The sequence below is a fragment of the Oncorhynchus kisutch genome, linkage group LG28 (genome assembly GCF_002021735.2).
Source record: "Oncorhynchus kisutch isolate 150728-3 linkage group LG28, Okis_V2, whole genome shotgun sequence".
NCBI classification, from domain to species: domain Eukaryota; kingdom Metazoa; phylum Chordata; class Actinopteri; order Salmoniformes; family Salmonidae; genus Oncorhynchus; species Oncorhynchus kisutch.
The window spans coordinates 49,962,318-50,106,496 of NC_034201.2; the positions used below are offsets into that span (position 1 = coordinate 49,962,318).

The 144,179-nt window shown below is 43.2% G+C and overlaps 3 protein-coding genes across 3 annotated transcripts in view; 2 read left to right on the forward strand and 1 right to left on the reverse strand.

The window, feature by feature from the left end:
• The first annotated feature begins 26,325 nt into the window (after nucleotides 1-26,325).
• Nucleotides 26,326-65,166, forward strand: LOC109886128 (B-cell receptor CD22). Its single transcript, XM_031808514.1, has 11 exons — nucleotides 26,326-26,463; nucleotides 26,717-26,764; nucleotides 27,158-27,199; nucleotides 32,278-32,541; nucleotides 33,178-33,441; nucleotides 33,996-34,262; nucleotides 44,361-44,630; nucleotides 46,184-46,468; nucleotides 47,756-47,843; nucleotides 57,149-57,218; nucleotides 62,676-65,166. The coding sequence occupies exons 2-11, from the start codon at nucleotides 26,719-26,721 to the stop codon at nucleotides 62,916-62,918; spliced, it is 1,839 nt and encodes a 612-aa protein (XP_031664374.1). The 5' UTR covers nucleotides 26,326-26,463; nucleotides 26,717-26,718; the 3' UTR covers nucleotides 62,919-65,166.
• An 8,584-nt stretch (nucleotides 65,167-73,750) lies between these two features.
• On the reverse strand, nucleotides 73,751-115,494 carry LOC109878775 (solute carrier family 46 member 3). Its single transcript, XM_031807454.1, has 7 exons — nucleotides 115,364-115,494; nucleotides 112,847-113,064; nucleotides 93,313-94,189; nucleotides 84,103-84,186; nucleotides 82,661-82,817; nucleotides 75,272-75,376; nucleotides 73,751-74,836 (listed from the first exon to the last, which is right to left on the reverse strand). Exons 2-6 carry the CDS (start codon nucleotides 113,027-113,029, stop codon nucleotides 75,277-75,279), a joined length of 1,401 nt encoding a protein of 466 aa, XP_031663314.1. The 5' UTR covers nucleotides 113,030-113,064; nucleotides 115,364-115,494; the 3' UTR covers nucleotides 73,751-74,836; nucleotides 75,272-75,276.
• Nucleotides 115,495-139,230: 23,736 nt separating this feature from the next.
• The window catches only part of mis18a (MIS18 kinetochore protein A), a 10,717-nt gene continuing 5,768 nt past the window's right edge, over nucleotides 139,231-144,179 (forward strand). The window contains exons 1-2 of the mRNA XM_020476450.2: nucleotides 139,231-139,524; nucleotides 143,436-143,505. Coding sequence (XP_020332039.2) covers nucleotides 139,287-139,524; nucleotides 143,436-143,505 — 308 coding nt within the window. The 5' untranslated portion in view covers nucleotides 139,231-139,286. The remainder of the gene's footprint in view (nucleotides 139,525-143,435; nucleotides 143,506-144,179) is intronic.

A 144,179-nucleotide genomic window follows, 5' to 3' on the forward strand; every position in this document is an offset into this window, starting at 1 on the left:
CTTGTATGACCCCCAAGCTCTACTGTATATAGGGAAAACCCAGACACTGCTCTTGCTTGTATGACCCCCAAGCTCTACTGTATATAGGGAAAACCCAGACACTGCTCTTGCTTGTATGACCCCCAAGCTCTACTGTATATAGGGAAAACCCAGACACTGCTCTTGCTTGTATGACCCCCAAGCTCTACTGTATATAGGGAAAACCCAGACACTGCTCTTGCTTGTATGACCCCCAAGCTCTACTGTATATAGGGAAAACCCAGACACTGCTCTTGCTTGTATGACCCCCAAGCTCTACTGTATATAGGGAAAACCCAGACACTGCTCTTGCTTGTATGACCCCCAAGCTCTACTGTATATAGGGAAAACCCAGACACTGCTCTTGCTTGTATGACCCCCAAGCTCTACTGTATATAGGGAAAACCCAGACACTGCTCTTGCTTGTATGACCCCCAAGCTCTACTGTATATAGGGAAAACCCAGACACTGCTCTTGCTTGTATGACCCCCAAGCTCTACTGTATATAGGGAAAACCCAGACACTGCTCTTGCTTGTATGACCCCCAAGCTCTACTGTATATAGGGAAAACCCAGACACTGCTCTTGCTTGTATGACCCCCAAGCTCTACTGTATATAGGGAAAACCCAGACACTGCTCTTGCTTGTATGACCCCCAAGCTCTACTGTATATAGGGAAAACCCAGACACTGCTCTTGCTTGTATGACCCCCAAGCTCTACTGTATATAGGGAAACCCAGACACTGCTCTTGCTTGTATGACCCCCAAGCTCTACTGTATATAGGGAAAACCCAGACACTGCTCTTGCTTGTATGACCCCCAAGCTCTACTGTATATAGGGAAAACCCAGACACTGCTCTTGCTTGTATGACCCCAAGCTCTACTGTATATAGGGAAAACCCAGACACTGCTCTTGCTTGTATGACCCCCAAGCTCTACTGTATATAGGGAAAACCCAGACACTGCTCTTGCTTGTATGACCCCCAAGCTCTACTGTATATAGGGGAAAACCCAGACACTGCTCTTGCTTGTATGACCCCCAAGCTCTACTGTATATAGGGAAACCCAGACACTGCTCTTGCTTGTATGACCCCCAAGCTCTACTGTATATAGGGAAACCCAGACACTGCTCTTGCTTGTATGACCCCCCAAGCTCTACTGTATATAGGGAAAACCCAGACACTGCTCTTGCTTGTATGACCCCCAAGCTCTACTGTATATAGGGAAAACCCAGACACTGCTCTTGCTTGTATTACCCCCAAGCTCTACTGTATATAGGGAAAACCCAGACACTGCTCTTGCTTGTATGACCCCCAAGCTCTACTGTATATAGGGGAAAACCCAGACACTGCTCTTGCTTGTATGACCCCCAAGCTCTACTGTATATAGGGAAAACCCAGACACTGCTCTTGCTTGTATGACCCCCAAGCTCTACTGTATATAGGGAAAACCCAGACACTGCTCTTGCTTGTATGACCCCCAAGCTCTACTGTATATAGGGAAAACCCAGACACTGCTCTTGCTTGTATTACCCCCAAGCTCTACTGTATATAGGGAAAACCCAGACACTGCTCTTGCTTGTATGACCCCCAAGCTCTACTGTATATAGGGAAAACCCAGACACTGCTCTTGCTTGTATGACCCCAAGCTCTACTGTATATAGGGAAAACCCAGACACTGCTCTTGCTTGTATGACCCCCAAGCTCTACTGTATATAGGGAAAACCCAGACACTGCTCTTGCTTGTATGACCCCCAAGCTCTACTGTATATAGGGAAAACCCAGACACTGCTCTTGCTTGTATGACCCCCAAGCTCTACTGTATATAGGGAAAACCCAGACACTGCTCTTGCTTGTATGACCCCCAAGCTCTACTGTATATAGGGAAAACCCAGACACTGCTCTTGCTTGTATGACCCCCAAGCTCTACTGTATATAGGGAAAACCCAGACACTGCTCTTGCTTGTATGACCCCCAAGCTCTACTGTATATAGGGAAAACCCAGACACTGCTCTTGCTTGTATGACCCCCAAGCTCTACTGTATATAGGGAAAACCCAGACACTGCTCTTGCTTGTATGACCCCCAAGCTCTACTGTATATAGGGAAAACCCAGACACTGCTCTTGCTTGTATGACCCCCAAGCTCTACTGTATATAGGGAAAACCCAGACACTGCTCTTGCTTGTATGACCCCCAAGCTCTACTGTATATAGGGAAAACCCAGACACTGCTCTTGCTTGTATGACCCCCAAGCTCTACTGTATATAGGGGAAAACCCAGACACTGCTCTTGCTTGTATGACCCCCAAGCTCTACTGTATATAGGGAAAACCCAGAAACCCAGACACTGCTCTTGCTTGTATGACCCCCAAGCTCTACTGTATATAGGGAAAACCCAGACACTGCTCTTGCTTGTATGACCCCCAAGCTCTACTGTATATAGGGAAACCCAGACACTGCTCTTGCTTGTATGACCCCCAAGCTCTACTGTATATAGGGAAAACCCAGACACTGCTCTTGCTTGTATGACCCCCAAGCTCTACTGTATATAGGGAAAACCCAGACACTGCTCTTGCTTGTATGACCCCCAAGCTCTACTGTATATAGGGAAAACCCAGACACTGCTCTTGCTTGTATGACCCCCAAGCTCTACTGTATATAGGGAAAACCCAGACACTGCTCTTGCTTGTATGACCCCCAAGCTCTACTGTATATAGGGAAAACCCAGACACTGCTCTTGCTTGTATGACCCCAAGCTCTACTGTATATAGGGAAAAACCCAGACACTGCTCTTGCTTGTATGACCCCCAAGCTCTACTGTATATAGGGAAAACCCAGACACTGCTCTTGCTTGTATGACCCCCAAGCTCTACTGTATATAGGGAAAACCCAGACACTGCTCTTGCTTGTATGACCCCCAAGCTCTACTGTATATAGGGAAAACCCAGACACTGCTCTTGCTTGTATGACCCCCAAGCTCTACTGTATATAGGGAAAACCCAGACACTGCTCTTGCTTGTATGACCCCCAAGCTCTACTGTATATAGGGAAAACCCAGACACTGCTCTTGCTTGTATGACCCCCAAGCTCTACTGTATATAGGGAAAACCCAGACACTGCTCTTGCTTGTATGACCCCCAAGCTCTACTGTATATAGGGAAAACCCAGACACTGCTCTTGCTTGTATGACCCCCAAGCTCTACTGTATATAGGGAAAACCCAGACACTGCTCTTGCTTGTATGACCCCCAAGCTCTACTGTATATAGGGAAAACCCAGACACTGCTCTTGCTTGTATGACCCCCAAGCTCTACTGTATATAGGGAAAACCCAGACACTGCTCTTGCTTGTATGACCCCCAAGCTCTACTGTATATAGGGAAAACCCAGACACTGCTCTTGCTTGTATGACCCCCAAGCTCTACTGTATATAGGGAAAACCCAGACACTGCTCTTGCTTGTATGACCCCCAAGCTCTACTGTATATAGGGAAAACCCAGACACTGCTCTTGCTTGTATGACCCCCAAGCTCTACTGTATATAGGGAAAACCCAGACACTGCTCTTGCTTGTATGACCCCCAAGCTCTACTGTATATAGGGAAAACCCAGACACTGCTCTTGCTTGTATGACCCCCAAGCTCTACTGTATATAGGAAAACCCAGACACTGCTCTTGCTTGTATGACCCCCAAGCTCTACTGTATATAGGGAAAACCCAGACACTGCTCTTGCTTGTATGACCCCAAGCTCTACTGTATATAGGGAAAACCCAGACACTGCTCTTGCTTGTATGACCCCCAAGCTCTACTGTATATAGGGAAACCCAGACACTGCTCTTGCTTGTATGACCCCCAAGCTCTACTGTATATAGGGAAAACCCAGACACTGCTCTTGCTTGTATGACCCCCAAGCTCTACTGTATATAGGGAAAACCCAGACACTGCTCTTGCTTGTATGACCCCCAAGCTCTACTGTATATAGGGAAAACCCAGACACTGCTCTTGCTTGTATGACCCCCAAGCTCTACTGTATATAGGGAAAACCCAGACACTGCTCTTGCTTGTATGACCCCCAAGCTCTACTGTATATAGGGAAAACCCAGACACTGCTCTTGCTTGTATGACCCCCAAGCTCTACTGTATATAGGGAAAACCCAGACACTGCTCTTGCTTGTATGACCCCCAAGCTCTACTGTATATAGGGAAAACCCAGACACTGCTCTTGCTTGTATGACCCCCAAGCTCTACTGTATATAGGGAAAACCCAGACACTGCTCTTGCTTGTATGACCCCCAAGCTCTACTGTATATAGGGAAACCCAGACACTGCTCTTGCTTGTATGACCCCCAAGCTCTACTGTATATAGGGAAAACCCAGACACTGCTCTTGCTTGTATGACCCCCAAGCTCTACTGTATATAGGGAAAACCCAGACACTGCTCTTGCTTGTATGACCCCCAAGCTCTACTGTATATAGGGAAAACCCAGACACTGCTCTTGCTTGTATGACCCCCAAGCTCTACTGTATATAGGGAAAACCCAGACACTGCTCTTGCTTGTATGACCCCCAAGCTCTACTGTATATAGGGAAAACCCAGACACTGCTCTTGCTTGTATGACCCCCAAGCTCTACTGTATATAGGGAAAACCCAGACACTGCTCTTGCTTGTATGACCCCCAAGCTCTACTGTATATAGGGAAAACCCAGACACTGCTCTTGCTTGTATGACCCCCAAGCTCTACTGTATATAGGGAAAACCCAGACACTGCTCTTGCTTGTATGACCCCCAAGCTCTACTGTATATAGGGAAAACCCAGACACTGCTCTTGCTTGTATGACCCCCAAGCTCTACTGTATATAGGGAAACCCAGACACTGCTCTTGCTTGTATGACCCCCAAGCTCTACTGTATATAGGGAAAACCCAGACACTGCTCTTGCTTGTATGACCCCAAGCTCTACTGTATATAGGGAAAACCCAGACACTGCTCTTGCTTGTATGACCCCCAAGCTCTACTGTATATAGGGAAAACCCAGACACTGCTCTTGCTTGTATGACCCCCAAGCTCTACTGTATATAGGGAAAACCCAGACACTGCTCTTGCTTGTATGACCCCCAAGCTCTACTGTATATAGGGAAAACCCAGACACTGCCTTGCTTGTTGACCCCCAAGCTCTACTGTATAGGGAAAACCCAGACACTGCTCTTGATTGTGACCCCAAGCTCTACTGTATATAGGGAAAACCCAGACACTGCTCTTGCTTGTATGACCCCCAAGCTCTACTGTATATAGGGAAAACCCAGACACTGCTCTTGCTTGTATGACCCCCAAGCTCTACTGTATATAGGAAAACCCAGACACTGCTCTTGCTTGTATGACCCCCAAGCTCTACTGTATATAGGGAAAACCCAGACACTGCTCTTGCTTGTATGACCCCCAAGCTCTACTGTATATAGGGAAAACCCAGACACTGCTCTTGCTTGTATGACCCCCAAGCTCTACTGTATATAGGGAAAACCCAGACACTGCTCTTGCTTGTATGACCCCCCAAGCTCTACTGTATATAGGGAAAACCCAGACACTGCTCTTGCTTGTATGACCCCCAAGCTCTACTGTATATAGGGAAACCCAGACACTGCTCTTGCTTGTATGACCCCCAAGCTCTACTGTATATAGGGAAAACCCCAGACACTGCTCTTGCTTGTATGACCCCCAAGCTCTACTGTATATAGGGAAAACCCAGACACTGCTCTTGCTTGTATGACCCCCAAGCTCTACTGTATATAGGGAAAACCCAGACACTGCTCTTGCTTGTATGACCCCCAAGCTCTACTGTATATAGGGAAAACCCAGACACTGCTCTTGCTTGTATGACCCCCAAGCTCTACTGTATATAGGGAAAACCCAGACACTACTCTTGCTTGTATGACCCCCAAGCTCTACTGTATATAGGGAAAACCCAGACACTGCTCTTGCTTGTATGACCCCCAAGCTCTACTGTATATAGGGAAAACCCAGACACTGCTCTTGCTTGTATGACCCCCAAGCTCTACTGTATATAGGGAAAACCCAGACACTGCTCTTGCTTGTATGACCCCCAAGCTCTACTGTATATAGGGAAAACCCAGACACTGCTCTTGCTTGTATGACCCCCAAGCTCTACTGTATATAGGGAAAACCCAGACACTGCTCTTGCTTGTATGACCCCCAAGCTCTACTGTATATAGGGAAAACCCAGACACTGCTCTTGCTTGTATGACCCCCAAGCTCTACTGTATATAGGGAAAACCCAGACACTGCTCTTGCTTGTATGACCCCCAAGCTCTACTGTATATAGGGAAAACCCAGACACTGCTCTTGCTTGTATGACCCCCAAGCTCTACTGTATATAGGGAAAACCCAGACACTGCTCTTGCTTGTATGACCCCCAAGCTCTACTGTATATAGGGAAAACCCAGACACTGCTCTTGCTTGTATGACCCCCAAGCTCTACTGTATATAGGGAAAACCCAGACACTGCTCTTGCTTGTATGACCCCCAAGCTCTACTGTATATAGGGAAAACCCAGACACTGCTCTTGCTTGTATGACCCCCAAGCTCTACTGTATATAGGGAAAACCCAGACACTGCTCTTGCTTGTATGACCCCCAAGCTCTACTGTATAGGGAAAACCCAGACACTGCTCTTGCTTGTATGACCCCCAAGCTCTACTGTATATAGGGAAAACCCAGACACTGCTCTTGCTTGTATGACCCCCAAGCTCTACTGTATATAGGGAAAACCCAGACACTGCTCTTGCTTGTATGACCCCCAAGCTCTACTGTATATAGGGAAAACCCAGACACTGCTCTTGCTTGTATGACCCCCAAGCTCTACTGTATATAGGGAAAACCCAGACACTGCTCTTGCTTGTATTACCCCCAAGCTCTACTGTATATAGGGAAAACCCAGACACTGCTCTTGCTTGTATGACCCCCAAGCTCTACTGTATATAGGGAAAACCCAGACACTGCTCTTGCTTGTATGACCCCCAAGCTCTACTGTATATAGGGAAAAACCCAGACACTGCTCTTGCTTGTATGACCCCCAAGCTCTACTGTATATAGGGAAAACCCAGACACTACTCTTGCTTGTATGACCCCCAAGCTCTACTGTATATAGGGAAAACCCAGACACTGCTCTTGCTTGTATGACCCCCAAGCTCTACTGTATATAGGGAAAACCCAGACACTGCTCTTGCTTGTATGACCCCCAAGCTCTACTGTATATAGGGAAAACCCAGACACTGCTCTTGCTTGTATGACCCCCAAGCTCTACTGTATATAGGGAAAACCCAGACACTGCTCTTGCTTGTATGACCCCCAAGCTCTACTGTATATAGGGAAAACCCAGACACTGCTCTTGCTTGTATGACCCCCAAGCTCTACTGTATATAGGGAAAACCCAGACACTGCTCTTGCTTGTATGACCCCCAAGCTCTACTGTATATAGGGAAAACCCCAGACACTACTCTTGCTTGTATGACCCCCAAGCTCTACTGTATATAGGGAAAACCCAGACACTGCTCTTGCTTGTATGACCCCCAAGCTCTACTGTATATAGGGAAAACCCAGACACTGCTCTTGCTTGTATTACCCCCAAGCTCTACTGTATATAGGGAAAACCCAGACACTGCTCTTGCTTGTATTACCCCCAAGCTCTACTGTATATAGGGAAAACCCAGACACTGCTCTTGCTTGTATGACCCCCAAGCTCTACTGTATATAAGGAAAACCCAGGCACTGCTCTTGCTTGTATTACCCCCAAGCCATAAGACTCCTGAACAGGTAATCAACTGGCTACCCAGACTATCTGCATTGTGTCCCACCACCCGCCAACCCCTCTTTTACGCTGCTGCTACTCAGTTTATTATATATGCATAGTCACTTTAACTATACATTCATGTACATACTACCTCAATTGGCCCTACAAACCAGTGCTCCCGCACATTGGCTAACCGGGCTATCTGCATTGTGTCCCACCACCTGCCAACCCCTCTTTACGCTACTGCTACTCTCTGTTCATCATATATGCATAGGCACTTTAACCATATCTACATGTACATACTACCTCAATCAGCCTGACTAACAGGTGTCTGTATATAGCCTCTCTACTGTATGTAGCCTCTCTCCTGTATATAGCCTCTCTACTGTATATAGCCTCTCTACTGTATATAGCCCCTCTACTATATATAGCCTCTCTACTGTATATAGCCTCTCTACTGTATATAGCCCCTCTACTGTATATAACCTCTCTACTGTATATAGCCTCTCTACTGTATATAGCCCCTCTACTATATATAGCCTCTCTACTGTATATAGCCTCTCTACTGTATATAGCCCCTCTACTGTATATAACCTCTCTACTGTATATAGCCTCTACTGTATATAGCCCCTCTACTGTATATAGCCTCTCTACTGTATATAGCCTCTCTACTGTATATAGCCCCTCTACTGTATATAGCCTCTCTACTGTATATAGCCCCTCTACTGTATATAGCCTCTCTACTGTATATAGCCTCCCTACTGTATATAGAGTCTCTACTGTATATAGACTCTCTCCTGTATATAGCCCCTCTAGTGTATTTGGACTCTCTACTGTATATAGCCTCTGTACTGTATTTGGCCTCTCTACTGTATATAGCCTCCCCACTGTGTATAGCCTCCCTACTGTATTTAGCCTCTCTACTGTATATAGCCTCTCTACTGTATATAGCCTCTCTACTGTATATAGTCTCTCTACTGTATATAGTCTCTCTACTGTATATAGCCTCTCAACTGTATATAGTCTCTCAACTGTATATAGCCCCTCGACTGTATATAGCCTCTCTACTGTATATAGCCCCTCTACTGTATATAACCTCTCTACTGTATATAGCCTCTCTACTGTATATAGCCCCTCTACTATATATAGCCTCTCTACTGTATATAGCCTCTCTAGTGTATATAGCCCCTCTACTGTATATTGCCTCTCTATTGTATATAGCCTCTACTGTATATAGCCCCTCTACTGTATATAGCCTCTCAACTGTATATAGTCTCTCAACTGTATATAGCCCCTCGACTGTATATAGCCTCTCTACTGTATATAACCTCTCTACTGTATATAGCCTCTCTACTGTATATAACCTCTCTACTGTATATTGCCTCTCTACTGTATATAGCCTCTACTGTATATAGCCCCTCTACTGTATATAGCCTCTCTACTGTATATAGCCTCTCTACTGTATATAGCCTCTCTACTGTATATAGCCTCTCTACAGTATATAGCCCCTCTACTATATATAGCCTCTCTACTGTATATAGCCCCTCTACTGTATATAACCTCTCTACTGTATATAGCCTCTCTACTGTATATAGCCCCTCTACTGTATATAGCCTCTCTACTGTATATAGCCTCTCTACTGTATATAGCCCCTCTACTGTATATAGCCTCTCTACTGTATATAGCCCCTCTACTGTATATGGCCTCTACTGTATATAGCCTCCCTACTGTATATAGCCTCTCTACTGTATATAGCCTCTCTCCTGTATATAGCCCCTCTACTGTATTTGGACTCTCTACTGTATATAGCCTCTGTACTGTATTTGGCCTCTCTACTGTATATAGCCTCCCCACTGTATATAGCCTCTACTGTATATAGCCCCTCTACTGTATATAGCCTCTCTACTGTATATAGCCTCTCTACTGTATATAGTCTCTCTACTGTATATAGCCTCTCTACTGTATATAGCCTCTCTACTGTATATAGCCTCTCTACATTATATAGCCCCTCTACTATATATAGCCTCTCTACTGTATATAGCCTCTCTACTGTATATAGCCCCTCTACTGTATATTACCTCTCTACTGTATATAGCCCCTACTGTATATAGCCCCTCTACTGTATATAGCCTCTCTACTGTATATAGCCTCTCTACTGTATAAAGCCCCTCTACTGTATATAGCCTCTCTACTGTATATAGCCCCTCTACTGTATATAGCCTCTCTACTGTATATAGCCTCCCTACTGTATATAGCCTCTCTACTGTATATAGCCCCTCTACTGTATTTGGACTCTCTACTGTATATAGCCTCTGTACTGTATTTGGCCTCTCTACTGTATATAGCCTCCCCACTGTATATAGCCTCTACTGTATATAGCCCCTCTACTGTATATAGCCTCTCTACTGTATATAGTCTCTCTACTGTATATAGCCTCTCTACTGTATATAGCCTCTCTACTGTATATAGCCTCTCTACTGTATATAGCCTCTCTACTGTATATAGCCTCCCTACTGTATATAGCCCCTCTACTGTATATAGCCTCTCTACTGTATATAGCCTCTCTACTGTATTTAGCCTCTCTACTGTATATAGTCTCTCTACTGTATATAGCCTCTCTACTGTATATAGCCTCTCTACTGTATATAGCCTCCCTACTGTATATAGCCTCTCTACTGTATATAGCCTCCCTACTGTATATAGCCTCTCTACTGTATATAGCCTCCCTACTGTATATAGCCTCTCTACTGTATATAGCCTCCCTACTGTATATAGCCTCTCTACTGTATATAGCCTCTCTCCTGTATATAGCCCCTCTACTGTATATAGCCTCTCTACTGTATATAGCCTCCCTACTGTATATAGCCTCTCTACTGTATATAGCCTCTCTCCTGTATATAGCCCCTCTACTGTATATAGCCTCTCTACTGTATATAGCCTCTCTACTGTATATAGCCTCCCTACTGTATATAGCCCCTCTACTGTATATAGCCTCTCTCCTGTATATAGCCCCTCTACTGTATATAGCCTCCCTACTGTATATAGCCTCTCTACTGTATATAGCCTCCCTACTGTATATAGCCTCTCTACTGTATATAGCCTCTCTCCTGTATATAGCCTCTCTCCTGTATATAGCCCCTCTACTGTATATAGTCTCTCTACTGTATATAGCCTCCCTACTGTATATAGCCCCTCTACTGTATATAGCCTCTCTCCTGTATATAGCCTCTCTACTGTATATAGCCCCTCTACTGATTATAGCCCCTCTACTGTATATAGCCTCTCTACTGTATATAGTCTCTCTCCTGTATATAGCCCCTCTACTGTATATAGTCTCTCTACTGTATATAGCCTCCCTACTGTATATAGCCCCTCTACTCTATATAGCCTCCCTACTGTATATAGCCTCTCTACTGTATATAGCCTCCCTACTGTATATAGCCTCTCTACTGTATATAGCCTCTCTCCTGTATATAGCCCCTCTACTGTATATAGTCTCTCTACTGTATATAGCCTCTCTACTGTATATAGCCTCTCTACTGTATATAGCCTCTCTACTGTATAAAGCCCCTCTACTGTATATAGCCTCTCTACTGTATATAGCCCCTCTACTGTATATAGCCTCTCTACTGTATATAGCCTCCCTACTGTATATAGCCTCTCTACTGTATATAGCCCCTCTACTGTATTTGGACTCTCTACTGTATATAGCCTCTGTACTGTATTTGGCCTCTCTACTGTATATAGCCTCCCCACTGTATATAGCCTCTACTGTATATAGCCCCTCTACTGTATATAGCCTCTCTACTGTATATAGTCTCTCTACTGTATATAGCCTCTCTACTGTATATAGCCTCTCTACTGTATATAGCCTCTCTACTGTATATAGCCTCTCTACTGTATATAGCCTCCCTACTGTATATAGCCCCTCTACTCTATATAGCCTCTCTACTGTATATAGCCTCTCTACTGTATTTAGCCTCTCTACTGTATATAGTCTCTCTACTGTATATAGCCTCTCTACTGTATATAGCCTCTCTACTGTATATAGCCTCCCTACTGTATATAGCCTCTCTACTGTATATAGCCTCCCTACTGTATATAGCCTCTCTACTGTATATAGCCTCCCTACTGTATATAGCCTCTCTACTGTATATAGCCTCCCTACTGTATATAGCCTCTCTACTGTATATAGCCTCTCTCCTGTATATAGCCCCTCTACTGTATATAGCCTCTCTACTGTATATAGCCTCTCTACTGTATATAGCCTCCCTACTGTATATAGCCTCTCTACTGTATATAGCCTCTCTCCTGTATATAGCCCCTCTACTGTATATAGCCTCTCTACTGTATATAGCCTCTCTACTGTATATAGCCTCCCTACTGTATATAGCCCCTCTACTGTATATAGCCTCTCTCCTGTATATAGCCCCTCTACTGTATATAGCCTCCCTACTGTATATAGCCTCTCTACTGTATATAGCCTCCCTACTGTATATAGCCTCTCTACTGTATATAGCCTCTCTCCTGTATATAGCCCCTCTACTGTATATAGTCTCTCTACTGTATATAGCCTCCCTACTGTATATAGCCCCTCTACTGTATATAGCCTCTCTCCTGTATATAGCCTCTCTACTGTATATAGCCCCTCTACTGATTATAGCCCCTCTACTGTATATAGCCTCTCTACTGTATATAGTCTCTCTCCTGTATATAGCCCCTCTACTGTATATAGTCTCTCTACTGTATATAGCCTCCCTACTGTATATAGCCCCTCTACTGTATATAGCCTCCCTACTGTATATAGCCTCTCTACTGTATATAGCCTCCCTACTGTATATAGCCTCTCTACTGTATATAGCCTCTCTCCTGTATATAGCCCCTCTACTGTATATAGTCTCTCTACTGTATATAGCCTCTCTACTGTATATAGCCTCTCTACTGTATATAGCCTCTCTACTGTATATAGCCCCTCTACTGTATATAGCCTCCCTACTGTATATAGCCTCCCTACTGTATATAGCCTCCCTACTGTATATAGCCTCCCTACTGTATATAGCCCCTCTACTGTATATAGCCTCTCTACTGTATATAGCCTCTCTACTGTATATAGCCTCTCAAATCAAATCAAATCAAATCAAATCAAATTTATTTATATAGCCCTTCGTACATCAGCTGATATCTCAAAGTGCTGTACAGAAACCCAGCCTAAAACCCCAAACAGCAAGCAATGCAGGTGGAGAAGCACGGTGGCTAGGAAAAACTCCCTAGAAAGGCCAATACCTAGGAAGAAACCTAGAGAGGAACCAGGCTATGTGGGGTGGCCAGTCCTCTTCTGGCTGTGCCGGGTGGAGATTATAACAGAACATGGTCAAGATGTTCAATGTTCATAAATGACCAGCATGGTCGAATAATAATAAGGCAGAACAGTTGAAACTAGAGCAGCAGCACAGTCAGGTGGAAGTTGAAACTGGAGCAGCAGCATGGCCAGGTAGACTGGGGACAGCAAGGAGTCATCATGTCAGGTAGTCCTGGGGCATGGTCCTAGGGCTCAGGTCAGTTGAAACTGGAACAGCAGCATGGCCAGGTGGACTGGGGACAGCAAGGAGTCATCATGTCAGGTAGTCCTGGGGCATGGTCCTAGGGCTCAGGTCCTCCGAGAGAGAGAAAGAAAGAGAGAAGGAGAGAATTAGAGAACGCACACTTAGATTCACACAGGACACCGAATAGAACAGGAGAAGTACTCCAGATATAACAAACTGACCCCAGCCCCCCGACACATAAACTACTGCAGCATAAATACTGGAGGCTGAGACAGGAGGGGTCAGGAGACACTGTGGCCCCATCCGAGGACACCCCCGGACAGGGCCAAACAGGACGGATATAACCCCACCCACTTTGCCAAAGCACAGCCCCCACACCACTAGAGGGATATCTTCAACCACCAACTTACCATCCTGAGACAAGGCTGAGTATAGCCCACAAAGATCTCCGCCACGGCACAACCCAAGGGGGGGGGGGGGGGGGGGGCGCCAACCCAGACAGGATGACCACAACAGTGAATCAACCCACTCAGGTGACGCACCCCCTCCAGGGACGGCATGAGAGAGCCCCAGCAAGCCAGTGACTCAGCCCCTGTAATAGGGTTAGAGGCAGAGAATCCCAGTGGAAAGAGGGGAACCGGCCAGGCAGAGACAGCCAGGGCGCTTCGTTGCTCCAGAGCCTTTCCGTTCACCTTCCCACTCCTGGGCCAGACTACACTCAATCATATGACCCACTGAAGAGATGAGTCTTCAGTAAAGACTTAAAGGTTGAGACCGAGTTTGCGTCTCTGACATGGGTAGGCAGACCGTTCCATAAAAATGGAGCTCTATAGGAGAAAGCCCTGCCTCCAGCTGTTTGCTTAGAAATTCTAGGGACAATTAGGAGGCCTGCGTCTTGTGACCGTAGCGTACGTATAGGTATGTACGGCAGGACCAAATCAGAGAGATAGGTAGGAGCAAGCCCATGTAATGCTTTGTAGGTTAGCAGTAAAACCTTGAAATCAGCCCTTGCTTTGACAGGAAGCCAGTGTAGAGAGGCTAGCACTGGAGTAATATGATCAAATTTTTTGGTTCTAGTCAGGATTCTAGCAGCCGTATTTAGCACTAACTGAAGTTTATTTAGTGCTTTATCCGGGTAGCCGGAAAATAGAGCATTGCAGTAGTCTAACCTAGAAGTGACAAAAGCATGGATTAATTTTTCTGCATCATTTTTGGACAGAAAGTTTCTGATTTTTGCAATGTTACGTAGATGGAAAAAAGCTGTCCTCGAAATGGTCTTGATATGTTCTTCAAAAGAGAGATCAGGGTCCAGAGTAACGCCGAGGTCCTTCACAGTTTTATTTGAGACGACTGTACAACCATTAAGATTAATTGTCAGATTCAACAGAAGATCTCTTTGTTTCTTGGGACCTAGAACAAGCATCTCTGTTTTGTCCGAGTTTAATAGTAGAAAGTTTGCAGCCATCCACTTCCTTATGTCTGAAACACATGCTTCTAGCGAGGGCAATTTTGGGGCTTCACCATGTTTCATTGAAATGTACAGCTGTGTGTCATCCGCATAGCAGTGAAAGTTTACATTATGTTTTCGAATAACATCCCCAAGAGGTAAAATATATAGTGAAAACAATAGTGGTCCTAAAACGGAACCTTGAGGAACACCGAAATTTACAGTTGATTTGTCAGAGGACAAACCATTCACAGAGACAAACTGATATCTTTCCGACAGATAAGATCTAAACCAGGCCAGAACATGTCCGTGTAGACCAATTTGGGTTTCCAATCTCTCCAAAAGAATGTGGTGATCGATGGTATCAAAAGCAGCACTAAGGTCTAGGAGCACGAGGACAGATGCAGAGCCTCGGTCCGATGCCATTAAAATGTCATTTACCACCTTCACAAGTGCCGTCTCAGTGCTATGATGGGGTCTAAAACCAGACTGAAGCATTTCGTATACATTGTTTGTCTTCAGGAAGGCAGTGAGTTGCTGCGCAACAGCCTTCTCTAAAATTTTTGAGAGGAATGGAAGATTCGATATAGGCCGATAGTTTTTTATATTTTCTGGGTCAAGGTTTGGCTTTTTCAAGAGAGGCTTTATTACTGCCACTTTTAGTGAGTTTGGTACACATCCAGTGGATAGAGAGCCGTTTATTATGTTCAACATAGGAGGGCCAAGCACAGGAAGCAGCTCTTTCAGTAGTTTAGTTGGAATAGGGTCCAGTATGCAGCTTGAAGGTTTAGAGGCCATGATTATTTTCATCATTGTGTCAAGAGATATAGTACTAAAACACTTGAGCGTCTCTCTTGATCCTAGGTCCTGGCAGAGTTGTGCAGACTCAGGACAACTGAGGTTTGGAGGAATACGCAGGTTTAAAGAGGAGTCCGTAATTTGCTTTCTAATAATCATAATCTTTTCCTCAAAGAAGTTCATGAATTTATCACTGCTAAAGTGAAAGTCATCCTCTCTTGGGGAATGCTGCTTTTTAGTTAGCTTTGCGACAGTATTAAAAAGGAATTTCGGATTGTTCTTATTTTCCTCAATTAAGTTAGAAAAATAGGATGATCGAGCAGCAGTAAGGGCTCTACGGTACTGCACGGTACCGTCCTTCCAAGCTAGTCGGAAGACTTCCAGTTTGGTGTGGCGCCATTTCCGTTCCAATTTTCTGGAAGCTTGCTTCAGAGCTCGGGTATTTTCTGTGTACCAGGGAGCTAGTTTCTTATGAGACATTTTTTTTGTTTTTAGGGGTGCAACTGCATCTAGGGTATTGCGCAAGGTTAGATTGAGATCCTCAGTTAGGTGGTTAACTGATTTTTGTCCTCTGGCGTCCTTGGGTAGGCAGAGGGAGTCTGGAAGGGCATCAAGGAATCTTTGTGTTGTCTGTGAATTTATAGCACGACTTTTGATGTTCCTTGGTTGGGGTCTAAGCAGATTATTTGTTGCAATTGCAAACGTAATAAAATGGTGGTCCGATAGTCCAGGATTATGAGGAAAAACATTAAGATCCACCACATTTATTCCATGGGACAAAACTAGGTCCAGCGTATGACTGTGACAGTGAGTGGGTCCAGAGACATGTTGGACAAAACCCACTGAGTCGATGATGGCTCTGAAAGCCATACGCCATATACAGCCTCTCTACTGTATATAGCCTCTCTACTGTATATAACCTCACTACTGTATATAGCCTCCCTACTGTATATAGCCCCTCTACTGTATATAGCCTCTCTACTGTATATAGCCTCTCTACTGTATATAGCCTCCCTACTGTATATAGCCTCTCTACTGTATATAACCTCACTACTGTATATAGCCTCTCTACTGTATATAGCCTCTCTACTGTATATAGCCTCTCTACTGTATATAGCCTCTCTACTGTATATAGCCTCCCTACTGTATATAGCCTCTCTACTGTATATAACCTCACTACTGTATATAGCCTCTCTACTGTATATAGCCTCTCTACTGTATATAGCCTCTCTACTGTATATAGCCTCTCTACTGTATATAGCCCCTCTACTATATATAGCCTCTCTACTGTATATAGCCTCTCTACTGTATATAGCCTCCCTACTGTATATAGCCTCCCTACTGTATATAGCCTCTCTACTGTATATAGCCCCTCTACTGTATATAGCCCCTCTACTGTATATAGCCTCTGTACTGTCTATAGCCTCTCTACTGTCTATAGCCCCTCTACTGTATATAGCCTCTCTACTGTCTATAGCCTCTCTACTGTCTATAGCCTCTCTACTGTATATAGCCTCTCTACTGTATATAGCCTCTCTACTGTATATAGCCTCTCTACTGTATATAGCCTCTCTACTGTATATAACCTCTCTACTGTATATAGTCTCTCTACTGTATATAGCCTCTCTACTGTATATAGCCTCTCTACTGTATATAGCCTCTCTACTGTATATAGCCTCTCTACAGTATATAGCCTCTACTGTATATAGCCTCTCTACTGTATATAGCCTCTCTACTGTATATAGCCTCTCTACAGTATATAGCCTCTACTGTATATAGCCTCTCTACAGTATATAGCCTCTACTGTATATAGCCTCTCTACTGTCTATAGCCTCTCTACTGTCTATAGCCTCTCTACTGTATATAACCTCTCTACTGTATATAGTCTGTCTTTTTACTGTTGTTTTATTTCTTTACCTACCTATTGTTCACCTAATACCTTTTTTGCCCTATCGGTTTGAGCCTGTAAGTAAGCATTTCACTGTAAGTTCTACTACACCTGTTGTATTCAGCGCACGTGACAAATAAACTATGATTTGATTAAGTTTGTTTATTTAAGCTTAAATAATTTTCAATCCAATGATCTCCTATGCACCACAGGTATCCCATGGATTATATGCAACATCCGCACTGAGCTAAAGGGCAGAGCTGCCGATTTCAATGAGCGGGACTCTAACCCGAAAGCATAAGAAATCCCTCTATGCCCTCCGACGAACCATCAAACAAGCAAGGTGTCACAACAGGACTAAGATTGAATCGCACTACACCGGCTCCGACGCTCGTCGGATGTGGCAGGGCCTGTAAACTATTACAGACTACAAAGGGAAGCACAGCCGCGAGCTACCCAGTGACACGAGCCTAGCAGACGAGCTACATTCCATTACCAGGATGTGTACTCCAAGCATGCACTAACCAACTGGCAAGTGTCTTCACTGACATTTTCAAACTGTCTGAGTCTGTAATGTCAACATGTTTCAAGCAGACCACCATAGTCCCTGTGCCTAATAACACTATGGTGATATGCCTAAATGACTACCGCCCCGTAGCACTCCAGTCTGTAACCATGAAGTGCTTTGAAAGGCTGGTCATGGCTCAGACCAACACCATTATCCTAGAAATCCTAGACCCACTCCGATTTGCATACCGCCCCAACAGATCCACAGATGATGACATCTCTATTGCACTCAACACTTCCCTTTCCCACCTGGACAAAAGGAACACCTATGTGAGAATGCTATTCATTGACTACAGCTCAGCGTTCAACACTACAGTGCACTCAAAGCTCATTTCTAAGCTAAGGACCCTGGGACCATACACCTCCCTCTGCAACTGGATCCTGGACTTCCTGAAGGGCTGCCCCCAGGTGGTAAGGATAGGTAACAACACATCTGACACGCTGATCTTCAACCTGGGGGCCCCTCAGGGGTGCAAGCTCAGTCCCCACCTGTACTTCCTGTTCACTCATGACTGCATGGCCAGGCACGACTCCAACTCTATCATCAAGTTTGCCGATGACACAACAGTGGTAGCCTTGATCACAGACAATGATGAGACAACCTATAGGGAGGAGATTAGAGACCTGGCCGTGTGGTGCCAGGACAACAACCTCTCCCTCAACGTGATCAAGACAAATGAGATGATTGTGGACTACAGGAAACGGAGGACCGAGCACGCCCCCATTCTCATCGACGGGACTGTAGTGGAGCAGGTTGAGAGCTTCAAGTTCCTTGGTGTCCACATCACTAACAAACTATCATGGTCCAAACACACTAAGACAGACGACAAAAGGGCCCAACACAACCTATTCCCCCTCAGGAGACTGAAAAGATTCGGCATGGGTCCTCAGATCCTCAAAAGGTTCTACAGCACCACCATCGAGAGCTGGTTGCATCACTGCCTGGAATGGCAACTGCTCGGGCTCAACCACAAGACACTGCAAAGGGTGGTGCATATGGCCCAGAACATTACTGGGGCCAAGCTTCCTACCATCCAGAATCTCTATACCAGGTGTCAGAGGAGGAACCTAAAAATGGTCAACGACTCCAGCCACCTGTCAAACACCTCCATTCCATCTCTATAGGTAGCTAGCTGGTCTATGGGTAGCTATCAGGTCTTTAGGTAGCTAACAGGTCTATAGGTAGCTAACGGGTCTATAGGTAGCTATCAGGTCTTTAGGTAGCTAGCTGGTCTATAGGTAGCTAGCGGGTCTTTAGGTAGCTAGCAGGTCTATAGGTAGCTAGCGGGTCTTTAGGTAGCTAGTAGGTCTATAGGTAGCTAGCTGGTCTATAGGTAGCTAGAAGGTCTTTAGGTAACTAGCTGGTCTATAGTTAGCTATCAGGTCTTCAGGTAGCTAGCAGGTCTATTGGTAGCTAGCAGGTCTATTGGTAGCTAGCAGATCTATAGGTAGCTAGCAGATCTATAGGTAGCTAACTGGTCTATAGGTAGCTAACTGGTCTATAGGTAGCTAGCAGGTCTATAGGTAGCTAACTGGTCTATAGGTAGCTATCAGGTCTTCAGGTAGCTAGCAGGTCTATTGGTAGCTAGCAGGTCTATTGGTAGCTAGCAGGTCTATTGGTAGCTAGCAGGTCTATAGGTAGCTAACTGGTCTATAGGTAGCTAGCAGGTCTATAGGTAGCTAACTGGTCTATAGGTAGCTAGCAGGTCTATTGGTAGCTAGCAGATCTATAGGTAGCTATCAGGTCTTCAGGTAGCTAACTGGTCTATAGGTAGCTAACTGGTCTATAGGTAGCTAACTGGTCTATAGGTAGCTAGCAGGTCTATTGGTAGCTAGCAGGTCTATAGGTAGCTAGCAGGTCTATTGGTAGCTAGCAGGTCTATAGGTAGCTAACTGGTCTATAGGTAGCTAACTGGTCTATAGGTAGCTAGCAGGTCTATAGGTAGCTAGCAGGTCTATTGGTAGCTAGCAGGTCTATAGGTAGCTAGCAGGTCTATTGGTAGCTAGCAGGTCTATAGGTAGCTAGCAGGTCTATTGGTAGCTAGCAGGTCTATAGGTAGCTAGCAGGTCTATAGGTAGCTAGCAGGTCTATTGGTAGCTAGCAGGTCTATAGGTAGCTAGCAGGTCTATTGGTAGCTAGCAGGTCTATAGGTAGCTAGCAGGTCTATAGGTAGCTAGCAGGTCTATTGGTAGCTAGCAGGTCTATAGGTAGCTAGCAGGTCTATTGGTAGCTAGCAGGTCTATAGGTAGCTAGCAGGTCTATAGGTAGCTAGCTGATCTAGCTAGCAGGTCTATAGGTAGCAAGCTGATCTAGCTAGCAGATCTATAGGTAGCTAACTGGTCTATAGGTAGCAAGCTGATCTAGCTAGCAGGTCTATAGGTAGCTAGCAGGTCTATAGGTAGCTAGCTGATCTAGCTAGCAGGTCTATAGGTAGCAAGCTGATCTAGCTAGCAGATCTATAGGTAGCTAACTGGTCTATAGGTAGCAAGCTGATCTAGCTAGCAGGTCTATAGGTAGCTAGCTGATCTAGCTAGCAGATCTATAGGTAGCTAACTGGTCTATAGGTAGCTAGCAGGTCTATAGGTAGCTAGCTGATCTAGCTAGCAGATCTATAGGTAGCTAACTGGTCTATAGGTAGCTAGCAGGTCTATAGGTAGCTAGCTGATCTAGCTAGCAGATCTATAGGTAGCTAACAGGTCTATAGGTAGCTAGCAGGTCTATAGGTAGCAAGCTGATCTAGCTAACTGGTCTATAGGTAGCTAGCAGGTCTATAGGTAGCTAGCTGATCTAGCTAGCAGATCTATAGGTAGCTAGCAGGTCTATAGGTAGCTAACTGGTCTATAGGTAGCTAGCAGGTCTATAGGTAGCTAGCTGATCTAGCTAACTGGTCTATAGGTAGCTAGCTGATCTATAGGTAGCTAGCAGGTCTATAGGTAGCTAACTGGTCTATAGGTAGCTAGCTGGTCTATAGGTAGCTAGCAGGTCTATAGGTAGCTAACTGGTCTATAGGTAGCTAGCAGGTCTATAGGTAGCTAGCTGATCTAGCTAGCAGGTCTATAGGTAGCTAGCTGATCTAGCTAGCAGGTCTATAGGTAGCTAACTGGTCTATAGGTAGCAAGCTGATCTAGCTAGCAGGTCTATAGTTAGCTATCAGGTCTTCAGGTAGCTAGCTGATCTAGCTAGCAGGTCTATAGGTAGCTAACTGGTCTATAGGTAGCTAGCTGATCTAGCTAGCAGGTCTATAGGTAGCTAGCTGATCTAGCTAGCAGGTCTATAGGTAGCTAGCTGATCTAGCTAGCAGGTCTATAGGTAGCTAGCTGATCTAGCTAACTGGTCTATAGGTAGCTAGCTGATCTAGCTAGCAGGTCTATAGGTAGCAAGCTGATCTAGCTAGCAGGTCTATAGGTAGCAAGCTGATCTAGCTAGCAGGTCTATAGGTAGCTAGCTGATCTAGCTAGCAGGTCTATAGGTAGCTAGCTGATCTAGCTAGCAGGTCTATAGGTAGCTAGCTGATCTAGCTAGCCAAACCAGGTGAAAAACATAGTTTGAGCTGCTGTGACTTTTAAAAATGTAGGGGGACGGTTTAGAAAGTCTGTCAGTATCTGATTTGACCATTTGCCTCATGCTGCACGACACATCTCCTTAGCATAGAGTTGATCAGGCTTTTCACCGCGGCCTGTGAAATGCTGTCCCAATCCTATTCTGTGTGAAGTTGCTGGATATTGGTGGTAACTGGAACACACTGTGGTATGCGTCGATCCAGAGCATCCCAAACACTCTCAATGGTTGAAATGTCTGGTGAGTATGCAGGCCATGGAAAAACACTGCCACCATGGGGCACTCTGTTCACACGTTGACATCAGCAAACCGCTCACCCACACAAAACCATACAGACTGTCTGCCATCTGCCCGGTACAGTTAAAAGTGAGATTCATCCATGAAGGGTACACTTCTCCAGCGTGCCAGTGGCCATTGAAGGTGAGCATGTTGCCCACTGAAGTCGGTTACGACGCCAAACTGCAGTCAGGTCAAGACCCTGGTGAGGACTCAAACAAATCGAAATATTTTAATAGTAAATAACTTTTTCTTTAATTCCTGCGTAAAGGCTCTCCACATAGTCTCAGGAAGTAGCTCTGCTGAGGGTGCTGCAGCAGAACTAACAAAAATATGAAGATATACAAATACACACTGTGTATACAAAAGTATGTGGACACCCCTTCAAATTAGTGGATTCGGCAATTTCAACCACACCGGTTGCTGACAAGTGTATAAAATCGAGCACAGAGCCATTCACTCTCCATACACAAACAATAGCAGGAGAATGGCCTTAATGAAGAGCTCAGTGACTTTCAACGTCGCACCGTCGTAGGATGGCACCTTTCCAACAAGTTAGTTCGTCAAATTTCTACCCTGCTAGAGCTGCCCCGGTCAACTGTAAGTGGAAACATCGAGGATCAACAACAGTTCAGCCGCGAAGTGGTAGGCCACACAAGCTCACAGAACGGGAATGTTGAAGCCTGTAAAAATAATCTGTCCTCAGTCACTACCGAGATCCAACCTTCTCCAAGCTCTCATGAGGACTGCAACAGGAAAGGCAGAGTTTAAAAGGTTTTTATTTCACTTTATTTAACCAGGTATATATATATATATATATAACCCTTTATTTAACCAGGTATTTATATATATAACCCTTTATTTAACCAGGTATTTATATATATAACCCTTTATTTAACCAGGTATTTATATATATAACCCTTTATTTAACCAGGTATTTATATATATAACCCTAACCCTTTATTTAACCAGGTAGGCCAGTTGAGAACAAGATCTCATTTACAAATGCAACCTGGCCAAGATAAAGCAAAGCAGTGCGACAAGAACAACAGAGTTACACATCGGATGTACAGTCAATAACACAAAAGAAAATCTATAGACAGTGTGTGCAAATATAGTAAGATTAGGGAGGTACGGCAATAAATAGGCCATGCTGGTGAAATAATTACAATATAGCAATTAAAACACTTGGAATGGTAGATGTGCAGAATATGAATGTGCAAGTAGAAATACTGCGGTGCAAAGTAGAAAATAACAAAATAACAATATGGGGATGAGGTAGTTGGGTGGGCTATTTACAGATGGGCTGTGTACAGGTACAGTGATCGGTAAGCTGCTCTGACAGCTGGTGCTTAAAGTTAGAGAGGGAGATATAAGTCTCCAGCTTCAGTGATTTTTGCAATTCGTTCCAGTCATTGGCAGCAGAGAACTGGAAGGAAAGGCGGCCAAATGAGGAATTGGCTTTGGGGGTGACCAGTGAGATATACCTGCTGGAGCGCGTGCTACGGGTGGGTGTTGCTATGATGACCAGTGCTATGGGTGGGTGCTGCTATGATGACCAGTGAAATATACCTGCTGGAGCACGGGTGGGTGTTGCTATGATGACCAGTGAAATATACCTGCTGGAACGCGTGCTACGGGTGGGTGCTGCTATGGTGACCAGTGAAATATACCTGCTGGAGCGTGTGCTACGGGTGGGTGCTGCTATGGTGACCAGTGAAATATACCTGCTGGAGCACGGATGGGTGTTGCTATGATGACCAGTGAAATATACCTGCTGGAGCGCGTGCTACGGGTGGGTGGGTGCAGCTATGGTGACCAGTGAGCTGAGATAAGGTGGGGCTTTACCTAGTAAAGACTTATAGATGACCTGGAGCCAGTGGGTTTGGCGACGAATATGAAGCGAGGGCCAGCCAACGAGAGGTTGCAGTGGTGGGTAGTATATGGGGCTTTGGTGACAAAACAGATGGCACTGTGATAGACCACATCCAATTAGCTAAGTAGAGTGTTGGAGGCTATTTTGTAAATGACATCGCCGAAGTCAAGGATCGGTAGGATAGTCAGTTTTACGAAGGTATGTTTGGCAGCATGAGTGAACAATACTTTGCTGTGAAATAGGAAGCCGATTCTAGATTTAATTTTGGATTGGAGATGTTTGATGTGGCTTGGAGATGGAAGGAGATGCTTAGAGTGAAGTGAACAGGCGAACACTTTATTCAGGTAAATTAACAAAAACACAACAAAAACACTCATTCTGTCTCCTAGAGATGAACGCCACGCAGCCATGGTGACGCAGCCGTCATACCGCTCAGAAAGGAGATGCGTTCTGTCTCCTAGAGATGAACGCCACGCAGCCATGGTGACGCAGCCGTCATACCGCTCAGAAAGGAGATGCGTTCTGTCTCCTAGAGATGAACGCCACGCAGCCATGGTGACGCAGCCGTCATACCGCTCAGAAAGGAGATGCTTTCTGTCTCCTAGAGATGAACGCCACGCAGCCATGGTGACGCAGCAGTCATACCGCTCAGAAAGGAGATGCATTCTGTCTCCTAGAGATGAACGCCACGCAGCCATGGTGACGCAGCCGTCATACCGCTCAGAAAGGAGATGCATTCTGTCTCCTAGAGATGAACGCCACGCAGCCATGGTGACGCAGCCGTCATACCGCTCAGAAAGGAGATGCATTCTGTCTCCTAGAGATGAACGCCACGCAGCCATGGTGACGCAGCCGTCATATCGCTCAGAAAGGAGATGCGTTCTGTCTCCTAGAGATGAACGTACTTTGGTGCGAGAAGTGCAAGTCAATCCCAGAACAACAGCAAAGGACCTTGTGAAGATGCTGGAGGAAACAGGTAGACAAGTATCTATAGCCACAGTAAAACGAGTCCTATATCGACATAACCTGAAAGGCCACTCAGCAAGGAAGAAGCCACTGCTCCAAAACCGCCATAAAAAAGCCAGACTACGGTTTGCAAATGCACATGGGGACGAAGATCGTACTTTTTGGAGAAAAGTCCTCTGGTCTGATGAAACAAAAATAGAACTGTTTGACCATAATGACCATCGTTATGTTTGGAGGAAAAAGGGGGAGGCTTGCAAGCCGAAGAACACCATCCCAACCTTGAAGCATGGGGGTGGCAGCATCATGTTGTGGGAGTGCTTTGCTGCAGGAGGGTCTGGTGCACTCCACAAAATAGATAGCATTATGAAGTAGGAAAATTCTGTGTATATATTGAAGCAACATCTCAAGACATCAGTTAAAGCTTGGTCGCAAATGGGTCTTCCAAATGGACAATGACCCCAAGCATGCTTCCAAAGTTGTGGCCAAATGGCTTAAGGACAACAAAGTCAAGGTATTGGAGTGTCCTTCACAAAGCCCTGACCTCAATCCCATAGAAAATTATGTGGGCAAAACTGAAAAAGCATGTGCGAGCAAGGAGGCCTACAAACCTGACTCAGTTACACCAACTCTGTCAGGAGGAATGGGCCAAAATTCACCCAACTTATTGTGGGAAGCTTGTGGCAGGCTACCCGAAACAGTTTGACCCAAGTTAAACTATTTAAAGGCAATGCTACCAAATACTAATTGAGTGTATGTAAACTTCTGGCCAACTGGGAATGTGATGAAAGAAATAAAAGCTGAAATAAATCATTCTCTGCTATTATTCTGACATTTCACATTCTTAAAATAGAGTGGTGATCCTAACTGATCTAAGACAAGTACTTTTTAATTGGGTTAAATGTCAGGAATTGTGATATAACTTCCGACTTCAACTGTAAATATAAATATATATATATTTTATTTTATTTTTTTCTTCCTCAACAGTATTGCACTGGTCCTTTACTAGTCCTGTATTAGTGGACTGATATTCCCTGATATTCATATTTCTATGTGATTTTGGTTGGTTGCCCAAAAACGTACATATTGCAGCTTTAAAGGGATAATTAAGATAAATGTACTGAAAACCCTATTGAATGAAAACTCCATGAGACAATCTGTTGGCCAGCAAGTGGGAGTGTTTTCAGCGGTGTAGGTAAATGTATTCAGCGCGAGCAAAGGGAACCATGTCTGTAAAGCCCGTTAAAATGCCCCCAACTACTGAGAAGTGAGAAGAAAATGATTTTTTTAAGAAAGGCATTTTTTATGTCCTAAATCAGATTCGTGCCCTTGGTGATTTGTATGCTATTATCATGCTTAAATGCAAGGTCGGAATACGGGTAGAGTGAAAAGCGCATAAAACAAAGAGTGAATTTACGTTTCATTGACGTGCACATAACACGGGTTGGAATTCCCCCGTTTTTAGTAGCTGATATAATTGTATTGAACAGCCAGCAGATGTAGCCCTCGGTCTATTCCTTTCAAGCCATTTATTAGAACGCTATTGACGGATACTAATGATGTAAGTTTTGTCTGTATTCGTGCTTGACGAGGGGACCACTCTGTGTCTGGGTGAAGAATGAGAAGGACCACCATTTCCAGCAGAGGAATTACCATTAGGACAATCGTTGAGTTTTTAAATCCGTTTTTTTGTGTGTTTTTTTAAACAATTCTAGGTGAAACTTTACATGGTAGGTTGATTTATTGTGTATTTACAATAAATCAGTGTGACAAAAACAACAATGAATGGTTGAACATGTATGGATGTTATAGGAACTTATGATATTATTTAGTTTAAACTTTTTTTGATGTGACGATTATTATTTATTTGTTTTACATTGATGACTAATTGTGCCTTTTTGATGGTCATGTAGTGATAGTGTCTGCTAATTATATCGTTGTGTGTGTGTGTGTGTGTGTGTGTGTGTGTCTCACCCCGTGCAGAGATGAAAGGCGCAGAGAGACTCATCTTTCTGGGCTGGCTGCTGACAGGTTTTTATTTAATTTGCTACATTTCTTTCTAATATATGTTCAGGTCAAGTTTGAGAAGGAAGAATTTTTCAATTTTTAGAGGAATAAAAAAATGAGCAATTTGTCAATAAACGTAGGTTATGATGTGATAGTTATTCCTTCAGTGTCAGTATTGTATTGGGTTGTTGAACCCAGCCCTGGGAACAGAGACCACTAACTCAGTCCTGTTGAACCCATCCCTGGGAACAGAGACCACTAACTCAGTCCTGTTGAACCCAGCCCTGGGAACAGAGACCACTAACTTAGTAGTTTGTTGTCCAAGCCATCTATCCAGCAGGGTTGGGGTCAAATAGAAATGGAATTGACCCCAAATCCTGCTGTCCGGTCCTGATAGTGAACTGCTGTGTGTTTCAGGTACCCTGTGTCAAGGTGGGGTGGAAGGAACGGTCTGCACTAGTGAGTATTCAGATCAGTGCATTCCAAACAGTGGGTCAGAACTACTTCCCTGGTGGGGTGTGGCTAAAGACTAGATTTATGAGGGTCCTGAGGGTTCGAGGGTTCTTCATTACACTGATAGAACCAGAGGGTTCTTCATTACACTGATAGAACCAGAGGGTTCCACTGATAGATCCAGGGGGTTCTTCATTACACTGATAGAACCAGAGGGTCCCACTGATAGAACCAGAGAGTTCTTCATTACACTGATAGATCCAGAGGGTTCTTCATTACACTGATAGATACAGAGGGTTCTTCATTACACTGATAGAACCAGAGGGTCCCACTGATAGAACCAGAGAGTTCTTCATTACACTGATAGATACAGAGGGTTCTTCATTACACTGATAGATCCAGAGGGTTCTTCATTACACTGATAGAACCAGAGGGTTCCACTGATAGATCCAGAGGGTTCTTCATTACACTGATAGAACCAGAGGGTTCTTCATTACACTGATAGATCCAGAGGGTTCTTCATTACACTGATAGAACCAGAGGGTTCCACTGATAGATCCAGAGGGTTCTTCATTACACTGATAGAACCAGAGGGTTCTTCATTACACTGATAGAACCAGAGGGTTCTTCATTACACTGATAGAACCAGAGGGTTCCACTGATAGATCCAGAGGGTTCTTCATTACACTGATAGAACCAGAGGGTTCTTCATTACACTGATAGATCCAGAGGGTTCTTCATTACACTGATAGAACCAGAGGGTTCTTCATTACACTGATAGAACCAGAGGGTTCTTCATTACACTGATAGAACCAGAGGGTTCTTCATTACACTGATAGATGCAGAGGGTTCTTCATTACACTGATAGATCCAGAGGGTTCCACTGATAGAACCAGAGGGTTCTTCATTACACTGATAGAACCAGAGGGTTCTTCATTACACTGATAGATCCAGAGGGTTCCACTGATAGAACCAGAGGGTTCTTCATTACACTGATAGAACCAGAGGGTTCTTCATTACACTGATAGAACCAGAGGGTTCTTCATTACACTGATAGAACCAGAGGGTTCTTCATTACACTGATAGAACCAGAGGGTCCCACTGATAGAACCAGAGGGTTCTTCATTACACTGATAGAACCCGAGGGTCCCACTGATAGAACCAGAGGGTTCCACTGATAGAACCAGAGGGTTCCACTGATAGAACCAGAGGGTTCTTCATTACACTGATAGAAAAACAATCCCAGTTACTGATTGCAGTGGAAATATGGTAAATATACAAAACATTGCTGCATTTTTAAGGAAGTATTACTGTTAAGGACAGTATGCTGCTGTATTCTGATTACTTACTGTATTCTGATTACTTACTGTATTCTGATTACTTACTGTATTCTGATTACTTGGGAGTCAATCTCACTGGGACTTTGAACTCACAACCTCTTTGTTGCCAGTGAACTGAATTTCCCGCTACACCACCGGCTCTGCGGGTATGATGACGATTGAGAAAGATCGTTAAAAGATTAAAAACAATAGACATTCTGTCATTTGTCCCTATGGGGGAACCTTTTTGAGTTCCACGTACAACCCTTTTTTTGTTTATAATCCTCTCATGAAGAACCCTCTGGTTCCATGTAGAACCATACGTTACAGCCTTATTCTAAAATTGATGAAATTATAATGTTTCCCCCCCATCTAATAACCCATAATGACTAAGCAAAAACAGGCGGTTTAAAATAAAAAACAGAAATACCTTATTTACTTAAGTATTCAGTCCCTTTGCTATGAGGCTCGAAATTCAGCTCAAGTGCATCCTGTTTCCATTGATCATCCTTGAGATGTTTCAACAACTTGATTGGAGTCCACCTGTGGTAAATTCAATTGATTGGACATGATTTGGAAAGGCACACACCTGTCTATATAAGGTCCCACAGTTGACAGTGCATCTCAGAGCAAAAAACCAAGCCATGAGGTTGAAGGAATTGTCCGTAGAGCTCCGAGACACGATTGTGTCGCAGGACAGGTCTGAGAGAGGGTAACAAACAATTCTGGCAGCATTGAAGGTCCCCAAGAACACAGTAGCTTCCATCATTCTTAAATGGAAGAAGTTTGGAACCGACTCTTCCTAGAGTTGGCCGCCCGGCCAAACTGAGCAATCGGGGGAGAAGGGCCTTGGTCAGGGAGATGACCAAGAACCCGATGGTCACTCTTACAGATCTCCAGAGTTCCTCTGTGAAGATGGGAGAATCTTCCAGAAGGACAACCATCTCTGCAGCAGTACACCAATCAGGCCTTTATGATAAGAGTGGCCAGACGGAAGCCACTCCTCAGTAAAAGGCACATGACAAGGCACTTGGAGTTTGCCAAAAGGCACCAGACCACAATAAACAAGATTCTCTGGTCTGATGAAACCAAGATTGAACTCTTTGGCCTGAACGCCAAGCATCACATCTGGAGGAAACCTTGCACCATCCCTACGGTGAAGCATGGTGGTGGCAGCATCACGTCTGGAGGAAACCTTGAACCATCCCTATGTTGAAGCATGGTGGTGGCAGCATCACATCTGGATGAAACCTTGCACCATCCCTACGGTGAAGCATGGTGGTGGCAGCATCACGTCCGGAGGAAACCTTGCACCATCCCTACGGTGAAGCATGGTGGTTGCAGCATGCGTAGAGGGTCTGAATTCTAATGTAAATGTGATATTTCAAAAATGTATAAAACCAGTTTTTTTATAGGGTAATGTGTGTAGATTGATGAGAAAAAATTAAATGTTTTAATACATTTTAAAATAAGGCGTAATAACGTAGCCAAATGTTGAAAATAATGGAAGGGGTCTGACTACGTTCTGAATGCTCCATACACATATGATACTTTAGATGCATTTATGGTTGTTAGGTAACTCACATGCTAATGGTCAGTGCCTTTATGGGTAAAGATGTAGTATAATGGGACATTTTCTACCCAATATATTCAATGTAAGGAACAATCATTTCTGAACCTTGAAATGTGGGTGGGGCAATGTGCTGGCGGAGGGATTATTAGCATATTTTGGGGCATGGTCTAAAATATGTTGTATTTGTGCCAGCTGTTACTGGAAGTGTTGGGGCTTATTAGCATATTTGGGGGCATGGTCTAAAATATGTTGTAGTTGTGGCAGATGTTACTTGAAGTGTTGCATAATTTTAAGTGATGAAGTGAAGGTTGAGCACCCCCCCCCCCCCCCCCTAGTGCATTCAGAAAGTATTCACACACCTTGATTATCAATTCTTTACACATTTTTGTTGTGTTATAGTCTGAATGTGGATTAAATGTAGATGATTTGGCACATGCCTACACATATTAGCTCAATAATGTCAGAGTGGAATGATGGTTTTATACAATTTTATGGATTAATAAATAATTCAAAGTTAAAATGTAGTTATTAAGTATTCAACCCTTTTGTTATGGTAAATAATTTCAAGAGTAAATATTTGCTTAACAATTCACATAACAATTTGCATGGACTCCCTTTAATTTGCAATAATAGTGTTTAAGATGATTTTTTTTATGACTACCTCACACTCCCTTAGGGCATGGTGAAATTATTAATTACACTTTGGAAGGTGTATCAATAAACCCAGTCACTACAAAAATACAGGCGTCCTTCCTAACTCGGTCGCAGGAGAGGAAGGAAACCACTCAGGGATTTCCATTCTGTACAGGCTTCCTTCTTTACACTCTGTCATTTAGGTTAGTATTGTGGAGTAACTATAATGTTGATCCATCCTCTGTTTTCTATCACAACCATTAAACTCTTTAACTGTTTTAAAGTCACCATTGATCTCATTGTGAAATCCCTGAGCAGTTTCCTCAAAGGGATATTCAATGTCTGTTAATTTTTCTAATTTTGACCCATCTACCAATAGGTGCCCTTCTCTGCGAGTCATTGGAAAACCTCCCTGGTCTTTGTGGTTGAATCTCTGTTTGAAATTCACTGCTCTACTGAGGGACCTTACAGATAATTGTATGTGTTGGGGGGTGCAGAGATGGGGTAGTCATTTAAAGATCACGTTGAACGGAGTCCCACGGAGTGCTAAGCACATTTTCCCGACTGAACTTATGTAGGAATTGCCATAACAAAGGGTTTGCATCATTATTGACATTTCACCATTTGTGATACTATAAAAATACATATATAATAATATTACGATAAACTATATAATAATATTACGATAAACTATGATGGGTGGAATCAGGCGCAGAGAGCAGGGTTCTGTCGTTTATCAAAATGTATTCACCGGTGCAACCAAAATGATGACGCCAACACACAAAGGCGTATAAGTTGCCAGTCCAAAAACAACAGGACAAAATAGACCGGAATAAAATAAAGAACACGAAAAGCAATACACCATCAAACACAGAGTAACAATTAACAAGCACAAAATACCCAGCAGGCCTAGTGCCCTTAAATACCCTACAAACAAACCCTAATACAAAACAGATGTACCCAATTAACCAATAACAAACACAAACGGAAAAAGAATCGATGGCAGCTAATAGGCCGGTGACGACGACCGCCGAGCCCCGCCCGAACAGGAAGAGGCATCCTCTTCAGTGAGGTTCGTGACATATCCAAAGAGTATATTTCCCTTGTGACATTCTGGTGTGTTGTGGGTAGGCCAGTGACACAGCGTCTCAATTTAATTCATTTTAAATTCAGGCTGTAACAACAACAAAAATGGTGGACAACTTTCTGAAAAGTTGTCAGTGTTTACAATTGGCTCATTCATCCCCCTCCTCTCCCCTCATTCATCCCCCTCCTCTCCCCTGTAACTATTCCCCAGGTCGTTGCTGTAAATGAGAACGTGTTCTCAGTCAACTTACCTGGTAAAATAACGGATAAATAAAAATAAAAAATATATAAAAAAATATCACCGTCACCTCTGACCTCTGACCTTTTTTATTGGAGTTTTATTGTTCTTAATTTAAAAAATATATATATAATCTGTCAGCTCAAACTGTTTTTTTGTGTTTGTTGCTGTTTTGTTGACATTAATTGGTTCTATTAAATTGTTGACATAATTTTTATGTTTGTTGTCCTTCCAGATCCTCCCAGGAACACGTCAGTATCTGTGATTCCCTCTGGCGAAGTGTTAGAGGGCAGCTCAGTGACTCTGACCTGCAGCAGTGATGCCAACCCACCAGGGATCAGCTACCACTGGTACTCAGTGAGAGCAGGTGACACCAGATCTACAGGCTATGGGCCGGTCCTGAGGACCAAAATCTGGGCGGACAATACCCACTTCTACTGTGAAGCCAAGAATATGTGTGGAGCACATAATTCAACGATCACTAAAGTAACTGTGTGGTGTAAGTGTAGTGGAGTGTGTTCAAGGAACCAGAGTACAGTAAGCTTGTCTGTGGCCCTCTGTATCTCAGTTGGTAGAGCATAGCACTCCCTCCGTTCAGGGTTGTAGGTTCAGTTCCCGGGGGACCATGTACAGAGCCTTGGGGCACACCATTACAGACAGACAATTTAACAGACATGAGCCCATCCAACAGAGTGCACTGAGTTCTATCAGACAGATGGTTGGCAAACCATGCAACTGCATGCTCCGAAAGACCTACACTCGACAATCTCTGCCTTAGTATAGCATGGTCAACTGTATCAAAAGCCTTAGAGAGATCGATAAAAAAGTGAGACACAGTGCTGTTTTTTGTCAAGGGCTTCAGTGATATAATTTAAAACCTTCATGGCTGCTGTAATTGTGCTATGCTTCTTCCTGAAGCCCAATTGGTACATTGATAAAAAATAGAGTTAGTAAATAAAAACTATTTTAGCTGTTCACTCACAAGGGTTTAGCTCAGTAGACTAACATAGTCTCGAGTCTGTAAAGATACATAAGCCTATATAATACTGGTGTTAAAAAGGCTTTAGCTCAGGAGGCTAATGAAGCCTTGAGTCACACATACAATATAACATGTGTACTGTCTATTTCCCTCCAGATGGTCCTAAAACCATGTCTGTGTCAGTCACCCCATCTGGACCCGTGTTTGATGGTGCGATGGTGAATCTGACCTGCAGCAGCAATGGCAACCCACCAGTAAGCAGCTTCACCTGGTACAGTGTGAAGGGAGACCAGGCGACACGGCTTGGGGTTGGGACGAGGCTAGAGACCAGTGTGTCTGCAGAAGTCCACCAGTTTTACTGTGAGGGCAGAAACGACCATGGAGGACAGAACTCAACGCTGATAGAAGTGGTTGTACAGTGTATGTATACTGTAGCTACAAGACCAATTCAACCATCGCCAAACATTTTTGGCAGTTATTCAACAATGCTGTTCTTGTTCTTCTTCTTGTTCTTCTTCTTGTTGTTGTTCTTCTTCTTGTTCTTCTTCTTGTTCTTCTTCTTGTTCTTGTTGTTGTTCTTGTTGTTCTTCTTGTTGTTCTTCTTGTTGTTCTTCTTGTTGTTCTACTTGTTGTTGTTGTTCTTGTTGTTGTTGTTGTTGTTGTTCTTCTTCTTCTTGTTGTTCTTCTTGTTGTTCTTCTTGTTGTTCTTCTTGTTCTTCTTCTTGTTCTTCTTCTTGTTGTTGTTGTTCTTCTTCTTGTTGTTGTTGTTCTTCTTCTTGTTCTTCTTCTTGTTCTTCTTCTTGTTGTTCTTCTTGTTGTTGTTGTTCTTCTTGTTGTTGTTGTTGTTCTTCTTGTTCTTGTTCTTCTTGTTGTTGTTGTTGTTGTTCTTCTTGTTGTTGTTCTTCTTCTTGTTGTTGTTGTTCTTCTTGTTCTTCTTGTTCTGTATTAATGCAGATACCAATCTATCTCTCCAGATCCTCCCAGAAACACGTCAGTATCAGTGAATTCCTCTGGTCCAGTGTTGAAGGGCAGTTCAGTGACTCTGACCTGCATCAGTGATGCCAACCCACCAGTGTCCAGCTATAACTGGTACTCAGTCGACGAGAGCGAAACACGCAGTGTAATAGGATTTGAACAGATGTACACAGTAGCTAATGTCAATGGTAATACACAGTACTTCTGCATAGCTAAAAATCAACACGGATCGGACAATTCAACAACGCTCCAGCTCGACATTCAGTGTACGTTTTAATATCATAAACATCATGTAATGTGCCCCCAAATGGGACAGGGCCATTTTGTTGATGCAAGTCAGTGGTAATGTTTACCAAGCAATGAGTATTTTGGAGGGTCACCCACTTAAATTCTAGATCTGCTCAACCACATTGCTTCCATTATCCGATGGATCAACATTTAAATGGCCCTTGTTGGCACAACAATGTCTGGGAACCACTGATTATAAACACAATCTGATAAACACAGGCTAGTAATTCCACAAAGGTCTGTTGTAATGGTGTTAGTCACAGTAGACATAGTATTAATATCTGTAGTAGTCAAAGTAGGTATAATAGTTATAGTAGTTATAGTAGTTATAGTAGTCATAGTAGGTATAATAGTTATAGTAGGTATAATAGTTATAGTAGTTATAGTAGTCAAAGTAGGTATAATAGTTATAGTAGGTATAGTAGGTATAGTAGTAGTAATAGTTATAGTAGTTGTAGTAGTTATAGTGTAGTAGTTATAGTAGTCAATAGTTATAGTAGGTATAATAGTTATAGTAGTCAAAGTAGGTAAAATAGTTATAGTAGGTATAGTAGTAGTAATAGTTATAGTAGTTGTAGTAGTTATAGTGTAGTAGTTATAGTAGTCAATAGTTATAGTAGGTATAATAGTTATAGTAGTTATAGTAGTCAAAGTAGGTATAATAGTTATAGTAGGTATAGTAGTAGTAATAGTTATAGTAGTTGTAGTAGTTATAGTGTAGTAGTTATAGTAGGTATAATAGTTATAGTAGTTATAGTAGTCAAAGTAGGTATAATAGTTATAGTAGTTATAGTAGTTATAGTAGTCAAAGTAGGTATAATAGTTATAGTAGGTATAGTAGTAGTAATAGTTATAGTAGTTATAGTAGTCAAAGTAGGTATAATAGTTATAGTAGGTATAATAGTTATAGTAGGTATAATAGTTATAGTAGGTATAATAGTTATAGTAGGTATAATAGTTATAGTAGTTATAATAGTTATAGTAGTTATAGTAGTCAAAGTAGGTATAATAGTTATAGTAGGTATAATAGTTATAGTAGTTATAGTAGTCAAAGTAGGTATAATAGTTATAGTAGTTATAGTAGTCAAAGTAGGTATAATAGTTATAGTAGTCAAAGTAGGTAAAATAGTTATAGTAGGTATAGTAGTAGTAATAGTTATAGTAGTTGTAGTAGTTATAGTGTAGTAGTTATAGTAGTCAATAGTTATAGTAGGTATAATAGTTATAGTAGTTATAGTAGTCAAAGTAGGTATAATAGTTATAGTAGTTATAGTAGTCAAAGTAGGTATAATAGTTATAGTAGTTATAATAGTTATAGTAGTTATAGTAGTCAAAGTAGTTATAATAGTTATAGTAGGTATAATAGTTATAGTAGGTATAATAGTTATAGTAGTTATAGTAGGTATAATAGTTATAGTAGGTGTTATAGTGTAGTAGTTATTGTAGTTATAGTAGTTATTGTAGTTTTAGTAGTAGTAGTTATTGTAGTTTTAGTAGTTATAGTTATAGTAGTGGTAGTAGTCAATAGTTATAGTAGTTATAGTAGTCAACAGTTATAGTAGGTATAACAGTTATGTAGTAGTAGTAGGTATAGTAGTAGTAATAGTAGTTATAGTAGTCAAAGTAGGTATAATAGTTGTAGTAGTTATAGTAGGTATAGTAGTAGTAATAGTTATAGTAGTTGTAGTAGTTATTGTAGTGGTAGTAGTTATAGTAGTCAATAGTTATAATAGTTATAGTAGTTATAATAGTTATAGTAGTTATAGTAGTGGTAGTAGTTATAGTAGTGGTAGTAGTTATAGTAGTGGTAGTAGTTATAGTAGTTATAATAGTTATAGTAGTGGTAGTAGTTATAGTAGGTATAATAGTTATAATAGTTATAGTAGTGGTAGTAGTTATAGTAGGTATAATAGTTATAGTAGTGGTAGTAGTTATAATAGTTATAGTAGTTATAATAGTTATAATAGTTATAGTAGTGGTAGTAGTTATAATAGTTATAGTAGTTATAATAGTTATAGTAGTGGTAGTAGTTATAATAGTTATAGTAGTGGTAGTAGGTATAATAGTTATAGTAGTGGTAGTAGTTATAATAGTTATAGTAGTGGTAGTAGTTATAATAGTTATAGTAGGTATAATAGTTATAGTAGGTATAATAGTTATAGTAGGTATAATAGTTATAGTAGGTATAATAGTTATAGTAGTGGTAGTAGTTATAGTAGGTATAATAGTTATAGTAGGTATAATAGTTATAGTAGTGGTAGTAGTTATAATAGTTATAGTAGTGGTAGTAGTTATTGTAGTTATAATAGTTATAGTAGTTATAATAGTTATAGTAGTGGTAGTAGTTATAGTAGGTATAATAGTTATAGTAGTGGTAGTAGTTATAATAGTTATAGTAGGTATAATAGTTATAGTAGGTATAATAGTTATAGTAGTGGTAGTAGTTATAGTAGGTATAATAGTTATAGTAGTCAAAGTAGGTAAAATAGTTATAGTAGTTATAGTAGGTATAGTAGTAGTAATAGTTATAGTAGTTGTAGTAGTTATAGTGTAGTAGTTATAGTAGTCAATAGTTATAGTAGGTATAATAGTTATAGCAGTTATAGTAGTCAAAGTAGGTATAATAGTTATAGTAGGTATAATAGTTATAGTAGTTATAGTAGTTGTAGTAGTTATAGTGTAGTAGTTATAGTAGGTATAATAGTTATAGTAGTTATAGTAGTCAAAGTAGGTATAATAGTTATAGTAGTTATAGTAGTTATAGTAGGTATAATAGTTATAGTAGTTATAATAGTTATAGTAGGTATAATAGTTATAGTAGTTGTAGTAGTTATAGTGTAGTAGTTATAGTAGGTATAATAGTTATAATAGTTATAGTAGTTATAATAGTTATAGTAGTTATAGTAGTCAAAGTAGGTATAATAGTTATAGTAGGTATAATAGTTATAGTAGTTATAGTAGTCAAAGTAGGTATAATAGTTATAGTAGGTATAGTAGTAGTAATAGTTATAGTAGTTGTAGTAGTTATAGTGTAGTAGTTATAGTAGGTATAATAGTTATAGTAGTTATAGTAGTCAAAGTAGGTATAATAGTTATAGTAGGTATAATAGTTATAGTAGGTATAATAGTTATAGTAGTTATAATAGTTATAGTAGTTATAGTAGTCAAAGTAGGTATAATAGTTATAGTAGGTATAATAGTTATAGTAGGTATAATAGTTATAGTAGTTATAGTAGTCAAAGTAGGTATAATAGTTATAGTAGTTATAGTAGTCAAAGTAGGTATAATAGTTATAGTAGTCAAAGTAGGTAAAATAGTTATAGTAGTTATAGTAGGTATAGTAGTAGTAATAGTTATAGTAGTTGTAGTAGTTATAGTGTAGTAGTTATAGTAGGTATAATAGTTATAGTAGTTATAGTAGTCAAAGTAGGTATAATAGTTATAGTAGTCAAAGTAGGTATAATAGTTATAGTAGTTATAATAGTTATAGTAGTTATAGTAGTCAAAGTAGTTATAATAGTTATAGTAGGTATAATAGTTATAGTAGTTATAGTAGGTATAATAGTTATAGTAGGTGTTATAGTGTACTAGTTATTGTAGTTAAATTAGTTATTGTAGTTTTAGTAGTAGTAGTTATTGTAGTTTTAGTAGTTATAGTTATAGTAGTGGTAGTAGTCAATAGTTATAGTAGTTATAGTAGTCAACAGTTATAGTAGGTATAACAGTTATGTAGTAGTAGTAGTTATAGTAGGTATAGTAGTAGTAATAGTAGTTATAGTAGTCAAAGTAGGTATAATAGTTGTAGTAGTTATAGTAGGTATAGTAGTAGTAATAGTTATAGTAGTTGTAGTAGTTATAGTAGTTATTGTAGTTATAGTAGTCAATAGTTATAATAGTTATAGTAGTTATAATAGTTATAGTAGTTATAGTAGTGGTAGTAGTTATAGTAGTGGTAGTAGTTATAGTAGTGGTAGTAGTTATAGTAGTTATAATAGTTATAGTAGTGGTAGTAGTTATAGTAGGTATAATAGTTATAATAGTTATAGTAGTGGTAGTAGTTATAGTAGGTATAATAGTTATAGTAGTGGTAGTAGTTATAATAGTTATAGTAGTGGTAGTAGTTATAGTAGTGGTAGTAGTTATAATAGTTATAGTAGTTATAATAGTTATAGTAGTGGTAGTAGTTATAATAGTTATAGTAGTGGTAGTAGGTATAATAGTTATAGTAGTGGTAGTAGTTATAATAGTTATAGTAGTGGTAGTAGTTATAATAGTTATAGTAGGTATAATAGTTATAGTAGGTATAATAGTTATAGTAGGTATAATAGTTATAGTAGGTATAATAGTTATAGTAGGTATAATAGTTATAGTAGTGGTAGTAGTTATAGTAGGTATAATAGTTATAGTAGGTATAATAGTTATAGTAGTGGTAGTAGTTATAATAGTTATAGTAGTGGTAGTAGTTATTGTAGTTATAATAGTTATAGTAGTTATAATAGTTATAGTAGTGGTAGTAGTTATAGTAGGTATAATAGTTATAGTAGTGGTAGTAGTTATAATAGTTATAGTAGGTATAATAGTTATAGTAGGTATAATAGTTATAGTAGGTATAATAGTTATAGTAGTGGTAGTAGTTATAGTAGGTATAATAGTTATAGTAGGTATAATAGTTATAGTAGTGGTAGTAGTTATAATAGTTATAGTAGTGGTAGTAGTTATAATAGTTATAGTAGTTATAATAGTTATAGTAGGTATAATAGTTATAGTAGTTATAATAGTTATAGTAGTGGTAGTAGTTATAGTAGTGGTAGTAGTTATAGTAGGTATAATAGTTATAGTAGTGGTAGTAGTTATAATAGTTATAGTAGGTATAATAGTTATAGTAGTGGTAGTAGTTATAGTAGGTATAATAGTTACAGTAGGTATAATAGTTATAGTAGTTATTGTAGTTATAGTAGTTATAATAGTTCTAGTAGTGGTAGTAGTTATAGTAGGTATAATAGTTACAGTAGGTATAATAGTTATAGTCGTTATAATAGTTATAGTAGTGGTAGTAGTAATAGTAGGTATAATAGTTATAGTAGTTATAGTAGTTATTGTAGTGGTAGTAGTTATAGTAGGTATAATAGTTACAGTAGGTATAATAGTTACAGTAGGTATAATAGTTAGTAGTTATTGTAGTTATAATAGTTATAGTAGTGGTAGTAGTTATAGTAGGTATAATAGTTATAGTAGGTATAATAGTTAGTAGTTATAGTAGTTATTATAGTTATAGTAGGTATAATAGTTATAGTAGTTATAGTAGGTATAATAGTTATAGTAGTTATAGTAGTCAAAGTAGGTATAATAGTTATAGTAGGTATAATAGTTATAGTAGGTATAATAGTTATAGTAGGTATAATAGTTATAGTAGGTATAATAGTTATAGTAGTGGTAGTAGTTATAGTAGGTATAATAGTTATAGTAGTTATAATAGTTATAGTAGTTATAGTAGTCAAAGTAGGTATAATAGTTATAGTAGTTATAGTAGTCAAAGTAGGTATAATAGTTATAGTAGTTATAGTAGGTATAATAGTTATAGTAGGTATAATAGTTATAGTAGCTATAATAGTTATAGTAGTTATAATAGTTATAGTAGTGGTAGTAGTTATAGTAGTTATAATAGTTATAGTAGGTATAATAGTTATAGTAGTTATAGTAGTCAAAGTAGGTATAATAGTTATAGTAGTTATAGTAGTCAAAGTAGGTATAATAGTTATAGTAGTCAAAGTAGGTAAAATAGTTATAGTAGGTATAGTAGTAGTAATAGTTATAGTAGTTGTAGTAGTTATAGTGTAGTAGTTATAGTAGTCAATAGTTATAGTAGGTATAATAGTTATAGTAGTTATAGTAGTCAAAGTAGGTATAATAGTTATAGTAGTTATAGTAGTCAAAGTAGGTATAATAGTTATAGTAGTTATAATAGTTATAGTAGTTATAGTAGTCAAAGTAGTTATAATAGTTATAGTAGGTATAATAGTTATAGTAGTTATAGTAGGTATAATAGTTATAGTAGGTGTTATAGTGTAGTAGTTATTGTAGTTATAGTAGTTATTGTAGTTTTAGTAGTAGTAGTTATTGTAGTTTTAGTAGTTATAGTTATAGTAGTGGTAGTAGTCAATAGTTATAGTAGTTATAGTAGTCAACAGTTATAGTAGGTATAACAGTTATGTAGTAGTAGTAGTTATAGTAGGTATAGTAGTAGTAATAGTAGTTATAGTAGTCAAAGTAGGTATAATAGTTGTAGTAGTTATAGTAGGTATAGTAGTAGTAATAGTTATAGTAGTTGTAGTAGTTATAGTAGTTATTGTAGTGGTAGTAGTTATAGTAGTCAATAGTTATAATAGTTATAGTAGTTATAATAGTTTATAGTAGTTATAGTAGTGGTAGTAGTTATAGTAGTGGTAGTAGTTATAGTAGTGGTAGTAGTTATAGTAGTTATAATAGTTATAGTAGTGGTAGTAGTTATAGTAGGTATAATAGTTATAATAGTTATAGTAGTGGTAGTAGTTATAGTAGGTATAATAGTTATAGTAGTGGTAGTAGTTATAATAGTTATAGTAGTTATAATAGTTATAATAGTTTATAGTAGTGGTAGTAGTTATAATAGTTATAGTAGTTATAATAGTTATAGTAGTGGTAGTAGTTATAATAGTTATAGTAGTGGTAGTAGGTATAATAGTTATAGTAGTGGTAGTAGTTATAATAGTTATAGTAGTGGTAGTAGTTATAATAGTTATAGTAGGTATAATAGTTATAGTAGGTATAATAGTTATAGTAGGTATAATAGTTATAGTAGGTATAATAGTTATAGTAGTGGTAGTAGTTATAGTAGGTATAATAGTTATAGTAGGTATAATAGTTATAGTAGTGGTAGTAGTTATAATAGTTATAGTAGTGGTAGTAGTTATTGTAGTTATAATAGTTATAGTAGTTATAATAGTTATAGTAGTGGTAGTAGTTATAGTAGGTATAATAGTTATAGTAGTGGTAGTAGTTATAATAGTTATAGTAGGTATAATAGTTATAGTAGGTATAATAGTTATAGTAGGTATAATAGTTATAGTAGTGGTAGTAGTTATAGTAGGTATAATAGTTATAGTAGTCAAAGTAGGTAAAATAGTTATAGTAGTTATAGTAGGTATAGTAGTAGTAATAGTTATAGTAGTTGTAGTAGTTATAGTGTAGTAGTTATAGTAGTCAATAGTTATAGTAGGTATAATAGTTATAGCAGTTATAGTAGTCAAAGTAGGTATAATAGTTATAGTAGGTATAATAGTTATAGTAGTTATAGTAGTCAAAGTAGGTATAATAGTTATAGTAGGTATAGTAGTAGTAATAGTTATAGTAGTTGTAGTAGTTATAGTGTAGTAGTTATAGTAGGTATAATAGTTATAGTAGTTATAGTAGTCAAAGTAGGTATAATAGTTATAGTAGTTATAGTAGTTATAGTAGTCAAAGTAGGTATAATAGTTATAGTAGGTATAGTAGTAGTAATAGTTATAGTAGTTGTAGTAGTTATAGTGTAGTAGTTATAGTAGGTATAATAGTTATAGTAGTTATAGTAGTCAAAGTAGGTATAATAGTTATAGTAGGTATAATAGTTATAGTAGGTATAATAGTTATAGTAGTTATAATAGTTATAGTAGTTATAGTAGTCAAAGTAGGTATAATAGTTATAGTAGGTATAATAGTTATAGTAGGTATAATAGTTATAGTAGTTATAGTAGTCAAAGTAGGTATAATAGTTATAGTAGTTATAGTAGTCAAAGTAGGTATAATAGTTATAGTAGTCAAAGTAGGTAAAATAGTTATAGTAGTTATAGTAGGTATAGTAGTAGTAATAGTTATAGTAGTTGTAGTAGTTATAGTGTAGTAGTTATAGTAGGTATAATAGTTATAGTAGTTATAGTAGTCAAAGTAGGTATAATAGTTATAGTAGTCAAAGTAGGTATAATAGTTATAGTAGTTATAATAGTTATAGTAGTTATAGTAGTCAAAGTAGTTATAATAGTTATAGTAGGTATAATAGTTATAGTAGGTATAATAGTTATAGTAGGTGTTATAGTGTACTAGTTATTGTAGTTAAATTAGTTATTGTAGTTTTAGTAGTAGTAGTTATTGTAGTTTTAGTAGTTATAGTTATAGTAGTGGTAGTAGTCAATAGTTATAGTAGTTATAGTAGTCAACAGTTATAGTAGGTATAACAGTTATGTAGTAGTAGTAGTTATAGTAGGTATAGTAGTAGTAATAGTAGTTATAGTAGTCAAAGTAGGTATAATAGTTGTAGTAGTTATAGTAGGTATAGTAGTAGTAATAGTTATAGTAGTTGTAGTAGTTATAGTAGTTATTGTAGTTATAGTAGTCAATAGTTACAATAGTTATAGTAGTTATAGTAGTTATAATAGTTATAGTAGTTATAGTAGTGGTAGTAGTTATAGTAGTGGTAGTAGTTATAGTAGTGGTAGTAGTTATAGTAGTTATAATAGTTATAGTAGTGGTAGTAGTTATAGTAGGTATAATAGTTATAGTAGTGGTAGTAGTTATAGTAGGTATAATAGTTATAGTAGTGGTAGTAGTTATAATAGTTATAGTAGTGGTAGTAGTTATAGTAGTGGTAGTAGTTATAATAGTTATAGTAGTTATAATAGTTATAGTAGTGGTAGTAGTTATAATAGTTATAGTAGTGGTAGTAGGTATAATAGTTATAGTAGTGGTAGTAGTTATAATAGTTATAGTAGTGGTAGTAGTTATAATAGTTATAGTAGGTATAATAGTTATAGTAGGTATAATAGTTATAGTAGGTATAATAGTTATAGTAGTGGTAGTAGTTTATAGTAGGTATAATAGTTATAGTAGGTATAATAGTTATAGTAGTGGTAGTAGTTATAATAGTTATAGTAGTGGTAGTAGTTATTGTAGTTATAATAGTTATAGTAGTTATAATAGTTATAGTAGTGGTAGTAGTTATAGTAGGTATAATAGTTATAGTAGTGGTAGTAGTTATAATAGTTATAGTAGGTATAATAGTTATAGTAGGTATAATAGTTATAGTAGGTATAATAGTTATAGTAGTGGTAGTAGTTATAGTAGGTATAATAGTTATAGTAGGTATAATAGTTATAGTAGTGGTAGTAGTTATAATAGTTATAGTAGTGTAGTAGTTATAATAGTTATAGTAGTTATAATAGTTATAGTAGGTATAATAGTTATAGTAGTTATAATAGTTATAGTAGTGGTAGTAGTTATAGTAGTGGTAGTAGTTATAGTAGGTATAATAGTTATAGTAGTGGTAGTAGTTATAATAGTTATAGTAGGTATAATAGTTATAGTAGTGGTAGTAGTTATAGTAGGTATAATAGTTACAGTAGGTATAATAGTTATAGTAGTTATTGTAGTTATAGTAGTTATAATAGTTCTAGTAGTGGTAGTAGTTATAGTAGGTATAATAGTTACAGTAGGTATAATAGTTATAGTCGTTATAATAGTTATAGTAGTGGTAGTAGTAATAGTAGGTATAATAGTTATAGTAGTTATAGTAGTTATTGTAGTGGTAGTAGTTATAGTAGGTATAATAGTTACAGTAGGTATAATAGTTACAGTAGGTATAATAGTTAGTAGTTATTGTAGTTATAATAGTTATAGTAGTGGTAGTAGTTATAGTAGGTATAATAGTTATAGTAGGTATAATAGTTAGTAGTTATAGTAGTTATTATAGTTATAGTAGTTATAGTAGGTATAATAGTTATAGTAGTTATAGTAGGTATAATAGTTATAGTAGTTATAATAGTTATAATAGTTATAGTAGTGGTAGTAGTTATAGTAGGTATAATAGTTATAGTAGTTATAATAGTTATAGTAGTTATTGTAGTTATAATAGTTATAGTAGTGGTAGTAGTTATAGTAGTGGTAGTAGTTATAGTAGGTATAATAGTTATAGTAGTTATAATAGTTATAGTAGGTATAATAGTTATAGTAGTCATAGTATCAATTGTTGTGCTTTCAGAGCTACTGGTAATTCTGTCCTTTCCCTCCAGATCCTCCCAGGAACACGTCAGTATCTGTGAGTCCCCCTGATTCTGTGTTAGAGGACAGTTCAGTGACACTGACCTGCAGCAGTGATGCCAACCCACCAGTGACCAGTTACCGCTGGTACTCAGTGAGAGAGGGGAAGGAGGACTATGTGGCTTCTGGACAAAAACTAATCCAGGCCACAATGAATGTTATTGACGGAAGAGAATACTACTGTAAAGCCCAAAATCATCATGGAGAGGATCAGTCAGCGACTACAAACGCATCTATAGAGTGTAAGTGAGGTTGCAAAATTCCGTAACTCTCCCAAAATATTCAGTTGTTTTTTTCTGGGACCGAGGGTAGAATTGAGTTGTTTGGATGAATGAGGTGCCCTATGTAAACTGCCTGTTACTCAGGCCCAGAAGCTAGGATATGCATATAATTGGTATTATTTTAGAGAAAACACTCCAAAGTTTCCAAAACGGTTAAAATAATGTCTGTGAATATAACAGAACAGATAAAGCAGGCAAAAACCTGAGGAAAATCCATCCAGGAAATGCTATTATTTTGAAATGGCTGTTTTTCCATTGAAAGCCTACCCACCATACAAAGACTTATGACCCAGTTCACGATCCCTATGGCTTCCACAACATGTGGCCAGTCTTTAGGCATTGTTGCAGGCTTTTACTCTGAAAAATGAGGGAGAAACACCACCTTTAATGAGAGGACAGTGGAAATTTCCAGACATGAGTCCAGCGCGTGACCGGGAGTGCACCTTTTTTGTTTTTCCTTTCTATTGATGAAGCTTTTGTCCGGTTGAAATATGATTGATAATTTATGACAAAAACAACCTGAGGATTGATTATAAACATAAAGAGGGACTTTATTGAACAAAACTATTGTGAAACTGGGAGTCTTGTGAGTGCAACCATATGAAGATCATCAAAGGTAAGTGATTAATTTTATCTCTATTTCTGACTTGTGTAACTCCTCTACTTGGCTGTTTGTAATGATTTGCGGGCTGGGCGCTGTTCTCAGATAATCGCATGGTAGGCTTTCCCCGTAAAGCCTTTTTGAAATCTGACACTGTGGTTGGATTAACACGAAGTTGATCTTTATACCGATGTGTAACACTTGTATGTTTTAGGTATGTTTATTATGAGAATTTCTGTTTTGTTGAGTTTCACGCTCTGCAATTTCACCGGATGTTGTTTGAGACAGTGGATTACTAAACAAAAAGAGCTAACAAAACTGAGGTTTTTGATATAAAGAGGGACTTTATCAAACAAAACGAACATTTATTGGGTAACTGGGGTCGTGTGAGTGCAACCATATGAAGATCATCAATGGTAAGTGATACATTTTCTCTCTATTTCTGACTTTTGTAGCTCCTCTACTTGGCTGGTTACTGTTTGTAATGTTTTGTGAGCTGGGCTCTGTCCTCAGATAATCGCATGGTAGGCTTTCCCCGTAAAGTCTTTTTGAAATCTGACACTGTGGTTGGATTAACAAGAATTTAATCTTTAAACCGATGTGTAACACTTGTATGTTTTAGGCATTATTAGAATGAGTATTTCTGTTTTTTAATTTGGCGCTCTGCAATTTCACTGGCTGTTGACCAGGTGTTCCGCTAGCGCTACCCTGGTTGGTAGATTTTGGGAAAGTTATCACATTGTTGTAACCCTAGATGTTATTGTTTTTTCTCCTCAATCAAACATTTGCTCGTTAGCAATGAATTAAACAGTATGATTTATCAAAGTTTCATAAACTATAAAATAAGGATGAAGGTCAAACTTGAATAGAAAATGTTAATTCCTCTCCTTGTTCTTCTGTCTCTTCTTTCTAGTTGCTCCTCAGATCTCATCCTCCTCTCGCTGCCTCCACTCCGGATCTCAGGTCAGCTGTACCTGTGACAGCCACGCTAACCCCGCCCCCTTGGTGCAGTGGCGTCTGTCTGGCCGACATGTCAATCATTCCACAGCCACGGCCATCAGGGAGGAGCCTCTGGGCAGAATTGGCCTCAGGAGCATTCTGACCATCCGTCAATCACAAGAAGACACGCCCACTGCACTTTGCCTCAGCTCCAACTCTCAGGGCTCTGCCAGTCTGCAGCTTTGTGTCACCTCCACAGGTAAGACACACCTCCACAGGTAAGACACACCTCCACAGGTAAGACACACCTCCACAGGTAAGACACACCTCCACAAGTAAGACACACCTCCGCAAGTAAGACACACCTCCATAGGTAAGACACACCTCCACAGGTAAGACACACCTCCATAGGTAAGACACACCTCCACAAGTAAGACACACCTCCATTGGTAAGACACACCTCTACAAGTAAGACACACCTCTACAAGTAAGACACACCTCCATAAGTAAGACACACCTCCACAGGTAAGACACACCTCCACAAGTAAGACAAACATCCACAAGTAAGACACACCTCCATAGGTAAGACACACCTTCACAAGTAAGACACACCTCCATAGGTAAGACACACCTTCACAAGTAAGACATACCTTCACAAGTAAGACTATACTTCCAAATATAAGACACACCTTCACCGGTAAGACACACCTGGGTAGGTAAAGGGTCAGGTGAGAGATAAATAGGGACAGCTCCAACTGTCAGGACTCTGCCAGGCTGCAACTCTGTGCCACCTCCACAGGTAAGACACACCTGGGTAGGTAAAGGGTCAGGTGAGAGATAAATAGGGACAGCTCCAACTGTCAGGACTCTGCCAGGCTGCAACTCTGTGCCACCTCCACAGGTAAGACACACCTGGGTAGGTAAAGGGTCAGGTGAGAGATAAATAGGGACAGCTCCAACTGTCAGGACTCTGCCAGGCTGCAACTCTGTGCCACCTCCACAGGTAAGACACACCTGGGTAGGTAAAGGGTCAGGTGAGAGATAAATAGGGACAGCTCCAACTGTCAGGACTCTGCCAGGCTGCAACTCTGTGCCACCTCCACAGGTAAGACACACCTGGGTAGGTAAAGGGTCAGGTGAGAGATAAATAGGGACAGCTCCAACTGTCAGGACTCTGCCAGGCTGCAACTCTGTGCCACCTCCACAGGTAAGACACACCTAGGTAGGTAAAGGGTCAGGTGAGAGATAAATAGGGACAGCTCCAACTGTCAGGACTCTGCCAGGCTGCAACTCTGTAGCACATCCACACATAAGAGGAACAGTTAAAACACACCTGGACAGGTGAGAAAGACAGATGGAGCTGAAGTGGAACAGAAACCTCTGAGGAAGGATAGCTTAGACAGTTCCACGTCAACAGGTAACACACCTGGACAGGTAATGAGAGAGAGATGGGGACAAGGGAAAAGAGCTGAAGAGGAACAGACAGAAACAAGTGAGAGAGAGCTGGTCTCCCGGTCTCTTTCATGTCTCATCCTTCTGACCGTAGGTTACCAGATGCTGTCTCTGTTGGTGGGAGCTGGGGCAGGTGCTGCTGGGATGCTGTTGCTGTGCGTCGTAACATGTATCATTGCCAGGTCAGTCATACATCCCTCATACCGTGCTGCTGAGTTTATTTTATTTTTAATATTTTTTTATTTCACCTTTATTTAACCAGGTAGGCTAGTTGAGAACACCTTTATTTAACCAGGTAGGCTAGTTGAGAACACCTTTTTTTAACCAGGTAGGCTAGTTGAGAACAAGTTCTCATTTGCAACTGCGACCTGGCCAAGATAAAGCATAGCAGTGTGAGCAGACAACAAAGAGTTACACATGGAGTAAACAATTAACAAGTCAATAACACAGTAGAAACCAAAGGGGGAGTCTATATACAATGTGTGCAAAAGGCATGAGGAGGTAGGCAAATAATTACAATTTTGCAGATTAACACTGGAGTGATGAATGATCAGATGGTCATGTACAGGTAGAGATATTGGTGTGCAAAAGAGCAGAAAAGTAAATAAATAAAAACAGTATGGGGATGAGGTAGGTGAAAAAGGGTGGGCTATTTACCAATAGACTATGTACAGCTGCAGCGATCGGTTAGCTGCTCAGATAGCAGATGTTTGAAGTTGGTGAGGGAGATAAAAGTCTCCAACTTCAGCGATTTTTGCAATTCGTTCCAGTCACAGGCAGCAGAGTACTGGAACGAAAGGCGGCCAAATGAGGTGTTGGCTTTAGGGATGATCAGTGAGATACACCTGCTGGAGCGCGTGCTACGGATGGGTGTTGCCATCGTGACCAGTGAGCTGAGATAAGGCGGAGCTTTACCTAGCATGGACTTGTAGATGACCTGGAGCCAGTGGGTCTGGCGACGAATATGTAGCGAGGGCCAGCCGACTAGAGCATACAAGTCGCAGTGGTGGGTGGTATAAGGTGCTTTAGTGACGAAACGGATGGCACTGTGATAAACTGTGTAAGAACACTGTTCATAACATTATCCTGTTCAGTATTTGGCATCAGACATCAGTCCAACATCAGTTTATATTTCAGATTTATTGTAAGTACATTTTTGTGGTTTTGTGGTTATCCAGACATGAATGATATATGGTAAACACAGGAGACTGATCTATGGTTGTAAACACAGGAGACTGATCTATGGTAAACACAGGAGACTGATCTATGGTAAACACAGGAGACTGATCTATGGTAAACACAGGAGACTGATCTATGGTAAACACAGGAGACTGATCTATGGTAAACACAGGAGACTGATCTATGGTAAACACAGGAGACTGATCTATGGTGGTAAACACAGGAGACTGATCTATGGTAAACACAGGAGACTGATCTATGGTTGTAAACACAGGAGACTGATCTATGGTAAACACAGGAGACTGATCTATGGTAAACACAGGAGACTGATCTATGGTTGTAAACACAGGAGACTGATCTATGGTTGTAAACACAGGAGACTGATCTATGGTTGTAAACACAGGAGACTGATCTATGGTTGTAAACACAGGAGACTGATCTATGGTTGTAAACACAGGAGACTGATCTATGGTTGTAAACACAGGAGACTGATCTATGGTAAACACAGGAGCCTGATCTATGGTAAACACAGGAGACTGATCTATGGTAAACACAGGAGACTGATCTATGGTAAACACAGGAGACTGATCTATGGTAAACACAGGAGACTGATCTATGGTAAACACAGGAGACTGATCTATGGTTGTAAACACAGGAGACTGATCTATGGTGGTAAACACAGGAGACTGATCTATGGTTGTAAACACAGGAGACTGATCTATGGTTGTAAACACAGGAGACTGATCTATGGTTGTAAACACAGGAGTCTGATCTATGGTTGTAAACACAGGAGACTGATCTATGGTTGTAAACACAGGAGTCTGATCTATGGTTGTAAACACAGGAGACTGATCTATGGTTGTAAACACAGGAGACTGATCTATGGTTGTAAACACAGGAGACTGATCTATGGTTGTAAACACAGGAGACTGATCTATGGTTGTAAACACAGGAGACTGATCTATGGTTGTAAACACAGGAGACTGATCTATGGTTGTAAACGCAGGAGACTGATCTATGGTTGTAAACACAGGAGACTGATCTATAGTTGTAAACACAGGAGACTGATCTATGGTTGTAAACACAGGAGACTGATCTATGGTTGTAAACACAGGAGACTGATCTATGGTTGTACACACAGGAGACTGATCTATGGTTGTAAACACAGGAGACTGATCTATGGTTGTAAACACAGGAGACTGATCTATGGTTGTAAACACAGGAGACTGATCTATGGTTGTAAACACAGGAGACTGATATATGGTTGTAAACACAGGAGACTGATCTATGGTTGTAAACACAGGAGACTGATCTATGGTTGTAAACACAGGAGCCTGATCTATGGTTGTAAACACAGGAGACTGATCTATGGTTGTAAACACAGGAGACGGATCTATGGTTGTAAACACAGTAGACTGATCTATGGTTGTAAACACAGGAGACTGATCTATGGTTGTAAACACAGGAGCCTGATCTATGGTTGTAAACACAGGAGACTGATCTATGGTTGTAAACACAGGAGACTGATCTATGGTTGTAAACACAGGAGACTGATATATGGTTGTAAACACAGGAGACTGATCTATGGTTGTAAACACAGGAGACTGATATATGGTTGTAAACACAGGAGACTGATCTATGGTTGTAAACACAGGAGACTGATCTATGGTTGTAAACACAGGAGACTGATATATGGTTGTAAACACAGGAGACTGATCTATGGTTGTAAACACAGGAGACTGATCTATGGTTGTAAACACAGGAGCCTGATCTATGTTTGTAAACACAGGAGACTGATCTATGGTTGTAAACACAGGAGACTGATCTATGGTTGTAAACACAGTAGACTGATCTATGGTTGTAAACACAGGAGACTGATGTATGGTTGTAAACACAGGAGCCTGATGTATGGTTGTACACACAGGAGACTGATCTATGGTTGTACACACAGGAGACTGACATATGGTTGTACACACAGGAGACTGACATATGGTTGTACACACAGGAGACTGACATATGGTTGTACACACAGGAGACTGATCTATGGTTGTAAACACAGGAGACTGATATATGGTTGTAAACACAGGGGACTGATCTATGGTTGTAAACACAGGAGACTGATCTATGGTTGTAAACACAGAAGACTGATCTATGGTTGTAAACACAGGAGCCTGATATATGGTTGTAAACACAGGAGCCTGATCTATGGTTGTAAACACAGGAGACTGATCTATGGTGGTAAACACAGGAGACTGATCTATGGTGGTAAACACAGGAGACTGATCTATGGTGGTAAACACAGGAGACTGATCTATGGTGGTAAACACAGGAGACTGATCTATGGTTGTAAACACAGGAGACTGATCTATGGTTGTAAACACAGGAGACTGATCTATGGTTGTAAACACAGGAGACTGATCTATGGTTGTAAACACAGGAGACTGATCTATGGTTGTAAACACAGGAGACTGATCTATGGTTGTAAACACAGGAGACTGATCTATGGTTGTAAACACAGGAGACTGATCTATGGTTGTAAACACAGGAGACTGATCTATGGTTGTAAACACAGGAGACTGATCTATAGTTGTAAACACAGGAGACTGATCTATGGTTGTAAACACAGGAGACTGATCTATGGTTGTAAACACAGGAGACTGATCTATGGTTGTAAACACAGGAGACTGATCTATGGTTGTACACACAGGAGACTGATCTATGGTTGTAAACACAGGAGACTGATCTATGGTTGTAAACACAGGAGACTGATCTATGGTTGTAAACACAGGAGCCTGATCTATGGTTGTAAACACAGGAGCCTGGTGTATGGTTGTAAACACAGGAGACTGATCTATGGTTGTAAACACAGGAGACTGATCTATGGTTGTAAACACAGGAGACTGATCTATGGTTGTAAACACAGGGGACTGATATATGGTTGTAAACACAGGAGACTGATATATGGTGGTAAACACAGGAGACTGATCTATGGTTGTAAACACAGGAGACTGATCTATGGTTGTAAACACAGGAGACTGATCTATGGTTGTAAACACAGGAGCCTGATATATGGTTGTAAACACAGGAGACTGATCTATGGTGGTAAACACAGGAGACTGATATATGGTTGTAAACACAGGAGACTGATATATGGTTGTAAACACAGGAGGCTGACATATGATAAACACAGGAGACTGATCTATGGTTGTAAACACAGGAGCCTGATGTATGGTTGTAAACACAGGAGCCTGATGTATGGTTGTACACACAGGAGACTGATCTATGGTTGTACACACAGGAGACTGACATATGGTTGTACACACAGGAGACTGACATATGGTTGTACACACAGGAGACTGATCTATGGTTGTAAACACAGGAGACTGATATATGGTTGTAAACACAGGAGACTGATATATGGTTGTAAACACAGGAGACTGATCTATGGTTGTAAACACAGGAGCCTGATGTATGGTTGTAAACACAGGAGCCTGATGTATGGTTGTAAACACAGGAGCCTGATGTATGGTTGTACACACAGGAGACTGATCTATGGTTGTAAACACAGGAGCCTGATGTATGGTTGTAAACACAGGAGCCTGATGTATGGTTGTACACACAGGAGACTGATCTATGGTTGTACACACAGGAGATTGACATATGGTTGTACACACAGGAGCCTGACATATGGTTGTACACACAGGAGACTGACATATGGTTGTACACACAGGAGACTGATCTATGGTTGTAAACACAGGAGACTGATATATGGTTGTAAACACAGGGGACTGATCTATGGTTGTAAACACAGGAGACTGATCTATGGTTGTAAACACAGAAGACTGATCTATGGTTGTAAACACAGGAGCCTGATATATGGTTGTAAACACAGGAGACTGATCTATGGTTGTAAACACAGGAGACTGATCTATGGTGGTAAACACAGGAGACTGATCTATGGTGGTAAACACAGGAGACTGATCTATGGTGGTAAACACAGGAGACTGATCTATGGTGGTAAACACAGGAGACTGATCTATGGTTGTAAACACAGGAGACTGATCTATGGTTGTAAACACAGGAGACTGATCTATGGTTGTAAACACAGGAGACTGATCTATGGTTGTAAACACAGGAGACTGATCTATGGTTGTACACACAGGAGACTGATCTATGGTTGTAAACACAGGAGTCTGATCTATGGTTGTAAACACAGTAGACTGATATATGGTTGTAAACACAGGAGACTGATCTATAGTTGTAAACACAGGAGACTGATCTATGGTTGTAAACACAGGAGACTGATCTATGGTTGTAAACACAGGAGACTGATATATGGTTGTAAACACAGGAGCCTGATCTATGGTGGTAAACACAGGAGACTGATATATGGTGGTAAACACAGGAGACTGATCTATGGTAAACACAGGAGACTGATCTATGGTGGTAAACACAGGAGCCTGATCTATGGTTGTAAACACAGGAGACTGATGTATGGTGGTAAACACAGGAGACTGATCTATGGTTGTAAACACAGGAGACTGATCTATGGTTGTAAACACAGGAGACTGATCTATGGTTGTACACACAGGAGACTGATCTATGGTTGTACACACAGGAGACTGACATATGGTTGTACACACAGGAGACTGATCTATGGTTGTAAACACAGGAGACTGATATATGGTTGTAAACACAGGGGACTGATCTATGGTTGTAAACACAGGAGACTGATCTATGGTTGTAAACACAGAAGACTGATCTATGGTTGTAAACACAGGAGCCTGATATATGGTTGTAAACACAGGAGACTGATCTATGGTTGTAAACACAGGAGACTGATCTATGGTGGTAAGCACAGGAGACTGATCTATGGTGGTAAACACAGGAGACTGATCTATGGTGGTAAACACAGGAGACTGATCTATGGTGGTAAACACAGGAGACTGATCTATGGTTGTAAACACAGGAGACTGATCTATGGTTGTAAACACAGGAGACTGATCTATGGTTGTAAACACAGGAGACTGATCTATGGTTGTAAACACAGGAGACTGATCTATGGTTGTACACACAGGAGACTGATCTATGGTTGTAAACACAGGAGTCTGATCTATGGTTGTAAACACAGGAGACTGATATATGGTTGTAAACACAGGAGACTGATCTATGGTTGTAAACACAGGAGACTGATCTATAGTTGTAAACACAGGAGACTGATCTATGGTTGTAAACACAGGAGACTGATCTATGGTTGTAAACACAGGAGACTGATATATGGTTGTAAACACAGGAGACTGATCTATGGTGGTAAACACAGGAGACTGATATATGGTGGTAAACACAGGAGACTGATCCATGGTAAACACAGGAGACTGATCTATGGTGGTAAACACAGGAGACTGATCTATGGTTGTAAACACAGGAGACTGATGTATGGTGGTAAACACAGGAGACTGATCTATGGTTGTAAACACAGGAGACTGATCTATGGTTGTAAACACAGGAGACTGATCTATGGTTGTAAACACAGGAGCCTGATCTATGGTTGTAAACACAGGAGACTGATCTATGGTTGTAAACACAGGAGACTGATCTATGGTTGTAAACACAGGAGACTGATCTATGGTTGTAAACACAGGAGACTGATCTATGGTTGTAAACACAGGAGACTGATCTATGGTTGTAAACACAGGAGACTGATCTATGGTTGTAAACACAGGAGACTGATCTATGGTTGTAAACACAGGAGACTGATCTATGGTTGTAAACACAGGAGACTGATCTATGGTTGTAAACGCAGGAGACTGATCTATGGTTGTAAACACAGGAGACTGATCTATAGTTGTAAACACAGGAGACTGATCTATGGTTGTAAACACAGGAGACTGATCTATGGTTGTAAACACAGGAGACTGATCTATGGTTGTACACACAGGAGACTGATCTATGGTTGTAAACACAGGAGACTGATCTATGGTTGTAAACACAGGAGGCTGATCTATGGTTGTAAACACAGGAGACTGATATATGGTTGTAAACACAGGAGACTGATCTATGGTTGTAAACACAGGAGACTGATCTATGGTTGTAAACACAGGAGCCTGATCTATGGTTGTAAACACAGGAGACTGATCTATGGTTGTAAACACAGGAGACTGATCTATGGTTGTAAACACAGGAGCCTGATCTATGGTTGTAAACACAGGAGCCTAGTGTATGGTTGTAAACACAGGAGACTGATCTATGGTTGTAAACACAGGAGACTGATCTATGGTTGTAAACACAGGAGACTGATCTATGGTTGTAAACACAGGGGACTGATATATGGTTGTAAACACAGGAGACTGATATATGGTGGTAAACACAGGAGACTGATCTATGGTTGTAAACACAGGAGCCTGATATATGGTTGTAAACACAGGAGGCTGACATATGATAAACACAGGAGACTGATCTATGGTTGTAAACACAGGAGCCTGATGTATGGTTGTAAACACAGGAGCCTGATGTATGGTTGTACACACAGGAGACTGATCTATGGTTGTACACACAGGAGACTGACATATCGTTGTACACACAGGAGACTGACATATGGTTGTACACACAGGAGACTGATCTATGGTTGTAAACACAGGAGACTGATATATGGTTGTAAACACAGGAGACGGATCTATGGTTGTAAACACAGGAGACTGATCTATGGTTGTAAACACAGGAGACTGATCTATGGTTGTAAACACAGGAGCCTGATCTATGGTTGTAAACACAGGAGACTGATCTATGGTTGTAAACACAGGAGACTGATCTATGGTTGTAAACACAGGAGACTGATCTATGGTTGTAAACACAGGAGACTGATCTATGGTTGTAAACACAGGAGACTGATCTATGGTTGTAAACACAGGAGACTGATCTATGGTTGTAAACACAGGAGACTGATCTATGGTTGTAAACACAGGAGACTGATCTATGGTTGTAAACACAGGAGACTGATCTATGGTTGTAAACGCAGGAGACTGATCTATGGTTGTAAACACAGGAGACTGATCTATAGTTGTACACACAGGAGACTGATCTATGGTTGTAAACACAGGAGACTGATCTATGGTTGTAAACACAGGAGGCTGATCTATGGTTGTAAACACAGGAGACTGATATATGGTTGTAAACACAGGAGACTGATCTATGGTTGTAAACACAGGAGACTGATCTATGGTTGTAAACACAGGAGCCTGATCTATGGTTGTAAACACAGGAGACTGATCTATGGTTGTAAACACAGGAGACTGATCTATGGTTGTAAACACAGGAGCCTGATCTATGGTTGTAAACACAGGAGCCTAGTGTATGGTTGTAAACACAGGAGACTGATCTATGGTTGTAAACACAGGAGACTGATCTATGGTTGTAAACACAGGAGACTGATCTATGGTTGTAAACACAGGGGACTGATATATGGTTGTAAACACAGGAGACTGATATATGGTGGTAAACACAGGAGACTGATCTATGGTTGTAAACACAGGAGCCTGATATATGGTTGTAAACACAGGAGACTGATATATGGTGGTAAACACAGGAGACTGACATATGGTTGTAAACACAGGAGACTGATCTATGGTTGTAAACACAGGAGGCTGACATATGATAAACACAGGAGACTGATCTATGGTTGTAAACACAGGAGCCTGATGTATGGTTGTAAACACAGGAGCCTGATGTATGGTTGTACACACAGGAGACTGATCTATGGTTGTACACACAGGAGACTGACATATGGTTGTACACACAGGAGACTGACATATGGTTGTACACACAGGAGACTGATCTATGGTTGTAAACACAGGAGACTGATATATGGTTGTAAACACAGGAGACTGATATATGGTTGTAAACACAGGAGACTGATCTATGGTTGTAAACACAGGAGCCTGATGTATGGTTGTAAACACAGGAGCCTGATGTATGGTTGTAAACACAGGAGCCTGATGTATGGTTGTACACACAGGAGACTGATCTATGGTTGTAAACACAGGAGCCTGATGTATGGTTGTAAACACAGGAGCCTGATGTATGGTTGTACACACAGGAGACTGATCTATGGTTGTACACACAGGAGACTGACATATGGTTGTACACACAGGAGACTGACATATGGTTGTACACACAGGAGACTGACATATGGTTGTACACACAGGAGACTGATCTATGGTTGTAAACACAGGAGACTGATATATGGTTGTAAACACAGGAGACTGACATATGGTTGTAAACACAGGAGACTGATCTATGGTTGTACACACAGGAGATTGCATGCCAAGACAACCTGGGATCTGAAACCGGAGGACATAACAGAGCTCATACTAACTGACTGGGTAAGTGTCAGTACACACACACACACACACACACACACACACACACACACACACACACACACACACACACACCCAAACACCCAAACACACACACACACACCCAAACACACACACACACCCAAACACACACACACACACACACACACAGAGAGAGACACACACACACAGAGAGAGACACACACACACACACACACACACACACACACACACACACACACACACACACACAGAGACACACACACACACACACACACACACACACACACACACCCAAACACACACACACCCACCCTTCCTGTATCCTCCCCAACCTATCCTGTTTACTACCCTGTTTTATGCCTCTCTCCTTGTCTGATACCTCTCTCAACACAGCCTGGTCTGATTGACTTTGTGTGGTACCTCTCTCAACACAGCCTGGTCTGATTGACTTTGTCTGGTACCTCTCAACACAGCCTGATCTGATTGACTTTGTGTGGTACCTCTCTCAACACAGCCTGATCTGATTGACTTTGTCTGATTGACTTTGTCTGATACCTCTCTCAACACAGCCTGGTCTGATTGACTTTGTGTGGTACCTCTCTCAACACAGCCTGGTCTGATTGACTTTGTGTGGTACCTCTCTCAACACAGCCTGATCTGATTGACTTTGTCTGATTGACTTTGTCTGATACCTCTCTCAACACAGCCTGATCTGATTGACTTTGTCTGATACCTCTCTCAACACAGCCTGGTCTGATTGACTTTGTCTGGTACCTCTCTCAACACAGCCTGGTCTGATTGACTTTGTGTGGTACCTCTCTCAACACAGCCTGGTCTGATTGACTTTGTGTGGTACCTCTCTCAACACAGCCTGATCTGATTGACTTTGTCTGATTGACTTTGTCTGATACCTCTCTCAACACAGCCTGGTCTGATTGACTTTGTGTGGTACCTCTCTCAACACAGCCTGGTCTGATTGACTTTGTCTGGTACCTCTCTCAACACAGCCTGATCTGATTGACTTTGTGTGGTACCTCTCTCAACACAGCCTGATCTGATTGACTTTGTGTGGTACCTCTCTCAACACAGCCTGATCTGATTGACTTTGTCTGATTGACTTTGTCTGATACCTCTCTCAACACAGCCTGATCTGATTGACTTTGTGTGGTACCTCTCTCAACACAGCCTGATCTGATTGACTTTGTCTGATTGACTTTGTCTGATACCTCTCTCAACACAGCCTGGTCTGATTGACTTTGTGTGGTACCTCTCTCAACACAGCCTGGTCTGATTGACTTTGTGTGGTACCTCTCTCAACACAGCCTGATCTGATTGACTTTGTCTGATTGACTTTGTCTGATACCTCTCTCAACACAGCCTGATCTGATTGACTTTGTCTGATACCTCTCTCAACACAGCCTGGTCTGATTGACTTTGTCTGGTACCTCTCTCAACACAGCCTGGTCTGATTGACTTTGTGTGGTACCTCTCTCAACACAGCCTGGTCTGATTGACTTTGTGTGGTACCTCTCTCAACACAGCCTGATCTGATTGACTTTGTCTGATTGACTTTGTCTGATACCTCTCTCAACACAGCCTGGTCTGATTGACTTTGTCTGGTACCTCTCTCAACACAGCCTGATCTGATTGACTTTGTGTGGTACCTCTCTCAACACAGCCTGATCTGATTGACTTTGTGTGGTACCTCTCTCAACACAGCCTGGTCTGATTGACTTTGTGTGGTACCTCTCTCAACACAGCCTGATCTGATTGACTTTGTCTGATTGACTTTGTCTGATACCTCTCTCAACACAGCCTGATCTGATTGACTTTGTGTGGTACCTCTCTCAACACAGCCTGGTCTGATTGACTTTGTGTGGTACCTCTCTCTCAACACAGCCTGGTCTGATTGACTTTGTGTGGTACCTCTCTCAACACAGCCTGATCTGATTGACTTTGTCTGGTACCTCTCTCAACACAGCCTGATCTGATTGACTTTGTCTGATTGACTTTGTCTGATACCTCTCTCAACACAGCCTGGTCTGATTGACTTTGTGTGGTACCTCTCTCAACACAGCCTGGTCTGATTGACTTTGTGTGGTACCTCTCTCAACACAGCCTGGTCTGATTGACTTTGTCTGGTACCTCTCTCAACACAGCCTGGTCTGATTGACTTTGTCTGGTACCTCTCTCAACACAGCCTGATATGATTGACTTTGTGTGGTACCTCTCTCAACACAGCCTGGTCTGATTGACTTTGTCTGGTACCTCTCTCAACACAGCCTGATCTGATTGACTTTGTCTGGTACCTCTCTCAACACAGCCTGATATGATTGACTTTGTCTGGTACCTCTCTCAACACAGCCTGATCTGATTGACTTTGTGTGGTACCTCTCTCAACACAGCCTGGTCTGATTGACTTTGTGTGGTACCTCTCTCAACACAGCCTGGTCTGATTGACTTTGTCTGGTACCTCTCTCAACACAGCCTGATATGATTGGCTTTGTGTGGTACCTCTCTCAACACAGCCTGGTCTGATTGACTTTGTCTGGTACCTCTCTCAACATAGCCTGATCTGATTGTCTGATTGACTTTGTCTGGTACCTCTCTCAACACAGCCTGATATGATTGACTTTGTCTGGTACCTCTCTCAACACAGCCTGATATAATTGACTTTGTCTGGTACCACTCTCAACACAGCCTGATATAATTGACTTTGTGTGGTACCTCTCTCAACACAGCCTGATCTGATTGACTTTGTGTGGTACGTCTCTCAACACAGCCTGATCTGATTGACTTTGTCTGGCTGTAGAAGTACAGTACCTGTATTTGTATATAGTTCCGTAAACTCTCTCACATACAGGCTGCCTTGGAAGCATAAGGAATAATGGACACCACCCAGGAAACGAACGACGGAGAAACATTAACAGTGGGTGACTTGATGAGAAAAGTGAATCTAACTGCGCATCCCATTATTCTACGTGCTCTGTTTACTGAGTGGTGTCCATCACCGGCTTCATGCTCCGTTTACTGAGTGGTGTCCATCACCGGCTTCATGCTCCGTTTACTGAGTGGTGTCCATCACCGGCTTCATGCTCTGTTTACTACTGAGTGGTGTCCATCACCGGCTTCATGCTCCGTTTACTGAGTGGTGTCCATCACCGGCTTCATGCTCTGTTTACTACTGAGTGGTGTCCATCACCGGCTTCATGCTCTGTTTACTACTGAGTGGTGTCCATCACCGGCTTTGTGCTCCGTTTACTGAGTGGTGTCCATCACCGGCTTCATGCTCTGTTTACTACTGAGTGGTGTCCATCACCGGCTTCATGCTCTGTTTACTACTGAGTGGTGTCCATCACCGGCTTCATGCTCTGTTTACTACTGAGTGGTGTCCATCACCGGCTTTGTGCTCCGTTTACTACTGAGTGGTGTCCATCACCGGCTTCATGCTCTGTTTACTGAGTGGTGTCCATCACCGGCTTCATGCTCCGTTTACTGAGTGGTGTCCATCACCGGCTTCATGCTCCGTTTACTGAGTGGTGTCCATCACCGGCTTCATGCTCCGTTTACTGAGTGGTGTCCATCACCGGCTTCATGCTCCGTTTACTGAGTGGTGTCCATCACCGGCTTCGTGCTCCGTTTACTGAGTGGTGTCCATCACCGGCTTTGTGCTCCGTTCACTGAGTGGTGTCCATCACCGGCTTTGTGCTCCGTTTACTGAGTGGTGTCCATCACCGGCTTTGTGCTCCGTTCACTGAGTGGTGTCCATCACCGGCTTTGTGCTCCGTTCACTGAGTGGTGTCCATCACCGGCTTTGTGCTCCGTTTACTGAGTGGTGTCCATCACCGGCTTTGTGCTCCGTTCACTGAGTGGTGTCCATCACCGGCTTCATGCTCCGTTCACTGAGTGGTGTCCATCACCGGCTTTGTGCTCCTTCCAGTCCATAGACTACCCTTTGTTGAAAGATGACCTTACACCAACTCTCTCCACCTTACACCAACTCTCTCCACCTTATACCAACATTCTCCACCTTATACCAACTCTCTCCACCTTACAACAACTCTCTCCACCTTATACCAACTCTCTCTCCACCTTATACCAACTCTCTCCATACCTTATACCAACTCCACACACCTTATACCAACTCTCTCTCCACCTTATACCAACTCTCTCTCCACCTTCTACCAACTCTCTCCTCACCTTATACCAACTCTCTCTCCACCTTATACCAACTCTCTCTCCACACCTTATACCAACTCTCTCTCCACCTTATACCAACTCTCCACACCTTATACCAACTCTCTCTCTACCTTATACCAACTCTCTCCACACCTTATACCAACTCTCTCTCCACCTTATACCAAATCTCTCTCCACCTTATACCAAATCTCTCTCCACCTTATACCAACTCCCTCCACACCTTATACCAACTCTCTCTCCACCTTATACCAACTCTCTCCACACCTTATACCAACTCTCTCTCCACACCTTATACCAACTCTCTCTCCACCGTATAGCAACTCTCTCTCCACCTTATACCAACTCTCTCTCCACCGTATACCAACTCTCTCTCCACCTTATACCAACTCTCTCCACACCTTATACCAACTCTCTCCACACCTTATACCAACTCTCTCCACACCTTATACCAACTCTCTCCACCTTATACCAACTCTCTCTCCACCTTATACCAACTATCTCTCCACACCTTATACCAACTCTCTCCACCTTATACCAACTCTCTCTCCACCTTATACCAACTCTCTCTCCACCTTATACCAACTCTCTCTCCACCTTATACCAACTCTCTCCACCTTATACCAACTCTCTCTCCACCTTATACCAACTCTCTCTCCACCTTATACCAACTCTCTCTCCACCTTATACCAACTCTCTCTCCACCTTATACCAACTCTCTCTCCACCTTATACCAACTCTCTCTCCACCTTATACCAACTCTCTCTCCACCTTATACCAACTCTCTCTCCACCTTATACCAACTCTCTCCACCTTATACCAACTCTCTCTCCACCTTATACCAACTCTCTCTCCACCTTATACCAACTCTCTCTCCACCTTATACCAACTCTCTCTCCACCTTATACCAACTCTCTCCACCTTATACCAACTCTCTCTCCACCTTATACCAACTCTCTCTCCACCTTATACCAACTCTCTCTCCACCTTATACCAACTCCACACACCTTATACCAACTCTCTCTCCACCTTATACCAACTCTCTCTCCACCTTATACCAACTCTCTCCACCTTATACCAACTCTCTCCACCTTATACCAACTCTCTCTCCACCTTATACCAACTCTCTCCACACCTTATACCAACTCTCTCCACACCTTATACCAACTCTCTCTCCACCTTATACCAACTCTCCACACCTTTTAACAATTTGTGCTCACCAGCACATAGTTTTTTAAAGTTTTTCCATACAGATTGTTTAGTGTGTCTTCTATCTTCTAGACTCTCTCTCAGGAAGAGGACTCTCTGTACGCCAGTAAATCCACACTGACCGGACACCCGCGAGCCAACGGGGCCAATGGGAAAGGGACCAGAGGGGTTAATCCAGACCTCCATGGGCCCCAACCCACAGACCCTCCTGGAGGTCTACACTATAAACCCCCACCCATAGGCCCCCCTAACTGTGATCACGTACCCCTCCAGCACTCCAGCCTGGATACCACCACGACCAGGATAGAGGGGTAGGGAGCGGGGGGGGTGACATCACACGTGACATCACGGGTGACATCAGGGGTGAGAGAGGGTGACAGTTTCCTACCAGGAGAACACCTATATGTCAGTTTCCAACCAGGAGAACATCTATATGTCAGTTTCCAACCAGGAGAACATCTATATGTCAGTTTCCAACCAGGAGAACACCTGTCACCTTACCTAAATTTCAACTGAACAGGACATTTGATTCAGGAAATCTTTTCAATCGCCTGATGTTGTTGTTGTTGCTCGACTGTGTTGATTTAATTGATGTTAACTCTCAGAGTGAAAAAAACATGGGAGGGGCCCTCATTATTATATTTCCCAGCAGGCTTCAGGAATAGAAGTCATTGAATGCAACAACCGTGTCTCTGTCACTAAAAAATACAGTAATGGACGGACGGGCATCTCTCACATTCACTAGAAATGCATTCTGGGAAATTTGAAAATACAGCTTTGCACCCTACAGTGTCAAAACAAAACCCCCAATGTTCAGCGTTTGAAACCTAAACACCTTGTGCTGACTAAACGTGTTCACCCGTTTAAAAAAAGGGTTAAACATGTTCTGGTGTTTACAATCTGTTGTTATGAGCTGAACCCTCTTCAAATCAAATCAAATGTTTTTGGTCACATAGACATGGTTAGCAGATGTTAATGTGAGTGTAGTGAAATGCTTCTAGTTCCGACAGTGCAGTAACAAGTATCTAACAAGTAATCTAACAATTCCCCAACAACTACCTACTACACACAAATCTAAAGGAGTGAATGAGAATATGTACATATAAATATATGGATGAGTGATGGATGAACGGCATAGGCAAGATGCAGTAGATGGTATAAAATACAGAATATACATATGAGATGAGTGATGTAAGATATGTAAACGTTATTAAAGTGGCATTGTTTAAAGTGTCCAGTGATTGGGTCTCAGCGTAGGCAGCAGCCTCTCTGAGTTAGTGATTTCTGTTTAGTGTGTTGGCAGCAGCCATTCAATGTTAGTGGTGGCTGTTTAACAGTCTGATGGCCTTGAGATAGAAGCTGTTTTTTCAGTCTCTCGGTCCCAGCTTTGATGCACCTGTACTGGCCTCGCCTTCTGGACGATAGCGGGGTGAACAGGCAGTGGCTCGGGTGGTTGTTGTCCTTGATTATCTTTTTGGCCTTCTTGTGACATCGGGTGATGTAGGTGTCCTGGAGGGCAGGTAGTTTGCCCCCGGTGATGCGTTGTGCAGACCTTACTACCCTCTGGAGAGCCTTGTGGTTGCGGGAGGTGCAGTTGCCGTAACAGGCGGTGATACAGCCCGACAGGATGCTCTCGATTGTGCATCTGTAAAAGTTTGTCAGGGTTTTGGGTGACAAGCCACATTTCTTCTGCCTCCTGAAGTTGAAGAGGCGCTGTTACGCCTTCTTCACCACACTGTCTGTGTGGGTGGACCATTTCAGTTTGTCTGTAATGTGTACGCCAAGGGAACTTTCCACCTTCTCCACTGCTGTCCCTTCGATGTGGATAGGGGGGTGCATGTGAACATTGTTGGACTATGTGAACATTGCTGTTATGGTTTAAACCCTTGTTGTTATGATTTAAACACTGCTGTTATGGTTTAAACCCTTGTTGTTATGATTTAAACACTGCTGTTATGGTTTAAACCCTGTTGTTATGATTTAAACACTGCTGTTATGATTTAAACACTGTGACATGTTTTTGTTGAACTTCTAAATGCCTTGAAGAGTTTAAAAAGTGTTCCAGAAAAGTGTTTAGCTATCTGTTCAGATCATAAACACTTGGCTTTACAGTGTAGAGAGTAGGGGGGTTAGTAGGGAGGGGGACAAAGGAGGGAAGGGGAGACAAGGAGGAGGGGGGAGATGGGAGAGAGAAGGGGGAGAGAGGCCAGCATCAAAGGACAACAGCCAGAGGAGGAAGAGGCGGATTCGGAGCTTGGGAATTGTGTCTTAACGTCCTAGTAAGACAAAAGCCGGAGTGAGAATGAATGCCGTGGTTGGGTCAGGAACTGGCAGGGAGGGTGGGGTTAACGCAGGACAAGCAGGAAAGGAATGGCAACAAAGGACTCTAGAACCTGGACCAATAGAATGCTTTCTGACTGGCTGATTGTCTCCAGGAGCCCAGGAGGGACACAATGGAGACTTCGTTTGTTTTGCTTTCTGTGAATGTTACGCTGTATTTATAAACTCTGGAATTATAAAAAAAAAACAATGTTGAATAAAATCCAAATAAGTTTATAATAGAGAGATTGTGGCCCAGGATATGACACAGTGGGTGGAGACAGAGGAATAACGTTTATCCAATACTCAAACCTTATTTTTGCCTGCCTACCCAAACACCTTGTTCCGGCCAAAAGCTACAGAATGAGTCTGGATCTGAGTACCTAACCGATGATTTCAAGAATGTAAATGGGGTGGCAGGTACACTAGCGGTTAAGAGCATTTGACCAGTAACCAAATGGTTGCTGGTTTGAATATCAGAGCTGACTAGGTGAACAATATTGAGCAAGGCACTTAATCCTGATTGCTAATGTAAAATAATTTAGCTTGGTTCGTCAGGTAAACCCTATCCACTGCCAAGGCAGCAGCTACTCTTCCTGGGGTTTATTATGGATCCCCATTAGTTCCTGCCAAGGCAGCAGCTACTCTTCCTGGGGTTTATTATGGATCCCCATTAGTTCCTGACAAGGCAGCAGCTACTCTTCCTGGGGTTTATTATGGATCCCCATTAGTTCCTGTCAAGGCAGCAGCTACTCTTCATGGGGTTTACTATGGATCCCCATTAGTTCCTGCCAAGGCAGCAGCTACTCTTCCTGGGGAATATTATGGATCCCCATTAGTTCCTGTCAAGGCAGCAGCTACTCTTCCTGGGGTTTATTATGGATCCCCATTAGTTCCTGTCAAGGCAGCAGCTACTCTTCCTGGGGTTTACTATGGATCCCCATTAGTTCCTGTCAAGGCAGCAGCTACTCTTCCTGGGGTTTACTATGGATCCCCATTAGTTCCTGTCAAGGCAGCAGCTACTCTTCCTGGGGTTTACTATGGATCCCCATTAGTTCCTGTCAAGGCAGCAGCTACTCTTCCTGGGGTTTATTATGGGTCCCCATTAGTTCCTGCCAAGGCAGCAGCTACTCTTCCTGGGGTTTATTATGGATCTCCATTAATAATTTGTAAATTGTGTAACTGCTGTGGTTGTTGAATGTCCTTTCCTATAAGCTATAGGCTGTTGTCAATTTGTTTACAGTAAAACAGCATTGTATCCGGTCAAACACAATTTCTTCCAAAAGTTTACAAAGGGTCAGCCTTTTGAGCCAGTAAAGGGGGGCTTTCCTATTCTTAGGTTGGGGAATGACTTTAGCTTCCCTCCAGTCCTTGGGGCAAACACTTTCTAGTTGGCTTAAATGGAAGATGTGGCAAATAGGAGTGGCAATATCGTCTGCTATTATCCTCAGTATTTGTCCATCCAGGTTGTCAGACCTCTGTGGCTTGCCATTGTTGATAGACGTAATTTTTTCACCTCTTCCACACTCACTTCACAGAATTCAAAATTACAATGCTCGTCTTTTATCATTTTAATCAGTTATACTTGGATGTGTAGTGTCAGCGTTTTTTGCTGGCATGTCATGCCTCAATTTTTTTTAAGTAGTTGCCAATATCAGTGGGTTTTGTGATGAATGAGCTATCTGATTCAATGAGCCATCTGATTCAAAGAGCCATCTGATACAATGAGCCATCTGATTCAAATGAGCCATCTGATACAATGACCAATCTGATTCAAATGAGCCATCTGATTCAAATGAGCCATCTGATAAAATGAGCCATCTGATTCAAAGAGCCATCTGATTCAATGAGCCATCTGATTCAAAGAGCCATCTGATTCAATGAGCCATCTGATTCAAAGAGCCATCTGATTCAATGAGCCATCTGATTCAAATGAGCCATCTGATTCAAATGAGCCATCTGATTCAAATGAGCCATCTGATACAATGAGCCATCTGATTCAAAGAGCCATCTGATTCAAAGAGCCATCTGATTCAATGAGCCATCTGATTCAAAGAGCCATCTGATTCAAAGAGCCATCTGATTCAAAGAGCCATCTGATTCAATGAGCCATCTGATTCAAAGAGCCATCTGATTCAAAGAGCCATCTGATTCAATGAGCCATCTGATTCAAAGAGCCATCTGATTCAATGAGCCATCTGATTCAAAGAGCCATCTGATTCAATGAGCCATCTGATTCAAAGAGCCATCTGATTCAATGAGCCATCTGATTCAATGAGCCATCTGATTCAAAGAGCCATCTGATTCAATGAGCCATCTGATTTCATTTATGGTGCTCAAAAGCTTTTTTCTGTCATTTGTCATTGTTTCATAGTATCTTATTCTTTTCATTCAGTTTAGTCACATGATTTCTCTATTTGGAGCGAGACATGATGTCCCAGATGTGCTCAATTGGATTCAGGTCTGGGGAACGGGCGGGCCAGTCCATAGCATCAATGCCTTCCTCTTGCAGGAACTGCTGACACACTCCAGCCACATGAGGTCTAGCATTAGGAGGAACCCAGGGCCAATGGTCTCACAAGGGGTCTGAGGATCTCATCTCGGTACCTAATGGCAGTCAGGCTACCTCTGGCGAGCACATGGAGGGCTGTGCGGCCCCCCAAAGAAATGCCACCCCACACCATGACTGACCCACCGCCAAACCGGTCATACTGGAGGATGTTGCAGGCAGCAGAATGTTCTCCACGGCATCTCCAGACTCTGTCACGTCTGTCACGTGCTCAGTGTGAACCTGCTTTCATCTGTGAAGAGCACAGGGCGCCAGTGGCGAATTTGCCAATCTTGGTGGTCTCTGGCAAATGCCAAACGTCCTGCACAGTATTTGGCTGTAAGCACAACCCCCACCTGTGGACGTCAGGCCCTCATACCACCCTCATGGAGTCTGTTTCTGACCGTTTGAGCAGACACATGCACATTTGTGGCCTGCTAGAGGTCATTTTGCAGGGCTCTGGCAGTGCTCCTCCTTGCACAAAGGCGGAGGTAGGGGTCCTGCTGCTGGGTTGTTGCCCTCCTACGGCCTCCTCCACGTCTCCTGATGTACTGGCCTTTCTCCTGGTAGCGCCTCCATGCTCTGGACACTACGCTGACAGACACAGCAAACCTTCTTGCCACAGCTCGCATTGATGTGCCATCCTGGATGAGCTGCACTACCTGAGCCACTTGTGTGGGTTGTAGACTCCGTCTCATGCTACCACTAGAGTGAAAGCACCGCCATCATTCAAAAGTGACCAAAACATCAGCCAGGAAGCATCGGAACTGAGAAGTGGTCTGTGGTCACCACCAGAACCACTCCTTTATTGGGGGTGTCTTGCTAATTGCCTATAATTTCCACCTGTTGTCTATCCCATTTGCACAACAGCATGTGAAATTTATTGTCAATCAGTGTTGCTTCCTAAGTGGACAGTTTGATTTCACAGAAGTGTGATTGACTTGGACTTACATTGTGTTGTTTAAGTGTTCCCTTTATTTTTTTGAGCAGTGTACATTTTACATTGTTTTTATTCTCAATTAAGTTGGAAAAATAGGATGATCGAGCAGCAGTGAGGGCACTTCGATACTGCACGGTACTGTCTTTCCAAGCTAGTCGGAAGACTTCCAGTTTGGTGTGGTGCCATTTCCGTTCCAATTTTCTGGAAGCTTGCTTCAGAGCTTGGGTATTTTCTGTATACCAAGGAGCTAGTGTCTTATGAGAAATGTTTTTAGGTGTGCGACTGCACCTGCAAGGTGTACATGGGGGGGGGGGGGGGGGGGTCAAGGCGAGGAGGATTATTTAAGATACTGTTTGAAGAGGTTTCAGATGTTTTCAGAAGATGGGCAGGGACTCTACTGTCCTAGCTTCAGGTGGAAGCTGGTTCCACCATTGGGGTACCAGGTCAGAGAAGAGCTTGTACTGGGCTGAGCGGGAGCTGCCCTCCTGTGGTGGTGGGAGGGCAGAGAGACCAGAGGTGGCAGAACAGAGTGCTCGGGTTGGGGTGTAGGGTTTGATCAGAGCATGAAGGTAGGGAGGGGCAGTTCCTCTTGCTGCTCCGTAGGTAAGCACCATGGTCTTGTAGTGGATGTGAGCTTCAACTGGAAGCCAGTGGAGTGTGAGAGGAGCAGGGTGACATCGGAGAACTTGGGACGGTTGAACACCAGGCGGGCAGCATCGTTCTGGATAAGTTGCAGGGGTTTGATGGCACAAGAGAGGGACCCAGCCAACAGCGAGTTGCAGTAGTCCAGACGGGAGATGAAAAGTGGATTAGGACCTCCCTGTGTGAGGTAGAGTCTCTCTACAGATGTTGTAGAGCATGAACCTGTAGGAGCGAGTCACTGCTTTGATGTTTACAGAGAACGTCAGGGTGTTGTCCATGGTTACACCAAGGTTCTTTGCTCTCTGGTAAGGCGACACCGTGGATTTGTCAACTGTGATGGAGAGGTCTTGGAGCAGGCAGGCCTTCCCTGGGAAGAGGAGCAGATTCATCTTGTCCAGGTTGAGCTTGAGGTGGTGGGCTGACATCCAAGCTGAGATATCTGCCAGGCACACAGAGATGTGTGGCGCCACCTGGGTGTCAGAAGGGGGGAAGGAGAAAAGTAGTGGAGTGTCATCCTCATAGCAGTGATAGGAGAGACCATGACAGGATATGACGGAGCTGAGTGACTTGGTGTATAGAGAGAAGAGAGGGACTAGAACCGAGCCCTGGGGGACACCAGTAGTGAGAGTACGTGGTGCAGACACAGATCCTCTCCACATCACCTGGTAGGAGCGGCCTGCCAGGTAGGATGCAATCCAAGAGTGGGCAGAGCCCGAGACACCCAGCCCTGAGAGGGTGGAGAGGAGGATCTGATAGAGCCCGAGACGCCCAGTCCTGAGAGTTTGGAGAGGAGGATCTGATAGAGCCTGAGACTCCCAGCCCTGAGAGGGTGGAGAGGAGGCAGAGCCTGAGACGCCCAGCCATGAGAGGTTGGAGAGAAGGCTCTGATAGAGCCTGAGTCTCCCAGCCCTGAGAGGGTGGAGAGGAGGATCTGATAGAGACTGAGACACCCAGCCCTGAGAGGGTGGAGAGGAGGCAGAGCCTGAGACACCCAGCCCTGAGAGGGTGGAGAGGAGGATCTCATAGAGCCTGAGACACCCAGCCCTGAGAGGGTGGAGAGGAGGCAGAGCCTGAGACACCCAGCCCTGAGAGGGGGGAGTGGAGGATCTGATAGAGCCTGAGACGCCCTGCCCTGAGAGGGGGGAGAGGAGGATCTGATAGAGCATGAGACACCCAGCCCTGAGAGGGGGGAGAGGAGGATCGGGTAAAGCATGAGACACCCAGCCCTGAGAGGGGGGAGAGGAGGATCTGATAGAGCATGAGACACCCAGCCCTGAGAGGGTGGAGAGGAGGCGGAGCCTGAGACACCTAGCCCTGAGAGGGTGGAGAGGAGGATCTGATAGAGCCTGAGACGCCCTGCCCTGAGAGGGTGGAGAGGAGGATCTGATAGAGCCTGAGACGCCCTGCCCTGAGAGGGTGGAGAGGAGGATCTGATAGAGCCTGAGATGCCCAGCCCTGAGATGGGGGGAGAGGAGGATCTGATAGAGCCTGAGACACCCAGCCCTGAGAGGGTGGAGAGGAGGATCTGATAGAGCCTGAGACGCCCTGCCCTGAGAGGGGGGAGAGGAGGATCTGATAGAGCATGAGACACCCAGCCCTGAGAGGGGGGAGAGGAGGATCGGGTAAAGCATGAGACACCCAGCCCTGAGAGGGGGGAGAGGAGGATCTGATAGAGCATGAGACACCCAGCCCTGAGAGGGTGGAGAGGAGGCGGAGCCTGAGACACCCAGCCCTGAGAGGGTGGAGAGGAGGATCTGATAGAGCCTGAGACGCCCTGCCCTGAGAGGGTGGAGAGGAGGATCTGATAGAGCCTGAGACGCCCTGCCCTGAGAGGGGGGAGAGGAGGTTCTGATAGAGCCTGAGACGCCCTGCCCTGAGAGGGTGGAGAGGAGGATCTGATAGAGACTGAGACACCCAGCCCTGAGAGGGGGGGAGAGGAGGATCTGATAGAGCATGAGACACCCAGCCCTTAGAGGGGGGAGAGGAGGATCGGATAAAGCATGAGACACCCAGCCCTGAGAGGGGGGAGAGGAGGATCTGATAGAGCATGAGACACCCAACCCTGAGAGGGTGGAGAGGAGGCGGAGCCTGAGACACCCAGCCCTGAGAGGGTGGAGAGGAGGATCTGATAGAGCCTGAGACACCCAGCCCTGAGAGGGTGGAGAGGAGGATCTGATAGAGCCTGAGACACCCAGCCCTGAGAGGGTGGAGAGGAGGCAGAGCCTGAGACACCCAGCCCTGAGAGGGTGGAGAGGAGGATCTCATAGAGCCTGAGACACCCAGCCCTGAGAGGGTGGAGAGGAGGCAGAGCCTGAGACACCCAGCCCTGAGAGGGGGGAGTGGAGGATCTGATAGAGCCTGAGACGCCCTGCCCTGAGAGGGGGGAGAGGAGGATCTGATAGAGCCTGAGATGCCCAGCCCTGAGATGGGGGGAGAGGAGGATCTGATAGAGCCTGAGACTCCCAGCCCTGAGAGGGTGGAGAGGAGGATCTGATAGAGCCTGAGACACCCAGCCCTGAGAGGGTGGAGAGGAGGATCTGATAGAGCCTGAGACGCCCTGCCCTGAGAGGGGGGAGAGGAGGATCTGATAGAGCATGAGACACCCAGCCCTGAGAGGGGGGAGAGGAGGATCGGGTAAAGCATGAGACACCCAGCCCTGAGAGGGGGGAGAGGAGGATCTGATAGAGCATGAGACACCCAGCCCTGAGAGGGTGGAGAGGAGGCGGAGCCTGAGACACCTAGCCCTGAGAGGGTGGAGAGGAGGATCTGATAGAGCCTGAGACGCCCTGCCCTGAGAGGGTGGAGAGGAGGATCTGATAGAGCCTGAGACGCCCTGCCCTGAGAGGGTGGAGAGGAGGATCTGATAGAGCCTGAGATGCCCAGCCCTGAGATGGGGGGAGAGGAGGATCTGATAGAGCCTGAGACACCCAGCCCTGAGAGGGTGGAGAGGAGGATCTGATAGAGCCTGAGACGCCCTGCCCTGAGAGGGGGGAGAGGAGGATCTGATAGAGCATGAGACACCCAGCCCTGAGAGGGGGGAGAGGAGGATCGGGTAAAGCATGAGACACCCAGCCCTGAGAGGGGGGAGAGGAGGATCTGATAGAGCATGAGACACCCAGCCCTGAGAGGGTGGAGAGGAGGCGGAGCCTGAGACACCCAGCCCTGAGAGGGTGGAGAGGAGGATCTGATAGAGCCTGAGACGCCCTGCCCTGAGAGGGTGGAGAGGAGGATCTGATAGAGCCTGAGACGCCCTGCCCTGAGAGGGGGGAGAGGAGGTTCTGATAGAGCCTGAGACGCCCTGCCCTGAGAGGGTGGAGAGGAGGATCTGATAGAGACTGAGACACCCAGCCCTGAGAGGGGGGGAGAGGAGGATCTGATAGAGCATGAGACACCCAGCCCTTAGAGGGGGGAGAGGAGGATCGGATAAAGCATGAGACACCCAGCCCTGAGAGGGGGGAGAGGAGGATCTGATAGAGCATGAGACACCCAACCCTGAGAGGGTGGAGAGGAGGCGGAGCCTGAGACACCCAGCCCTGAGAGGGTGGAGAGGAGGATCTGATAGAGCCTGAGACACCCAGCCCTGAGAGGGTGGAGAGGAGGATCTGATAGAGCCTGAGACACCCAGCCCTGAGAGGGTGGAGCGGAGGATCTGATAGAGACTGAGACACCCAGCCCTGAGAGGGGGGAGAGGAGGATCTGATAGAGCCTGAGACGCCCTGCCCTGAGAGGGGGGAGAGGAGGATCTGATGGTTCACTGTGTCAAAGGCAGCAGATAGATCTAGGAGGATGAGAACAGAGGAGACAGTCAGCTTTGGCAGTGTGGAGAGCCTCTGTGACACAGAGAAGAGCAGTCTCGGTTGAGTGACCAGTCTTGAAGCCTCAGTTGAGTGAACCATCTTGAAGCCTGATTGGTTAGGGTCCAGAAGATCATTCTGACAGAGTTGATCAGAAACAGCACCAGGGTTTTGGAAAGAAAAGACGTCAGATGTGTCAAGTGTTGGTTTCTTGAAGAGGGGATTTGGCCAATTTGAAGTCAGAGGGGATGCAGCCAGTGGTCAGGGATGAGGGAAGTGCCATCGATAAAAGACTGTGCAGCATCCTTTTAAATTATAATACGTGATCTAAAAATATTTTTCCCTTGAAGTATAATTTTTGGGGATTACCAATGTTACGGTCCCCACGACAACAACAAAAATACATGTAATTTGGTCCTTGAAACATTCATTTGAAATACTGTTGAATTTCATAAATTTATATGAAGGACTGCTCCTACAGGGGAATGCCAAAATGGCCAGTGGCTTCAAAGCCTCTCAATGGCCAATGTATAACAGCAGCTTTCTATGGGTTTTATACATCATTCAGTGGGCATTACATCCTAATCCAACAGTGACACCTGGTGGCCACTGTAGGTATTACACTCGTGTTTTGCTTTTCTAGAAACCAATGACCGCAAATAATGCAATCCAGCCACTTCAATGTTTAGTTGTCAGAAAACATATGAAAAAGAGTTTCATAAATTCGGTCACACATTTTATACCAATACATTTTTTTAATTTTATTTTACACAATTACACAAACATTTGTGGCAGTCATAAATTATTGTAAAAATAACAGCACACATCCAATGGTTTCAAAATACAACTTTTTATTTTTTTTCTCCCTAAAGTTTATATTTTTATATTTATAAGTGTTTTCTAATACTGTCCTTCACATCCATTTGCCTATGCTGGTTTTTACATGATCAGTTCTGAGTTATTGATCGTTCTTGTTAATCAATCATTAAGTGGAGGTAACCTACTGTAACAGTGTAGTTGAAATATCAACCAACAAAGTTTTTTATCCTGATCCTAGATCTGTTTGTAGATCTGTTTCTGACATCATGACAACGTCAGCAAGAGCCCAAACTGGTCTAGGGTCAGCCCAAAAAGAGCAACACTTCGTAAAAAAAATAACCAGTTGCCATTGCCATTCCAACCAGTTGCCATTGAAATGACATCTTTTCAACCAGTTTTGATCACTGGGGAAACTAACAAGTCGTGACATAGTTCGGACAGAAAGTGCATTTCCTTGAGCGTCTATACAAGTCTATCATGTTGGTGTAAGGCATCATTGAGAAAGAGCTAAATGAGTTGTAGAAGTTTGACAGTTTGAGCCTTGTCATGTAACGACAACACAAACAGATCAGTAATAAAAACAGGTAAGTAGAACATGGTATACAGTCAGAACATACCTGTGAATTAGGTAGATTACCGCTGTCTGCTATTACGGTCGCTCTGTTTGATATCTAGCCAATATTAATTTCACTTCAGAGACTTCTAGTCATTTAGCTACTTATTAAAACATTTTGGAAAATCAATTTGCTTATTTCCCATTTTTTGTTGTTGCAACAACGTGAATAATTGAATCATGTACAAAGTCATAACAGCCACTAATTATTCCACCGTGAGAGATCAGAAGAATTGGGCTGTGTATTTAAAACGCAGAGAAATTGACGCTGAGAAAAGAGGCTACGGGAAATCAAACCAAAAGCAACATTCCGGCCCACCTGTGATTCCGGCCCACCTGTGATTCCGGCCCACCTGTGATTCCGGCCCACCTGTGATTCCGACCCACCTGTGATTCCGACCCACCTGTGATTCCGACACCCAACAAACAAAAGTTCACTTAGCAGACTCTCTTATTCAGAGCACCTCAAGGGCACATTCAACAGATTGTTCCACCTTGCCGGCTCGATGATTTGAACCAAGGACCTTTTGGTTACTGGCCCAACTGCTACCTGCCACCCTGTACATAAAAAGAGGCATTGGAATGACTGCATTGATCATAGACATAGGTTATTATTATGGATGGCAGGAATATAACGTGTGTATGAATAAAATGTGACCAGATTTAAGGAAACAGTTCTGAGCTCTGATATTATGTAACTGACGCCCTCTAGAAACATCCGGTATTTACCCTGAAATTAAAATCTGACTTTATATCAGAACAATTCAAACTGAGGTAATCGATCTCTTATAGAGTCCTAGACTGCTGATTGGTTTAAGAGTCCAGCTCTGTTTGTCCAACCACATGCCACCATGGGCAAATTTTCCAAAACACAGATTAAGTATAGATCTACAGTCGGTGCCAGAACAGACCCCACAGAGTGAGAGAGAGAAAAGAGAAGAGGAAGAGAACAAATCAAAGAGCACCAGGCCAAGGTTTCTAGTCTTGCCTCACCAGCCTCAAGTGAGGAGAGGGTCATCGTCTCCGGCCAGGCCTTCCTCTTCTGGGATGAGGACCTCTGCCTCCTTACTTTCATCCACCCCCAGCAGCCCCACAATCCTGTAGGTCACAGAAAGAGCAAGAGAAGGAGCCAGAGAGAGGGAAAGAGACAGGGAGAGAGTGAGACGGTGAGATTGACAGAGCGAGAGGGAGAGATTTTTATTATTTTTTTACCTTTATTTAACTCGGCAAGTCAGTTAAGAACAAATTCTTATTTTCAATGACGGCCTAGGAACAGTGGGTTAACTGCCTTGTTCAGGGCCAGAACAACATATTTTGTACCTTGTCAGCTCGGGGGTTAGAACTTGCAACCTTCCGGTTACTAGTCCAACGCTCTAACCACTAGGCTACCCTCCGCCCCGTGGAGAGAGACAGGGAGAGAGAGCGAGACGGAGAGATTGACAGAGAGCGAGAGGGAGACAGGGAGATATGTGGAGAGAGACAGGGAGAGAGAGCGAGATGGAGAGATTGACAGAGATTGAGAGAGAGACAGAGAGTCCAAAGAACCTGCCTCCAGTCTCTCACTACATCCTTTGACCTGCACAGAGTCTGACATTATAGAAGAGGACAGGTGAACGGCAGATTCCCTGTGGAATACAGTTTGTAGTTTTCACCTTTCCGGGGCTTTTAATTCAGTGCAGATGAAAGAAAGGAGACAAGGAGGGGAAGCCTCTTAAAAGTTATAGAGATGCACACAAGGTGAGTCAGTAGTGGTTCCAGACAGCCAGAGAGCCTGTTGGTTGGTTTACGCAGCAGGATGGGAGAGCCAGCAGGATGGGAGAGCCAGAGTGGCAGGATGGGAGAGCCAGAGTGGCAGGATGGGAGAGCCAGCGCGGCAGGATGGGAGAGCCAGCGTGGCAGGATGGGAGAGCCAGCGTGGCAGGATGGGAGAGCCAGCGTGGCAGGATGGGAGAGCCAGCGTGGCAGGATGGGAGAGCCAGTGCGGCAGGATGGGAGAGCCAGCGTGGCAGGATGGGAGAGCCAGCGCGGCAGGATGGGAGCGCCAGCGTGGCAGGATGGGAGAGCCAGTGTGGCAGGATGGGAGAGCCAGCAGGATGGGAGAGCCAGCGTGGCAGGATGGGAGAGCCAGCAGGATGGGAGAGCCAGCACGGCAGGATGGGAGAGCCAGAGTGGCAGGATGGGAGAGCCAGCAGGATGGGAGAGCCAGCGCGGCAGGATGGGAGAGCCAGAGTGGCAGGATGGGAGAGCCAGAGTGGCAGGATGGGAGAGCCAGCAGGATGGGAGAGCCAGCGCGGCAGGATGGGAGAGCCAGAGTGGCAGGATGGGAGAGCCAGAGTGGCAGGATGGGAGAGCCAGAGTGGCAGGATGGGAGAGCCAGCAGGATGGGAGAGCCAGCAGGATGGGAGAGCCAGCGCGGCAGGATGGGAGAGCCAGCAGGATAGGAGAGCCAGCGTGGCAGGATGGGAGAGCCAGCGTGGCAGGATGGGAGAGCCAGCGCGGCAGGATGGGAGAGCCAGAGTGGCAGGATGGGAGAGCCAGAGTGGCAGGATGGGAGAGCCAGCGCGGCAGGATGGGAGAGCCAGAGTGGCAGGATGGGAGAGCCAGAGTGGCAGGATGGGAGAGCCAGAGTGGCAGGATGGGAGAGCCAGAGTGGCAGGATGGGAGAGCCAGCAGGATGGGAGAGCCAGCAGGATGGGAGAGCCAGCAGGATGGGAGAGCCAGCGCGGCAGGATGGGAGAGCCAGCAGGATAAGAGAGCCAGCGTGGCAGGATGGGAGAGCCAGCGTGGCAGGATGGGAGAGCCAGCAGGATGGGAGAGCCAGCAGGATGGGAGAGCCAGCAGGATGGGAGAGCCAGTGTGGCAGGATAGGAGAGCCCGTGTGGCAGGATAGGAGAGCCAGCGTGGCAGGATGGGAGAGCCAGAGTGGCAGGATGGGAGAGCCAGCAGGATGGGAGAGCCAGCAGGATGGGAGAGCCAGCAGGATAGGAGAGCCAGCAGGATAGGAGAGCCAGTAGTGGTTCCAGACAGCCAGAGAGCCTGTTGGTTGGTTTACGCAGCAGGATGGGAGAGCCAGCAGGATGGGAGAGCCAGAGTGGCAGGATGGGAGAGCCAGAGTGGCAGGATGGGAGAGCCAGCGCGGCAGGATGGGAGAGCCAGCGCGGCAGGATGGGAGAGCCAGCGTGGCAGGATGGGAGAGCCAGCGTGGCAGGATGGGAGAGCCAGCGTGGCAGGATGGGAGAGCCAGCGTGGCAGGATGGGAGAGCCAGTGCGGCAGGATGGGAGAGCCAGCGTGGCAGGATGGGAGAGCCAGCGCGGCAGGATGGGAGCGCCAGCGTGGCAGGATGGGAGAGCCAGTGTGGCAGGATGGGAGAGCCAGCAGGATGGGAGAGCCAGCGTGGCAGGATGGGAGAGCCAGCAGGATGGGAGAGCCAGCACGGCAGGATGGGAGAGCCAGAGTGGCAGGATGGGAGAGCCAGCAGGATGGGAGAGCCAGCGCGGCAGGATGGGAGAGCCAGAGTGGCAGGATGGGAGAGCCAGAGTGGCAGGATGGGAGAGCTAGCAGGATGGGAGAGCCAGCGCGGCAGGATGGGAGAGCCAGAGTGGCAGGATGGGAGAGCCAGAGTGGCAGGATGGGAGAGCCAGAGTGGCAGGATGGGAGAGCCAGCAGGATGGGAGAGCCAACAGGATGGGAGAGCCAGCGCGGCAGGATGGGAGAGCCAGCAGGATAGGAGAGCCAGCGTGGCAGGATGGGAGAGCCAGCGTGGCAGGATGGGAGAGCCAGCAGGATGGGAGAGCCAGTGTGGCAGGATAGGAGAGCCAGAGTGGCAGGATGGGAGAGCCAGAGTGGCAGGATGGGAGAGCCAGAGTGGCAGGATGGGAGAGCCAGCGCGGCAGGATGGGAGAGCCAGAGTGGCAGGATGGGAGAGCCAGAGTGGCAGGATGGGAGAGCCAGAGTGGCAGGATGGGAGAGCCAGAGTGGCAGGATGGGAGAGCCAGCAGGATGGGAGAGCCAGCAGGATGGGAGAGCCAGCAGGATGGGAGAGCCAGCGCGGCAGGATGGGAGAGCCAGCAGGATAAGAGAGCCAGCGTGGCAGGATGGGAGAGCCAGCGTGGCAGGATGGGAGAGCCAGCAGGATGGGAGAGCCAGCAGGATGGGAGAGCCAGCAGGATGGGAGAGCCAGTGTGGCAGGATAGGAGAGCCCGTGTGGCAGGATAGGAGAGCCAGCGTGGCAGGATGGGAGAGCCAGAGTGGCAGGATGGGAGAGCCAGCAGGATGGGAGAGCCAGCAGGATGGGAGAGCCAGCAGGATAGGAGAGCCAGCAGGATAGGAGAGCCAGCGCGGCAGGATGGGAGAGCCAGCAGGATAGGAGAGCCAGAGTGGCAGGATGGGAGAGCCAGCAGGATGGGAGAGCCAGCAGGATGGGAGAGCCAGCAGGATAGGAGAGCCAGCAGGATAGGATGGGAGAGCCAGCAGGATGGGAGAGCCAGCGTGGCAGGATGGGAGAGCCAGCAGGATGGGAGAGCCAGCAGGATGGGAGAGCCAGCAGGATAGGAGAGCTAGCACGGCAGGATGGGAGAGCCAGCAGGATGGGAGAGCCAGCGTGGCAGGATAGGAGAGCCAGAGTGGCAGGATGGGAGAGCCAGAGTGGCAGGATGGGAGAGCCAGAGTGGCAGGATGGGAGAGCCAGCGTGGCAGGATGGGAGAGCCAGAGTGGCAGGATGGGAGAGCCAGCAGGATGGGAGAGCCAGCAGGATGGGAGAGCCAGCAGGATAGGAGAGCCAGCAGGATAGGAGAGCCAGCGCGGCAGGATGGGAGAGCCAGCAGGATAGGAGAGCCAGAGTGGCAGGATGGGAGAGCCAGCAGGATGGGAGAGCCAGCAGGATGGGAGAGCCAGCAGGATAGGAGAGCCAGCAGGATAGGATGGGAGAGCCAGCAGGATGGGAGAGCCAGCGTGGCAGGATGGGAGAGCCAGCAGGATGGGAGAGCCAGCAGGATGGGAGAGCCAGCAGGATAGGAGAGCTAGCACGGCAGGATGGGAGAGCCAGCAGGATGGGAGAGCCAGCGTGGCAGGATAGGAGAGCCAGAGTGGCAGGATGGGAGAGCCAGAGTGGCAGGATGGGAGAGCCAGAGTGGCAGGATGGGAGAGCCAGCGCGGCAGGATGGGAGAGCCAGAGTGGCAGGATGGGAGAGCCAGAGTGGCAGGATGGGAGAGCCAGAGTGGCAGGATGGGAGAGCCAGAGTGGCAGGATGGGAGAGCCAGCAGGATGGGAGAGCCAGCAGGATGGGAGAGCCAGCAGGATGGGAGAGCCAGCGCGGCAGGATGGGAGAGCCAGCAGGATAAGAGAGCCAGCGTGGCAGGATGGGAGAGCCAGCGTGGCAGGATGGGAGAGCCAGCAGGATGGGAGAGCCAGCAGGATGGGAGAGCCAGTGTGGCAGGATAGGAGAGCCCGTGTGGCAGGATAGGAGAGCCAGCGTGGCAGGATGGGAGAGCCAGAGTGGCAGGATGGGAGAGCCAGCAGGATGGGAGAGCCAGCAGGATGGGAGAGCCAGCAGGATAGGAGAACCAGCAGGATAGGAGAGCCAGCGCGGCAGGATGGGAGAGCCAGCAGGATAGGAGAGCCAGAGTGGCAGGATGGGAGAGCCAGCAGGATGGGAGAGCCAGCAGGATAGGAGAGCCAGCAGGATAGGATGGGAGAGCCAGCAGGATGGGAGAGCCAGCGTGGCAGGATGGGAGAGCCAGCAGGATGGGAGAGCCAGCAGGATGGGAGAGCCAGCAGGATAGGAGAGCTAGCACGGCAGGATGGGAGAGCCAGCAGGATGGGAGAGCCAGCGTGGCAGGATGGGAGAGCCAGCAGGATGGGAGAGCCAGCGCGGCAGGATGGGAGAGCCAGCAGGATAGGAGAGCCAGCGTGGCAGCTCATGAGAGCGAGGTTAAGGTGATGAAAAGGGTTCAGCTTAGCTATAATGCTACAGTTGTCAACTGTTGTCTCTGACTCGACCACTAGATGGCGCTGTAGGCCTACTCCATCTCGCCACAACCGTAACCAGACCAACAGTATCATAACACTGATCCAATGAAACGCCTACAAAGAACTACCTGTGCAACCAGATTCACAACAACAGCCAGCCCTTGATAAGGAAAGGAAAGCTGACAGGAGTCACTGAGTGTGTATTCATGTGGTTGGCTGAGTAACATCATGGGGCAGCAGGTAGCCTAGTTGTTAGAGAGGTGAGCCAGCAACTGCTGGGATGCCACTTTAAAATCTTGGGTCTGATGAGGAAAAATCTGTCGGGAGGTGAGCTGGCAACAGTAGGGTTTCTGGTATCAAATCCTAGAGGACATTGCCACCGTTGCGCCCTTGAGCAAAGCACTTAAAACACCCCCCAGGGCAACTGCTCCACAGGCCCCCATTGTGGCAGTAGCAGTAGTAGTAGTGGTAGTATATTAGTAGTAGTATATTAGTAGTAGTATATTAGTAGTAGTATATTAGTAGCAGTAGTAGTAGTGGTAGTATATTAGTAGTAGTATATTAGTAGTAGTATATTAGTAGTAGTAGTATATTAGTAGTAGTATATTAGTAGTAGTATATTAGTAGTAGTATATTAGTAGTAGTATATTAGTAGTAGTAGTATATTATTATTATTAGTAGTAGTGGTATATTAGTAGTAGTATATTAGTAGTAGTAGTATATTAGTAGTAGTATATTAGTAGTAGTATATTAGTAGTAGTATATTAGTAGTAGTAGTATATTATTATTATTAGTAGTAGTGGTATATTAGTAGTAGTATATTAGTAGTAGTAGTATATTAGTAGTAGTATATTAGTAGTAGTATATTAGTAGTAGTATATTAGTAGTAGTATATTAGTAGTAGTGGTATATTAGTAGTAGTAGTATATTATTAGTAGTGGTATATTAGTAGTAGTAGTATATTAGTAGTAGTAGTATATTAGTAGTAGTATATTATTATTAGTAGTAGTATATTAGTAGTAGTATATTAGTAGTAGTGGTATATTAGTAGTAGTATATTAGTAGTAGTGGTATATTAGTAGTAGTATATTATTAGTAGTGGTATATTAGTAGTAGTAGTATATTAGTAGTAGTATATTATTAGTAGTAGTAGTATATTAGTAGTAGTATATTAGTAGTAGTAGTATATTATTATTATTAGTAGTATATTAGTAGTAGTAGTATATTAGTAGTAGTAGTATATTAGTAGTAGTAGTATATTAGTAGTAGTAGTATATTAGTAGTAGTAGTAGTATATTATTATTATTAGTAGTAGTGGTATATTAGTAGTAGTATATTAGTAGTAGTAGTATATTAGTAGTAGTAGTATATTAGTAGTAGTATATTAGTAGTAGTATATTAGTAGTAGTAGTATATTAGTAGTAGTAGTATATTAGTAGTATATTAGTAGTAGTAGTATATTATTATTATTAGTAGTAGTGGTAAATTAGTAGTAGTATATTAGTAGTAGTAGTATATTAGTAGTAGTAGTATATTAGTAGTAGTATATTAGTAGTAGTATATTATTAGTAGTGGTATATTATTATTATTAGTAGTAGTGGTATATTAGTAGTAGTATATTAGTAGTAGTATATTATTAGTAGTGGTATATTAGTAGTAGTGGTATATTAGTAGTAGTAGTATATTAGTAGTAGTAGTATATTATTAGTAGTGGTATATTAGTAGTAGTGGTATATTAGTAGTAGTATATTAGTAGTAGTAGTATATTATTATTATTAGTAGTGGTATATTAGTAGTAGTATATTAGTAGTAGTATATTATTAGTAGTGGTATATTAGTAGTAGTGGTATATTAGTAGTAGTATATTATTAGTAGTGGTATATTAGTAGTATAATTATATTAGTAGTAGTAGTATATTAGTAGTAGTAGTATATTATTATTATTAGTAGTAGTAGTATATTAGTAGTAGTGGTATATTAGTAGTAGTAGTATATTAGTAGTAGTAGTATATTATTATTATTAGTAGTAGTGGTATATTAGTAGTAGTATATTATTAGTAGTGGTATATTAGTAGTATAATTATATTAGTAGTAGTAGTAGTAGTAGTAGATCAGTAGTCTATTATTATTATTATTAGTAGTAGTAGTATATTAGTAGTAGTATATTAGTAGTAGTAGTATATTAGTAGTAGTAGTAGTAGTAGTAGTAGTATTATATTAGTAGTAGTCGTCGTATATTAGTAGCAATAGTAGTATATTAGTAGTAGTATATTATTATTATTAGTAGTAGTATATTAGTAGCAATAGTAGTATATTAGTAGTAGTACATTAGTAGTAGTAGTAGTAGTAGTAGATTTGTCGTAGTAGGAAGTATATTAGTAGATGTATATTATTAGTAGCATATAATACTCACACTAGCAGGACCAAGGGGATGACACAGAGTCCAGCAGACAACAGGAAGCAGAATCCAGGGTACCAGGTTACCGTGGCAGCGTAGAGACTACTGAACACAGCTGTCGCCACACTGTTGTTCACACTGTCCAGGCAAGCCAAGCACGCAAACAACGCTCCTACACACACACACACACCAGAGAGAGAGAATACACTGTCAGGTAAATTGGTTCAAAGTCATAGGTTAAGCATCACTGCCCCCGCGGGAGTGCTGAAAAAGTATGTTCCTACATGACAACACTTCAGCCTACCGTTGAGACAGAAAGAGTCTCCATGACAACACTTCAGCCTACCGTTGAGACAGAAAGAGTCTCCATGACAACACTTCAGCCTACCGTTGAGACAGAAAGAGTCTCCATGACAACACTTCAGCCTACCGTTGAGACAGAAAGAGTCTCCATGACAACACTTCAGCCTAAGGTTGAGACAGAAAGAGTCTCCATGACAACACTTCGGCCTAAGGTTGAGACAGAAAGAGTCTCCATGACAACACTTCAGCCTAAGGTTGAGACAGAAAGAGTCTCCATGACAACACTTCAGCCTAAGGTTGAGACAGAAAGAGTCTCCATGACAACACTTCAACCTACCATTGAGACAGAAAGAGTCTCCATGACAACACTTCAGCCTAAGGTTGAGACAGAAAGAGTCTCCATGACAACACTTCAGCCTAAGGTTGAGACAGAAAGAGTCTCCATGACAACACTTGAACCTACCGTTGAGACAGAAAGAGCAGGGTACAACTCCTTTAGTTGCTTTACATTCCACATCGTCTCGTCAAGTGTCCGTGTAGGAGAGGACGGCTTAAAAGAAGAGAACTTCAGACATGGCTCTCTGGTCAGACAAGGGTCCTACTCTGTGGTCTAGAACGTTCTCTGTTTAAACTAACCATGGCTCAGGAATGCACAAACACAGGTGCAGACACATGACAACATAACATATAAACGTGGATTTAGTATGGTAGATATGTGGTAGTGGTGGAGTGGGAGCCTGAGGGAAGACATTGTGTTGTGAAATCAGTAATGTATAGTAACTTTTAGAAATTATATAACTGACTTAATTTTGCCGGACCCCAGGAAGAGTAGCTGCTGCCTTGGCAGGAACTAATGGGGATCCATAATAAACCCCAGTAAGAGTAGCTGCTGCCTTGGCATGAACTAATGGGGATCCATAATAAACCCCAGGAAGAGTAGCTGATGCCTTGGCAGGAACTAATGGGGATCCATAATAAACCCCAGGAAGAGTAGCTGCTGCCTTGACAGGAACTAATGGGGATCCATAATTAACACAAAGGCATGGAAATAAGTCTAAATAAATCTGTGTGTTTCATTCTCAATGATTTTATTAACGAATTGCGGTCGGGTTTTAAAGCATTAGTTTAGTCAAAGAAAGTGAACTAAAACTCACCCTGCTCGGTCTTTGACACGATCTTCGACATCATGGATCTCAGCACGGGGAATGGCATGATGGCCAGAAGCATTGGAAGCCTGACTGAGAAGAACAAACATGACAGATTTCCTTGTAGATTTAATTCTGGAATTGTTGCTTGTTAGTTTTTAACTTTTTATAGCATTGTTATCCCATGTATAATTGTTTTGTTGTTGCTCATTCTTGTAATATTTCCTATACAACAGTGTTGTCCCTTTTGGAAAGGAACTAGATAGAGACCTGATTGGCTGAAATGTTGGCTAAACCTTTGTGGTAATCCATGTATTACAAAGATAATTGAAATCTAGTGGCTCGTTGTATTATGATGTAATGTACATCTGAATGCGTCTTCTTAATGTTTTCATTGTATCCGATTTCATAGACAAATAAAACAGCTTCGGAACGTTGCCAAGTAAATCGTCCAGTCAAATTCAGGCTGCACTTCATTCAGTTCAGTGTGTCAAATCGGAGGGCCTGTTGTCCGGACCTTTGGCAGTCTCTATGGGGGTACCACAGGGTTCAATTCTCGGGCCGACACTTTCTCTGTATACATCAATGATATTGCTCTCGCTGCGGGTGATTCCTTGATCCATCTCTACGCAGACGACACCATTCTGTATTCTTTGGGCCCTTCCTTGGACACTGTGCTAATAAACCTCCAAATGAGCTTCAATGCCATACAACTCTCCTTCCGTGGCCCTCCAACTGCTCTGAAACGCTAGTAAGACTAAATGCATGCCCTTCAACCGATCGCTGCCCACACCTGCCCGTCATTCCAGCATCACTACTCTGGACGGTTCTGACTTAGAATATGTGGACAACTACAAATACCTAGGTGTCTGGTTAGACTGTAAACTCTCCTTCCAGACTCATATTAAACATCTCCAAAATGAAATCTAGAATCGACTGCCTATTTCGCAACAAAGCCTCCTTCACTCACACCGCCAAACATACCCTCGTAAAACTGACTATCCTACCAATTCTTGACTTCGGCGATGTCATTTACAAAATAGGCCCCAATACTCTACTCAGCAAATTGGATGCAGTCTATCACAGTGCCATCCGTTTTGTCACCAAAGCCCCATATACTACCCACCACTGCGACCTGTAAACTCTCGTTGGCTGGCCCTCGCTACATATTCGTCGCCAGACCCACTGGCTCCAGGTCATCTATAAGTCTTTGCTAGGTAAAGCCCCGCCTTATCTCAGCTCATTGGTCACCATAGCAGCACCCACCCGTAGCACGCGCTCCAGCAGGTATATCTCACTGGTCATCCCCAAAGCCAATTCCTCCTTTGGCCGCCTTTCCTTCCAGTTCTCTGCTGCCAGTGACTGGAATGAATTTCAAAAATCACTGAAGCTGGAGACTTATATCTCCGTCACTAACTTTAAACATCAGCTATCTGAGCAGCAAACCGATCGCTGCAGCTGTACACAACCCATCTGTAAATAGCCCATCCAATCTACCTACCTCATCCCTGTATTGTTTTTATTTACTCTTCTGCTCTTTTGCACACCAGTATCTCTACGTACACACCATCATCTGCTCATCTATCACTCCAGTGATAATTTGATACATTGTAATTACTTCGCTCCTATGGCCTATTTATAGCCTTACCTCCTCACGCCATTTGCACACACTGTATATAGACTTTCACTTTTCTATTGTGTTATTGACTGTATGTTTGTTTATGTGTAACTCTGTGTTGTTTGTGTCTCACTGCTTAGTTTTATCTTGTCCAGGTCACAGTTGTACATGAGAACTTGTTCTCAACTAGCCTTCTTGGTTAAATAAAGGTGAAAATATATTACTATATATATATTACTAAATATATTACTGGATGAATAAAGATACCGGGAGCCCTCCCCTGTCTCATCACCCTGTAGACTATACTGGGAGCCCTCCCCTGTCTCATCACCCTGTAGACTATACTGGGAGCCCTCCCCTGTCTCATCACCCTGTAGACTATACTGGGAGCCCTCCCCTGTAGACTATACTGGGAGCCCTCCCCTGTCTCATCACCCTGTAGACTATACTGGGAGCCCTCCCCTGTAGACTATACTGGGAGCCCTCCCCTGTCTCATCACCCTGTAGACTATACTGGGAGCCCTCCCCTGTAGACTATACTGGGAGCCCTCCCCTGTCTCATCACCCTGTAGACTATACTGGGAGCCCTCCCCTGTAGACTATACTGGGAGCCCTCCCCTGTCTCATCACCCTGTAGACTATACTGGGAGCCCTCCCCTGTAGACTATACTGGGAGCCCTCCCCTGTAGACTATACTGGGAGCCCTCCCCTGTCTCATCACCCTGTAGACTATACTGGGAGCCCTCCCCTGTCTCATCACCCTGTAGACTATACTGGGAGCCCTCCCCTGTAGACTATACTGGGAGCCCTCCCCTGTCTCATCACCCTGTAGACTATACTGGGAGCCCTCCCCTGTAGACTATACTGGGAGCCCTCCCCTGTCTCATCACCCTGTAGACTATACTGGGAGCCCTCCCCTGTAGACTATACTGGGAGCCCTCCCCTGTCTCATCATCCTGTAGACTATACTGGGAGCCCTCCCCTGTAGACTATACTGGGAGCCCTCCCCTGTCTCATCACCCTGTAGACTATACTGGGAGCCCTCCCCTGTCTCATCACCCTGTAGACTATACTGGGAGCCCTCCCCTGTCTCATCACCCTGTAGACTATACTGGGAGCCCTCCCCTGTCTCATCACCCTGTAGACTATACTGGGAGCCCTCCCCTGTCTCATCACCCTGTAGACTATACTGGGAGCCCTCCCCTGTCTCATCACCCTGTAGACTATACTGGGAGCCCTCCCCTGTCTCATCACCCTGTAGACTATACTGGGAGCCCTCCCCTGTAGACTATACTGGGAGCCCTCCCCTGTCTCATCACCCTGTAGACTATACTGGGAGCCCTCCCCTGTCTCATCACCCTGTAGACTATACTGGGAGCCCTCCCCTGTAGACTATACTGGGAGCCCTCCCCTGTCTCATCACCCTGTAGACTATACTGGGAGCCCTCCCCTGTCTCATCACCCTGTAGACTATACTGGGAGCCCTCCCCTGTAGACTATACTGGGAGCCCTCCCCTGTAGACTATACCGGGAGCCCTCCCCTGTCTCATCACCCTGTAGACTATACTGGGAGCCCTCCCCTGTAGACTATACTGGGAGCCCTCCCCTGTAGACTATACTGGGAGCCCTCCCCTGTCTCATCACCCTGTAGACTATACTGGGAGCCCTCCCCTGTAGACTATACTGGGAGCCCTCCCCTGTCTCATCACCCTGTAGACTATACTGGGAGCCCTCCCCTGTAGACTATACTGGGAGCCCTCCCCTGTCTCATCATCCTGTAGACTATACTGGGAGCCCTCCCCTGTCTCATCACCCTGTAGACTATACTGGGAGCCCTCCCCTGTAGACTATACTGGGAGCCCTCCCCTGTCTCATCACCCTGTAGACTATACTGGGAGCCCTCCCCTGTAGACTATACTGGGAGCCCTCCCCTGTCTCATCACCCTGTAGACTATACTGGGAGCCCTCCCCTGTAGACTATACTGGGAGCCCTCCCCTGTCTCATCACCCTGTAGACTATACTGGGAGCCCTCCCCTGTCTCATCACCCTGTAGACTATACTGGGAGCCCTCCCCTGTCTCATCACCCTGTAGACTATACTGGGAGCCCTCCCCTGTCTCATCACCCTGTAGACTATACTGGGAGCCCTCCCCTGTCTCATCACCCTGTAGACTATACTGGGAGCCCTCCCCTGTCTCATCACCCTGTAGACTATACTGGGAGCCCTCCCCTGTCTCATCACCCTGTAGACTATACTGGGAGCCCTCCCCTGTAGACTATACTGGGAGCCCTCCCCTGTCTCATCACCCTGTAGACTATACTGGGAGCCCTCCCCTGTCTCATCACCCTGTAGACTATACTGGGAGCCCTCCCCTGTAGACTATACTGGGAGCCCTCCCCTGTCTCATCACCCTGTAGACTATACTGGGAGCCCTCCCCTGTCTCATCACCCTGTAGACTATACTGGGAGCCCTCCCCTGTAGACTATACTGGGAGCCCTCCCCTGTAGACTATACTGGGAGCCCTCCCCTGTCTCATCATCCTGTAGACTATACTGGGAGCCCTCCCCTGTAGACTATACTGGGAGCCCTCCCCTGTAGACTATACTGGGAGCCCTCCCCTGTCTCATCATCCTGTAGACTATACTGGGAGCCCTCCCCTGTAGACTATACTGGGAGCCCTCCCCTGTAGACTATACTGGGAGCCCTCCCCTGTAGACTATACTGGGAGCCCTCCCCTGTCTCATCATCCTGTAGACTATACTGGGAGCCCTCCCCTGTAGACTATACTGGGAGCCCTCCCCTGTCTCATCATCCTGTAGACTATACTGGGAGCCCCTCCCCTGTATCATCACCCTGTAGACTATACTGGGAGCCCTCCCCTGTAGACTATACTGGGAGCCCTCCCCTGTCTCATCACCCTGTAGACTATACTGGGAGCCCTCCCCTGTAGACTATACTGGGAGCCCTCCCCTGTAGACTATACTGGGAGCCCTCCCCTGTCTCATCATCCTGTAGACTATACTGGGAGCCCTCCCCTGTAGACTATACTGGGAGCCCTCCCCTGTCTCATCATCCTGTAGACTATACTGGGAGCCCCTCCCCTGTATCATCACCCTGTAGACTATACTGGGAGCCCTCCCCTGTAGACTATACTGGGAGCCCTCCCCTGTCTCATCACCCTGTAGACTATACTGGGAGCCCTCCCCTGTAGACTATACTGGGAGCCCTCCCCTGTAGACTATACTGGGAGCCCTCCCCTGTCTCATCACCCTGTAGACTATACTGGGAGCCCTCCCCTGTAGACTATACTGGGAGCCCTCCCCTGTAGACTATACTGGGAGCCCTCCCCTGTAGACTATACTGGGAGCCCTCCCCTGTCTCATCACCCTGTAGACTATACTGGGAGCCCTCCCCTGTAGACTATACTGGGAGCCCTCCCCTGTAGACTATACTGGGAGCCCTCCCCTGTCTCATCATCCTGTAGACTATACTGGGAGCCCTCCCCTGTAGACTATACTGGGAGCCCTCCCCTGTAGACTATACTGGGAGCCCTCCCCTGTCTCATCACCCTGTAGACTATACTGGGAGCCCTCCCCTGTAGACTATACTGGGAGCCCTCCCCTGTCTCATCATCCTGTAGACTATACTGGGAGCCCTCCCCTGTAGACTATACTGGGAGCCCTCCCCTGTAGACTATACTGGGAGCCCTCCCCTGTCTCATCACCCTGTAGACTATACTGGGAGCCCTCCCCTGTAGACTATACTGGGAGCCCTCCCTGTCTCATCATCCTGTAGACTATACTGGGAGCCCTCCCCTGTCTCATCATCCTGTAGACTATACTGGGAGCCCTCCCCTGTCTCATCATCCTGTAGACTATACTGGGAGCCCTCCCCTGTAGACTATACTGGGAGCCCTCCCCTGTCTCATCATCCTGTAGACTATACTGGGAGCCCTCCCCTGTCTCATCATCCTGTAGACTATACTGGGAGCCCTCCCCTGTCTCATCACCCTGTAGACTATACTGGGAGCCCTCCCCTGTAGACTATACTGGGAGCCCTCCCCTGTCTCATCATCCTGTAGACTATACTGGGAGCCCTCCCCTGTCTCATCACCCTGTAGACTATACTGGGAGCCCTCCCCTGTAGACTATACTGGGAGCCCTCCCCTGTCTCATCATCCTGTAGACTATACTGGGAGCCCTCCCCTGTCTCATCACCCTGTAGACTATACTGGGAGCCCTCCCCTGTAGACTATACTGGGAGCCCTCCCCTGTCTCATCACCCTGTAGACTATACTGGGAGCCCTCCCCTGTAGACTATACTGGGAGCCCTCCCCTGTCTCATCACCCTGTAGACTATACTGGGAGCCCTCCCCTGTCTCATCACCCTGTAGACTATACTGGGAGCCCTCCCCTGTAGACTATACTGGGAGCCCTCCCCTGTCTCATCATCCTGTAGACTATACTGGGAGCCCTCCCCTGTCTCATCACCCTGTAGACTATACTGGGAGCCCTCCCCTGTAGACTATACTGGGAGCCCTCCCCTGTCTCATCACCCTGTAGACTATACTGGGAGCCCTCCCCTGTAGACTATACTGGGAGCCCTCCCCTGTCTCATCACCCTGTAGACTATACTGGGAGCCCTCCCCTGTCTCATCACCCTGTAGACTATACTGGGAGCCCTCCCCTGTAGACTATACTGGGAGCCCTCCCCTGTAGACTATACTGGGAGCCCTCCCCTGTAGACTATACTGGGAGCCCTCCCCTGTAGACTATACTGGGAGCCCTCCCCTGTAGACTATACTGGGAGCCCTCCCCTGTAGACTATACTGGGAGCCCTCCCCTGTAGACTATACTGGGAGCCCTCCCCTGTAGACTATACTGGGAGCCCTCCCCTGTCTCATCACCCTGTAGACTATACTGGGAGCCCTCCCCTGTAGACTATACTGGGAGCCCTCCCCTGTAGACTATACTGGGAGCCCTCCCCTGTAGACTATACTGGGAGCCCTCCCCTGTAGACTATACTGGGAGCCCTCCCCTGTAGACTATACTGGGAGCCCTCCCCTGTAGACTATACTGGAGCCCTCCCCTGTCTCATCACCCTGTAGACTATACTGGGAGCCCTCCCCTGTAGACTATACTGGGAGCCCTCCCCTGTCTCATCACCCTGTAGACTATACTGGGAGCCCTCCCCTGTAGACTATACTGGGAGCCCTCCCCTGTAGACTATGCTGGGAGCCCTCCCCTGTAGACTATACTGGGAGCCCTCCCCTGTAGACTATACTGGGAGCCCTCCCCTGTAGACTATACTGGGAGCCCTCCCCTGTAGACTATACTGGGAGCCCTCCCCTGTAGACTATACTGGGAGCCCTCCCCTGTAGACTATACTGGGAGCCCTCCCCTGTAGACTATACTGGGAGCCCTCCCCTGTCTCATCACCCTGTAGACTATACTGGGAGCCCTCCCCTGTAGACTATACTGGGAGCCCTCCCCTGTCTCATCACCCTGTAGACTATACTGGGAGCCCTCCCCTGTAGACTATACTGGGAGCCCTCCCCTGTCTCATCACCCTGTAGACTATACTGGGAGCCCTCCCCTGTCTCATCACCCTGTAGACTATACTGGGAGCCCTCCCCTGTAGACTATACTGGGAGCCCTCCCCTGTAGACTATACTGGGAGCCCTCCCCTGTCTCATCACCCTGTAGACTATACTGGGAGCCCCTCCCCTGTATCATCACCCTGTAGACTATACTGGGAGCCCTCCCCTGTCTCATCACCCTGTGTGTTATACCAGCAGCTGTACCATCCAACCAATAAAACCTCACACCACTGTGTGGTGATGTCCAACTCTCCACAGCAAAAATATCTCCCATAGTCAACCCATTAAACAACGCCCAAGACGCTGTCAGACCCCTGACTGGTTCACCGCTATGTAACCCCTACGCCACGCCGCGGTGTGGCAGGGAGATGGCCTCTACAATCCAATGGGAGAGACACTGCTTAGCCATGACTTACAAGAAGGGTGTCCAGGCAACGTGTTGAGGTCTCCAACGAGTTTAGCCGAGCCCAAAGCCATGAGCAGGGAGGTTCTGTAGGAGGAGGATCTTCAGATCCACTGACTCCAGAGGCTCAAAAGGTGGCTGCACACAGTGCCTCCAAAACCAGCACCAAGACCCACGTGGGCGCAATAGGTTCTAGAAACCGGCCTGAGAAGAGGTACACCTTTCAGGGGGGTACACCCCCCCCCCCGCGTCAATTCTACCATAGCAGCCAGGTACCCTTTTAACGTGGAGAATGTGCGTCCCTGCTTGATAAACTCCAGTAAAAACAAAATGGAGTCCTTTATCTTGGCACCTATATGGCTACCTCAGGGTGGGATTGAGGGGGGATTGAGAGCCCTGTAGACTGGTGGGATTGAGGGAGCCCTGCAGACTGGAGGGATTGAGGGAGCCCTGTAGACTGGTGGGATTGAGGGAGCCATGTAGACTGGTGGGATTGAGGGAGCCCTGTAGACTGGTGGGATTGAGGGAGCCCTGTAGACTGGTGGGATTGAGGGAGCCCTGTAGACTGGTGGGATTGAGGGAGCCCTGCAGACTGGAGGGATTGAGGGAGCCCTGCAGTTGGAATGGTAGCAGTTGAAATATCTGGCCTCGCGTGCCAAACCTGCCCGTGCGCCTGGGACAACGGGTCCCTGCACAGCGGGTCAACGGGTCCCTGCACAGCGGGTCAACGGGTCCCTGCCAATGGGAGAAGTCACGCGTCCCTGCCTAAAAGGCAAATGATCCCCACGAATCAACGCTGCTGTGTCACTGGGGAGCCACAAGAGTCAACGGTAATCCCTCTCGGCAATCCTTCCAACGTGGGCTGAACCAGAACCACTGCCCGGAAACATGTATAGGAGGGTCCGAGGCCACTGGCGGGCCAAAGGGTCTGTTCCCATCCAAGCGCATTGCTAGCACCCAGCGCTGGAACAGCCACATCAATTATAGTCCCAGGGGAACGAACCCTACCATAGAAGACCTCATCCCCAGTAGGTAACATCAATTATAGTCCCAGGGGAACGAACCCTACCATAGAAGACCTCATCCCCAGTAGACCCATGAACTGTCAAAAACATAATGAGTGCACCAACCAGAATTGGGTCGAGCAGAGCTGGAACCCAGACACCTCTCAGAGGGTAGAATGTTACCATGTGAATACCCTCCTTATTCCTGACCATGTGAATACCCTCATTATTCCTGACCATGTGAATACCCTCCTTATTCCTGACCATGTGAATACCCTCATTATTCCTGACCATGTGAATACCCTCCTTATTCCTGACCATGTGAATACCCTCCTTATTCCTGACCATGTGAATACCCTCCTTATTCCTGACCATGTTACCATGTGAATACCCTCATTATTCCTGACCATGTGAATACCCTCCTTATTCCTGACCATGTGAATACCCTCCTTATTCCTGACCATGTGAATACCCTCCTTATTCCTGACCATGTTACCATGTGAATACCCTCCTTATTCCTGACCATGTTACCATGTGAATACCCTCCTTATTCCTGACCATGTTACCATGTGAATATCATCCTTATTCCTTACCCAGGAACATCATGAGCGTGGTCTTGGCGAAGGCCACCAGGGTCATACCCGCCATGACACTCAGTATCCCTATGAGAATGATGACGATGTTGGGCACGCCGCAGCGAGAGAACACCGTCACACCCACGAAGCTGGTCAGGAACATCGTCATGGACAGCGCAGAGCCGTAGCCAATTAGGATCTCGCTCCAGCACAGCGGCTGGTTGAGCTCGTACAGTGTGATCATGGAGTGCCCGCCCATGTTGACGAAGGAGAAGGAGCCGAAGAGGAGCAGGAGAAGCATCAGAAGGACGTTACGCCTCCTGCTGGCCCCTGCAAACAGTTGGTAGACCCCGTAGGTCAGCTGATGCATGGCGGTGCGACGCAGGGAGCCGTCCAGGGGGGCGTCCAGGGGTCGTTGGAGCGTCTCCTCCAGGATGAAGACAGCGTAGAGCAGGTTGAAACACAGGAACAGAGCAGAGGTGAAGAAGGGCCAGTTGAAGCCTGCTGCTCGGAGGAAGTATCCCGTAGAGAGAGAAGCCACTCCAGACAGCAGGCCGATCACCATGTCTATCCCGGCCATACGCAGGGTCTTCTGCCGTCCGTCTTCACACAGGTCAGCGATGTAGGAGAAACAGCCACCCAGGAACGTCCCCGAGCCCCCGAACAGGGCGCTGACGAACGACGAGACGATGAGGAGGTAGAGGTTAAGCTCGAAGAAGGAGACTGCCAGGAAGGACAGCGCGTAGAACAGAGAACCAATCAGAGGCAGGATGATGGTGATCTTGCGTCCGCGTTGGTCGCTGTAGGCAACGAGGATGAAGGTGACGGCCAGAGAGGGGATAATGGAGATGAGCTCGGTGTAGAGGGAGAAGAGAGACGCCGCCTTCTGCACCTCCTGGTGTAAACAGAAAACAACAAGGTAAACAAACACGTAACCAACAACGACAAGGGAGGTGTCATGGAGAAGAGGGTGGAGTTATTAACGTTACCTCTGCTGAAAACACAATCAGTTAAACACAAGGTGTAATGGATAATGTCACTGATGGATGGGGGAAAACACAATCAGTTAAAACACAGAAGGAACTGTAACATATTAAAGGCAGACAGTTCCACACAGAACACTCTCTTCACAGGCAGACAGTTCCACACAAAACACTCTCTTCACAGGCAGACAGTTCCACACAGAACACTCTCTTCACAGGCAGGCAGCTCCACACAGAACACTCTCTTCACAGTCAGACAGCTCCACACACTCTTCACAGGCAGGCAGCTCCACACACTCTTCACAGGCAGGCAGCTCCACACACTCTTCATCCACAGAGATTGACTGCAGCCTGTTATATGGTCATGATGAAAAAGAGGAAGTACACAAAGTGAAAAGGAGAAATGTGGCTCTGCTCTGCTCTGTTCAAGGCCAGTATGACAGCTCTACATGGAAATATAATGTTATTTATGTCAATCTTGGTTTCAAGCTGGAGGAAGTTAACCCTTGTCTAAACCCACAACAGGTGTAGGCTACAGGTGGTTCTTGCCTTTCAAAAATCGAGAACAAGCAGGCATCTCCTGAACAAGTAATTATTCAGTCTCCTGTCAACCAGCTACTGTAACTGGTGAGACGTGACCTCCTAGTTGGTTACAAAATAAAAATAGAAATTTCATCAGCCGTTGATTGTCAAGCAAATAACCGTTGGTCTCACGGTAATTGACCGTTAATTAACTCATGTCTCATCTCCTGGCTTCCACACAGCCCACAGGCCACTGATGCAGTCCTTTGGAACATCTACATTTTAAAAAGTCTAGTAAATCCATGTAATATAGTCTACACCATCACAATAAATCCATGTAATATAGTCTACACCATCACAATACATCCATGTAATATAGTCTACATACACCATCACAATAAATCCATGTAATATAGTCTACACCATCACAATAAATCCATGTAATATAGTCTACCTACACCATCACAATAAATCCATGTAATATAGTCTACACCATCACAATAAATCCATGTAATATAGTCTACACCATCACAATAAATCCATGTAATATAGTCTACCTACACCATCACAATAAATCCATGTAATATAGTCTACACCATCACAATAAGTCCATGTAATATAGTCTACCTACACCATCACAATAAATCCATGTAATATAGTCTACCTACACCATCACAATAAATCCATGTAATATAGTCTACCTACACCATCACAATAAATCCATGTAATATAGTCTACCTACACCATCACAATAAATCCATGTAATATAGTCTACACCATCACAATAAATCCATGTAATATAGTCTACCTACACCATCACAATAAATCCATGTAATATAGTCTACACCATCACAATAAATCCATGTAATATAGTCTACACCATCACAATAAATCCATGTAATATAGTCTACACCATCACAATAAATCCATGTAATATAGTCTACCTACACCATCACAATAAATCCATGTAATATAGTCTACACCATCACAATAAATCCATGTAATATAGTCTACCTACACCATCACAATAAATCCATGTAATATAGTCTACCTACACCATCACAATAAGTCCATGTAATATAGTCTACCTACACCATCACAATAAATCCATGTAATATAGTCTACCTACACCATCACAATAAATCCATGTAATATAGTCTACCTACACCATCACAATAAGTCCATGTAATATAGTCTACCTACACCATCACAATAAATCCATGTAATATAGTCTACACCATCACAATAAATCCATGTAATATAGTCTACACCATCACAATAAATCCATGTAATATAGTCCACCTACACCATCACAATAAATCCATGTAATATAGTCTACCTACACCATCACAATAAATCCATGTAATATAGTCTACACCTTCACAATAAATCCATGTAATATAGTCTACCTACACCATCACAATAAATCCATGTAATATAGCCTACACCATCACAATAAATCCATGTAATATAGTCTACCTACACCATCACAATAAATCCATGTAATATAGTCTACCTACACCATCACAATAAATCCATGTAATATAGTCTACCTACACCATCACAATAAATCCATGTAATATAGTCTACCTACACATCACAATAAATCCATGTAATATAGTCTACACCATCACAATAAATCCATGTAATATAGTCTACCTACACCATCACAATAAATCCATGTAATATAGTCTACCTACACCATCACAATAAATCCATGTAATATAGTCTACCTACACCATCACAATAAATCCATGTAATATAGTTTGAGTTTGAGTTTATTTTTATTTTTACAGGGACAGTGCACATTAATCAACATTTCAGTAAAAGTGCCGGTTTTAGCCAACCGGCTAATTTTCAACCGCAGTCCCTGGGCAGGTTATTAAAAACAATTACAATATAGACAATAGCAACATAGAACAAGCAAGACATAGCATACAGACAGAGCAACATAGGACAAGCAAGACATAGCATACAGACAGAGCAACATAAAACAAGCAAGACATAGCATACAGACAGAGCAACATAGGACAAGCAAGACGTAGCATACAGACAGAGCAACATAGGACAAGCAAGACGTAGCATACAGACAGAGCAGCATAAAACAAAAAGCAGCAAGACAAAATTCATAAAAGCAACAAAGTGTTTCCACACCTCACAAGCTACAGACAACAGACAACATGGAGAGTGGCAACACACAGCTAGGGACCATGTTCACAAATCTGATTGACCTTTAGCCATTTATTTATTTATTTATTTTATTTTACCTTTATTTAACCAGGTAGGCAAGTTGAGAACAAGTTCTCATTTACAATTGCGACCTGGCCATGTCTTCAAGCATTTTGTGAAAGTGTGATATGTGGTGCAGTTATGTGTGTCTGATGGCAGGCAGTGTATTCCAGACATGGGAAGCTCTCATAGAGAATGCAGATTTACTAAAGGTGCTTTTCCTTAGGGGAACTATACAGTCACCTCTCATGGCAGACCTTGTGGATCTGCTGCCATATGTCTGGGTTTTCTGTTTAACAAAAATATTGAGTGGAGGGGGAGCCAGGCCATTGAGGATCTTGAATACAAGACATGCGTCGGTGTATTGCACAAGATTTTCCCAACTCAAGAGCTCATGCTTTCTAAGGATGTGACAATGATGATGGCTATTGGGCTTCCTATCAAGCACTTTGAGAGCCTGTTTGTAGACAGACTGAATAAGTTTTAATGTTGTACAGCAAGCTTGGGCCCAACTAGTCAAGCAGTATGTTAAGTGGGGGAGTATCATAGATTTGAAGTACAGTTTTGCTACCTCTGTAGTCAAACAATTTCGTATAAATCGGAAATTAGCTAGGTTGAATTTGGTTATTTGAATTACCTTTTTCACATGCTTTTTAAAAGAGAGGTTGGAATCAAGTATGATGCCAAGGTACTTAAAATCGGATACCACCTGTAGCTTCTCCCCTGACACATAGACATCTGGCTCAGTAGCATCTGTTGCCCTCTTTGTGAAGAACATGCAAACAGTTTTTTTCACATTGAGATGCAAACACGAGTCACTGAGCCACTTTGTAACCTGGACCATTACAGTAGTGAGTTCTTGTGCAGCTTGTTGTTTGCTCTTTGCATGCACATATATCACTGTATCATCTGCATACATTTGAACTTCAGACCCAGTACAGACAGAAGGCAGATCATTAATGTACAGGCTGAACAGGAGGGGCCCCAGTATTGACCCTTGGGGCACGCCCACATCATAGCTACGAGTGGGCGACAGCTCATTGCTCACTCTGACACACTGAGTTCTGCCTTCAAGGTATGATTTCATCCATCTCAAGGCATCAGGGGAAAAGTTGAACTTGGACAATTTTGTGATGAGAATCTCATGGTTAACAGTATCAAAAGCCTTCCTTAGGTCCAGAAACACAGCCCCAACAGCACCCCCTTTGTCCATCTTGGACTTCACATTTTCCAGAAGAAAGCAGTTGGCCGTTTCTGTGGAGTGTTTCGCTCTGAAGCCAAACTGCATGGAGTGTAATGTGAAGGGGCTGTTGTTGAGGTGGGCAATCAGTTGTTCTGCTACACACTTTTCAACAACCTTTGACACCACAGGTAATATACTAATGGGCCTGTAGTTACTCACGTTAGCAGGGTCTCCTGATTTAAAGATGGCCGTTATTATGGCCGACTTCCATACCCTTGGAAACACACCGAGACCAATAGATGTGTTGGTGACCTTAGTAATGGGGCCAATGAGTGACTCTTTGTAGTTTTTAAGAAAGGTAGAGTCCATCCCAAACACATCTTTGGCTTTAGAGTTCTTTAGTGAGCTAATCACCTTGTTCACCTTTGACTCAGAAACCTCCCTTATGATGAAGACAGGTTGAGTGTCATTCACTAGCACTGAGCCCAAGAAACAAGTGGAGGGGTTCTGTGTCAGTACCCTGACAGAGTCAATAAAGTAGGAATTGAAGGCTATTGCTATTTCGACTGCATCCTGTGTTAGATTGTTATTCACCATGATTTCTAGTCTTTTTGCAGTGTTACTATGGTCTTTCCCTGTTAACTTTTTTAGATTCTCCCATATCAATTTAGAATTTCCCTTTGCTTCACCAATTATGTTAATAAAAAAGTTTGCCTTGGCCTGTCTGATTTCTTTCATCACCTTATTTCTCAACATGGTAAACCTACGTCTGTCATGCTCTAATTTAGATTTTAGGGCTATTTTTAGAGCATAATCTCGTTCTTTCATCAATTTCCAGATTTCTCCATTTAGCCAAGGAAGAGTGCTCTTTTGGCCAGGTTTGGATTTGATTTTCTTTAGGAAGCCATTTATTGTAGTCTGGATTGTGGATAGAAAAACCTGACTATCAGCTTCCACGTCTGTATAGGACAAGAGATCATTCCAGTTTATTCCCTTAATTGCTTTTTCAAAATTATTTAATTCACTCTTAGGTATTCTGAGTTGATCCGGCTTTCTAACAGTAGAGAGGTTAAACCTGCTCTTAGACAGCTTTCTGGCTATAAGTGTCAGATTATGATCAGACAGCCCAGTAACCATATTGAATGATTTAGTCACTCTCTCTGGTTTATTACTGAACACCAAATCAATCTGTGTTTTAGAGCAACAAGTCACCCTGGTTGGCCCTTTAACTAGCTGTGTAAGGTCAAAGGTATTAGTGATCCGTTTGAGGGTTTTCCTACAACACTTGTCTTCATAATTAATGTTAAAATCTCCCATTAAGATGACCTCTTTCCCAAAATCACATTCCCTAAGCATGGTATTAAACTGATCAAAAAACACACTTTTGGTGGAAGGTGGCCTATACATTCCAATGAGGGTAAAAGACATTTGGGGAGACGATACATTCTAGTTCATTATCACATGACCACTCAATTTGTTTACATCGGATATGTTCTTTAATGTAAATCATCACACCCCCTCCCTCCTCTTCCCTCAATCCTGTCTCTCCTGAAAACATTGTAGCCAGGCACAACCAAAGCAGCACATGGAGAGTGTTTATGAAGCCATGTCTCAGAGAAACTAATTAAAATAGCTTGCGTACCAGAAGCAGAGTCAGGGATCGCATATAGCGACTCTGGTATGTTTGAAGAGTCAAAATCTATCCTGGAACCGGGTGAGTCGAGAGAAACCATAGGACCATAGCACTCACCCACCTCCACTGCGGCGACGACCAGTGGACGAGGCCATCCACCGCTCTCCACTCCGGTGCGTATCACTGGCTCGGTGATATTGGGCCCAGGATTGAGTTGTACATCCCCGGAGAGCAGGAGGGTAGCGAACATGTAGTTTAACAGTTTCCGATAAATGTTGGACTTGTGTTTGTTACGCCTAAGCGGTTCAGTAGAATAAGGAGCGAGGTAGACTTGGCCACTATTCAGAACATTATGGTATGCTGTGTACTGTCCGCTCCCGTGGACCGGTGAACCAATGTGTTTGGTGTTGATATTCTCCGGTAGTAGACTGATTGTGTCATCCCAGCAAGGACGCACTGAGATTATCAGTAGAGCAGCTACAGAACTGACAATCATGGCAGAGTACTGGAGATAAAACACATAATTGCGCTTTAACTCTTTGCATGAGTTACTTAGCTGGGATCGGCGTACACCTGATGGTTTAGATCAAATTACAGCATTCGAATGAGAAGCGGCACCTGCCGCACCACCCTGTCTTCCGTCCGCCATTTTTAGTCTACACCATCACAATAAATCCATGTAATATAGTCTACACCATCACAATAAATCCATGTAATATAGTCTACACCATCACAATAAATCCATGTAATATAGTCTACACCATCACAATAAATCCATGTAATATAGTCTACACCATCACAATAAATCCATTGTTTATTTTAGACAGGTCTAAAGAAACATGATATGTAGAAAATGTAGTCTATTTCAGAAGAACAGAATAACATACTCTGAGTTGTCCTGATTTTAGGTCCTGTCCTCATGTTAGGTCCTGTCCTCATGTTAGGTCCTGTCCTCATGTTAGGTCCTGTCCTCATGTTAGGTCCTGTCCTCATGTTAGGTCCTGTCCTCATGTTAGGTCCTGTCCTCATGTTAGGTCCTGTCCTCATGTTAGGTCCTGATCTGGCTACATCATATGGCTGTGGGCTCCACCAGTTCATTTAGCAGACAAGAATTACTTAGAATTCCATGGCATTATTTTATATTATGTTATAGTATGAAGAATTCAATTGTTGGTTAGGTCTATAACCCCTATATGTTGGTTAGGTCTATAACCCCTATATGTTGGTTAGGTCTATAACCCCTATATGTACCCCTATATGTAGTTGTGTTGGTTAGGTCTATAACCCCTATATGTTGGTTAGGTCTATAACCCCTATATGTTGGTTAGGTCTATAACCCCTATATGTAGTTGTGTTGGTTAGGTCTATAACCCCTATATGTTGGTTAGGTCTATAACCCCTATATGTTGGTTAGGTCTATAACCCCTATATGTTGGTTAGGTCTATAACCCCTATATGTAGTTGTGTTGGTTAGGTCTATAACCCCTATATGTTGGTTAGGTCTATAACCCCTATATGTAGTTGTGTTGGTTAGGTCTATAACCCCTATATGTTGGTTAGGTCTATAACCCCTATATGTTGGTTAGGTCTATAACCCCTATATGTAGTTGTGTTGGTTAGGTCTATAACCCCTATATGTTGGTTAGGTCTATAACCCCTATATGTTGGTTAGGTCTATAACCCCTATATGTTGGTTAGGTCTATAACCCCTATATGTTGGTTAGGTCTATAACCCCTATATGTTGGTTAGGTCTATAACCCCTATATGTTGGTTAGGTCTATAACCCCTATATGTTGGTTAGGTCTATAACCCCTATATGTAGTTGTGTTGGTTAGGTCTATAACCCCTATATGTTGGTTAGGTCTATAACCCCTATATGTAGTTGTGTTGGTTAGGTCTATAACCCCTATATGTTGGTTAGGTCTATAACCCCTATATGTTGGTTAGGTCTATAACCCCTATATGTAGTTGTGTTGGTTAGGTCTATAACCCCTATATGTAGTTGTGTTGGTTAGGTCTATAACCCCTATATGTAGTTGTGTTGGTTAGGTCTATAACCCCTATATGTTGGTTAGGTCTATAACCCCTATATGTTGGTTAGGTCTATAACCCCCTATATGTAGTTGTGTTGGTTAGGTCTATAACCCCTATATGTAGTTGTGTTGGTTAGGTCTATAACCCCTATATGTAGTTGTGTTGGTTAGGTCTATAACTCCTATATGTTGGTTAGGTCTATAACCCCTATATGTAGTTGTGTTGGTTAGGTCTATAACCCCTATATGTAGTTGTGTTGGTTAGGTCTATAACCCCCTATATGTAGTTGTGTTGGTTAGGTCTATAACCCCTATATGTTGGTTAGGTCTATAACTCCTATATGTTGGTTAGGTCTATAACCCCTATATGTTGGTTAGGTCTATAACCCCTATATGTTGGTTAGGTCTATAACTCCTATATGTTGGTTAGGTCTATAACCCCTATATGTTGGTTGGGTCTATAACCCCTATATGTTGGTTAGGTCTATAACCCCTATATGTAGTTGTGTTGGTTAGGTCTATAACCCCTATATGTTGGTTAGGTCTATAACCCCTATATGTTGGTTAGGTCTATAACCCCTATATGTTGGTTAGGTCTATAACTCCTATATGTAGTTGTGTTGGTTAGGTCTATAACCCCTATATGTAGTTGTGTTGGTTAGGTCTATAACTCCTATATGTTGGTTAGGTCTATAACCCCTATATGTTGGTTAGGTCTATAACCCCTATATGTAGTTGTGTTGGTTAGGTCTATAACCCCTATATGTTGGTTAGGTCTATAACCCCTATATGTTGGTTAGGTCTATAACCCCTATATGTAGGTTAGGTCTATAACCCCTATATGTAGTTGTGTTGGTTAGGTCTATAACCCCTATATGTAGTTGTGTTGGTTAGGTCTATAACCCCTATATGTTGGTTAGGTCTATAACCCCTATATGTTGGTTAGGTCTATAACCCCCTATATGTTGGTTAGGTCTATAACCCCTATATGTTGGTTAGGTCTATAACCCCCTATATGTTGGTTAGGTCTATAACTCCTATATGTAGTTGTGTTGGTTAGGTCTATAACCCCTATATGTTGGTTAGGTCTATAACCCCCTATATGTAGTTGTGTTGGTTAGGTCTATAACCCCTATATGTTGGTTAGGTCTATAACCCCTATATGTTGGTTAGGTCTATAACCCCTATATGTAGTTGTGTTGGTTAGGTCTATAACCCCTATATGTTGGTTAGGTCTATAACCCCTATATGTAGTTGTGTTGGTTAGGTCTATAACCCCTATATGTAGTTGTGTTGGTTAGGTCTATAACCCCTATATGTAGTTGTGTTGGTTAGGTCTATAACCCCCTATATGTAGTTGTGTTGGTTAGGTCTATAACCCCTATATGTAGTTGTGTTGGTTAGGTCTATAACCCCTATATGTAGTTGTGTTGGTTAGGTCTATAACCCCTATATGTAGTTGTGTTGGTTAGGTCTATAGCCCCTATATGTAGTTGTGTTGGTTAGGTCTATAACTCCTATATGTTGGTTAGGTCTATAACCCCATATATGTTGGTTAGGTCTATAACCCCTATGTGTTGGTTAGGTCTATAACCCCTATATGTAGTTGTGTTGGTTAGGTCTATAACCCCTATATGTTGGTTAGGTCTATAACTCCTATATGTTGGTTAGGTCTATAACCCCTATATGTTGGTTAGGTCTATAACCCCTATATGTTGGTTAGGTCTATAACCCCTATATGTAGTTGTGTTGGTTAGGTCTATAACCCCTATATGTAGTTGTGTTGGTTAGGTCTATAACCCCTATATGTTGGTTAGGTCTATAACTCCTATATGTTGGTTAGGTCTATAACCCCTATATGTTGGTTAGGTCTATAACCCCTATATGTAGTTGTGTTGGTTAGGTCTATAACCCCTATATGTTGGTTAGGTCTATAACCCCTATATGTTGGTTAGGTCTATAACCCCTATATGTTGGTTAGGTCTATAACTCCTATATGTAGTTGTGTTGGTTAGGTCTATAACCCCTATATGTAGTTGTGTTGGTTAGGTCTATAACTCCTATATGTTGGTTAGGTCTATAACCCCTATATGTTGGTTAGGTCTATAACCCCTATATGTAGTTGTGTTGGTTAGGTCTATAACCCCTATATGTTGGTTAGGTCTATAACCCCTATATGTTGGTTAGGTCTATAACCCCTATATGTAGGTTAGGTCTATAACCCCTATATGTAGTTGTGTTGGTTAGGTCTATAACCCCTATATGTAGTTGTGTTGGTTAGGTCTATAACCCCTATATGTTGGTTAGGTCTATAACCCCTATATGTTGGTTAGGTCTATAACCCCCTATATGTTGGTTAGGTCTATAACCCCTATATGTTGGTTAGGTCTATAACCCCCTATATGTTGGTTAGGTCTATAACTCCTATATGTAGTTGTGTTGGTTAGGTCTATAACCCCTATATGTTGGTTAGGTCTATAACCCCCTATATGTAGTTGTGTTGGTTAGGTCTATAACCCCTATATGTTGGTTAGGTCTATAACCCCTATATGTAGTTGTGTTGGTTAGGTCTATAACCCCTATATGTTGGTTAGGTCTATAACCCCTATATGTAGTTGTGTTGGTTAGGTCTATAACCCCTATATGTAGTTGTGTTGGTTAGGTCTATAACCCCTATATGTAGTTGTGTTGGTTAGGTCTATAACCCCCTATATGTAGTTGTGTTGGTTAGGTCTATAACCACTATATGTAGTTGTGTTGGTTAGGTCTATAACCCCTATATGTAGTTGTGTTGGTTAGGTCTATAACCCCTATATGTAGTTGTGTTGGTTAGGTCTATAGCCCCTATATGTAGTTGTGTTGGTTAGGTCTATAACTCCTATATGTTGGTTAGGTCTATAACCCCATATATGTTGGTTAGGTCTATAACCCCTATGTGTTGGTTAGGTCTATAACCCCTATATGTAGTTGTGTTGGTTAGGTCTATAACCCCTATATGTTGGTTAGGTCTATAACTCCTATATGTTGGTTAGGTCTATAACCCCTATATGTTGGTTAGGTCTATAACCCCTATATGTTGGTTAGGTCTATAACCCCTATATGTAGTTGTGTTGGTTAGGTCTATAACCCCTATATGTAGTTGTGTTGGTTAGGTCTATAACCCCTATATGTTGGTTAGGTCTATAACTCCTATATGTTGGTTAGGTCTATAACCCCTATATGTTGGTTAGGTCTATAACCCCTATATGTAGTTGTGTTGGTTAGGTCTATAACCCCTATATGTTGGTTAGGTCTATAACCCCTATATGTTGGTTAGGTCTATAACCCCTATATGTTGGTTAGGTCTATAACTCCTATATGTAGTTGTGTTGGTTAGGTCTATAACCCCTATATGTAGTTGTGTTGGTTAGGTCTATAACTCCTATATGTTGGTTAGGTCTATAACCCCTATATGTTGGTTAGGTCTATAACCCCTATATGTAGTTGTGTTGGTTAGGTCTATAACCCCTATATGTTGGTTAGGTCTATAACCCCTATATGTTGGTTAGGTCTATAACCCCTATATGTAGGTTAGGTCTATAACCCCTATATGTAGTTGTGTTGGTTAGGTCTATAACCCCTATATGTAGTTGTGTTGGTTAGGTCTATAACCCCTATATGTTGGTTAGGTCTATAACCCCTATATGTTGGTTAGGTCTATAACCCCCTATATGTTGGTTAGGTCTATAACCCCTATATGTTGGTTAGGTCTATAACCCCCTATATGTTGGTTAGGTCTATAACTCCTATATGTAGTTGTGTTGGTTAGGTCTATAACCCCTATATGTTGGTTAGGTCTATAACCCCCTATATGTAGTTGTGTTGGTTAGGTCTATAACCCCTATATGTTGGTTAGGTCTATAACCCCTATATGTTGGTTAGGTCTATAACCCCTATATGTAGTTGTGTTGGTTAGGTCTATAACCCCTATATGTTGGTTAGGTCTATAACCCCTATATGTAGTTGTGTTGGTTAGGTCTATAACCCCTATATGTTGGTTAGGTCTATAACCCCCTATATGTAGTTGTGTTGGTTAGGTCTATAACCCCTATATGTTGGTTAGGTCTATAACTCCTATATGTTGGTTAGGTCTATAACCCCTATATGTTGGTTGGGTCTATAACCCCTATATGTTGGTTAGGTCTATAACCCCTATATGTAGTTGTGTTGGTTAGGTCTATAACCCCTATATGTTGGTTAGGTCTATAACCCCTATATGTTGGTTAGGTCTATAACCCCTATATGTAGTTGTGTTGGTTAGGTCTATAACCCCTATATGTTGGTTAGGTCTATAACCCCTATATGTAGTTGTGTTGGTTAGGTCTATAACCCCTATATGTAGTTGTGTTGGTTAGGTCTATAACCCCTATATGTTGGTTAGGTCTATAACCCCTATATGTTGGTTAGGTCTATAACCCCCTATATGTTGGTTAGGTCTATAACCCCTATATGTTGGTTAGGTCTATAACCCCCTATATGTTGGTTAGGTCTATAACTCCTATATGTAGTTGTGTTGGTTAGGTCTATAACCCCTATATGTTGGTTAGGTCTATAACCCCCTATATGTAGTTGTGTTGGTTAGGTCTATAACCCCTATATGTTGGTTAGGTCTATAACTCCTATATGTTGGTTAGGTCTATAACCCCTATATGTTGGTTGGGTCTATAACCCCTATATGTAGTTGTGTTGGTTAGGTCTATAACCCCTATATGTAGTTGTGTTGGTTAGGTCTATAACCCCTATATGTAGTTGTGTTGGTTAGGTCTATAACCCCCTATATGTAGTTGTGTTGGTTAGGTCTATAACCCCTATATGTAGTTGTGTTGGTTAGGTCTATAACCCCTATATGTAGTTGTGTTGGTTAGGTCTATAACCCCTATATGTAGTTGTGTTGGTTAGGTCTATAGCCCCTATATGTAGTTGTGTTGGTTAGGTCTATAACTCCTATATGTTGGTTAGGTCTATAACCCCATATATGTTGGTTAGGTCTATAACCCCTATGTGTTGGTTAGGTCTATAACCCCTATATGTTGGTTAGGTCTATAACCCCTATATGTTGGTTAGGTCTATAACCCCTATATGTAGTTGTGTTGGTTAGGTCTATAACCCCTATATGTTGGTTAGGTCTATAACCCCTATATGTAGTTGTGTTGGTTAGGTCTATAACCCCTATATGTTGGTTAGGTCTATAACCCCCTATATGTAGTTGTGTTGGTTAGGTCTATAACCCCTATATGTTGGTTAGGTCTATAACTCCTATATGTTGGTTAGGTCTATAACCCCTATATGTTGGTTGGGTCTATAACCCCTATATGTTGGTTAGGTCTATAACCCCTATATGTAGTTGTGTTGGTTAGGTCTATAACCCCTATATGTTGGTTAGGTCTATAACCCCTATATGTTGGTTAGGTCTATAACCCCTATATGTAGTTGTGTTGGTTAGGTCTATAACCCCTATATGTTGGTTAGGTCTATAACCCCTATATGTAGTTGTGTTGGTTAGGTCTATAACCCCTATATGTAGTTGTGTTGGTTAGGTCTATAACCCCTATATGTTGGTTAGGTCTATAACCCCTATATGTTGGTTAGGTCTATAACCCCCTATATGTTGGTTAGGTCTATAACCCCTATATGTTGGTTAGGTCTATAACCCCCTATATGTTGGTTAGGTCTATAACTCCTATATGTAGTTGTGTTGGTTAGGTCTATAACCCCTATATGTTGGTTAGGTCTATAACCCCCTATATGTAGTTGTGTTGGTTAGGTCTATAACCCCTATATGTTGGTTAGGTCTATAACTCCTATATGTTGGTTAGGTCTATAACCCCTATATGTTGGTTGGGTCTATAACCCCTATATGTAGTTGTGTTGGTTAGGTCTATAACCCCTATATGTAGTTGTGTTGGTTAGGTCTATAACCCCTATATGTAGTTGTGTTGGTTAGGTCTATAACCCCCTATATGTAGTTGTGTTGGTTAGGTCTATAACCCCTATATGTAGTTGTGTTGGTTAGGTCTATAACCCCTATATGTAGTTGTGTTGGTTAGGTCTATAACCCCTATATGTAGTTGTGTTGGTTAGGTCTATAGCCCCTATATGTAGTTGTGTTGGTTAGGTCTATAACTCCTATATGTTGGTTAGGTCTATAACCCCATATATGTTGGTTAGGTCTATAACCCCTATGTGTTGGTTAGGTCTATAACCCCTATATGTTGGTTAGGTCTATAACCCCTATATGTAGTTGTGTTGGTTAGGTCTATAACCCCTATATGTAGTTGTGTTGGTTAGGTCTATAACCCCTATATGTTGGTTAGGTCTATAACTCCTATATGTTGGTTAGGTCTATAACCCCTATATGTTGGTTAGGTCTATAACCCCTATATGTAGTTGTGTTGGTTAGGTCTATAACCCCTATATGTTGGTTAGGTCTATAACCCCTATATGTTGGTTAGGTCTATAACCCCTATATGTTGGTTAGGTCTATAACTCCTATATGTAGTTGTGTTGGTTAGGTCTATAACCCCTATATGTAGTTGTGTTGGTTAGGTCTATAACTCCTATATGTTGGTTAGGTCTATAACCCCTATATGTTGGTTAGGTCTATAACCCCTATATGTAGTTGTGTTGGTTAGGTCTATAACCCCTATATGTTGGTTAGGTCTATAACCCCTATATGTTGGTTAGGTCTATAACCCCTATATGTAGGTTAGGTCTATAACCCCTATATGTAGTTGTGTTGGTTAGGTCTATAACCCCTATATGTAGTTGTGTTGGTTAGGTCTATAACCCCTATATGTTGGTTAGGTCTATAACCCCTATATGTTGGTTAGGTCTATAACCCCCTATATGTTGGTTAGGTCTATAACCCCTATATGTTGGTTAGGTCTATAACCCCCTATATGTTGGTTAGGTCTATAACTCCTATATGTAGTTGTGTTGGTTAGGTCTATAACCCCTATATGTTGGTTAGGTCTATAACCCCTATATGTAGTTGTGTTGGTTAGGTCTATAACCCCTATATGTTGGTTAGGTCTATAACCCCTATATGTTGGTTAGGTCTATAACCCCTATATGTAGTTGTGTTGGTTAGGTCTATAACCCCTATATGTTGGTTAGGTCTATAACCCCTATATGTAGTTGTGTTGGTTAGGTCTATAACCCCTATATGTTGGTTAGGTCTATAACCCCCTATATGTAGTTGTGTTGGTTAGGTCTATAACCCCTATATGTTGGTTAGGTCTATAACTCCTATATGTTGGTTAGGTCTATAACCCCTATATGTTGGTTGGGTCTATAACCCCTATATGTTGGTTAGGTCTATAACCCCTATATGTAGTTGTGTTGGTTAGGTCTATAACCCCTATATGTTGGTTAGGTCTATAACCCCTATATGTTGGTTAGGTCTATAACCCCTATATGTAGTTGTGTTGGTTAGGTCTATAACCCCTATATGTTGGTTAGGTCTATAACCCCTATATGTAGTTGTGTTGGTTAGGTCTATAACCCCTATATGTAGTTGTGTTGGTTAGGTCTATAACCCCTATATGTTGGTTAGGTCTATAACCCCTATATGTTGGTTAGGTCTATAACCCCCTATATGTTGGTTAGGTCTATAACCCCTATATGTTGGTTAGGTCTATAACCCCCTATATGTTGGTTAGGTCTATAACTCCTATATGTAGTTGTGTTGGTTAGGTCTATAACCCCTATATGTTGGTTAGGTCTATAACCCCCTATATGTAGTTGTGTTGGTTAGGTCTATAACCCCTATATGTTGGTTAGGTCTATAACTCCTATATGTTGGTTAGGTCTATAACCCCTATATGTTGGTTGGGTCTATAACCCCTATATGTTGGTTAGGTCTATAACCCCTATATGTAGTTGTGTTGGTTAGGTCTATAACCCCTATATGTTGGTTAGGTCTATAACCCCTATATGTTGGTTAGGTCTATAACCCCTATATGTTGGTTAGGTCTATAACTCCTATATGTAGTTGTGTTGGTTAGGTCTATAACCCCTATATGTAGTTGTGTTGGTTAGGTCTATAACTCCTATATGTTGGTTAGGTCTATAACCCCTATATGTTGGTTAGGTCTATAACCCCTATATGTAGTTGTGTTGGTTAGGTCTATAACCCCTATATGTTGGTTAGGTCTATAACCCCTATATGTTGGTTAGGTCTATAACCCCTATATGTAGGTTAGGTCTATAACCCCTATATGTAGTTGTGTTGGTTAGGTCTATAACCCCTATATGTAGTTGTGTTGGTTAGGTCTATAACCCCTATATGTTGGTTAGGTCTATAACCCCTATATGTTGGTTAGGTCTATAACCCCCTATATGTTGGTTAGGTCTATAACCCCTATATGTTGGTTAGGTCTATAACCCCCTATATGTTGGTTAGGTCTATAACTCCTATATGTAGTTGTGTTGGTTAGGTCTATAACCCCTATATGTTGGTTAGGTCTATAACCCCTATATGTAGTTGTGTTGGTTAGGTCTATAACCCCTATATGTTGGTTAGGTCTATAACCCCTATATGTTGGTTAGGTCTATAACCCCTATATGTAGTTGTGTTGGTTAGGTCTATAACCCCTATATGTTGGTTAGGTCTATAACCCCTATATGTAGTTGTGTTGGTTAGGTCTATAACCCCTATATGTTGGTTAGGTCTATAACCCCCTATATGTAGTTGTGTTGGTTAGGTCTATAACCCCTATATGTTGGTTAGGTCTATAACTCCTATATGTTGGTTAGGTCTATAACCCCTATATGTTGGTTGGGTCTATAACCCCTATATGTTGGTTAGGTCTATAACCCCTATATGTAGTTGTGTTGGTTAGGTCTATAACCCCTATATGTTGGTTAGGTCTATAACCCCTATATGTTGGTTAGGTCTATAACCCCTATATGTAGTTGTGTTGGTTAGGTCTATAACCCCTATATGTTGGTTAGGTCTATAACCCCTATATGTAGTTGTGTTGGTTAGGTCTATAACCCCTATATGTAGTTGTGTTGGTTAGGTCTATAACCCCTATATGTTGGTTAGGTCTATAACCCCTATATGTTGGTTAGGTCTATAACCCCCTATATGTTGGTTAGGTCTATAACCCCTATATGTTGGTTAGGTCTATAACCCCCTATATGTTGGTTAGGTCTATAACTCCTATATGTAGTTGTGTTGGTTAGGTCTATAACCCCTATATGTTGGTTAGGTCTATAACCCCCTATATGTAGTTGTGTTGGTTAGGTCTATAACCCCTATATGTTGGTTAGGTCTATAACTCCTATATGTTGGTTAGGTCTATAACCCCTATATGTTGGTTGGGTCTATAACCCCTATATGTTGGTTAGGTCTATAACCCCTATATGTAGTTGTGTTGGTTAGGTCTATAACCCCTATATGTTGGTTAGGTCTATAACCCCTATATGTTGGTTAGGTCTATAACCCCTATATGTAGTTGTGTTGGTTAGGTCTATAACCCCTATATGTTGGTTAGGTCTATAACCCCTATATGTAGTTGTGTTGGTTAGGTCTATAACCCCTATATGTAGTTGTGTTGGTTAGGTCTATAACCCCCTATATGTAGTTGTGTTGGTTAGGTCTATAACCCCTATATGTAGTTGTGTTGGTTAGGTCTATAACCCCTATATGTAGTTGTGTTGGTTAGGTCTATAACCCCTATATGTAGTTGTGTTGGTTAGGTCTATAGCCCCTATATGTAGTTGTGTTGGTTAGGTCTATAACTCCTATATGTTGGTTAGGTCTATAACCCCATATATGTTGGTTAGGTCTATAACCCCTATGTGTTGGTTAGGTCTATAACCCCTATATGTAGTTGTGTTGGTTAGGTCTATAACCCCTATATGTTGGTTAGGTCTATAACTCCTATATGTTGGTTAGGTCTATAACCCCTATATGTTGGTTAGGTCTATAACCCCTATATGTTGGTTAGGTCTATAACTCCTATATGTTGGTTAGGTCTATAACCCCTATATGTTGGTTAGGTCTATAACCCCTATATGTTGGTTAGGTCTATAACCCCTATATGTAGTTGTGTTGGTTAGGTCTATAACCCCTATATGTAGTTGTGTTGGTTAGGTCTATAACCCCTATATGTTGGTTAGGTCTATAACTCCTATATGTTGGTTAGGTCTATAACCCCTATATGTTGGTTAGGTCTATAACCCCTATATGTAGTTGTGTTGGTTAGGTCTATAACTCCTATATGTAGTTGTGTTGGTTAGGTCTATAACCCCTATATGTTGGTTAGGTCTATAACCCCTATATGTTGGTTAGGTCTATAACCCCTATATGTTGGTTAGGTCTATAACCCCTATATGTTGGTTAGGTCTATAACCCCTATATGTAGTTGTGTTGGTTAGGTCTATAACCCCTATGTGTTGGTTAGGTCTATAACCCCTATATGTAGTTGTGTTGGTTAGGTCTATAACCCCTATATGTAGTTGTGTTGGTGAGGGTTTATACAGTAACTGACCTCATGGTGGAGACAGGGTAGGATGGGTTGTCAGAGACAGGGTATGTTGTGTTGTCAGAGACAAGGTAGGTTGTGTTGTCAGAGACAGGGTAGGTTTCTACAGTAACTAACCTCATGGTGGCAGCTGGTGTTGGAGGGATCGCAGCGTGATGGGTTGTCAGAGCCAGGGTAGGTTATGTTGTCAGAGCCAGGGTAGGTTGTGTTGTCAGAGACAGGGTAGGTTGTGTTGTCAGAGTCAGGGTAGGTTGTGTTGTCAGAGTCAGGGTAGGTTGTGTTGTCAGAGACAGGGTAGGATGGGTTGTCAGAGACAGGGTAGGATGGGTTGTCAGAGACAGGGTAGGATGGGTTGTCAGAGACAGGGTAGGATGGGTTGTCAGAGACAGGGTAGGATGGGTTGTCAGAGACAGGGTAGGTTTCTACAGTAACTAACCTCATTGTGGCTGCTGGTGTTGGAGGGATCGCAGCGTGACGTGTTGTCAGAGACAGGGTAGGTGGTGTTGGTTATATCCTGCCATAGCCTCCTGTAGACATACTGCGGTACCAGAGGATAGACCAGGAAACTGGCGAAAGCATAGAAGGCTACCAGTGGCTCTATCAGCAATAATCCCTTCATTCTTACCAGGGGAGATTGGACACAAAGACAGATCCCTGTAAGACAAGGTAGAAGAGTTCAGTGGACATACAGATCCTTGAGAGGGGAGAGGACAAACAGAACGATTCCTGGAAGACAAGGTAGGAGAGTTCAGTGGACACACAGATCCTTGAGAGGGGAGAGGACAAACAGACAGATTCCTGGAAGACAAGGTAGGAGAGTTCAGTGGACACACAGATCCTTGAGAGGGGAGAGGACAAACAGACAGATCCCTCAATGATCTGATCTGTCTAGCTATCCACTGAACTCTCCTACCTTGTCTTCCAGGGGAGTGGACGGAGATCCCTTCCAGGGGAGTGGACAGAGATCCCTTCCAGGGGAGTGGACAGAGATCCCTGGGAGGGGAGTGGATTAGAGGTCGACCGATTAGTCGGCATGGCTGATTAATTAGGGACGATTTTAAGTTTTCATAACAATCGGTAATCAGCATTTTTGGACGGTGATTATGGACAATTACATTGCACTCCACGAGGAGACTGGGTGGCAGGCTGACCATCTGTTACGCAAGTGCAGTAAGGAGCCTAGGTAAGTTGCTAGCTAGCATTAAACTTATCTTAACATAATCACTATGGATCCCCCCTGCCAAGGCAGCAGCTACTCCTCCTGGGGTTTATTATGGATCCCCATTAGTTCTGCCAAGGAAGCAGCTACTCTTCCTGGGGTTTATTATGGATCCCCATTAGTTCCTGCCAAGGAAGCAGCTACTCTTCCTGGGGTTTATTATGGATCCCCATTAGTTCCTGCCAAGGCAGCAGCTACTCTTCCTGGGGTTTATTATGGATCCCCATTAGTTCCTGCCAAGGCAGCAGCTACTCTTCCTGGGGTTTATTATGGATCCCCATGAGTTCCTGTCAAGGCAGCAGCTACTCTTCCTGGGGTTTATTATGGATCCCCATTAGTTCCTGTCAAGGCAGCAGCTACTCTTCCTGGGGTTTATTATGGATCCCCATTAGTTCCTGCCAAGGCAGCAGCTACTCTTCCTGGGGTTTATTATGGATCCCCATTAGTTCCTGTCAAGGCAGCAGCTACTCTTCCTGGGGTTTATTATGGATCCCCATTAGTTCCTGCCAAGGCAGCAGCTACTCTTCCTGGGGTTTATTATGGATCCTCATTAGTTCCTGCCAAGGCAGCAGCTACTCTTCCTGGGGTTTATTATGGATCCCCATTAGTTCCTGCCAAGGCAGCAGCTACTCTTCCTGGGGTTTATTATGGATCCCCATTAGTTCCTGCCAAGGCAGCAGCTACTCTTCCTGGGGTTTATTATGGATCCCCATTAGTTCCTGTCAAGGCAGCAGCTACTCTTCCTGGGGTTTATTATGGATCCCCATTAGTTCCTGCCAAGGCAGCAGCTACTCTTCCTGGGGTTTATTATGGATCCCCATCAGTTCCTGCCAAGGCAGCAGCTACTCTTCCTGGGGTTTATTATGGATCCCCATTAGTTCCTGCCAAGGCAGCAGCTACTCTTCCTGGGGTTTATTATGGATCCCCATTAGTTCCTGCCAAGGCAGCAGCTACTCTTCCTGGGGTTTATTATGGATCCCCATTAGTTCCTGCCAAGGCAGCAGCTACTCTTCCTGGGGTTTATTATGGATCCCCATTAGTTCCTGCCAAGGCAGCAGCTACTCTTCCTGGGGTTTATTATGGATCCCCATTAGTTCCTGCCAAGGCAGCAGCTACTCTTCCTGGGGTTTATTATGGATCCCCATCAGTTCCTGCCAAGGCAGCAGCTACTCTTCCTGGGGTTTATTATGGATCCCCATCAGTTCCTGCCAAGGCAGCAGCTACTCTTCCTGGGGTTTATTATGGATCCCCATTAGTTCCTGCCAAGGCAGCAGCTACTCTTCCTGGGTTCCAACCACATTAAGGTACATCACAAAAAAAACTCACTACATATCTACAACACAAAATGTGTAATGTCACTATACAACAATATGAACATCTACATGTGTGTAGAGTACGTGTGCGAGTGTCTGTCTCTAAACAGTCTGCATTGTTCCATAAAGTGTAGTTTTATCTCCCCCCCCCCCTCTCCGTAAAGAGATCTCTGGAGGCATGTCTTGTGGGGTGTGCATGGGTGTCTGAGCTGTTTGCTAGTCGTCTGAACAGACAGCTCTGTGCATTCAGCATGTCAATACCGCTAGTTCAGTTATGATGTGTCAAGATTAGCTGACACTGATGAGACTGCTACTATAAAAAAAAGTGAGCAAAGTGTAACCATGCCAACACTTTGCTTACTGACTGACCAAGTTCATAGGATAAAGAACATGCAACAACAACAAAAAGTAAATTTCTCACCTTTTTAGTTTGTCATTTGGTTCAGAGTAAATATCATGAAACGCCCTTCCCACTCGTCCTGGATGTTCAGACCATTTCCGCGGACATCTGTTGAGAGTTTCATGTACTTTACCGCAGGCCCATCACTTATGAAAGGTTTAATTTCCTGTGTTCAGCCCCTTCTGCCCTGTGATTGGATAACACTCAGCGGAGCGTCCTGTCAGTCATATAAGAAGGTACAGTGAGGGTTGTTTCCCATACATCAGAACATTTAGAGACAGGCAGACTTTTCCCTTTTTCTGATTTCCTCCACATAGGTTACCTCAGACATCTCATTTTATTTTTGTATTATTTTATTAGTATTAAATCCGAATTGTTTAACCAAAATATGACTTTCAAAGGGAACTAATTTACCTGTATGGAATCTCCTCCCTGAATTTGTTTATCTTAGTGTTGCTGTATTCATTTTTTCTCCGTCAGTTAACTCACTTTTCCTTTATTCTAATGAGCCATAACTTTATGTAAATGTGATTTAAGGTTAACGTAAGAGAAGGTGTGTCGTCACGTCACGTTGGAACGTACCGCGGGCGGTGGCAGGAGACGTCGTTATTATTATTGAGGACCAAGACGAAAAACCAGGCAGTAAATGTCAGTTGTCTACGGTGTACCATTTAAAACGATGGATAAATACGGGGAAATAGCTCCGGTTTGAATTCCCACCGCGCCAGGTTAGTTAGTCGGGGCGGCAGGTAGTGGTTAGAGAGATGGGTCAGGACCCGAACTCTGTCCTGTTCCCAGGTAGGCAGTCACTGGAAATCATCATTTGTTCTTCACTGACTTGTGTAGTTAAATACATCAAATGTTGCTCCTGCCATCCTGTACCATCCAAGCCGTTACGTTTCCCTGACAAGCTGTTATTCAACATACCGTTACTGTGTTTTCGAAATAATTGGTAAGATGTTGTCGGTGGTGGAAAATGTACTCGATTTTAATACTTGAGTAAAAGTAAAGATGCCTTAATAGAAAAATGACTCAAGTGAAAGTCAGTAAAATTATACAAGTATTTTTGTTTTAAATATATAAACTTAAGTATCAAAAGTATAGATAATTTCAAATTCCTTACATGAAGCAAATCAGATGGCACCATTTAAATAATATCTAAATAATACCAATTTGGGTAACCAGGGAAACACAACGCCCAAACATAATTTACAAACTAAGCATTTGTGTTTAGTGAGTCCTCCAGATTAGAGGTCCAATTCAAAGGGGCTTTATTGGCATGTGATACATATATTTACATTGTTTATTTCACTTGCTATGGCAATCAGAAATGGAACAGTAAACACCACACACAAAGTTTCAAAAGTGACTCTCTGTGTCCTCTGACAGGGACCATTAGGACAGATCTTATGTATCTGTTGAAAGGGACAGATGCTGAGTTGTGGTAAAGGGGCTTTCTCTGTTTCTCTGTCTGGTTTCTACAGACCTATAGTTCCTCAGTCAGAAATACAATTTGTTCCCAAAACAACTCCTAGTTCTTTGGGGCCTGTTTCACGGACACAGATTAGGTCAAACTAATCCTGACTTGGACTAAAACGCTCAATCAAAACATGATGTTTAGTCCAGGATCAGTTGTGTCCTGGAAACCAGCCCTTAGTATCTGCAGTTCAGAATGAACTAGAGGTGGTAACAATATAGTGGAAGCTCCATTAAAGCCTAGGGGTTGGACTAGGAGTTGATTTCTGGCAGGGTTGTAGTCTTAACTGTTCGCTAATGGTCTGGACTAGGGATTGCTGTAGTCTTAACTGTTCGCTAATGGTCTGGACTAGGGGTTGATGTAGTCTTAACTCTGTTCGCTAATGATCTGGACTAGGGGTTGATGTAGTCTTAACTCTGTTCGCTAATGGTCTGGACTACGGGTTGATGTAGTCTTAACTCTGTTCGCTAATGGTCTGGACTAGGGGTTGATGAAGTCTTAACTCTGTTCGCTAATGGTCTGGACTAGGGGTTGATGAAGTCTTAACTCTGTTCGCTAATGGTCTGGACTAGGGGTTGATGTAGTCTTAACTCTGTTCGCTAATGGTCTGGACTACGGGTTGATGTAGTCTTAACTCTGTTCGCTAATGGTCTGGACTAGGGGTTGATGAAGTCTTAACTCTGTTCGCTAATGGTCTGGACTAGGGGTTTATGAAGTCTTAACTCTGTTCGCTAATGGTCTGGACTAGGGGTTGATGAAGTCTTAACTCTGTTCGCTAATGGTCTGGACTAGGGGTTGATGAAGTCTTAACTCTGTTCGCTAATGGTCTGGACTAGGGGTTGATGAAGTCTTAACTCTGTTCGCTAATGGTCTGGACTAGGGGTTGATGTAGTCTTAACTCTGTTCGCTAATGGTCTGGATGGACTAGGGGTTGATGTAGTCTTAACTCTGTTCGTAGTCTTAACTCTGTTCGCTAATGATCTGGACTAGGGGTTGATGTAGTCTTTACTCTGTTCGCTAATGGTCTGGACTAGGGGCTGATTTCTGACAGGGTTGTAGTCTTAACTCTGTTCGCTAAAAGGTTCTTCAAAGAAAGTAATGAAATGCACTATACAAAATAAATGTATGATTTATTATGGTCTGACGTGTCAGTGGAAATGTTGCATTTATGTGTTTTGTTTGGTCAAATGTTTTGTAAATAGGAATTCACATGTGTTGTGCCACCAAATAAACAATTCATTATTTAAATCAATATTGTCAATGTTATTATTAAGATATATTTTATAAATGGAGGGTGGACAGGGACTTAAAAAATGAACCCCAAAAGGTTCTTTGAGGAACCATTATAAGGGGTTCTTCAAATAACCTTTTTCAAGGGTATAGGGGTTCCTTCACAGATTCAATTTGAAGAACCCCTAAAGGATACTCCGGGAACCTTTACTTTTTAGAGTGTAGTGGTTGATTACTGACAGGGTTGTATTCTGGGTTGATTACTGACAGGGTTGTATTCTGGGTTGATTACTGACGGTTGTATTCTGGGTTGATTACTGACAGGGTTGTATTCTGGGTTGATTACTGACAGGGTTGTATTCTGGGTTGATTACTGACAGGGTTGTATTCTGGGTTGATTACTGACGGTTGTATTCTGGGTTGATTACTGACAGGGTTGTATTCTGGGTTGATTACTGACAGGGTTTTATTCTGGGTTGATTACTGACAGGGTTGTAGTCTGGGTTTACTTCTGACAGAGTTGTAGTCTTTACTCTGTTCACTAATTGGCTGGACTAGTGGTTGAGTTTACGACAAGAGTTGTAGTCTTTGCTTTTCTGTTTGTCTTTATTCTTATTAATGCTACTGCGATCAATATACAGTGGGGAGAACAAGTATTTGATACACTGCCGATTTTGCAGGTTTTTCTACTTACAAAGCATGTAGAGAGGTCTGTAATTTTTATCATAGGTACACTTCAACTGTGAGAGACGAAATCTAAAACAAAAATCCAGAAAATCACATTTTATGATTTTTAAGTAATTAATTTTAATTTCATCCCATTTTCTCAGAGACATTTTATGGTATAGTCCTATAGTTTACCAGTAATGAGTATTTACTTAGCTATGTTGTGCTATAGTTTTATTAGTGTTTACACATAGGCTTTTAGTTTTAGTGTTGTTTAGTTAAACCCTGCCTGGCCTCCAACCTAATAAGACCTTTATATGAGGGGGAGACTAGAGGAATTTTGAACACTTACAGTTGAAGTCAGAAGTTTACATACACCTTAGCCAAAGACATTTAAACTCAGTTTTTCACTGACATTTAATCCTAGTAAAAAAATCCCTGTCTTAGGTCAATTAGGATCACCACTTTATTTTAAGAATGTGAAATGTCAGAATAATAGTAGAGAGGAATATTTATTTCAGCTTTTATTTCTTTCATCACATTCCCAGTGCGTCTGAAGTTTACATACACTCAATTAGTATTTGGGAGCATTGCCTTTAAATTGTTTAACTTGGGTAAAACATTTCGGGTAGCCTTCCACAAGCTTCCCACAATAAGTTGGGTCATATTTGGCCCATTCCTCCTGACAGAGCTGGTGTAACTGAGTCAGGTTTGTAGGCCTCCTTGCTGAATTGAGGTCAGGGCTTTGTGATGGCCACTCCAATACCTTGACTTTGTTGTCCTTAAGCCATTTTGCCACAACTTTGGAAGTATGCTTGGGGTCATTGTCCATTTGGAAGACTCATTTGCGACCAAGCTTTAACTTCCTGACTGACTGACAGTTCATTTCATTTGAGTTTAATGTTTCAATGCATTTCTCTGTACGGTTGGTTTATGTTGTAGAGTTTATTGGGCTGTTTTATTTGTTTGAATGAATATTGCCGGTTAATTTCTTCAGAAACTCATTGATCTGACAATGGTGTCTGTGGTCTGACAGTGAATTCACTAATGGAGAAGGGGGTCGATGTCCGTGATGGCATAATCGACTACACTTGTCCCAAGAGCTGATCAGTAAGTAAACCGACCTAAAGAGTCCCCTCGGATTCTACCATTAAGCATGTACAGGCCCAAGGCTCGACAGAGATGTACTAACTCCTTCCCATTTTTGTTCAGTATTTGGTCAGGACTGTTTCTATGATTTATAATAGGGCTACTGTACAAGGAGGGGTGTCCAAATATGTGGTGGTTACCTCCCGCATCAGTGTAGTCAGGCTCACAACCTGGTCTCGGATTGAAATCTCCACAACGAAGCACTTTACCCTCTGCCTGAAATGAAAAGATTTCTGTCTGGTCATCTTATTATGCTGAATCTGAAGGAGGAGCACAAGCTGCACGTATGTACACATTATTGTCACAATAGATTGTACCTTTTTGTTTAAGTTTCATCCAGTCCTGCTTTATGCGAAATGATTCCACTTGAGTCCCCGTTTTAACATGTTGTATGATTGATGGTAGTAAACTTTCTCTATAGCCTGAGGGACACTGACTATTTATGTCTCCACGACACCATGTTTCCAGTAAGGTTAGGATGTCCTGTCCCCTGATGTTTTTAATCCATTCTGGATTTGTTGTTTTATAACCAAAATGTTGATAGTTTAGGCCCTGGATATTTCAAGAGCTGATAGTTAATGATCTCATTTTTAATATATATATTTTTTTTAAGAACAAGAAATACAAAAATATGTACATAAAATAAAAAATATATATGATATTATTATAATACCAGTGGCAATAAAATAAAGAATAGTTGTAAACAAACAACAATTCCTATTAAGATTACACTTAAAATAATTACAGTGGAATCTGCAACCCCTTGTAGGAGAAGTATGTGTGTATTTTGTACGTTTGTGTGTGATTTAAAGGGTCTGTCTAGCCCAGTATAGTCTGCATATTAGATGCAGTAGTTGGTGCACCTGTCCAATCACTGATAGTTCTAGGGGTCTTTTGCCAGAGGTTATCTCAGCACATATAGGCTGATGCTCTGAATGATACATGGTGTGGACTCCATCATGTGCTGCACTTCTCAGAAGGACAGTGTTCTGGCCGACCCCGGAGTAGTCGTCAATGCTGTGTTGTGATGGGCTGGGTCTAGTAGAGCTGTGTTGTGATGTGCTGGGTCTAGTAGAGCTGTGTTGTGATGGGCTGGGTCTAGTAGAGCTGTGTTGTGATGGGCCGGGTCCATTGGAGCTGTGTTGTGATGGGCTGGGTCTAGTAGAGCTGTGTTGTGATGGGCTGGGTCTAGTAGAGCTGTGTTGTGATGGGCCTGGTCTAGTAGAGCTGTGTTGTGATGGGCTGGGTCTAGTAGAGTTGTGTTGTGATGGCCGGGTCTGGTCGTGCTGTCCTGAGACGGGTCTGGTCTGGTAAATCTGTGCTGTGTTGGGCCTGGTCTAGTAGAGCTGTGCTGTGATGGACCTGGTCTAGTAGAGCTGTGCTGTAATAAGCCGTGTCTGGCTCTTCTCTCCTGAGGATGGTGGAGGTACTGTTGTTTCAGAAGGTGGGGCGGGGGGGTCTCTGTTGCTGGGGTGATGGGTGTTTGGGTCCCTGCCAAGTGTTGCATCTTTTAGGTCCTTGGCAAAGGTTCTGATACTGTCCTGAAGTGTTGACATGTCAGAGTGGGGTGTTGAGCCGTTCTGACGTTGAGCAGTGAGGCACAGTCCATGGTGATCTGTTGATTTATGTTGTGCATACTGTCCTGGGAAGTCTTTTCTAGATTGGTTGTTGGGAACATAGCCTGTGCCCATTCTGCCACACTTCTCACTGCCCCAGATACATGTTCACCTTTGGCAGGAAGGATGTTTGTGCCAGTGTGGATGATGATGTTATCAGGGGTGACAATCCTGGTCTGACTGAGTAGCTGCATTGCACTGTCAGTTGTAGGACACCAGAACTTATACACCTGGTGTCCAGGGAATCATCTTTCCTGGACCAAGAACTTCCCATTTGAATCAATAAGGATTGTATTTGTGGGTGGTTGTCTGGTCTGGAGCAGACTGGAAGGCTGGTAGGTTGACCTGGGCTGGAGCAGACTGGAAGGCTGGTAGGTTGACCTGGGCTGGAGCAGACTGGAAGGCTGGTAGGTTGACCTGGGCTGGAGCAGACTGGAAGGCTGGTAGGTTGACCTGGGCTGGAGCAGACTGGGAGGCTGGTAGGTTGACCTGGGCTGGAGCAGACTGGGAGGCTGGTAGGTTGACCTGGGCTGGAGCAGACTGGGAGGCTGGTGCAGTGTCATCAGGCTGTGTGGTGGAGGTCATGCTGGTTATGCTTGTCTCAGGTTCTGCTTGTGTTGTACCAAACTGGTGGACATGTTCTCTAGATGCAGAGGACATAATGACTCGCTGCTGGTTGAGAGTATCAATGTACCTCTCTCTCTGCTCTAGCTCCTCTCTCGTTGTGGTCAGATGGTCTCAGGTCATCATTTGTCTGACTCAGTTTGTCCATTCTGCTTTCTAATGTAGCAATAGATGCTCTGCTCTCCTCCCTGAACTGTTTCATCTCTTCTTTTAGTTTCTGGACAGTGTCCTCCTCTTGAAGCTTGTTCTCTCTGAGTTCTATGACCTCTGCTTCGACTAGACAGAGGGTGTTGTGGAACCGTTGCATAGCAGGTGTTCTTGGTGTTGTCGACATGTCCTTGGCTCTGTCTGCTGCAGGTGAGGTAGGTAGAGGGATACTGAGTGCTTCTTGCTGGGTTACAGAGACCGTTAGGGCCTGCTTTTCACCGTCATCAACCTCTACTTTCTCCTTTCTGAGATGAGTTCAGCTTCTGCTTTTAGGGTAGCAAACATATTCTCTAAAGCCTGGCGGCTTGAATCCTTGCCTTGTATCAACACAGTTTCATTATATTGTAGAAGTTTACTGTTTGATACGTGTTGTTCTGGTCAGCTTCTTCAAAAATGCTGATCTGACAGACTTGGTTAATGCCTCCCTTTTTTTGAGACAGAGAAATGGTTGTAAATAACCCTTTTCCATGTGTGCCCTCGTGTGGTATTAAATATTACATTTGCTCTTGTTTTGCAACTGGTAAGATGTACAAACAGGCATTCATGGTTCTGTCCCATCAACAAACCATGGTTCTGTCCCATCATCAAACCATGGTTCTGTCCCATCATCAAACCATGGTTCTGTCCCATCAACAAACCATGGTTCTGTCCCATCATCAAACCATGGTTCTGTCCCATCATCAAACCATGGTTCTGCCCCATCATCAAACCATGGTTCTGTCCCATCATCAAACCATGGTTCTGCCCCATCATCAAACCATTGTTCTGTCCCATCATCAAACCATTGTTCTGGAACTTTCTCCCTCTCGCCCCCCGTGAGGGTACGAGGCCAACGCACCGGCTATTGAGAGGTAATTAGTCTGTTCACTATGTAAACCTACAGTGGTGTGACGAAACGAGACAAGTCCTTCCTGTGGAGGATCATAGTGAAACAGTTAGTTAGAAGGAAATGGGTCACCACGTTGGAGAGACTTGTTTCGTCCTAACACCTGGAAATTAGCGGAGCCTCGTCTGGCAGCGAAACACTTCATTCAGCCTCATTTACTGCCTTTTTAAAAACCAAAGCTGATATGGCCGACTTGCTTAAATAAATATGGTTTCTATTGACTCCATGTGGATTTGTGTAAGTCGATAGGAATGGGCATTCTTCAATAATAACAAATACTGACATGCTGAATTTAGACTTTTGAACCTTATAAACGTTATTACATTTATGTTCAGAAAAATCATAATGTTTGTTCTTAAGTGATATAAGAAATTCAGATACATTCAACATGACGTCCGGAGGCCTTAACCCTTCTTTAAGTCAGCACACTGAGAGAGCCAGATAGGCGCGGTTACCATTTTATTTTCATTAGCCTATGTGGTCATAAAAGGAAGTGCAAGATGCAATGCAACGAGGATCCACTTTTAAAGACAATATAGCGATGCACAGACAGCACATTTCTCAAACAAAAACAACCCTCGCAATAGAAACTGTAATTACATGGGTCTATTAATGAACTTGGTGTTGAATTATTATTTTTTTAATGGAAGAGACTTGTCACAAGGCAACCATGGTTACAGACCCAACAACATATCCACTCCTTGTGGAGAAAAGCACATGAGCTAATTATAATACTCAAAGTAAGAAAAACTAAGAAATACATCATTCCAACAATGCCTTAAATTATAACCAATATACTAATGAGATATACCTAGATAAGATATATATATATATATATATAGATATATATATATGTAGATATACCTAGATAAGATATATGTAGATATACCTAGATAAGATATATGTAGATATACCTAGATAAGATATATGTAGATATACCTAGATAAGATATATATAGATATACCTAGATAAGATATATATAGATATACCTAGATAAGATATATACACTGCTCAAAAAAATAAAGGGAACACTAAAATAACACATCCTAGATCTGAATGAATGAAATATTCTTATTAAATACTTTTTTCTTTACATGGTTGAATGTGCTGACAACAAAATCACACAAATTATCAATGGATATCAAATTTATCAACCCATGGAGGTCTGAATTTGGAGTCACACTCAAAATTAAAGTGGAAAACCACACTACAGGCTGATCCAACTTTGATGTAATGTCCTTAAAACAAGTCAAAATGAGGCTCAGTAGTGTGTGTGGCCTCCACGTGCCTGTATGACCTCCCTACAACGCCTGGGCATGCTCCTGATGAGGTGGTGGATGGTCTCCTGAGGGATCTCCTCCCAGACCTGGACTAAAGCATCCGCCAACTCCTGGACAGTCTGTGGTGCAACGTGGCGTTGGTGGATGGAGCGAGACATGATGTCCCAGATGTGCTCAATTGGATTCAGGTCTGGGGAACGGGCGGGCCAGTCCATAGCATCAATGCCTTCCTCTTACAGGAACTGCTGACCCACTCCAGCCACATGAGGTCTAGCATTGTCTTGCATTAGGAGGAACCCAGGGCCAACCGCACCAGCATATGGTCTCACAAGGGGTCTGAGGATCTCATCTCGGTACCCTAATGGCAGTCAGGCTACCTCTGGCGAGCACATGGAGGGCTGTGCGGCCACCCAAAGAAATGCCACCCCACACCATGACTGACTCACCGCTAAACCGGTCATACTGGAGGATGTTGCAGGCAGCAGAACGTTCTCCACGGCGTCTCCAGACTCTGTCACGTCTATCATATGTGCTCAGTGTGAACCTGCTTTCATCTGTGAAGAGCACAGGGCGGCAGTGGCGAATTTGCCAATCTTGGTGTTCTCTGGCCAAACGTCCTGCACGGTGTTGTGCTGTAAGCACAACCCCCACCTGTGCATGTCGGGCCCTCATACCACCCTCATGGAGTCTGTTTCTGACCGTTTGAGCAGACACATGCACATTTGTGGCCTGCTGGAGGTCATTTTGCAGTGCTCTGGCAGTGCTCCTCCTTGCACAAAGGCGGAGGTAGCGGTCCTGCTGCTGGGTTGTTGCCCTCCTACGGCCTCCTCCACGTCTCCTGATGTACTGGCCTGTCTCCTGGTAGCGCCTCCATGCTCTGGACACTACGCTGACAGACACAGCAAACCCTCTTGCCACAGCTCGCATTGATGTGCCATCCTAGATGAGCTGCACTACCTGAGCCACTTGTGTGGGTTGTAGACTCCGTCTCATGCTACCACTAGAGTGAAAGCACCGCCAGCATTCAAAAGTGACCAAAACATCAGCCAGGAAGCATCGGAACTGAGAAGTGGTCTGTGGTCACCATAACAGTTTCCACCTGTTATTGTCAATTTATTGTCAATCAGTGTTGCTTCCTAAGTGGACAGTTTGATTTCACAGAAGTGTGATTGACTTGGAGTTACATTGTGTTGTTTAAGTGTTCCCTTTATTTTTTAGAGCAGTGTACATATAGATATACCTAGATAAGGTACATGACCTTCTCCCATTCCTCCTCTGGATCATCCAGATGGTCATTGGCCAACTTCAGACAGGCCTGGACATGCGCTGGCTTGAGCAGGGGGACCTTGCGTGCACTGCAGGATTTTAATCCATGACTGTAGTGTGTTACTAATGGTTTTCTTTGAGACTGTGGTCCCAGCTCTCTTCAGGTCATTGACCAGGTCCTGCCGTGTAGTTCTGGGCTGATCCCTCACCTTCCTCATGATCATTGATGCCCCACGAGGTGAGATCTTGCATGGAGCCCCAGACCGAGGGTGATTGACCGTCATCTTGACCTTCTTCCATTTTCTAATAATTGCGCCAACAGTTGTTGCCTTCTCACCAAGCTGCTTGCCTATTGTCCTGTAGCCCATCCCAGCCTTGTGCAGGTCTACAATTTTATCCCTGATGTCCTTACACAGCTCTCTGGTCTTGGCCATTGTGGAGATGTTGGAGTCTGTTTGATTGAGTGTGTGGACAGGTTTTATACAGGTAACGAGTTCAAACAGGTGCAGTTAATACAGGTAATGAGTGGAGAACAGGAGGGCTTCTTAAAGAAAAGCTAACAAGGCTGTGAGAGCCGTAATTCTTACTGGTTCGTAGGTGATCAAATACTTATGGTCATGCAATAAAATGCTAATTAATTACTTAAAAATCATACAATGTGATTTTCTGGATTTTTGTTTTCGATTCCGTGTCTCACAGTTGAAGTGTACCTCTGATAAAAATTTCAGACCTCTACATGCTTTGTAAGTAGGGAAACCTGCAAAATCGGCAGTGTATCAAATACTTGTTCTCCCCACTGTATGTGTGTGTGTATATATATATATATATGTATATATCTAGATAAGATGTGTGTGTGTATATATATATATATATACCTAGGTAAGGTATATATATAGATATACCTAGATAAGATATGTATATAAATATACCTAGATAAGGTATATATTTCCTAGATATACCTATACCTCTCTAGAGACAGTGGTACTCTTAATGATCGGCTATGAAAAGCCAATTGACATTTAATCCTGAGGTGCTGACTAGTTGCACCCTCGACAACTACTGTGATTATTATTATTTGACCATGCTGGTCATTTATGAACATTTGAACATCTTGGCCATGTTCTGTTATAATCTCCACCCGGCACAGCCAGAAGAGGACTGGCCCCCCCTCATAGCCTGGTTCCTCTCTAGGTTTCTTCCTAGGTTCTGGCCTTTCTAGGGAGTTTTTACTAGCCACTGTGCTTCAACGCCTGCATTGCTTGCTGTTTGGGGTTTTAGGCTGGGTTTCTGTACAGCACTTTGAGATATCAGCTGATGTACGAAGGGCTATATGAATAAATATATGTATATATATATACACCTAGATAATATACCTATATAAGGTATATATATATACAGTGCCTTGCGAAAGTATTCGGCCCCCTTGAACTTTGCGACCTTTGCGACCTTTTGCCACATTTCAGGCTTCAAACATAAAGATATAAAACTGTATTTTTTTGTGAAGAATCAACAACAAGTGGGACACAATCATGAAGTGGAACGACATTTATTGGATATTTCAAACTTTTTTAATAAATCAAAAACTGAAAAATTGGGTGTGCAAAATTATTCAGCCCCCTTAAGTTAATACTTTGTAGCGCCACCTTTTGCTGCGATTACAGCTGTAAGTCGCTTGGGGTATGTCTCTATCAGTTTTGCACATCGAGAGACTGAAATTTTTTCCCATTCCTCCTTGCAAAACAGCTCGAGCTCAGCGAGGTTGGATGGAGAGCATTTGTGAACTGCAGTTTTCAGTTCTTTCCACAGATTCTCGATTGGATTCAGGTCTAGACTTTGACTTGGCCATTCTAACACCTGGATATGTTTATTTTTGAACCATTCCATTGTAGATTTTGCTTTATGTTTTGGATCATTGTCTTGTTGGAAGACAAATCTCCGTCCCAGTCTCAGGTCTTTTGCAGACTCCATCAGGTTTTCTTCCAGAATGGTCCTGTATTTGGCTCCATCCATCTTCCCATCAATTTTAACCATCTTCCCTGTCCCTGCTGAAGAAAAGCAGGCCCAAACCATGATGCTGCCACCACCATGTTTGACAGTGGGGATGGTGTGTTGAGGGTGATGTGCTGTGTTGCTTTTACACCAAACATAACGTTTTGCATTGTTGACAAAAAGTTCAATTTTGGTTTCATCTGACCAGAGCACCTTCTTTCACATGTTTGGTGTGTCTCCCAGGTGGCTTGTGGCAAACTTTAAACGACACTTTTTATGGATATTTTTAAGAAATGGCTTTCTTCTTGCCACACTTCCATAAAGGCCAGATTTGTGCAATATACGACTGATTGTTGTCCTATGGACAGAGTCTCCCACCTCAGCTGTAGATCTCTGCAGTTCATCCAGAGTGATCATGGGCCTCTTGGCTGCATCTCTGATCAGTCTTCTCCTTGTATGAGCTGGAAGTTTAGAGGGGCGGCCAGGTCTTGGTAGATTTGCAGTGGTCTGATACTCCTTCCATTTCAATATTATCGCTTGCACAGTGCTCCTTGGGATGTTTAAAGCTTGGGAAATCTTTTTGTATCCAAATCCGGCTTTAAACTTCTTCACAACAGTATCTCGGACCTGCCTGGTGTGTTCCTTGTTCTTCATGATGCTCTCTGCGCTTTTAACGGACCTCTGAGACTATCACAGTGCAGGTGCATTTATACGGAGACTTGATTACACACAGGTGGATTGTATTTATCATCATTAGTCATTTAGGTCAACATTGGATCATTCAGAGATCCTCACTGAACTTCTGGAGAGAGTTTGCTGCACTGAAAGTAAAGGGGCTGAATAATTTTGCACGCCCAATTTTTCAGTTTTTGATTTGTTAAAAAAGTTTGAAATATCCAATAAATGTTGTTCCACTTCATGATTGTGTCCCACTTGTTGTTGATTCTTCACAAAAAAATACAGTTTTATATCTTTATGTTTGAAGCCTGAAATGTGGCAAAAGGTCGCAAAGTTCAAGGGGGCCGAATACTTTCGCAAGGCACTGTATATATATACACACCTTATCTAGGTATATCTCTATATACCTTATCTAGGTGTATATATATAAGGTATATATGTGTATATATATATATAGATAGATATACCTAGATAAGGTGTAGGGTAGGATAGAATAGGTCTGTAGCAGTTTGGGTCAAGACTGTTCCCCCCTTTGAAGAGGGGGAAGACCGCAGCTGCTTTCCAATCTTTGGGCATCTCAGAAAGAGAGGTTGAACAGGCTAGTAATAGAGGTGGCAACAATTTTGGCAGATCATTTTAGAAAGAAAGTGTCCAGATTGTCTAGCCCGGCTGATTTGTAGGGGTTGTCATGCCTTGGTCTTAGTGTTTTGTGTTTTCGTTATATATTTTGGTCAGGCCAGGGTGTGACATGGGTTTACGTGTTGTGTTTCGTATTGGGGTTTTATAGGATTTGGGATTGCTAGGTTTAGGGGTGTGTCTAGTTAGGCTTGGCTGCCTGAGGCGGTTCTTGATCAGAGTCAGGTGCTTCTCGTTGCCTCTGATTGGGAACCGTATTTAGGTAGCCTGAGTTCGCTTTGTCTTTCGTGGGTGATTGTTCCTGTCTCTGTAGTGTTCACCGGATAGGCTGTAATAAGTTTCACGTTCCGTTTGTTGTTTTCGTATTTTGTATAGTTATTTCATGTATCGTCACTTTTCATTCATTAAAGACATGAGTAACCACCACGCTGCATTTCGGTCCAACTCTCTTTCAACAAACGAAGAACGCCGTTACAGGGGTCCAGATTTTGCAGCTCTTTCAGAACATCAGCTGAATGGATTTGGGAGAAGGAGAAATGGGGAAGGCTTGGGCAAGTTGCTGTGGGGGGTGCAGTGCTGTTGACTGGGGTAGGAAGTGTAATGAAGTGCTATTTCCTATGCAAATGACCAGCTTACTGCTATTGCATTGCTATAACTGAGCAACGTATTTTCACAGTAAAACATGGTAGGGCCATACAGAATATCTCTCACACACACACTCACTGAAAAGACACACAGACTTGCCAAGACAGGAACGCACACACTTACACACACGCAGCCCCTCCCCTTCTGGATGGGCTCCAAAGACAAAGAACTCTGTCGAGAACCAATGGGATACTGACACCAGGCTGGAGGAGACTGTCTATCATCTGCAAACAACCTACCAGAAACAACCTACCAGAAAGCCAGGACTACCAGAATCTACCTACGTCATTTCAATGTATAAAATGAACTGTACGATATGTACAGCTCTCTTGCTTTTTCCAATGGTTCGCATGAGAACTTGACGAAAAGGAGCCGTGCACGTAATTGCCAGATATCATTACTCTTGAATAAACGGCCTTTACTATACCGTATCCGCCTTGTCCAGCGTCTCGACTTGGTCTCGTTTCTCATATACCTATTCATCAACAGAAGCCAGGTGGAAAGCATGGCCAGCTGTAGAAAAATGCTTATTGAAATTCTCAATTATAGTGGATTTATCAGTGGTGACAGTGTTTCCTATCTTCAGTGCAGTGGGCAGCTGGGAGAAGGTGCTCTTATTCTCCATGGACTTTACAGTGTCCCAGAACTTTTTTGAGTTAGTGTTGCAGGAAGAAAATTTCTGCTTGAAAAAGCTAGCCTTGGCTTTTCTAACTGCCTGTGTATAATGGTTTCTAGCTTCCCTGAAAAGCTGCATATCACGGGGGCTGTTCGATGCTAATGCAGAACGCCATAGGATGTTTTTGTGTTGGTTAATGGCAGTCAGGTCTGGGGAGAACCAAGGGCTATATCTGTTCCTGGTTCTACATTTCTTGAATGGGGCATGCTTATTTAAGATTGTTAGGAAGGCATTTAAAAAAAATAACCAGGCATCCTCTACTGACGGATGAGATCAATATCCTTCCAGGATACCATGGCCAGGTTGATTAGAAAGGCCTGCTCGCTGAAGTGTTTCAGGGAGCGTTTGACAGTGATGAGTGGAGGTCGTTTGACTGCTAAACCATTACGGATGCAGGCAATGAGGCAGTGATCGCTGAGATCTTGGTTGAAAACAGCAGAGGTGTATTTAGAGGGCAAGTTGGTTAGGATGACATCTATGAGGGTGCCCGTGTTTATGGCTTTGGGGAGGTACCTGGTAGGTTCATTGATAATTTGTGTGAGATTGAGGGCATCAAGCTTAGATTGTAGGATGGCTGGGGTGTTAAGCATGTTCCAGTTTAGGTCTCCTAGCAGCACGAGCTCTGAAGATAGATGGGGGGCAATCAGTTCACATATGGTGTCCAGAGCACTGCTGGGGACAGAGGGTGGTCTATAGCAGGCGGCAACGGTGAGAGACTTGTTTTTAGAGAGGTGGATTTTTAAAAGTAGAAAGTTCAAATTGTTTGGGTACAGACCTGGATAGTAGGACAGAACTCTGCAGGCTATCTTTGCAGTAGATTGCAACACCGCAACACCGCCCCCTTTGGCAGTTCTATCTTGTCTGAAAATGTTGTAGTTAGGGATGATCATTTCAGAATTTTTGGTGGTCTTCCTAAGCCAGGATTCAGACACAGCTAGAACATCCGGGTTGATGGAGTGTGCTAAAGCAGTGAATAAAACAAACTTGGGGAGGAGGCTTCTAATGTTAACATGCATGAAACCAAGGCTATTACGGTTATAGAAGACATCAAAAGAGAGCGCCTGGGGAATAGGAGTGGAGCTAGGCACTGCAGGGCCTGGATTCACCTCTACATCGCCAGAGGAAAAGAGGAGTAGGATAAGGGTACGGCTAAAAGCAATGAGAATTGGTCATCTAGAACGTCCGGAACAGAGAGTAAAAGGAGGTTTCTGGGGGCGATGAAATAGCTTCAAGGTATAATGTACAGACAAAGGTATGGTAGGTAAACCTACCAGGTAAACCTAGGTATTGAGTGATGATGAGAGAGATATTGTCTCTAGAAACATTGAAACCAGGAGATGTCATCGCATGTGTGGGTTGTGGAACTAATAGGTTGGATAAGGTATAGTGAGCAGGACTAGAAGCTCTACAGTGAAATAAGCCAATAAACACTAACCAGAACAGCAATGGACAAGGCATATTGACATTTAGGAGAGGCATGCTTAGTCGAGTGATCAAAAGGGTCCAGTGAGTAGTGAGGTTGGTTGGGGTCAGGGCGATTCAGACAGCTAGCCAGGCCATCGGTAGCAAGCTAGCATAGGATGGAGGTCTGTTTTTAGACACCTTGTGCGTTTCCGTCGGTAGGATTAGCGGGGTTCCGTGTGGTAGAGGGGATCAATCCAATTCGCAAAAACATAGATAGTTATAGAGGCCAAAGAAAGAAAAAAATGTACCGTGTGTGTACCTTCTCTTCTCAACTCACCATCATATACTGTTAATGTGGGGAAATGATCAATTGCAAATGAGTCTGACATAATGTCTCATATCTCACCACCACTAATGAGATGGGTGTGCCTGGCTGAGTCAGCTTACCATGAGTTTTAATGCTCAGAGGGAGCAGTACGATTGGTGCTGGAGGGCAGGGATGGCTTCTTATTGGCTCTCAACCAATCGTGCTATTTTTAATTAATTTTTTCTGCATGGTTCATAACTTGTTTTGTACATAATGTTGCTGCTACCGTCTCTTATGAGCGAAAAGCGCGGCGCTCCTAGAGGCCGGAGGCTTTAATGCAGGGAAACTTAAATCAGTTTTACCTAATTTCTACTGTTAAATGTGCAACCAGAGGAAGAGAAAAAACACGAGACCATCTTTACTCCACACACAGAGACGTGTACAAAGCTCTCCCTCGCCCTCCATTTGGCAAATCTGACCATAATTCTATCCCCCTGATTTCCAGTTTACAAGCAAAAACTAAAGCAGGAAGCACCAGTGACTCGGGCAATAAAGAAGTGGTCAGATGAAGCCGATGCTGAGCTACAGAACTGTTTTGTTATCACAGACTGGAATATGTACTGGGATTCTTCCCATGGCATTGAGGAGTACATCACATCAGTCACTGGCTTATCAATGAGTGCATCGATGATGTCGTCCCCACAGTGACTGTCCGTAAATACCTCAACCAGAAGCCATGGATTACATGCAACATTTGCCCTGGGCTAAAGGGTAGATCTGCCGCTTTCAAGGAATGGGACTCTAACCTGGAAGCTTTTATGAAATCCCGCTATGCCCTCTGACAAACCATCAAACTGGCAAAGCATCAATACAGGACTAAGATTGAATCATACTACACCGGCTCCGACACTCGTTGGATGTGGCAGGACTCGCAAGCTATACCAGGTGGTGTCAGAGGAAGGCCCTAAAAATTGCCAAACTCTCACCCTAGTCATAGACTGTTCTCTCTGCTACCGCACAGCAAGTCTAGGTCCAAGAGGCTTCTTAACAGCTTCTTCCGCACGCCATAAGACTCTTGAACAGCTAATGAAATGCTACCCAGACTATTTGCCTCTTTTACACTGCTGCCACTCTCTGTTATTATCTATGCATAGTCACTTTACCTCTATCTACATGTACATATTACCAGAAATTATCTCGACTAACCGGTGCCCCCACACATTGACTCGATACCGGTACCCCCTGTATATAGCCTCATTATTGTAATCTTTTTTGCTTTAGTTAATTTATTAAATATTTTCTTAACTCTATTTTCTTAAAACTGCATTGTTGTTTAAGGGCTTGTAAGTAAGCATTTCAAGGTACATTTCACGAATACAACACCTGTTGTATTCAGGTCTACTACACCTGTTGTATTCGGGCGCATGTGACAAATACAATTCGATTTGATTTGATTTTTTAAATGCAAATTTTTTTATTTTTTTTTTACATTTTATTAACATAAACATAACAGTCAGAAAGAAATAAGAAATAATAATAATAATAATAATAATAACAATAATAATAATAATAATAATAATAATAATAATAATAATTTATAAGAAAATAAAACGAATCCACATTTCAATTCAAATACAAACATGTAGCGAATACATTTTTTAAACATTTTGTTTTGTATTTTAATGACTCTAAATAGTTTTCCAAATCAGATTTTTTTTCAATTAAGATAAGGGGCTTTTTCTTCATACATTTAGATTTGTGTATGAAATTTTTTCCTAATAAAATAAATAGATTTATGACATACTCACGTTCAATTGTGGAATCAGTGTAGTAAAATAACATGTCAAACTAAGACATTTCAATGGTTGTTTGCAATTTGAGGCCAAGATATAGTTTTACATCAGTCCAGAACACTTCACTATATAAACAATGACAGAATAAGTGTTCAATAGATTGTTTCTAGTTCACAAAAACTGCATTCACTGGTGACATCAGGTATATATTTAGAAATCAAGCTATTACACAGATAGAATCTATGGATAATCTTAAAGGAGATCTCCATAATTTTGTGTGAAGTGAGCCAAGCACGGTGCCAGTTTACATCAAACGATGAAGCCCAACAAAATATCGCAGAGGGAATAGACTTCCTGTAGAAAATATCCCTTAATTAAACGATTGTTGAATTTCGTATCTAGTAGACCAATGCCATTCACCTGGATATCACCTACAATCGGAGATATTCCAAAATATGCATTAATCTGAAGTACATTTTTTATCCCACTAGGTATAGCTTTAATAACAGTGTCATATTCCTTGCTTGAAACCTCAAAGTTGTATCTTTACAGAAATGATCACCATGTAAATAGATTCCCACTAATATTAACTAATTGTTAACTTAATATTAATATGAACTAATTGGCTGACAATGTTCAAACTTCAGGAAAATGTAGACATCGTCCATCGTTTGGGAAGACTTAAGGATCAAGACAAGAGACCGAGGACAACCATCATCCGGTTCACCAACAGATCTACACGGGATCTTCTCTGGAGGCGAGCGAAGAACAGATCTACACGGGATCTTCTCTGGAGGCGAGCGAAGAACAGATCTACACGGGATCTTCTCTGGAGGCGAGCGAAGAACAGATCTACACGGGATCTTCTCTGGAGGCGAGCGAAGAACAGATCTACACGGGATCTTCTCTGGAGGCGAGCGAAGAACAGATCTACACGGGATCTTCTCTGGAGGTGTAGAGAAATGCTAATTCTTATGTAGGTGACCAAACTATTGTTGATAAAGGGCTACAACTCAGAGTTGAGCCTGTGGGGTCCCCTACAGGATAGCTCCCGCATTACACTAATGGCCAAAACCAGCGCACACACACATGATCTCCGTTGTAGCTGAACGTTGAATGCCCGAAGAGGATTCTACGATGACGGACAGACAACTGAGCCAATGGCGGAAGACTACAGACTACACCCCAGCTGAACCAATCCAAAGATCCGATCTTCCAGAATCAACCTACTTTCTGTTCTATATATAAGTGGTGTACTGATTGTATCGGTCTCTTCTTCGTCTGCGCTTCCGTACGAACCAGCGGGAGAGCCGTAATTACGCTGTTCTAGATATCTTCACTCTGAATAAACTGTAGCTTGTCATACAATTTACCACCTTGTCTGAATCGATCCTTGACCGACTCGTCCGTCTACATACCAAATTACTAACAGAGGCGAGCGAAGAACAGATCTACACGGGATCTTCTCTGGAGGCGAGCGAAGAACAGATCTACACGGGAGCAAAGAACTGTGAATTCCTCATCAAGCAAAAATTGAGGTTTACGGAGGATCTGACCTCAGCAGACAAAGTGACAAGAGAGAAGCTGTGGCTGATGGTGGCTGTAGCCTGAAAGGCAGGGAAAACTGCATTTATTTATCTGTGCAAGAATGATCGATGGGAAAGAAATGCGGCCAAATCAGAACATTTGAGTGAGAGGCGGAGTCTATCTCGGACAGAACTGTCAGGCCAAGAAACTGATTACCAGGTCCAGGTATTCTAAAATGTACACAAACACTTGAATGAGAAAAGGCTGACCTGAGAACTGGTAAACTCAACACTAACTACAGGTGAATAATGAGAAAAGGCTGACCTGAGAACTGGTAAACTCAACACTAACTATAGGTGAATAATGAGAAAAGGCTGACCTGAGAACTGGTAAACTCAACACTAACTATAGGTGAATAATGAGAAAAGGCTGACCTGAGAACTGGTAAACTCAACACTAACTATAGGTGAATAATGAGAAAAGGCTGACCTGAGAACTGGTAAACTCAACACTAACTATAGGTGAATAATGAGAAAAGGCTGACCTGAGAACTGGTAAACTCAACACTAACTATAGGTGAATAACTGCTTATTGTAAAGTCTACACAATGTCTCCCCCTTGTGGGAGTAACAATACTTTGGTAACTTTATAATATTGTATTTATTTTTTGTTGGAGGGGATGATAATGGGATGGAAATCCTTTTGAGTTACATATCCTTAGGAAACGCTTATATTCACATAACAAGGTTGTTGGTTGAAGTTTGCCTTTATCTCATTGTTCAATCAATGTCGGGGGTATTCGTAATTTACTCAAACGTAAGGCTATTTTCCTGTAATGCAGACTTTTACTTTCTACAAGAGAATCATGCTTGTCCTTCTGATCTATCTTTTTGGAAAAGTCAATGGGGTAACGATATCTGGTTATCATATGGCAACAACCACTCTGCAGGTGTAGCAGTTTTAAGAGATGCATTTAAAGGGGAGGTCATCAGTAGTAAGACTCACCACTCTGCAGGTGTAGCAGTTTTAAGAGATGCATTTAAAGGGAAGGTCATCAGTAGTAAGACTCACCACTCTGCAGGTGTAGCAGTTTTAAGAGATGCATTTAAAGGGGAGGTCATCAGTAGTAAGACTCACCACTCTGCAGGTGTAGCAGTTTTAAGAGGTGCATTTAAAGGGGAGGTCATCAGTAGTAAGACTCACCACTCTGCAGGTGTAGCAGTTTTAAGAGGTGCATTTAAAGGGGAGGTCATCAGTAGTAAGACTCACCACTCTGCAGGTGTAGCAGTTTTAAGAGGTGCATTTAAAGGGGAGGTCATCAGTAGTAAGACTCACCACTCTGCAGGTGTAGCAGTTTTAAGAGGTGCATTTAAAAGGGAAGGTCATCAGTAGAATGAAATAAAAAAATAAGGATAGTTTTATTTGTATTATTTCTCCTTTCTTATTTTTATTGGTCACACAAGTTATGGCACTTCATATAAATAAGGATAGTTTTAGGGGTATTCAGATACAAGACAAAGAGATAAAAATGTTCACAATTGGCCGACGACACCACCATTTTCTTGAAAGATCATGCCTTCTCACATGTATCAGGTTTATCTCAGAATATTAGGTGCTATTAGAGCTGTCCCTAAAGGTGTTGTTAGAGCTGTCCTTAAAGATGTTGTCCCTAAAGGTGTTGTTAGATCTGTCCCTAAAGGTGTTGCTAGAGCTGTCCCTAAAGGTGCTGTTAGAGCTGTCCCTAAAGGTGTTGTTAGAGCTGTCCCTAAAGGTGTTGTTAGAGCTGTCCCTAAAGGTGTTGTTAGAGCTGTCCCTAAAGGTGTTGTCCCTAAAGGTGTTGTTAGAGCTGTCCCTAAAGGTGTTGTTAGAGCTGTCCCTAAAGGTGTTGTTAGAGCTGTCCCTAAAGGTGTTGTTAGAGCTGTCCCTAAAGGTGTTGTTAGAGCTGTCCCTAAAGGTGTTGTTAGAGCTGTCCCTAAAGGTGTTGTTAGAGCTGTCCCTAAAGGTGCTGTTAGAGCTGTCCCTAAAGGTGTTGTTAGAGCTGTCCCTAAAGGTGTTGTACCTAAAGGTGTGGTTAGAGCTGTCCCTAAAGGATCTGTTAGAGCTGTCCCTAAAGGTGCTGTTAGAGCTGTCCCTAAAGGTGTTGTCCCTAAAGGTGTTGTTAGAGCTGTCCCTAAAGGTGTTGTCCCTAAAGGTGCTGTTAGAGCTGTCCCTAAAGGTGTTGTTGTCCCTAAAGGTGTTGTTAGAGCTGTCCCTAAAGGTGTTGTTAGAGCTGTCCCTAAAGGTGTTGTTAGAGCTGTCCCTAAAGGTGCTGTTAGAGCTGTCCCTAAAGGTGCTGTTAGAGCTGTCCCTAAAGGTGTTGTCCCTAAAGGTGTTGTTAGAGCTGTCCCTAAAGGTGCTGTTAGAGCTGTCCCTAAAGGTGCTGTTAGAGCTGTCCCTAAAGGTGTTGTCCCTAAAGGTGTTGTTAGAGCTGTCCCTAAAGGTGTTGTTAGAGCTGTCCCTAAAGGTGTTGTCCCTAAAGGTGTTGTTAGAGCTGTCCCTAAAGGTGCTGTTAGAGTTGTCCCTAAAGGTGCTGTTAGAGCTGTCCCTAAAGGTGTTGTTAGAGCTGTCCCTAAAGGTGTTGTTAGAGCTGTCCCTAAAGGTGTTGTTAGAGCTGTCCCTAAAGGTGTTGTCCCTAAAGGTGTTGTTAGAGCTGTCCCTAAAGGTGTTGTCCCTAAAGGTGTTGTTAGAGCTGTCCCTAAAGGTGTTGTTAGAGCTGTCTCTAAAGGTGCTGTTAGAGCTGTCCCTAAAGGTGCTGTTAGAGTTGTCCCTAAAGGTGTTGTTAGAGCTGTCTCTAAAGGTGCTGTTAGAGCTGTCCCTAAAGGTGCTGTTAGAGCTGTCCCTAAAGGTGTTGTTGTCCCTAAAGGTGTTGTTAGAGCTGTCCCTAAAGGTGTTGTTAGAGTTGTCCCTAAAGGTGCTATTCTTCTCTTGGGAGAATATAACAATACTCCTGTGCAACTGTTGAGGATGTTGTAGCCTCAATACAATTAGAAGGAATTGACATTTGAAACTATAAATGTAATAACATGTATATAAGGAAACTATGTCAATATGTTACTATTCCCACTGCTAAAATGTACTGGAATACAGCCCTAGGACAAGGTAACTGGAACAACGTTTCATTGTTGTCTGGTAAATATTGTATCTAATAAGGTGACAGAAGTATCATACAAACTCATTAATAGAATCTACCCTGTAAAGACCTTTATTATACACAGATTCTAATTAGCTGTTGATAACAAATGTGTATTTTGTGGTTGTGACCCAGAGACTCTTCACCATTTATTTAGGGACTGCTCTTATGTCAGAAGATTTTGGAGTTAGAAGATTTTATTTGAAAAGAAACGACTATTAATGTTAATTTGAAAGACTGATATTATGTTTTATTTTGAACCAAATGATATGGACCCTGATTGAACTTTCATTGTTCATTTGTTTATCTTTCCTGGAAGATTCTTTGTCCATAAAATGAAGTGGGCAGAGAACAAACCCCTTTTCACATTATTTAAGATTGATTTCAAAATAATATTTCAATTCTTCAGTAAATGTAAAAACAAAAAAGCAATACGCACCATAAAAGTATTTGACAAATTGAAAATGAATCTCGATATGTAATACCCCCGTCTGTTAGGTTTATGTACTCTTGTTTGTATATTTCTGAGGGGTTTTGTATTTGTTGTGTTCATAATAAAAAATAAATTATAATTAAAACAAATAAATAATAAAATATATTTTTTTAATAAAAAAATTATGACATGAAACTTCCGCTTTTCTTTTTTAGGCGGGCCGTATGACGTATTTCCTGTATTGTCTGCCTTTCGCCAAACCCGCCCAAGTTCGAAAAAAAGAAACATGTCGGGGAGAAGAGCACTTTGCAAAGATTCAAACGTGACATATGAAGTCACCGTTAACGATGGAGTTTATGCTGACTCAACCATCATTAAGGACAACTCTAAACAAGGGAAGTTCGTAGAAGACGATGATAGCGACCCACCGGTCGTCTTTTTCTGCGGGAGTTGCAAGTTGCCTGTCGGTGACTCGTTGTCTTGGGCTGGGAGTGAGGACGAAAAAAATCAAATACTCCTGAAACGTAAGTTGCTGGCGGACTACATTGTAGATCTGGATAGTGTGATAGCCTTGGTCGTGTCAGAATACAATGCAATACTCATTGTCGTGTCTGTTTTGACACTGAACAATGGCATTGAGAAGTGCCCCGCTGCAGCGCCCGGCTTTCCCAGATGGTTTGTCATCTGCGCCGAATACAACAGAAGTAGACTTGACGGTGAAGTATTTAACTTTACAGTGGGTGTCCTTTCCCAACAATGCAGAGTTAATTAAAAATGCAAAATACAGACATCGCTCCGTCCGACATTTCCTGGTTACTACAATTTATAGAAGTTGGCCTAATTTCATTTCTGTGACAAAACGACACAAGGATAGTGTGTAGAGGAGAATCATTTGTACCTTAACTACTGTGAAATATATTTTCCTTCGTCCAAAATAATGTATTTTCAGCTGTTTTGAAACGGTTGTACAAAACCAAAAAGTAAAAGATGCTAATCGCGGGAAGCATAGAACTAGTGCAGAACAGATCTACCGCTTCTTAGACTTGCTTTCAATGACACATCTGTAACTCACACTTATGTGAATTTGTTCTGGTCTCCTTAAAGAAAAATGACTTTGCAGATTAGAAATACCATGAATAGAACTAACATTCGTTAGAATCAGAGCGGTTTGTTTGTTCTACATAATACGTTTTTGGACCCCGAAGAATGATGTCGGACGAGCCGGGCTGCGTTCAGAAGGGCTGTCTAACTTCCAGGTACAAATGTATTTATTAAGAATCCTCATTCGCTGCTGCCGCAGGAGGAACATTGTCCGATATTGAGATGTCTGTTACTTGAACCTTGTGAAGCATTTATTTGGGTTGCAATTTCTGAGGCTTGTAACTCTATTGAACTTATCCTCTGCAGCAGAGGGAACTCTGGGTCTTCCTTTCCTGTGGCGGTCCTCATGAGAGCCAGTTTCATCATGGCGCTTGATGGTTTTTGTGACTGCACTTGTAGGAACTTTCAAAGTTGTTTACATTTTCAGGATTAACTGACCGTGTCAAATTTTTGTCCTTCCTCCTGCTGAATGCAGCCCGGCTTGTCCGACGTCATCGGTCCCTACCCATATGCTGTTTCCTTCAAAATAAAAGTCCCTCCTCCACTTTGATTAGTCACATGTGCAGAATACCACGGGTGTGGATTTAAGCATCAAATGCTTACGAGCCCTTCCCAATGATGCAACGTTAGAGAAATATTAACATAGTTCCATTCTTGTGTATTCTATGTACAGGGAGTACCAAATGAACCAGTGGAATTATGCCATATTTGGACTAAGTACTGCTAAACAAGGTTGCAATGTTGCATCATTTAAAATGACTATAATTCGTTTGACAAAACTGTTAGTCCCACAGTGGATGTATTGGACTGTAATTGCATCGAGGGCGTACTTAGTGCCTTTTGTAAGTATTCAGACCCCTTGACTTTTTTCCACATTTTGTTACTTTACAAATTGAATTTAAAATAGATTAAATTAAAAAATACTCTGCAATCTACACACAATACCCCCATAAGGACAAAGCAAAAACAAGTTTTTGGAAATGTTTGCAAATGTATTACAAATAAACAGCAGGGTAGCCTAGTGGTTAGAGTGTAGAGGAGGCAGGGTAGCCTAGTGGTTAGAGTGTAGAGGCGGCAGGGTAACCTAGTGGTTAGAGTGTAGAGGCGGCAGGGTAGCCTAGTGGTTAGAGTGTAGAGGCGGCAGGATAACCTAGTGGTTAGAGTGTAGAGGCGGCAGGGTAGCCTAGTGGTTAGAGTGTAGAGGCGGCAGGGTAGCCTAGTGGTTAGAGTGTAGAGGCGGCAGGGTAGCCTAGTGGTTAGAGTGTAGAGGCGGCAGGGTAGCCTAGTGGTTAGAGTGTAGAGGCGGCAGGGTAGCCTAGTGGTTAGAGTGTAGAGGCGGCAGGGTAGCCTAGTGGTTAGAGTGTAGAGGCGGCAGGGTAGCCTAGTGGTTAGAGTGTAGAGGCGGCAGGGTAGCCTAGTGGTTAGAGTGTAGAGGCGGCAGGGTAGCCTAGTGGTTAGAGTGTAGAGGCGGCAGGGTAGCCTAGTGGTTAGAGTGTAGAGGCGGCAGGGTAGCCTAGTGGTTAGAGTGTAGAGGCGGCAGGGTAGCCTAGTGGTTAGAGTGTAGAGGCGGCAGGGTAGCCTAGTGGTTAGAGTGTAGAGGCGGCAGGTAGTCTAGTGGTTAGAGCGTAGAGGCGGCAGGGTAACCTAGTGGTTAGAGCATTGGACTAGTAATCGGAAGGTTGCAAGTTCAAACCCCCGAGCTGACAAGGTACAAATCTGTCGTTCTACCCCTGAACGGGCAGTTAACCCACTGTTCCTAGGCCGTCATTGTAAATAAGAATTTGTTCTTAACTGACTTGCCTAGTTAAATAAAGGTAATTTTGTATTATTTTTTACATAAGTATTATACTCTAAATCAAGCTCAGGTGCATCCTGTTTCCATTGATCATCCTTGATGTTTCTATAACTTGGAGTCCACCTGTGGTAAATTCAATTGATTTGGAAAGACACACACCTGTCTATATAAGGTCCCACAGTTGACAGTGCATGTCAGAGCAAAAAACAGGCCATGAGGTTGAAGGAATTGTCCGTAGAGCTCCGAGACACGATTGTGTGGAGGCCCTTTTTCTTTTTCTTTTTTTTGATTTCTACATCTTGATTGGAGGCCACCTGTGGTCCTTGAGTGGCCCAGCCAGAGCCCGGACTTGAACCCGATCGAACATCTCTGGATAGATCTGAAAATAGCAGTGCAGCGACGCTCCCCATCCAACCTGATAGAGCTTGAGAGGAACTGCAGAGAAGAATGTGAGAAACTCCCCAAATACAGGTGTGCCAAGCTTGTAGTATCATGCCCAAGAAGACTTCACTTAGTCACTGCCAAAGTACTAAGTAAAGGGTGTCAATACTTATGTACATGTGATGTTTTAATAAATTAACAAAATTCTAAACCTGTTTTTGATTTGTCATTATTGGGTATTGTGTGTAGATTGAAGAGATTTATTCACATTTTGGTACAAGGCTGTAACCTAACCAAAATGTGGAAAAAGTCAAGAGGTCTGAATCCTTTCCGAAGGCCGTGTTTATGAACCGTACAGCCCTAACCCATTTCATGTGTAAAATCCATAGGTATCAGCCTGCTCAGTAACACCCACAGAACACTACTATGTAGAGTTCACACACATATTACTGTCTTAGTTCTATTGCAGGTCTCTGAAACTACTGTGCAATTAGCTTTATTAGCTCTGAATGATCAATAAACGTAATAAATTGACTGGTGAGCTAATGCAGTGGGTTAGTTAATCTACTTGGTGACCCCTGTCCTACTCAGTGGGTTAGTTAATCTACTTGGTGACCCCTGTCCTACTCAGTGGGTTAGTTAATCTAGTTGGTGACCCCTGTCCTACTCAGTGGGTTAGTTAATCTAGTTGATGACCCCTGTCCTACTCAGTGGGTTAGTTAATCTAGTTGATGACCCCTGTCCTACTCAGTGGGTTAGTTAATCTACTTGGTGACCCCTGTCCTACTCAGTGGGTTAGTTAATCTAGTTGGTGACCCCTGTCCTACTCAGTGGGTTAGTTAATCTAGTTGATGACCCCTGCCCTACTCAGTGTATGTGAATTGACACTAATCTCGCACGCAAAGTTCGACTCCGTTTTGGGATTTCAGTTTGAATCATTTATAAAAAGGTTTTTACAGTGGTACCCGGTTCCATGTGCCACCCGGTTCCATGTGCCACAGCGAGGGGTACATGATGGAATTGGCAAGACCACAAACACATCTTGGATCAGGCTTATGTCTAAGGTCTTATGTCTACAAGACAGATTGATTTCCTAATTAGATATTGTTCTCCCAATTTCCCAAAGAGACTGAACAATTCCCTCTTTTTATATTGCAGGTGTCAGTGACAATGTTTTGGTTGGCAAAGAAACTCACTTCTCCGGTACCTGTAAGAAGGATCTAGGCTGGTAAGTCAGAGCGTATGTCTGTTTTTCTCTCTAGCTGCTCATAACCTCTGCCAAATTCCTCACTGTTTACCTTCGTCATAGACAGAATGTTCTTATTAAATCGAATCTAATATTAACCCATTATACTTACCTTGTAAAAAACAATCAATCATAATCACTAGTTAACTACACATGGTTGATATTACTAGATATTATCTAGCGTGTCCTGCGTTGCATATAATCTGACTGAGTATCTAAGTATCTGACTGAGCGGTGGTAGGCAGAAGCAGACGTGTAAACATTCATTCAAACAGCACAGTGTGTTTTGCCAGCAGCTCTTCGTTGTGCGTCAAGCATTGCTCTGTTTATGACTTCAAGCCTATCAACTCCCGAGATGAGACTGGTGTAACCGATGTGAAATAGCTAGCTGTTAGCGGCGTGCGCGCTAATAGCGTTTCAAACATCACTCCCTCTGAGACTTGGAGTAGTTGTTCCCCTTGCTCTGCATGGGTAACGCTGCTTCGAGGGTGGCTGTTGTCGACGTGTTGCTGGTTCGAGCCCAGGGAGGTGCGAGGAGAGGGACGGAAGCTATACTGTTACACTGGCAATACTAAAGTGCCTATAAGAACATCCAATAGTCAAAGGTTAATGAAATACAAATGGTATAGAGGGAAATAGTCCTATAACAACTACAA

Coding starts and splice junctions, on each gene's coding strand:
- LOC109886128 (XM_031808514.1), top strand. CDS start 26,719: ATGAAAGGCGCAGAGAGACTCATCTTTCTGGGCTGGCTGCTGACAG. Junction 26,765..27,157: donor TCTGGGCTGGCTGCTGACAG/GTTTTTATTTAA, acceptor TGTGTGTTTCAG/GTACCCTGTGTCAAGGTGGG. Junction 46,469..47,755: donor GCTTTGTGTCACCTCCACAG/GTAAGACACACC, acceptor TTCTGACCGTAG/GTTACCAGATGCTGTCTCTG.
- LOC109878775 (XM_031807454.1), bottom strand. CDS start 113,029: ATGAAGGGATTATTGCTGATAGAGCCACTGGTAGCCTTCTATGCTTTC. Junction 82,818..84,102: donor CGTGTCAAAGACCGAGCAGG/GTGAGTTTTAGT, acceptor GTGTGTGTGTAG/GAGCGTTGTTTGCGTGCTTG. Junction 75,377..82,660: donor ATCCCCTTGGTCCTGCTAGT/GTGAGTATTATA, acceptor TGTGACCTACAG/GATTGTGGGGCTGCTGGGGG.